This window comes from Hibiscus syriacus, unplaced genomic scaffold (assembly GCF_006381635.1).
Source record: "Hibiscus syriacus cultivar Baekdansim isolate YM2019G1 unplaced genomic scaffold, ASM638163v2 tig00110890_pilon, whole genome shotgun sequence".
NCBI classification, from domain to species: domain Eukaryota; kingdom Viridiplantae; phylum Streptophyta; class Magnoliopsida; order Malvales; family Malvaceae; genus Hibiscus; species Hibiscus syriacus.
Window position 1 is genome coordinate 13,404,362 of NW_024062900.1, and position 144,179 is coordinate 13,548,540.

General features: G+C 34.3%; 6 protein-coding genes, 1 long non-coding RNA gene and 1 pseudogene across 7 annotated transcripts; 3 read left to right on the top strand and 5 right to left on the bottom strand.

The window, feature by feature from the left end:
- Positions 1 to 13,484: 13,484 nt before the first annotated feature.
- LOC120144477 (ferrochelatase-2, chloroplastic-like) lies at positions 13,485 to 16,587 on the bottom strand. The gene is made up of 9 exons (XM_039158516.1): positions 16,328 to 16,587; positions 15,832 to 16,183; positions 15,583 to 15,726; positions 15,151 to 15,252; positions 14,596 to 14,699; positions 14,392 to 14,518; positions 14,116 to 14,268; positions 13,930 to 14,030; positions 13,485 to 13,832 (listed from the first exon to the last, which is right to left on the bottom strand). Exons 1-9 carry the CDS (start codon positions 16,384 to 16,386, stop codon positions 13,517 to 13,519), a joined length of 1,458 nt encoding a protein of 485 aa, XP_039014447.1. The 5' UTR covers positions 16,387 to 16,587; the 3' UTR covers positions 13,485 to 13,516.
- A 3,325-nt stretch (positions 16,588 to 19,912) lies between these two features.
- LOC120144651 lies at positions 19,913 to 20,557 on the top strand. Its single transcript, XM_039158681.1, has 3 exons — positions 19,913 to 20,065; positions 20,134 to 20,220; positions 20,306 to 20,557. Exons 1-3 carry the CDS (start codon positions 19,925 to 19,927, stop codon positions 20,516 to 20,518), a joined length of 441 nt encoding a protein of 146 aa, XP_039014612.1. The 5' UTR covers positions 19,913 to 19,924; the 3' UTR covers positions 20,519 to 20,557.
- A 13,743-nt stretch (positions 20,558 to 34,300) lies between these two features.
- Positions 34,301 to 43,561, bottom strand: LOC120144492 (clathrin interactor EPSIN 1-like). Its single transcript, XM_039158534.1, has 10 exons — positions 43,493 to 43,561; positions 43,344 to 43,395; positions 42,900 to 42,979; positions 42,741 to 42,819; positions 42,539 to 42,622; positions 42,319 to 42,464; positions 41,681 to 41,938; positions 41,106 to 41,233; positions 35,117 to 35,301; positions 34,301 to 34,857 (listed from the first exon to the last, which is right to left on the bottom strand). Exons 1-10 carry the CDS (start codon positions 43,531 to 43,533, stop codon positions 34,309 to 34,311), a joined length of 1,602 nt encoding a protein of 533 aa, XP_039014465.1. The 5' UTR covers positions 43,534 to 43,561; the 3' UTR covers positions 34,301 to 34,308.
- Positions 43,562 to 67,597: 24,036 nt separating this feature from the next.
- LOC120144812 (serine/threonine-protein phosphatase 7 long form homolog) lies at positions 67,598 to 69,271 on the bottom strand. Its single transcript, XM_039158775.1, has 3 exons — positions 68,845 to 69,271; positions 68,687 to 68,758; positions 67,598 to 68,596 (listed from the first exon to the last, which is right to left on the bottom strand). Exons 1-3 carry the CDS (start codon positions 68,935 to 68,937, stop codon positions 68,450 to 68,452), a joined length of 312 nt encoding a protein of 103 aa, XP_039014706.1. The 5' UTR covers positions 68,938 to 69,271; the 3' UTR covers positions 67,598 to 68,449.
- Positions 69,272 to 70,805: 1,534 nt separating this feature from the next.
- Positions 70,806 to 72,256, bottom strand: LOC120144460 (zinc finger CCCH domain-containing protein 23-like). The gene has a single exon (XM_039158499.1). The coding sequence runs from the start codon at positions 72,239 to 72,241 to the stop codon at positions 71,090 to 71,092; it is 1,152 nt and encodes a 383-aa protein (XP_039014430.1). The 5' UTR covers positions 72,242 to 72,256; the 3' UTR covers positions 70,806 to 71,089.
- A 6,362-nt stretch (positions 72,257 to 78,618) lies between these two features.
- Positions 78,619 to 79,305, top strand: LOC120144845. The gene is made up of 3 exons (XR_005518072.1): positions 78,619 to 78,652; positions 78,918 to 79,034; positions 79,223 to 79,305. It is a non-coding gene; the product is annotated as an uncharacterized LOC120144845 (long non-coding RNA).
- Positions 79,306 to 81,802: 2,497 nt separating this feature from the next.
- Positions 81,803 to 93,882, bottom strand: LOC120144743 (annotated as a pseudogene).
- Positions 93,883 to 135,864: 41,982 nt separating this feature from the next.
- LOC120144744 (GATA transcription factor 12-like) lies at positions 135,865 to 136,377 on the top strand. The gene has a single exon (XM_039158733.1). The coding sequence runs from the start codon at positions 135,865 to 135,867 to the stop codon at positions 136,375 to 136,377; it is 513 nt and encodes a 170-aa protein (XP_039014664.1).
- The last annotated feature ends 7,802 nt before the right edge of the window (positions 136,378 to 144,179 follow it).

Below are 144,179 nucleotides of genomic sequence, written 5' to 3' on the forward strand. Positions count from 1 at the left end.
CAAATTTCAATCTTGAAGTTCTTTTAATATCATGTATATTAAAAGCTTTTTAATAATTAAGGTTGTAAATCTTTGACAAATGACAAGATTGAATCCTGCAAAACAAGGACCCCTTTGATACTACTCTAGAGATACACCAAAATATATACCCTTCTCCTGCAGGGACCAAGCTACTTTTCTCTTCACATAAAGAGTCCATCAAGGATTTGGCATTCAGTTATGTGTTAGGAGTGAACAAAATGGGGCATCTAGCACATGAAATTACAAAACTGATTAGTTCTTACTTCTGTTAATGACATTCAATGATGATCATGATCTTCTCAGATGGAATAGTCGAGTAGGAGAATCTAGTTTAGGTCAGTTTCTTGGGAATTGAACTCTAACGATGATATTTTCTGACCTTCAACAAACACCTGGGCTATAACAAGTTTTCCTCAGTGAGCTTAAGAAATAGAATTCGCATAACAATATATATATATGTATATATATATATATATATATATATAAGTATAATTTATATATATACAATAAAGCTGAGTTATTCCGCTAAAGCAATTGGTTATAGAGGAAACTCGAAAGCCCTAACTTTATGAATAGATTATGTTCAAACCATGACATTGGTCGGGTACTCGGTAATTCGGTGTTTTCTCTAATGTGGTTGTCAAGTCAAAGACTTTGTGACGACATAAATCCTTCAGCTAGCATGATAAATATGATTATAAGATATATGTACAATTAAGCTTGAGTTGTCCCTCAAGAGCAATTGGTTAAACGCCCCGGCTTTATGGATAAGATTCAGCTAGCCAAACAATGGCAAATTAAATCAAATATACTAAAAAATGAGTTTCGGTGAATATGGACTAAGGGAGTTAAGGAACACCTGTTATAGCCAAACTCACACGAGCAGTCAGAAATCTAATTTTTAAACCGATATTTCTGTACTATCTTGACTATAGGAGTCTACGGAGTTTGAACAAATGGAAGATTTCAGAGAACTGAAGTAAAACTGTTCTGAAAGGTCTAACAATTGATTATGCTAGTTCTGTCATTTTGTTTGCCTCCAATCAAAATGCCAAACCAAGAAAGAGGGGCGTGCCATAATCTTCAAGGTAACTGAATTGAGGAAACAAATCCTAGAATTTAGGTAGCCAACCTCTAAACCAACCTTTCAATCTTGATATTTGTCAAATATTGCAGTTATCAAAGATTAAAAGAGCAGTTGATTCTTTTGATATTCAATGAACTCTTGATTATGATTTGTTTTAATTGTGAAACTTAAAAGAAGGCAATATTTTTTCAAAACTCTTTTGATATTTTTCAAAAGTTTGAAAATCCAAAGGTAGAAAAACATTTTCAAACGAGATAAGTTCTTTGGAAACATATCTTAGAATTCAACGAATATCTCTCCGAAGCTCAAAATCGAAGCTGGGCAAAGTGAACCAATTTTTGGGACAAAATTTGATGAGAGCAAGAAGCAGAAAATAGAATTAATTTGAGATAATTTTATCATGCATTAATTACATTTTTTTCATGAATAAAAATTAATCCTGAATATCTGTCCCCTAGGATACCTCTTTTGTAAGGACTTCTGTGTATGAAATGATGAACAACTTTCTTTCTTTATCCCTTCACAGAAGGAGAATATATATCCCTTGTGTCTCCATTTAAGCCTAAATCATGTTTTCTTCTGATTCAACCCTAACCAAGGATGACAAAAGTGTAACATCCTAAACTATGGGTTAGTAACTAAATCGTAAAGTTTCAAAATTTGGTGACAAAAGTAGAAGAATGGAATAGTTCAATGATTATTTAGAAATATTACTTGAAAGATGTTAGTAATTATTAGATGAATTAAAGGGCAAAAGGGTAATTTGCAGGGAATATAATTAAATATGGATATATATTAAACATGTGGAAGAGAAGAGGAAACAAAGTGGTTTCTAGAGTTCTCTTCATCTTTCTTCTTCCTTCACGCGTGAAAACCAAGAGCTAAAGGTGAGTTTTCTGATTTTTGAGTTTCTGGTTAAATTTAGGGTTGAGTTTTGATTATTAGGTGATAATTAAGCTTAAGAATGGCTTAAATTATTTTGAAACAATAAGATAAAGAGAATAGAGGGAATTAAATAAAAGAGAGGAATAAGTGAAATCTTGAAAGAGGGTTCTTTAATGAGGTTTAAGAGTGAATTTGACTTGTCATCAATCTAATTAACATGTATGAAGTGTTAGAATTGGATTTGTAATATGTTAAAATTTGGGTATAATTCTTGAAATTCATAAGGAGGAGAGAATATGGAGGTTAAAGAAGCGATTATTGAGTAGAAATGAGTGCAAGTATATGTATGAAAGTTAGGAATATTAAAGGAGGTGAAAGATGAAGATTTGAGCTGAAAAAAGAGTGAATTTCATGCTCAAGATGTAATTTATGGGTAGTGTGCATCGATGCATCTTCAATGTGTATCTATGCACTCTCAAATGAAAGAACATCGAATGCAATTAGTGCATCAATGCATAAGGAGTGCATCGATGCAACCCATTAAAATACAAACATCGAATGTAAATTGTGTACCGATGCAGGGGTAGTGCATCGATGCACATGTAAAGGGATGCATCGATACACTGTAGAGTGTACCGATGCACTTCAATGGAAATGGAATAAATCTTTATTTAAGTCTAAGAAATGATAGATTATAGTATATCAATTGGATACTGATAGTATCAATACATGATTGTGTAGACATCGATCGAAAGCAAAGTTCGGATAGGTCGGCAGAGTAAGATACTCAAGGAAGAAAAAGAGCTCATGAGTGTTCATTGAGACCGGGTGAGTACATGATATTAAGTGTACGTTATGAATAGGGAATTAAGACTTGCGATGAGTCTAATTCCAATATTATGTGATCAAGGGTACTGAAGCGTAAGCATAAACATGTAGTGATATGGTGCTAAATGTATTGTATATGAGTAAATGCATATGTTTAATTAATTGAATTTATCTTTATATGTGACCTATGTAAATGTATGTATGTATGACAATAGGTTATGTGATCCCATGAGATGAAATATATATGTGAAAGTGATATGACTTATATGTGTTTCTACTAGAATGTTACATGATATGCTATGTATGCTAAATGAGTAATGTGAATTACATGGAACTATGCTACATGAAAGTAAACTATGTATCTACGTGAATATGTGAAAATATATAAAAGGTAACACCCATGTAATGTTTATGGGAGCTATAGGTATAGTTGGATTGCCAAGAGTCGAGGGTTCTACGTGGTCCTACGAGATATAGTGGTCCTACGGGACATATGTGTTCTACGTGGTCCTATGGGACATAGTGGTCCTACGGGACAAATTCTGCGCGCCCCTAGTGGGAATTATACGAGCTGTGGTGACAGCATAGTGCATAACCTCTATGTACTCACATACCTTAAGTTCTCAGTAGTATGCATGGGCTAACCAAAAAGATAACGATAAAATGTGAGTTTTAATGAGAAATGTGTTACATATTTTTATATGATGATATATGTGAATGTGTGTATATGTTACAGGAAAGAATGTGTGTTATGGGTTATGGCATTTGTTATGGGATGTACATGAATATATGTTAATGTATATATATGAATGAATATTAATGACTCATATGATGATGTAAGAACATGTTATAAGATATAGAATATGAAAATAAGAGATCATATGAACAAGAGATAAGAGATCGAAAGGATAATCATATAAGAGTATGAGAAAATATAAATGGTGACATGCATGTGTGTATGTAATTGTTACATGAAAAAGTATGTATACCAGTATGACGTTGTATTACATGATATGCACATGCATTTGATAATTTACATATGTATTTATATGTCTTACTAAGTCTATGACTTAGCGTGTGAGTGTTTCATACGTAGGTTCAGGAAAGCAGGAAGAGAAGCTAAGAGGATTAAGACAAGTTAGTTTCTCCTTACTGAAGGTCAGATCAGAACCTAAATGAATAACATGTATTTTGTTATATATAGAATCTAGTTGAAATGTAGTTAAAAGATTTGTATTAGATACGCTCTGATCAGTTTTATAAAAGCATATGTTTTATATCATAGAAAATAAATGGTTTTATTAGAAATATCAAACTGAATCATGGGTATTTTGTAAAAGTAAATGTTTTGAGAAGTCAATGTGATACCTCAGACTCGTATCCGGGTCGGGTACAAGTTGGGGGCATTACATTTAATGATATCAGAGCTAAAGATTAGCCGATTCTAGGCTTAAACCGAAGGTAAAGGAGTTTTAAAAATGTGTACATGCCAACATAGAGTGAAAAAAAATTATGATATGATAGTGTAAGGAGTATGTTGTCTTGTTAATATAATAAGAATAATATGATATAGTAGAAATCTGATTGCAATAGTTTCGAAATGAAGTGAGAGGTAAACCTGATTGTGATAACAATTCACCTGCCCTGGCCAGGTAGGATGAAGAGTGGATACATCAGGAAGTGCCTCGTAAGATTAAATGTTGATTTTAGAAAGTTGAAATCATATCAGAATAATGATAGAATGTATTCATTGTTTTGAATTGGAAAAGTGATATGGAATAATTTTTTATTTTGTGGATAATATAGAATATGGTGAACGAGTGTCACCATAAGAGCGTTAAAAGATCAAATGATGTAGTGAGAATTGGTAGAAGAGTTCAAGAATAAGTATATTAGTGACAAGCGTATAAGATGTATAAAGTCAGAGTTTATGGGTTTGAAACGAAGGGATAGTATTATATATAAGCAAGAGTGTGAATATGATAAGGATTTGCAGTTAAGATGGAAAGAGTTAACGTTGGCTAACAAGACCATGTGACGAAAAATGTAGTGGAGTTATAAGATTTTAAGAGATTGTCAGGTTTTGATAACTAAATATGAAGTGAATCTGAATACAGTTGTATATTTGGATTATAGCAATGTGATATACTAAGGAAGTGAGGATTAAGTCATCAGTTTATGAGACAAAGGAAATTTGAATGTTAAGTTTGAATAATGGAAATCACATGGTATATGAAATTGAATGTGAATTTGATAAGTTAAGTAAATTATGGTGGAGATAATTACGACTAGAAAGATGTATATGAATGATTCGATGAAGGTTTATGCTTTAAATTGAAAGAACCGGTCCTGACTATCAGAGTTATATGATAGTAAGTGTATTAAAGTTAAAGGATTAGAAGATGAGGTTAGGGTAAGCTAACTAAGTATGGTGTGGATTGAGATAAGATTATATATGTTGATTATGGAAATGTAATGTAGTAAAAGTGATAGAGTTGCAAGATTTGAAGGAAAGTACAAGTACAAGAAATGGTAAAGAATGAGGTTCTGTATAAGTGAAGTTGATTATAAAAGTTATGAAAGGTGATAAAGATCGGTAATCAGATATATGTATTGAGTAATAAAATAGGGTTGTATATAAGGATTGATTCATTTGGTTATAAAGTGAAAATTCGAGGACGAATTTTCTTAAAAGGAGGGGAGATTTGTAACATCCTAAACTATGGGTTAGTGACTAAATCATAAAGTTTCAGAATTTAGTGACGAAAGTATAAGAATGGAATAGTTTAATGATTATTTGGAAATATTACTTGAAAGATGCTAGTAATTATTAGATGAATTGAAGGGTAAAAGGGTCATTTGTAGGGAAAATAATTAAAGATGGATATATATTAAACACGTGGAAGAGAAAAGGAAACAAAGTGGTTTCTAGCTTTCTTCTTCATTCACGCGTGAAAACCAAGAACTAAAGGTGAGTTTTATTTTTTGAGTTTCTGGTTAAATTTAAGGTTGAGTTTTGATTATTAGGTGATAATTAAGCTTAAGGAGAGCTTAAATTGTTTTGAAACAATAAGATAAAGAGAATAGAGGGAATTAAAGAAAAGAGAGGAATAAGTAAAATCTTGAAAGAGGGTTCTTTAATGAGGTTTAAGAGTGAATTTGACTTGTCATCAATCTAATTAACATGTATGAAGTGTTAGAATTGGATTTGTAACATGTTAAAATTTGGGTATGATTCTTGAAATTCATAAGGAGGAGAGGATATGGAGGTTAAAGAAGCGATTATTGAGTAGAAATGAGTGCAAGTATGTGTATGAAAGTTAGGAATATTAAAGGAGGTGAAAGATGAAGATTTGAGCTGAAAAGAGAGTGAATTTCGTGCTCAAGATGTAATTTCTGGGTAGTGTGCATCAATGCATCTTCAATGTGTATCGATGCACTCTCAAATGAATGAACATCGAATGCAATTAGTGCATTGATGCATAAGGAGTTCATCGATGCACCCCATTAAAATACAAACATCGAATGTAAATTGTGTACCGATGCAGGGGTAGTACATCGATGCACATGTTAAGGGATGCATCGATACACTGTAGAATGTACCGATGCACTTCAATGGAAATGGAATAAATCTTTATTTAAGTCTAAGAAATGATAGATTATAGTATACCAATTGGATACTGATAGTATCAATACATGATTGTGTAGACATCGATCGAAAGCAATGTTCGGATAGGTCGGTAGAGTAAGATACGCAAGGAATAACAAGAGCTCATGAGTGTTCATTGAGACCGGGTGAGTACATGATATTAAGTGTACGTTATGCATAGGGAATTAAGACTTGCGATGAGTCTAATTCTAATATTATGTGATCAAGGGTACTGAAGCGTAAACATATAGTGATAACTGAAGCATAAACATGTACTGATATGGTGTTAAATGTATTGTATATGAGTAAAAGCATATGTTTAATTGATTGAATTTATCTTTATATGTGACCTATGTAAATGTATGTATGTATGGCAATAGGTTATGTGATCCCATGAGATGAAATATATATGTGAAAGTGATATGACTTATATGTGTTTCTACTAGAATGTTACATGATATGCTATGTATGCTAAATGAGTAATGTGAATTACATGGAACTATGCTACGTGAAAGTAAACTATGTATCTACGTGAATATGTGAAAAGATATAAAAGGTAACGCCCATGTAATGTGTTATGAGAGCTATAGGTATAGTTGGCATTCCAAGAGTCGAGGGTTCTACGTGGTCCTACGTGACATAGTGGTCCTACGGGACATAGTGGTCCTACGGGACATATGTGTTCTACGTGGTCCTATGGGACATATGTGTTCTATGTGGTCCTATGGGATATAGTGGTCCTACGGGACAAATTCTACGCGCCTCTAGTAGGAATTATACGAGCTGTGGTGACAACATAGTGCACAACCTCTATGTACTCATATACCTTAAGTTCTCAGTAGTGTGCATGGGCTAACCAAAAAGATAACGATAAAATGTGAGTTGTAATGAGAAATGTGTTACATATTCTTATATGATGATATATGTGAATGTGTGTATATGTTACAGGAAGAATGTGTGTTATGGGTTATGACATTTGTTATGGGATATACATGAATATATGTTAATGCATATATATGAATGAATATTAATGACTCATATGATGATGTAAGAACATGTTATAAGATATAGATTATGAAAATAAGAGATCATATGAACAAGACATAATAGATAGAAAGGATAATCATGTAAGAGTATGAGAAAATATAAATGGTGATATGCATGTGTGTATGTAATTGTTACATGAAAAAGTATGTATACCAGTATGACATTGTATTACATGATATACACATGCATTTGACAATTTACATATGTATTTATATGTCTCACTAAGTCTATGACTTATCGTGTGAGTGTTTCACACGTAGGTTCAGGAAAGAAGGAAGATAAGCTAAGAGTATTAAGACAAGTTAGTTTCTCCTTACTGAAGGTTGGATCAGAACCTAAATGAATAACATGTATTTTGTTATATATAGAATCTAGTTGGCATGTAGTTAAAAGATTTGTATTAGATACGCTCTGATCAGTTTTGTAAAAGCATATGTTTTATATCATAGAAAATAAATGGTTTTATTAGAAATATCAAACTGAATCATGGGTGTTTTGTAAAAGTAAATGTTTTGAGAAGTCAATGTGACACATCAGAATAGTATCCGAGTCAGGTACGGGTTGGGGGTGTTACAAAAACAAAGAGAGAAGAGCAAAGAAAAAGAAGACAGTAAGCACATGTAAGGAATTACATGTCAAATGACGCATCAAGCATCAAACTATGAGATTGATCAAGGACAATCATTCCAGAATCACTTCACTCGAAGATCATAGAGCATCAAGAGGAAGCCATACGAGCAGATTCAAGTTGAGCAAGACAAGATTGAAGGCATCAAAATGAATTGATCATTGGTTCAATAACCCTTAAACACTAGTTTGGGTCTATTTATCCATTTCTTTCATAACCCTGAACCATAGCCTACATTACGTGCCTTAAAAGTCCCTTGTAATCATACATAGATTTCTAAACATAAGAGACTATCTTCAGATTTTATCCCGCACATCAGGATTAATCTTTATTTGCAAAAGGTTTTCTAAAATCTTTAATTCATGATAGAGAAAAATAACAAGGGGGTTCAAGGTATAAATTCTAAATAACGTCTTGAAACCAAAGGTGGATTCGAGTTAAAAACCTGAAAAGACGGCTCAAATATACAAATTCTTTTATAAGGCATCGCACAATCCGCGTGTGACCATGAGAGTTGGGAATCGGAGAACACTTCCAGTAGAGGAGCATACAAGCTACCCCATCATATCAGTGAACATCAAAGAAACAAGAAGGCCAAACCATTGACCAAAAACAACAACATGAGACATTTTACCCTTTCCTTACTTAACCCTTTCCCAAAGATAGCTTTGATCTTGACACTTGTTTAATAGCTATAATTTATTGAAGGATTAACAGTGTAATTAATTCTTTGATATCCAATGAACTCTAGTTTTATGATTTATCTCAATTGTAAATTATAGAAAGGAGCAATATTTTCAAATCTTTGATTAAACATTTTTCAAAACTCTTCTAATTGATATTTTCAGAACTTTTGAAAATAGAAGAAGAAGAAAAACACTTTTCAAACAAGACAATCTCTCTAGAGTAGATCTTGGTAAATGAAATATGGCTCTCAGACACAAAGCTCATGCTTAGAATCATCGCTGAAGCAAGCAATGAGGAACAATGGAGGCATCTTTAAAGATTTAATAGCAAATGTTGGGTCATCTTTGGAGATTTAACATCGAATGTTAGGGCATCTTTGGGATTTAACATCCTGATGCGAACTATCAGATCTTTTGAAGGAATTTCCTCCACCAGCAGGAACAAGCAGACTATCAGTATCCTTTAATGTTGTTTCTCTCGAAAGAAAATGTTGTCTCGCTTAAGACAATTTTCTTTCAAAACAATTTTTTTCTCATTTGAGACATAAAGAATCTTTGAGTTTGTTTCTTAGGAAACAAAATTTTGTCTCTTTTGAGACAACTTCTTTTGAAGCATTATCTCTGAGTCGGTTTCTTTTGAAATCAAAATCCTTAGATGGCCAAGATTCAATATAGTATGAGCAGTGTCATCCCTGACCAGATCTCCTCATCACGTAGGAGTCGTGTCAACCCTGGATAACCAAGACTTATCATAGTATGAGCAGTGTTATCACCTTTATATGGTCAAGACTCATCGCATATGAGCAGTACCATCCTCTGGCCAAGACTCGTCATATGAGTAGTGTCAACCCTTGATAACCAGCTATCCTCATCACATAGGAACCATGTTATCACCTTTATATGGTCAAGAATCATCGCATATGAGCAGTATCATCCCCTGGCCAAGACTCATCGTATATGAGCAGTGTCAACCCTTGATAATCAGCCATCCTCATCACGTAGAAACCGTGTTATCACCTTTATATGGTCAAGACTCATTGCATATGAACAGTACCATCCCCTGGCCAAGACTCATCGCATATGAGCAGTGTCAACCCTTGATAACCAATTGTCCTCATCACGTATGAACCGTGTTATCACCTTTATATGGTCAAGACTCATCGCACATGAGCAGTACCATCCATTGACCAGTCGTCCTCATCGTGTAGGAACTGTGTTATCACCCTTTAGATAACCAGTTGTCCTCATCATGTAGCAACCATGTTATCATCCCTAAAGATAACCAAAACTATTCATCACGTATGAGATGTGTCATCTACCGACCAGATTTCCTCATCACGTAGGAGTCATGTCACCCTCAGATAATCAGTCGTCCTCATCACGTAGGAACCAAGTTATCACCCTTCCTAAATATGGACAAGAACTCTTCATCACGTATGAGCAGTGTCATCCCCTGACCAGATCTCCTCATCACGTAGAAGTTGTGTCACCCGTAGACGACCCAAATTCTTCATCACGCATGAGCAGTGTCATCCCCCAAATCAAACACCATCAAATTTAAAAAAAAAGAATAGGAAAAAAATTGGTTGTCTTTTTCATCTTTGCCCTATTCTTGTTAACACAAGAATGTGCAAAGAGGGGCAGCTGTAGACACCCGTTTTTGTCCGGGTCAAAAAAATATTATTAAATATTATTATTATTATTATTATTATTATTATTATTATATTAATTAAACATTTTATATTTTGCAGGCCAACCAAAGCCAATTACAACAAGATCCAACTCTGACCAAGTCACAACCCAACCCAATAAACCCGGATCCATACCCGAGGCCCAGGACCCGAACTGACCTATGTGATATCCTAATAGTTTAGGGTTTTTGAAACCCTAAAACAAAGCCAGACGCCACAACTGTTTAGCTTCCATTGGCGCGTGGACTACACCGCCCATTCCCATTCGCTCGTGAGCCAGCAGCCGAGCCACCAACGAGCCGTTGTTGAGTCACTAAGCCATTATCGACAGTCCTTATCATCATCCACCTACGAACAGTGCACCCAAATCATTCAACATCCAACAAATCATCACCAAAGTCAAAAGAGAAAAGAAAAGTGATCTAAATCTCGGAAAATCCAGATTTGATTTCACCTAATCCACCACTACATCCAATCATAAAGAGGGGGATTAAGGGAAGAAAAAAAACAAAAACATTTCGGAGATAAAAAAAGAGCATTCGGGGGGGAATTCGGTGAAAGAATAGAGATAAAAAAGAGGGGAAACATTGAACAAAACACCAAATAAAATATCGAAAAATAAAGAAAATAAGAGAAGAGAGAAAAAGCATACCTCGTCGAACTCTGATGAAGGCTTAGGTTGCCGGAGATGAAGAAACTAAAAGGTTTCTTCTTAGATTCGCGGCGATTGGGCCACTTTTAGGTCAAAAGGGACCAGATCCTTACTCTGGGCCACGAGATGCTTCGGGTCATACCATCTTTTCTCCCTCCGACACCGGTGGACGCCGACAAATGGCGGTCGATGCGGTAGTGTAACGCTGGATTCTGGGAATCCTTAGATCCCGATGAGAGCTCTTGGGAGCTCTTTATTTTTCTCTCTACTTCACTCAGACAAAATAGAAACAAATGAGGGATGGGTATATTTTGGGCGTGTTTTTTAGCTCTTATATTCGACCCCAAACGGCGTCGTTTCAAAGGAGGACCAGTGTAGTATTTTCGCCTATGGGTAAACCTTATTTATGGTCCTTTTGAGTTTGTATCATTTTATTTTAGTCATTAATGAAAGTTTTATTTTGAGCACTTGTTTTATGATTGTTGCAATTTTGTCCTTATTATATTTTAAACACGTGTATGTATATATTTGTGCTTAGGTCATTATACTTTAATGTTATTTGTAGTTAAGCATTTTATTTTATTATTTATTTCATTTTAGTCTTAAGTGTTATTTAAGGGTTACTTACATTTTCTGGTCCCGATATTATTTAATATTTGCTATCTAGATTTTGGTTTATTTGTAATTGCTAGTTTGATCCTTTAAATTTTTGTTTTTGCTATTTTAGTCCCTCAAATCTCTTTTTTTTGCTATTTTTGTCCTTTAAGTTTATGCAATTATTGTTTTAGGACTTTAATTTTACATTTTTACTATTTTAATTCTTTAACTTTTTGTTATTGCTATTTTGGCTCTTTAACTTTCTAACTTTGCAATTTAGTCCTGAATAAATACTTTTATTAGTATTTTAGTTTATCATGTTTGCAAATGTGTATTTTGATACAGATTTGTATTTTTTCTGTTTATCAATCATTATAATTTCATATATGTTTGTACGTAAATCATGTGATTGTTGAATGCGTTCTTTGTATGAAATTTTATTCCCACTTTGTTTATAAATCATCCTGGTTTTAATATACAAAAATAAAAAGAAATTTCAATATGAGAAAAAAATATCTCTCAACTAAAGGGAATGTATATTTTTGAGGATTTTTCGCATAAATTGTTATTTTTTTATTTTATCTTAAAAATTGTGAAATAACATCATTTGTGAGGAATCTATGAGAAAATATCTTAACTGCAAATGAAGTGTTTTCTCGAAAACTATTCATACAAAAGGGCATTAATCATTCGAAATTTGACACTTTTTAAATAAAGTCATATAAATAAAAGGATATTAATTTAAATATATTTTCGAGTTTGTAATTCCTAATATTTAAACATTGTATAATCGTTTAGGTACCAAAATTTGGGAGCTGTGGGGGTATTAATCCTTCTCCACTCATAACCGACTCCCGAATCCATTTAATCGAATCTTTGGTAATGCAGACCAGTTTTTTGTCTTAAAAATATTTTTTCTTAAAATTGTTTTTTTAAAAGATGTTTTTAGGTATTCAACCTACTTAACCTAAAGATTGTCTTTATTCAATTTAATTCAAAATCACCAATTTTTCCAAAATTAAAGTCGTAACTGTTTTTTAAACAACAAAAAATTGTTTCACCTAAAAAATGGTTATGACACGATGCATTGTTGCTTGTTGAAGGTGGTTGATTACGTCGAGCTATGCATAATGGAGGAACAGGAAGGTATTGCCGATGAATGGCTTTTGGGCATTTGTAGTGGAGATATTTCTATAATCAAGAGTCGACAAGAACAGTTTCTGATATGCTTGTCCGATATGTTCTTTTTTTTTTTTTTTTGTCTTAATATAAGATTTGCCCTTCTGTAAGAAGAATTAGAATGGGCAGTGATCCTCTCATTTCATTTGCCTCCATGATGAGTTCATACAGATTCTCTTTTAAGATGTATGATGTTTATGTTGTTGAAGGAAACAAGGTTCTTTCTTAACTGTCCTGACCGTAAAGCAGCCATTTAACCCATATTTTGGCTGATGTAAAATGTTACTGTGAGGTGTAATTTCTTCATTTTTCTTTCGTTTCTTTAACACATGATTATGAACCTAAACATTGGAAGATCTGGATGGTAATGAAATCCTTTATATCATGTTATTGACTATATAATCACCGAGACAAAGCTTTCTGGTTCAAAGCAAGTTATATAAAATTTCAAATCTCTGTGTGAGCCAAAATCTTAGGGGCGTACTAACAAGTCTAATTTTTGTCAAAATCAAGTAAAACTCTTTACTCGTAATCTTGACCAACAGAAGGTTTTCTTCGATCTTTCACTAAAAGAGTCCATTCCTAAATGCAAGTATCACCCCTGGCGACAATAGCAAAATGAATGCCAGGATTGAACCGAAGAACATTTTGACAACGTAACCTAAGGGGTCAAATTCGGTTTCTTCAGCATCATCTGTTGAGGTTGACAAGGCTTTGGCTGATGGTAGAGCTTCAACTACAGCATCAGCTAGGTCGGTGATGAACAAAGAGTTACACCCAAGAGCAGGCACACGACCCCAGTTCTCTATGCCTGATTCCAGAGCTAAATGTTTATATTCCATGTCAATCTCTTCAAGTGTCTCTATGTGTTCGCTCACAAAGCTGGAATATGAGATGGAAGTGGAGTTAATTTTTACTACATAACTGAGCCTTTAAAAAGCAAACATCAAAAACAAGATCTTTGAGCCGAGTAATGTACCTTACTGGAACTGCTAGAAGACTCTTCACTCCTTTCTGACCAATCTCGACAAGAACTTCATCGGTGTAGGGCTTCAGCCATTGAACAGGTCCGACACGACTCTGGAAGGACAACATGGAGAATTAGTCTGAGCATAACAGTTACAGACTTTTTAAATAAAAGCAGAAACTAGGTTCTAAAATCAACCTGGTAAGCAAGGGTATGATCGTTTCTGATACCTCTAGCTTTCAGCTCTTTCATAATTAAGTAGATGCACTCCTCCATTTGATCTTTGTATGGATCCCCAGCGGCCTGAACATAGCTGACAGGTACCCCATGGGCACTGAAAAATATCATGGCCTGAAGTTTTAAGGATTATTAGAATTGCAATAAAGTCTATCAAAGAGAGACCATGATTCAAGATAATCAAAGTATAATCAATGAATTTATGCATCAAAAAGTACACAAAGAAACCAAACTAACCTCTTCAGGCTTTGCAAATTTAATCAATTCTTTCTCAATTAAGTCTGCCATAGACTGAATATAACCTTGTCGTTGATACCACGAAAGAATGACAGAAACAGGTAGTCTCGATAAATATGCATCTTCCCTGAAATTTAACTCACAGCCGTTTATGAAGGAGATTGCTAATGTATAGTTAGTGCAAAACAAATTATTGAAACATACTTGAAAACGCGTTGAAGAATTCGGATGCTGGACCCAGTTGTGGAGATGGAGAACTGAGGATATAGTGGCAGCACAACGAGCTTTGTTATTCTGTCCCGCTTAATCTGTTCCATAAAAAACTGAAGGCTAAGCAATAAATACTCGGAGCACTTTGGAGATAGTTCATTCAGTGCTAAGACGGATAGTTCCTTGTCAAAATGATAATTCTAATTTCAAGTTACATGAATTATCATGGCATACTCCTATAATGCCATGAATTTGCACAAGGGGCATGCCATTGTTTTCCTATATTACCGAAATCCAGAGATGCATTGGACGTGGATACTTGGAAAAATAGAGTCAATGCATCGTAGATTCTTTCTGTTCTTCACACACTCCATATTCTCCCTTATGAAACAATTTGATCAACTTCACAATAAACACTAAAACCTAAAGAAATAGCAACAGATCATTCCTGGATATATAATACCACAAAAGTTCTCAAGTTCATCAATAGTCTGAACTCTGAAGAAATAAAAAATCATACAACTTTGAAGGACTATCAAAACCCTAAACCTGTTCAATTGCCTCCTCAGTGAACGGGAACCAATATCGCATTCCGACGTATACATTGGCACACATGTTCTTAGCCTCCAACGCCATTCTAAGAGCATTTGCCTGCAACAAAATTTTCAAGTTATGAATACACTAGTACAATGCAAACAACAAAAGCTTCATCATAAAGCACTAATCAATAGATGGTTCACTTTGGAACAAACATCCATACAAAACACAAAAGCTTCAGGCTAAAAGCATCCACCTGAAACGAATCCTTCAAACTATAAATCCAAATGCAAACAACAACAAGCTTTCATGACACGAGAGCAGCATTCACTTTGTATCAAATATCCATATGAAAGAGAAGGCAATTGTTTCAATTCTATACAACATTAGCCTAGAAGAAGAAAGTAACATGCCAATTTCTGCAAAGAAGGGAACTTATTTTACCTGTTCATCAGTTATTTTACGCAGAGGCGACCCACCACCAATGGCAGCATACCCTTCTTTGCTCTTGGGAGCTCGGAGAACAGATATCAACTTCGCCAGTGGTCCTTGTAGAAACCTTAATAGCCTAGGCAGCCGTATAATGTCCTACATAACAAACATTATCAACATCAGCACACCATTGAGACTTAACTTAAAACCCATATATATTTATACAAATAACATATAAAAGTAGCAAGCAGACCAACATACAGGATCAGCAAACAAATTATACAAAAATGGTTGAACATCGTTAAGAGTCTCTGGACCCCCGAGATTCAAAAGTAGGACCCCGAGCTTCTCCTCCGCAGCGTGTGAGAAATGAGATCCCGCCACATTTTCAGGGAAAGTGCAAACCCCCACCGCACAATTCGTTTGTAAGTTCAGATTTCTCTTCCGAATTGGTCCATTGCTGCGATTGCGTCTTTTGAGAACGCTACGATTTTGAGTATTCGAATCGGAACTAGAGATGATAAGCGGTTTCGATGAAGGTTTATCAACATCATTAAGTTCCACAGAGAAATTGCGTGATGCAGAGGCTATATATCTGCCCCGAGGAATCGACCTGGAAACAAGAAAAATAAAGAAATTAACCAAGGCGTAATTTGGGAAACATTTAGGCAAGTTATTAGGATCTAAAACTCATTCACAAAAACCAAGTATAAACTTTTGACTAAAACCCAGAAAATAAAAAGAACAATAGGCTGACCTTGAGAATGTATCATTATAATAGCAGAGACCGGAACCAGATAAAGACGCAGCATCCATGGTTTTTGATCTGAAGAGCTCTCTCCTTTTTTTTTAAATTGAAAGTGCAATAGAAAATTGGGTGTTAGGCGGATTTGAGAGAGATTCTTGTATGGGTTAGTTGAGAAGGAAATGGCGAAATTTTGTTTATGACAACCGCAACGTCAAATAATAACTGCAGTCCCAAAGACCAAACGTATTGTTAAAGCAAACCTACACACACCAGAGTTTTCTTTTGAGGAGTTCAAAGGGAGACCTTAAATAGGATGGACGCCTAAACCTTCATGGAAGCTTCCAAGAAGGTCGGAGTAAAGGAGGTGTTTTTTTAAGGCTAAACTACTTGAATGATCACCTAACTATGGATTGGAATTAAAATGAACATCATTTTTAAATTTACATTTTAAATGGGTTCAATATTGCTACAATTTGTTAAAATTTAATAGGTGATGTGACAGTCAACAAAAAATCATATAATCAAACATTTGATCTTCAGTATTTGTATATTCAATTAACTTAGTCATAATTTTAATTTAATTAAAAAAATTAACTTGTATGAGCATGCTTGAACCATTGAGCCAAACCCAATGTTTGTTATTAGTGTCTTAAAACTTTTATTTATATTGTTTTAAATTTTACATAAACAATGAAATTATAATATTCCAATATATAAATTATAGGATAAACTACTTGAATGACCACCCTTGGTACTAGTATCAAATCTGGCAGACGAAATTATAAACAATTAAATTGTAATATTCTAATAAATGAATAAATTATAGGGTAAAGTATAGTAATGGTCACTGAATTTTTCTAAAGCTTTCATTTAGGTCTCCCAACTTTTAAAACTTACAATACAGTCCCCCCAACATTTAATTCGTTTGCAATATGGACCCAACAGTTACGTCAGGGACCATATTGCAAATGAACTAAATGTTGGGGACCAAATTGTAAATAGACTAAATATTAGGGGATTGTATTGCAAGTTTTAAAAGTTGGGGACCTAAATGAAAGCTTTAAAAAAGTTCAATGACCATTACTATACTTTATCCTAAAATTTATATTACAATAATTCTCTAACAATCTTCTTTAAAGAGACATCATTATTTTCCTTTAAATGTTTGATGTAGTGACAAAATCACCATAAATAGAAGTAAATATATTTCAAGACTTTAACGAAGTAATTGGCTCATAAAACTTAAGATAATTTACAATAATTTTATACTTTAAATAAAAATTATCTTAATATTTGATAGGGATAAATATCAAAATTATTCGGTTAAATATATAAAATGATACATGATTTGAAGTTTATACAATTATATACATAAAATCTCAATTTAATTTCATAAATTATTAATATTATTATATTGATTAAAAGTATTAATATAGTTATCAATGTAATATTATTTTATGTTCATACATTGTATGCAAAAATAATTTTATTTATCTAATATAGAAAATATATATAACTACTTTTTAAAATATATACAATTGAATAGAAATCAAAACTTTATGTGTACAAATAAAATTAATATTGGAGTTTATTATATATAATTGTATATTATTATAATTTATGTACTATATTACATATTTGAACTAAATTCATATACACTTTTAATATTTATCTCATCAATTAATATCAGTACTCTCCGATTTCTTTTTTTTTTACTGAACAATTTATACTTAAGAAAAGGAGGAAGTAAAATTTTACTCCTGGTAAAAAATGAACCAATAACCTAAGAAATAAGATGTCACTGAAAGCTTTTAAATACTTATCCTATACTTATAGCATTTTTATTACTATTATAAAATTCCCTAGTCAAATTAAATCATTTAAGAACTTTTGTATTTATAAAATTCATCAAAATTGAGGAACTAATACGTAAATGCTTTAAAATATTGAAATTGTGTTAGAAATAACATTTTAACCGCTTTGGATGAATCTCGGATGACCCAAATCACTCCTAAACCTTATGAAATTTAGTATAAGATATGTGGATATGCCATGACTATAAAGTGCACATAGAATCATACTCAACACATCACACTTACACCCATCTTTCCAGTTGTACATCAATTAATTACACACCAAATATGCAATAAAATTTTCCATCAAGCAAGTATTATACAATATTTATCACTACTAAAATTAGAATATAAACATAACAACATACTCATACATGGTGAATCATACAAAATCCATCACCATACATAGCAAATATATATATTCAAAACATATCTTTAACATACAAAACACTACACCTCTTACATTTACCTATTGTATGCTTACCAACTATAATAACACACCACATATAGGTGACATACTTATCAATTTATATAACTTACAACATGAATATAAAACTAACATATCAAACATAATATAACATGTCAAAAACATATCAATACATAACCACCTAATAAAAATAAGGGTAAATTATAGTAATGGTCACTGAACTTTTCTAAAGCTTTCAGTTAGATCTCTCAACTTTTAAAAATTGCAATACAATCCCCCAACAATTAGTCTATTTTCAATATGGTCCCTCAACATTTAGTCTTTTTGCAATATGGTCCCTGACGTAACTGTTGGGGACCATATTGCAAACAGACTAAATGTTGGGGGACTGTATTGCAAGTTTTAAAAGTTGGGAGACCTAAATGAAAGCTTTAAAAAAGTTCAGTGACCATTACTATACTTTACCCTAAATTATAAACAATATTAGAGTTATGAAATTCTAAAAAAATAAAGAAATTTAAAAATCAGTAGTGGCATAAGAAATAGGTGAAAACCCAATTAAAAATGTTTATTTTGATATAAAAAACTCAATATTTAAAAGGAAGTAAACATTAAATTTCAATTATAAAATAACCACTGAATTTATTTGAATTTCAATAATAAATAACAATGAAGTAGTAATTAAACCTAATGGGGATATTACTAACTAAGGACACAAAAGCATAAATTTGCAATTTTCAGAGCTTATATTTTAGGGCAATGTACACAAACGATCATCCTACTACAAGGTGATACTTTGTTGAGTCCTTTGACTATTAAAAGTTATAAAATTGTAACTCGACTATTTGTATGTTCCGAACACGTTCTTTTCTGTTAAAAAATTGATAGATGTTTAAGTTAGGCGTTAACTTGCTTATTAGGTTATGATAGTCTTTTGAGATTATGAGATCATATTTTATCATATATAGGTTGATAGATTAACATCCAACTCATATTTTTTTAACAGAAAATGATGAGTTTGAAATATATGAATAAGTGACCATTTTGTAACTTTAAATAGTCAGGGGACTATTAAAAGCAATGCCCCATAGTTAGGAGATCATTTTATGACTTTTAATAATTGGGAGATTCAACAAATCAACACCCTATAGTCGAGGGACCATTTGTGTAGTTTACCCTGTATTTTATTTGTAGTGATGGTTACCGAAAAATAAGATTAGCAGTCGTTTCCAAACATCATAGATTCTTTGTTCTGTAGAAGATTGTAAGACATATCTCTTCCATCTTACAACTATTGAGGGAGAAGGGGGGGGGGGAAGGCCGAAAATGACAAAATTGAGTATTTCCAGTCTTTTCTTGATACTGGTTTTGTCCTACTTGAGTGATGGAGCAAATGGAAAAGTTAATTTGAAAGAAGATGATGGGAAATTAAAGCAGCTTAACAAGCCTGCAGTGAAGACCATACAGGTATTTTCTTTACTAAATATTATACACGATACAATTACATCTTTTGAACGTTGAAATGGCCATGGCAGAGTGAAGATGGAGATATTATCGACTGTGTTGATATCTACAAACAACCTTCTTTCGATCACCCTGCGTTGAAGAATCACGTTATTCAGGTGAATTTTTTTTATCACCACTCAGTTTCGTTATTGTTTGTATTTATAGTGGTTGTGGACTTAACGAATGCTATTCAACATATAGATGAAACCCAATTTTGATTTCAAAGAAGAAAAACCAAGCAGGAAGAAAGAGTCATCGAAGCTGGTGGTGTCTCAAACATGGCAAAGAAGCGGAAGCTGTCCAGAAGGAACCATTCCGATTCAAAGAATTCGAAGGGAGGACTTACTGAGAGCGAATTCCATTGACGAATTTGGAAGAAAACCAAAAGAATGGTCTCCAAATCAATCAAAATAAAACAGAAAGATGGATATGCATTTCCCTCTATTGTTGCTGAATCCGTAAGCATATTCAAAGCTATACAATAATTTTTTTTTTCAATTGCTTGAGTTGGTAGCTTTTGTGAAACAGGCTGCAACTCTTGTTACATTAGGATCCAGATACATAGGAGCTGAAGGAGATATCAATGTTTGGAATCCATATGTTGAATCAGTTTATGACTTCACCACGGCTCAAATATGGGTTAAAGGTGGCCCTGTTGATGATTATGAAAGCCTGAAATCTGGATGGGCGGTTAGTTCATTGAACAATACAGACAAATCCACTAATTTTTTTTTCCGTTTAAAATCTGCGTTTAGTCAAAGTTCCTGTCAATAACATATATCAATTCATATATTTTGTCAGGTACAACCCAGTTCAGTATGGTGACAACGGGACCAGATTCTTTTTATACTGGACTGTAAGTTTTCATAAGGAAAAAAAGAGAGAAAATCTGTAATAAATTATATCATTAAAACTATTTGTCATTATTTGCAGACTGGTTCAACCTCGACAACTGGCTGTTTTGACCACAATTGCGATGGCTTCGTTCAAATAAGTCCTGAAATCGCTCTTGGATTAGCCATTGAGCCCTTGTCCAGTGAGTATGGTCAACAATACTATATAACTGTTGGCATATACAAGGTCACATTGGCCTCTTTTATAATTATATTTCGATTTAGTAAGTTGAAACCATCAATCATTAATATCAAAATCATGTGATGTTGATTTTCAGGATACCAAAACAAACAACTGCTGGTTAAAATATGGGGACGGTATAGTTATAGGGTATTGGACAGCAGCAACAACCCGACTGTTTTACTTGAGCGACATTTCTACCGTGGTCCAATGGGGTGGAATGTTTTGTAGCGATAACGTGAAGAAAACGCCGCATACGACCACCGCCATTGGAAGTGGACAGTTTGGTGAGGGTTTATTCGGGAAAGCATGTTACGTCAAAAATATTGCGATCGTGGATTATCATTCAGGGGCTCTCGAGTATCCGCGCTGGCTGGGCGGCTGGGCCGATGAAACTAAATGCTACACTGGTTCTTTTCACTTCCCAGATTTTTACTTTGGGAGACCTGGTCGGTGTCCTAATTGTAATTGTCCCCGGCTCCTCCAATATAATAAAGTCAAGTGAGGTGGGAACCTTTGCTTAATCCTTTTCTTTTTGTTATAATGACTGCTTCCTTGTAATAAGATCAAATCAAGAAAGGTTAAATTGTGTCATTTCTTGTTGCTAGAAGTTAGCCCATTTTGATTAATTTTCTTCTTCTGAATGCTTCTCGTAATCATAATAGTTTATCACTTGCTTCCAACAATTTAGAACTTACATTGTGGACATCTTAACTTATTAGGCAGTGTAATATTATTCTTTCTTGAGGATTATAAATTGAATTTATGAAGGAAATTAAGTGATCAATAAGTGTGAGATCATTTTTCCCTTTCAACACTGGCCCTTGGTTAAGAGTGTAACCAAATGCTTCACAAATCTAGACACATTCCACAGATGATGTAATGCTTTGATGATTTTGGAAGCTTGAAATCTGGATGGACGGTTAGTTCATTAAGCAACACTCATATCTGCAATCTTCTCTCTCTTTTTTTATTTTGGTTAAAAAAAATTCAATTTTTTTGTCAGGAAAACCCACAATTATTATGGCGTAAAAAGTAACAGATTCTTTGCATACTGGACTGTAAGTAAAGAAAATAACTTCAGTGACCGAAAATGTCTTATAATATACGATTTTAATCAATTTTTTTTGGATTTGCCAAAATGACCATCAAATTCACAACGCGAATTCCAATTTCGCAACCCAGTTTCCAATTTCACAACGCGAATATGTAAATCGCAACACAGAAGTCAAATTCGCAACGCGATAATCAAATTCGCAACACGATAGTCAAATTCGTAACGCGGAATTTCAAATTCGCAATGCGATAGTCAAATTCGCAACGTGGAATTTCAAATTCGCAATGTGATAGTCAAATTCGCAACGCGAAAGTCAAATTCGCAACGCGAAACACAATATTAATTTCGCAACATAAATGTAAACAGTATTATCGCAAATCATAACCTAAAACCCTAAATCACAACTCAGTCCCATCTCCATCTCTCACTCTCTATGGCGACATCCGTCCCCATCTCCGACGAAATCCGTCCCCATCTCCGGCGAAATCCGTCTATCTCCATCTCTCAGAGCAACCCTCACAACCATTCACGGTCAGAAATGGAAAATCAACCACCGATGGTTAGTTTTTTAATCTCTTATTTTTATTTTGAAATTTTTTTATTATTATTAGATTTTTCTTATATTGATGATAAATTTACTGGTAATTTCAATATATATTTTAACCATTTCACTGAGATTGCTTAGTAAATTCATTCGGTTGCTGCCAATACTGCTAAGTTGTTTAATCTTTAACCCTGTGAAGTTAGTATTTGTCTTTGTTTTGTCTTTTTGTTGAAGAAATACAATTCATTCAAGTTTCAATTTGCAGAAGAATAGTTTTTGAAACTTAAATTCGCAACACGAAAATGAAAATCGCAACGCGAAAATGAAAATCGCAACGCGATTTTAGTTTCGCGTTGCGATTTTCTCGTTGCGAATTTAAGTTTCAGAAACTACTCTTATTCTGCAAATTGAAACTTGAATGAATTGCATTACTTCAACAAAAAGACAAAACAAAGACAAATACTAACTTCACAGTGTTGCTAATTTAAGTTTCAAGAATAAACTACTACTCTTTATGTTGTCCTTGAACTTGCACTAAACCTATATGTTGTCCTTTTAAATGTTTATATAAGTGCTTACTTCTGGAATGTTATTTGATGCATTTTGTGAACTATGATGGAATAATGACATCATGTGAATACCATGTTAGTTTGAAACATATTTTGCTTTGTTTTCACTGTTTAATATCATGTCTTCTTATAGTGTATAATTTGTAGTTTTTGGTATATCTAACTTGGTATGTTTATTGTTTTTGTAGAATTTTTTTCGGCTGCATTGACCTTAAGGAATAAATTAAGCCTAGCCACTAAAATTGCATCGACACTTATACCTCTACAAAGAAAATTGTTTGAGGATACTTGCTTCGAGCAATGGTTGAAAGTAAAACATACGGGTGGAGATGCTATGTTGACACATTTGTTTCTTCAGACCATGACTAACGATCTACCCGAGAGGATACAACGTGGTGATGAAGAGATATGGTTTCATTTTCCTCCGGCACCGGCGTATACTTGTTTTGGGCAGGAGGAGTTTTTCTTAATCACTGGTCTACGCTTCGGACATGATGAAGTAACCTGGTACACTAGTCATATCTCCCGCACATCATGGTTATCTCGGGTTTTTCCTGAGCTGGCAAAGTCGAAGACGAGTTTACACGTCGACGACTTGAAGAGATTATTTGTTAAAGATGGTTTTACTCGGATGGATGACCTTGATGTTGTCCGAGTATGCCATTTATTACTTTTGCATGCCGACTTTTTAGGCAAAGAGGGCATGCAACCTATCTCTGAGGACCTAATATTATTGGTAGAGGACCTAAATGCATGGAACCTATTTTCGTGGGGTTCATATCTATGGAAAGCTACCTGGAAGAAGTTGTCGTTTGCCTTTGAGGACCGAAAAAGTTTACGGGGCGATGGTTCTAAATACACTTTGACAGACTTTACTTGGGCCTTTAAGGTAAGAATTTCTATATAATGTTTCCAAAATTATAATTATATATTTAACAATTACTAATGTTTGTGTATTATATTGTTTTGTAGATTTGGATATTTGAGGCTTTCCCCAACATGTGGACATATGTGATAAAAAGATCAAATGATATTCCTAGGGCTATTACCTGGAAGAGGATCCGCATGTTGGATTGGGAAGAGTTACTCCCATATACGACGATGAATGATGTAAGTTAACACACAAATAATACCATATATAAACAAGTTATTACTAGTACAAGTTTAACTTTGTTTGAGCTTTTATATTGTTAGGAGGCCAACTATCCATTACAGAGGCTGACACCCACAGAGGCTGAGCTTGCCACTGATTGGTGGCAAGCTAGTAAGCAGTTTTTTGATGAGATGGATGATGAGCACACCCCACTTCGAGAGCCATCACCTGATCGGGTCGATTCTACAGCTCGACACCCGGAGCCATCACCTGGTCGAGCCTATTCTCCACCTCTACCATCACCTATTCCATCACATCATCGAGCCTCTTCTCCACCATCACCTCATGATAGACGACCGGCAAAGAGGCCACGACATTTATCTCCCTGTTCTCCACCTCCACGGGATGAGTTAGGGGAGTTACATGATGAGGTCGGTGCTTTGCGTCATGAGGTCAGTACTTTACGTGAAGATAATGGTGCATGGCGTGATGAGGTTCAGTATTTACATGGTGAGGTGGATTTTTTACGCGATGACAATGGTGCGCTACGTGGTGAGGTATCTACTTTACGTGATGAGGTTGCCGCTCTACGCGAGATTGTTTCATCGTTGTAGAATGAGGTTCATACTCTACGCAATGAGGTAAATTTGTTTAATACTATACTAAAAATGTAAATAACCTTTTTTCGGTATTATTTATTTATTTATTTACTTACTGATTTATGTATTAATTTATTTTCAGCGGCCCGATAAGGTAGATGATTTACGTCGGTTTTTTTCTTGCACGATGGGGTTCACAGATCAGATGTCGTGCACGTGTCATTACGTCTCCGTTCACCCCACTAGTGGCAAGACTCCGTAAGAAGAAGCCCGATGCACCTATCATCATTCAAGAGGCGCCTCCTATTGTTCAAGAGGCTCTTCTCATCATCGAAGAAGCCCCTCCCACCGTTCAAGAGGCTCTTCTCATCATCGAAGAAGCCCCTCCCACCGTTCAAGAGGCCCTTATCATCGTTCAAGAGGTCCCGCCCGTCGTTCAAGAGCCCGATTCATATGGCGTCATATGTCGACATATTGATAAACCCCCTCCCGTGCCCGATATGATAGATACGAGTTGGCTTTCGTATGTGTTACCGGCCAGTACCATTCGTCAGCAGGAGAGGGAAACACTACCGGACACAATTACGGATAATACCCTTTGGGCTAAGACCGCAGTTGATTTTTATCTACATGAGCGGAGCAAGGGGTGTTATTCTGACCTATGCCAACTTGACGATGTTATTCATTTGTTTCTTGATCGGTCTTGGTGGGGTATTTTATTAGGGGTTGAAGATAATGGCTATCTCGAAGGGGTGATAATCTTATATTCTTCTTATATTGCGTTTTGATTAATTTTTTTAAAAATTATTAATAAATTCACTAATATATGTATTTTTTTATAAAACAACATATTGATGCATGGGTGTCACATCTTCTAATAATAAGGAAATTGAGGAAAATAAGAAATACTCAATGGACTATTATGCTGACGTCTTTTCACGTAGCTCACTTGAAGGATCCGAGAGATGCTTCATATACGTTGGGTAATGGAAAAGCTAAACTTTATCCTGAGTGGTGGGAGGTCAATAAGGTTAGTATTTATTTTTTGAATATTTTAAAGGTTTTCATAAATTTTATTTGATGTGCACAATTATTTATGATTGAAGGTGTTTATCCCTGTTTTGTAACGTCGCCATTGGTTTCTCGTCGTACTTCAGCTCCCATCCCTGAAGATAATGGTATATGACAGCATGTTGAATTACATACCATTGTCTGATTTAAGAAATATTATTTGTAAGGCATGGAGCGCTCATTTGGCGAAATACTTGGATGCGATTGATTATTGGACTAATTCTGGAAACAAGAAGCCAAAAAAGTTCAAAGTTACAATGATCAGAGATGATACCGCGCCACAACAAATGGAGGGAGCCAGAGAGGATTATGGTCATCTTGTATGCATGTGCTTGGAGCGTTTGACGACAGGAAGTAAACACCTTCTACTTCCCACAGATAGAGATAGAGGTGCATTAGGCTTATGGTTTCGGCATTTTATGGCTCGAGCGATATATACGAGACGTTGCCTACCTACAGTCGCATGCTGAAAGTTTGCATAAACAATTGGTAAGTTTGAGAAAGTGTTGTTAACATATATACTCTTTGTTGGTTTGAAAATGTTTGGTTAAGTACCTAGAATTCAATAATTTGATGTTTGTTGGTTTTAGATGTGTAGAAAGTGTTGTTTGAGCAAATGTTTGGTTTCTGCAGGTTATTCCTGACGTGAGCTACGTGAAATTGATGTTGTGCATAAACAACAGTCTGGGGTACACTTTTTTTGCTTGTTTAATTGAATTTTACATTGAAAGTTGATTTGTTTAATTGATAAGGAAATAAGAATTATTTTTTTCTTGTTTAATTGATTTGTAAAAGTTGATTTGTTTAATTTGATGTGTAAATAAGAATTATTTTTTTGCCTGTTTAATTGATTTGTAAAAGTTGATTTGTTGTTTTAAATTCAATTTGCATTATGTTGAAGGCAAAAAAGACCCGTTGAAGGTAAATTCGCAACGCGAAAGGTAAATTCGCAACGCAAAATAAGAGTTGCGATAGTCAAATTCGCAACGCGAAAGTCAAATTCGCGTTGCGATTTTTGGTTTGCGATTTCGCGTTGCGAATTTGACTTTCGCGTTGATCGCAACATACAACATCAAGTTATATACAACATCAAACATATTCCAAGCTATAAATACAAGCTAAGGACACTTGAAGAAGCAAGAGAACAAATATCCAAGCAATCAAACATAAGAGAAAATTCCAACATGATAACAACTGAATAGATCATAGCAATGTTCAAACTCAAGTTACTAATGAATGTCTAACTGAAAATGTATGCATTCACACATAAAATACACATAATACAACGTTTGCATTTAAAAATCACCTAAGTTAATAAGTCCCAAAAGGTGAAGTCGGTTGTGAATGAGATTTTGATTTTGATTGCGATTTTGATTTCCTTTTGCTTGGCACCATATGAGCTTTGGATTTTGATGAGGATCCATATTTTGGTAGAGGAAAAGATGATTGTGATGGCACTGGTGATCCATATGTCGATATCTAAACATGATCAACATTAGATGATTTCATTCTATAAATTGTAAATTAATTTACTAAACAAATGAGCTATAAACTATATATCATCAGTAACTTAGAGAAGAACATACCTTTATTAAGTTGATAGTTGATAATTTGGGAGAGAAATCATTGAATATTTATATAGAAATAAAATTATGTAAAAAAAATGCCTTCCGAATATTATCCATTTCATCCAGCTCATGAAGATAGGATAACCGTTAACCGAAACAGTCTGAGAGAAACATAGCTGATGTAGAAGCAGCTGTATATTTAAAATCTCGAAGGCGATCTATTTAGTTCTTAAACATTTAAAGCATCAGAAGCATTTCGGACTTATGATTTGGGTGATACTCGGAAGCATTTCAGACTTATTTTTTTATTATTATTACAAGTTGTAGCCCTCAATTATCGAGATTTTTAGTTGTCATTTGTTGCATTTCTCGTATACCACCCAGATCATACGCCCGAAACGTTTCTGACGCTTTAACTGTTTGAGAACCAAATGCATCACCATTGAGAATTTAAATCTGCAGGTGCTTCTACATCAAGTATGTTTAGCTAAGATAGTTTTGGTTTAGGGTTAAACTACCTCAGTGAACTGACTGAAATGGATAATATCCGAAAGGCATTCTTCGGATATCCAATCTTCCTGCTTGTTAACCAAAAATTACGATGGTCGGGATTTCCCTCGCGTTTAAAGTTGAAAAAAAACAATGAAAATTAGGAATAATCAATGATAACATGCATATTGGCTAAGTTATTCCATTGAGTAAGTTATTGTTTGGATGGAACAAAGGCTTGGGCTAATATTTATAGTGGAACCGAAATTTATATTGAAATTCAAACTCAAATTGAAATTTAAATTTAAACTCCAATTACATATGAAATGAATTTGAAATACAGTGTTAAATTGAACATGAAAATTGCATAATTGATTCATAATGTTCAAGTAACATGCTTTATGAACCATCAAGCTAAAAGAAAATATTGATTGAGTTCAAAGCTGAGTTATGAGTTGATGGGGTTGTCACACTTATCACATGGTTGGAATAAAGTACTCACATGGAATAGATAGATTCTTTTGTTATGCACAGCCCATCTCATCTGAATGAAAATATACATACAATATAATCAAACCAAAACATACATACACAACAAATTTATACATAACAATGTTCAAATAATGTACCCACAAAAACAAAATTAATCCGATGAAAAAGGGTTATTTCTAACGAAATCCGGAACATTATTTTCCAAATAATGTACCCATAACAATGTTCAAATAATGTACCCACAACAATGTTTAATTGATTTGTTGTTTAATTTTCAATCTGCATTATGTTGAAGGTAAAAAAGAATTGTCGAAGGTAAACTTTCGCAACGCGAAATAAGCGTTGCGATAGTAAAATTCGCAACGCGAAATAAGCATTGCGATAGTAAAATTCGCAACGCGAAATAAGCATTGCGATAGTTAAATTCGCAACGCGAAAGTCAAATTAGCAACGCGAAAGTCAAATTCGCGTTGCGATTTTCGGGTTGCGATTTCGCGTTGCGAATTTGACTTTCGCGTTGATCGCAACATACAACATCAAGTTATATACAACATCAAAGACATTCCAAGATATAAATACAAGCTAAGGACACTTGAAGAAGCAAGAGAACAACTATCCAAGCAATCAAACACAAGAGAAAATCCCAACATGATAACAACTGAATAGATCATAACAATGTTCAAACTCAAGTTACTAATGAATGTCTAACTGAAAATATATGCATTCACACATAAAATACACATAATACAATGTTTGCATTTAAAAATCACCTAAGTTAATAAGTCCCAAAAGGTGAAGCCAGTTGTGATTGGGATTTTGATTTTGATTGCGATTTTGATTTCCTTTTGCTTGACACCATATGAGCTTTAGATTTTGATGAGTATCCATTTTTTGGTAGAGGAAAAGATGATTGTGATGGCACTGGTGATCCACAGGTCAACCTTGTATGACCACTTTCCTTGCACCGACTATATGTCGATATCCTATTCTCTTCACCCTTAGACGGTATACGATCGTGATTTTTTGGTCGGCCAGGTAGCCTGCTGTCCATGACTGGTGGCAAAACTGCTTGTAAGTCATCTGGTATGTCCCACTCAGAAGGATGTAGACATGGGTAGACAATCTCGGCATAAGTCTGTCGATATACTTCTGTAGTGTAGAAATCCATAGCGTATGCGCTTGAATCATCTTGGTTTAGATGAAGAGCAACTTTTATAACATGGCCACACGGATAACCAGATGTTTGCCATTTCTTACAACTACACGTCTTTGCATTTAAATCGACAAGCTCATTTAAGTTATTATCCAATACTTCAAACAAAGTGTTTGAACATGGTTCAACTCTCCATGACGTTGACTTCACAACACGTTTCGCTATCTTTTTTTTAGTCCATGGTGTAACACGACGTTCCAATATTCCTGTAAATTTAAATAAATAATCATTAGTAAAATATATGATAAGTTACGAATTTAAAGAAATAATACCTGTATGGTTTCTTTTCTTGTAGTACCACTGTTGAATAGAGGCTCGAAAAAACTCCATTAACATAGTAATGGATAATTTCCGGGAATGACGACTTAGAGCGTTGATTGATTCTGCACTATTAGACGTCATGAAACCATATCTTGCTCCAACTTGATGTACTCTTGACCATCTTTCAAACCCGACATCTTCTAGTGTTTGAGCACATTGAGGCAAAACACGTCTTAAACAATTTATATGCTTATTAAAATCCACTTCCCGATAAGCTTTTACAGCCTTCCAGTATGTCCATTTGTGATTTTTTATACCAGCAGACCTTGATTTTAGATTTCTATACAAATGAACACCACAAAGTCCATGAAAAGCATATGAGAAACACCTTCTAACAGCGTTGTCAATTGAGTTTGCCCTATCGGATATGATTGTCAGATTGCTAATAGGACCTATGCAATCCCTAAGATGCCCCATAAACCATGTCCATGAATCAGAGGTTTCAGATTTGCCAACCCCGTAAGCTATTGGCAGTATCTCATTGTTAGCATCCATGGCTACTGCTAATAAGTTTACTCCAAGGTATCGACCTTTCAAATGTGCTCCGTCAACTATAATAACTGGGCGCATGCAAGTAATAAATAAACGAATCTACAAAATCATATACACAAGAAATATAATCATTTAAATGTGAAATGCATACAACTAACAAAAATGAGTCAACAAAATTATAATTATTTACTAACCGCAGCACCAATGGCGATAAACAGCAACTCAAAGCGTCAATCTCTATCTGTTTTGATATGAGTTACCGACCCAGGATTTTTCAGCTTTAAATTGTGACAATAAGCAGTCAGTTGGGCAAATGATGCTTCTGGCGACCCCCTCAACAATTCCAAGGCATAATAATTGGCTCTCTAAGCTTGAGAATATGAGATACTAATCTTGAACCGAGCATTCATGTCAGTCATAATTTCATGTCCCCGATATACCCTTCCATTCAAAAACATTAACTCAGCCAGAAAACCACCCAACACCTTTTTGTTTGTCTGTCTATGGTGAGGAAAAACTTGGGTTCTTGATCATGTATGTTTATCAATAAAAGTCCTAACTTGAAACATTTCGTAATATTTTATCCTCTTTGCAATCATACACCACGTACAGTTTTTTTCAATCATACACCTTGTTTCGAAACGATCTTTGCTTGATTTGTTAACTTTTATTTGATAGCCATCTTCCACACATTTCGTATACAAAGCTATCTTCAATTCTTCCTTTGTATCAAAACAATCATCTTTCTTGATACGAATAACTTTTGTGTAACAATCAACTGCTATCTTTACCAACTCTTCTTCCGATATCTGAAGTAATTCTGGCATATTCTAGTTATACTCCCGTGGCATTTTTTTCTTTTTCTTTTCTTCAGGGACTTCTTCTTCTTCTTCTTCAGGGTTATATGAATTACATAATGGATGTTCAACATATTCATTCACATTCACAGTCGTAACTTCCTCCTCATTATCATTAACAACATCTTCCTCGACAGCGGCTGTTTCATCATCAAAATTCGGGTATTGACCAATATCAAAATCATTACATGCAGGGTCTGTTTCTTCTTCCATCACATCATCAAAATCCGGGTATTGACCAAGATCAAAGTCTGGGTATTGACCAAGATCAAATTTTGAATACTGACTAGTACTCACAATTTTTTATATTGTCTCATAATCGTCTAACTGGTCAATACGAAAATCAGAATTTGGTGCTGAAAGTTGATTGGGATTTGGATTAGGAAAAGGTTGTGGGTTTTGAGATTGTGTTTGGTATTGGAAATGTGGTGAAACAAAATTTTCTTGGTGATGAAATTGTGGTGGAACCATTAAATTTTGAGGTTGATAACAACGTTGTACATTGTGAGCACCATAAACTGGGGTTGAAGAACTTAGTTGATTACTACCCGTTACTGACCCAACTTCACTACTTCTAGGTTCAACAACATACAATGTAACATCATCTTCTTGCGAAACACTAATGTAAGCAATGAATCGTTCAACATCTTCATTGTCGGTTAACAAATAAACTTTACATTTTCTCTGATAAGATAGCCTAAATCCACTTAGAGGCTCTAAATTCAATTTCTTTGCAACACGTAACATTAGAGTTTCATAAGTTAACTTTTTTAATGACAGTTTTAGTTGAAGATTTATGGGTAAAGGCACATATTGTAAAACACCATGAACATTCTCCCATGACCCTCCAAAACACAAATCTATCCAAACATGATCAACATTAGATGATTTCATTCTACAAATTGTAAATTAATTTACTAAACAAAAGAGCTATAAACTAGATATCATCACTAACTTAGAGAAAAACATACCTTTATTAAGTTGATAGTTGATAATTTGGGAGAGAAATCATTGAAAAATTATATAGAAATAAAATTATATAAAAAAATTAGAGATGGGGAAGGATGTTGGAAATAGGAACGGATGTCGCCGGAGAGAGTGATAAATGGAGATGGAATGAGTTGCAATTTAGGGATTTAGGTTATGAGTTACTGCTGTTGCGTTGTTATATACCCAAAACATTTGTGTTGCGAAACTAAAACCTGTTGCGAAATTAAATTCGTGTTGCGAATTTGAAATTCAGTTGCGAATTTGAAATTCCGCGTTGCGAATTTGACTATCGCGTTGCGAATTTGACTTCTGTATTGCGATTTACAAATTCGCGTTGCGAATTTGACTTTTGTGTTGCGAATTTGGAAAATCGCAATGCGATTTACATATTCGCGTTGCGAATTTAGAAATTGGGTTGCGAAATTGGAGTTCGCGTTGCGAATTTGTTGGTAATTTTGACAAATCCAAAAAAAATTGATTAAAATCATATATTATAAGTCATTTTCAGTCACTAATTATTTTTTCTAAATAAAAAGCTTTTCATATAAAAAGAAGAGAAAATCTGCAAATTAGTTCCATCATTAAGCCTATATGTCTTTATTAGCATAAAGATTCATAGAAGACTAGGGGTTGCTTTGACTTCACTTGCAGAGAAAGATTCATTAAACCTATATTCTTTGCCATTAAAATTTTAAGGGAACAAATTTTAAAATTTTAATACATGAAAATAAGCCATCAATTGAAAATATTTAAAATATAGGTTAATTTGAAATTTTAAAGATAACGGTTACTTCCATATGCTCCTTCGGTCTACTTGCAGTGATTACGTTCAGATAAGCTCCCAAGCTGTCGTTGGAGTAACACCGATATATTAAAAAAAAATTGGTGCTCTTTATGTCTAAATTTCGTCTTAACTAATTCGGACCAAATCGTATTTTACGCTCAGATTTGGTAGCCGAGTCTCACTGCAGGGATTTTCTGTATACACAATGACTTGAACTTAAAACATCGTTTAAGATGTATTAAATTGCTTACCATTTGAACCAACCTCTGACTTTATTAGTCTCTATTTATTAAATAAATTTTCAAATGATCTAATTTTACAATCGAATTACTATAAATAAAAAATTATATCATCAATTTAATGACAACGAACATGTCCAATTAATTCATCCATTTTTATAATATTATTAGTAAATTCAGATTGATAGTATTATTAATTATAGAATATATGATAATTTTTCTTTCTTTAAACAATGATAAACATTCAACTTATGTATAAATTTACTATTGGTTAAATACGATTTATTAGATTTTTGTATAACTACCCTAACTATATGAATAATTACAAAAATTCCACATCATTACTTTAACGATAACAACTAACAATCTTATTAGCTTGAACCTACCAAATCATGTGAAAATATTTTCTTATTTTTTTATTTGAATTTGGTTTGTTTGAGTTTTTTATTGCCAGGATCCAGAAACAAGCAGTTAGTGGCTAAAATCTTGGAACGGTACGCTGACCATAGGGTATTAGTCGGCGTCAAGCCTACTGTTTTCGTAAACAGTAGAGAGTGCTCATTGTTACGTTGGATAATGAAAAATGAAAGGGGGGGGGGAATTACTTCTTAAATCTACCAAAAATGTCAGCTTCAGATGTGAATCCAGGTTTTCCGATACCGGAGCTGGTTCCCATTGCTCTTTTATCTGCGTCACTCAATCCACCGAGGATGCCAACATCTAGCAATGAAACCTTACTGGCTGCAAGGTTTTCACATGACAGTGAACCAGTCAAAAAGATGCATAATATTAAACAAAGAGAAGGTGGATAATGAGGGACACTTACGAGCAGAGATATTAAGATCGATTATTCCACGACTCAGAGAATCTGCCCAAATGCCAGACTTCAGCTGGAGAGTATCCTTCTTTTGAGGTGCTTTGGATTCTTGTGAGGGTTTTGTGTTCATGTTGTTGAGGTTTCCATCATTAATCGGACTTTGTGTTGCTTCTATTGAAGCTGGATCAGGATGAGAAGTGAATGAACCAAAAATGTCTGATGATCCATCATTAGTTGAATTTTGTGCTGCTTCTTTTGAAGCCGAATCAAGATGAGAAGTGAGTGAACCAAAAATGTCATGTGATTCATTAAAATTGTTCAGTGGAACAATAGCAAATGGATCAACAATGATAGAATTTGCTGGCTCAGACATTGATGCCATGGTGTCTTGTTGGACAACTGAATCAGTGACCGCAAAGAGATCAACAGTTGGAGGGGCTGCAGGAGCAATGGCAAGCTGGGAAGCAGATAGATCAACCTGTTTCTCCTCATACGAGAAAAGGGAAGCTGATTTCAGCTCATAATCAAAAGATACGCCTTAATATCCAACTAAAAATCAGACCGTATATATGTTACCACCACAAGCTGCTTGTAAACATGGCCATAAAAGATCATTGGGCTGGTATATTTAACAGATCATCCGACATTTCAAGGTAAAGGAACATCATATTGTATTTCATGTTTCATGATAGGAACATTAAATTGTTACATTCCCAAAAATTAGATTAAAGAAAAAGTCAGACCTGTGCTTGAGGACTTGATTCAGTTTCAGCTGACAGGAAAGTTGCATCAGCAAATAGATCAACTTCAGCTGAATTAGTATTAATTGCAGTCTTCTCCATAGGAACAGACGTTGGTTCATCGAAGAAGTCATCAATCAAACTTTTTCCAAACAGATCTACTATGTTAGAATTTCCAGTCGCTGGATCTGCCAAAAGAATAAACAACAGTGCATTGGTAAAAGATATACAATCTAAAATCTATTACAGAGGAGGAAGGTGTTTGGTTTTTGACAAATTTTGAATCCCGCATTGGTTTTGTATAAGGAGGAGGAGAAATTCTTTTATTATAAATAGAGCCCTCTTCATCCTTAGTTTAACATCTCACAAATATAAGCCTTATTCTATATTAAAGGCTATTTGTACTCTTTCTCTCTCTTTGTAATATTTCCTCTATTAGTAAAATATTATTTTAGTAGCATTCGAGGACTTAGGCATAATTTTGGCCTAACCTCATTAAATATTGGTGTTCTCTTTTATGTCTATTTAATAGCTATTGTTGGGTATAGTTGTTGTTAATTATTGTCCTATTAAAATTACTTGTCTTGGTAGTTCTGTCTAAGGAGAGTGGGTTTTAAGAGACACCATTGTGACTCCTCCATTCTTTCCTAGGAATCTACCCTGGGGTGATTTTTAGTACAATCATTTTCACACTAGTAACTTAGATAATAGTTTTTAAGGTGAATTTGTTATTATTGATGGAAATTAACCCGAATTCCACAACAATTGGTATCAGAGCTCTCGGTTTATTTTAGTATGCTCTGTGGTTGTGACTTAGGCTGATCTTCCACATCAGAAAAAAATTTCCTTGGGCTAATTGACATTCCGCATTGACATCTATTAAATAAAATTTGTAGCAGAAATGACAGACAACATAAAAACATCCACATCGTCGTTAATAACTTTTTTATCTTCAATTTTGACAAGAAATGCTGTGACAAATGTTAGATTTGCAGTGGAGATTTTTTATGGCACTGGTCATTTACTATTCGATTGTGTCTTTCTAGAGAGCAGAAGTATGTATTTTCTAAGGAAACTTCTGCAAGTAAATTGTGAAATGCACTGTAGGAGAAATTTTTGAAGAAAAACGGTCAGAACAAGCTCTACATAAAAAAGAGATTGTTCCGCTTCAATTATGTACCAGATACCACTATGAATGACCACATTACTAACTTTAATCAGCTGGTGACTGATCTGATGCATATGGACGTGACTTTTGAAGACGAAGATCTGGCTCTGGTGTTGATGGGATCACTTCCTGATGAGTTTGAGTATCTTGAAACTACTCTACTTCATGGGAAGGTTGATGTGTCTCTCAATGAAGTAACTGCTGCCATATATAGTTATGAATTGAGAAAGAAAGACAAACAAGAAAACACAAGTGTCAAAGCAAAAGCTCTTGTTGTTAGAGGTCGTTCGAAAAGTTAGAATAAAAGAAGGAGAGGGAGATCGAAGTCAAAGTCCAGATTGAGCAAAGATGAATGTGCCTTTTGTCGAGAAAAAGGGCACTAGAAGAAATAATGTCCCAGACTAAAGAATAAAGGCAAACCTGAAAGGGGAAAGGCTGTCTCAGAGTCAAATGTGGTCGAGTATGATGATGCAGATTCAGATTTCGTATTCGTTGCTACGCCATCAACCAGCTGTTCCAGTTCATGGCTATTAGATTCAGCTTGTAGCCACCATAGGAACCCCAATAGAGAATAGTTCTTTGATTTTAAAGAACTAAAAGGTGGAATTGTCTACACAGCAAATAATTCCCCTCTTGACACACTTGGGATTGGTTCAATTTGCTTGAGGAATTAGGATGGATCAATCATAACCTTAACAGGTGTCCATTATGTACCAGATTTAATGAGAAATCTCATCTTTATGGGAACCTTATAGTCAAAAGGTTTAGAAATGAGGGCAAAAGATGGGATAATGAGGATTATCTCTGGTGCACTGGTGATAATGAAGGGAATCCGGAAAATAAACAATGTGTATTACTTTCTGGGTAGTACAATTGTTGGGACATCAACAGTGACATCTTCTACTGGTGAACAGGAGTCAGAAGCAACCAGGTTATGGCATATGCGCTTGGGGCATGTTGGTGAAAAATCCTTGAAATTGATGATAGATCAAGGATTATTGAAGGGTGCTCGGGCTTGCAAATTAGTTTTTTGTGAGCATTGCATCAAAGGGAAGAAGACGAGGGTGAAATTTGGAACAACAATCCATGATACTAAAGGTATTTTGGATTATGTTCATTCAGATGTATGGGGGTATTCCAATACAACTTCACTGGGAGGAACACACTATTATGTCACCTTTATTGATGATTTTTCCCGGAGAGTTTGGGTGTATACAATGAAGACAAAGGATTAGGTGCTAGGATTTTTCCTTAAATGGAAAAAGATGGTGGAGACTCAAACAGGCAAAAAAATCAAACGTCTCCGTACAGACAATGGTGGAGAGTACAAAAATGATCCATTTCTGAAAGTCTGTGAAGAAGAAGGTAATGTCAGGCACTTCACTGTCAGATATACACCACAATATAATGGGGTGGCAGAGCGTATAAACTGAACATTAGTGGAAAAGGTTCGGTGTATGTTGTCTAATGCTGGGTTAGGCAAAGAATTTTGGGCTGAGGCTTTGGTCTATGCTTGTCACCTTGTCAACCGCTTACCATCGACTGCTATTGGAGGTAAAATATCATTAGAGAAATGGTTTGGAGAACCTGCTACAGATTATGATTCCTTACATGTGTTTGGTTCCACTGTATACTATCATGTTAAGGAGTCAAAGATGGATCCAAGACCAAAGAAGGCGATCTTTATGGGGATCGCCTCTGGTGTGAAAGATTATCGTCTTTGGTGTCCAGAAACAAAGAAAATAATCTTTAGCAGGGATGCTACCTTTGATGAATCTACCATGTTGAGAAATGTGACTTCAGAAAAAATTGGAGCAGACAGACTGAACTCCCAAATAGGTGGAGTTTGAAGGAAGTAGAATTGTCCCAGCCAGTAAAGAAACTGATGTTAACTCTCCTATGGTAGAAGAAGAGTCAGATGAAGAAGAGGTTCAAACCCAAAAACCTCCACAGCAACATAAATCAATTGCACTTAGAAAGGGAAAGATGACCATTAGACAACCTGCTCGTTATGCTGATATGGTCTCTTTTGTATCACCAATTGCAATTGAAGACGTTCCTGCCACTTTTAATGAAGCAGTCCAAAGTTTAGAACATAAAAAGTGGAGGATCGCCATGTATGAAGAAATGCAATCCCTTCAAAAGAATCAAACGTGGAAACTAGCTAGTCTTCCGAAGGGAAAGAAGGCAATTGGGTGCAAGTGGGTATATGTAAAGAAAGATGGATTTCCTGACAAGAATAACATCCGCTACAAAGAAAGATTGGTGGCTAAAGGCTACGCTCAAACGGAGGGAGTTGATTATAATGAAGTATTTTCTCCAGTTGTAAAACATTCCTCCATCAGAATTTTGTTGGCTTTAGTAGCGTAGTTGGATTTGGAACTAGTTCAGATGGATATAAAAACTGTATTTTTACATGGAGACTTGGATGAGGAAATCTACATGACTCAGCCAGATGGATTCAAAGTTATTGAAAAAGAAGAGATGGTGTGCAAATTAGAAAAATCTTTGTACGGATTGAAGCAATCTCCAAGGCAGTGGTACAAGCGATTTAACAAGTTTATGATAGGACAGAAGTACACAATAAGCAAATATGATCATTGTGTGTATTTACACAAGCTACAAGACGGATCTTATATATATCTTCTTCTTTATGTTGATGATATGCTGATAGCTTCCAAGAGTTAGACAGAAATTGCGAAACTAAATACTCAATTGAACAGGGAGTTTGAGATGAAGGATCTTGGTGAAGCGAATAAGATTCTAGGCATGGAGATATCAAGGGATAAGAAATTGGGGAGGCTTTGTTTGTCTCAGAAAGAATATCCGAGGAAGGTACTAAAACGTTTTGGCATGAATGAGAAATCAAAACCAGTTAGTACATCTCTTGCTCCTCATTTCAAGCTCGGTGCATCCATGTCACCTAAGGATGATGCAGAATGGGAATACATGTCAAAGGTTCCGTATGCAAGTGTTGTTGGTAGCTTGATGTATGCAATGGTGTGTATGAGATCCGATATTTCATAGGCAGTTGGGGTTGTGAGCATGTATATACATGATCCTGGAAAGGAGTATTGGCAAGCTGTGAAATGGATTCTGCGGTATATTCTGAACACCATAGATGTTAGTTTCGTCTTTCAGCATGACAAACAAGATGGTCAGTGTGTAGTTGGGTATTGTGATTCAGACTATGCAGGTGATTTGGACAAGAGTCGATCAACTACTGGTTATGTGTTTACATTTGCAAAAGCACCAGTCAGTTGGAAGTCCACCTTACAGTCAACAGTGGCTTGTCTACTACAGAGGCAGAGTATATGGCACTTATAGAGGCTGTGAAGGAGGCAATTTGGCTTCAAGGGTTGCTCGGTGAATTGGGAATGGAACGAAAGCACATCAAAGTGCATTGTGACAGTCAGAGTGCTATTCATTTAGCAAAGAACTAGGTTTACCATGCAAAGACGAAGCACATCGATGTTCGATATCACTTTGTACGAGAGATTCTAGAAGAAGGTGGAGTCATAATCCAGAAGATTCGGACTACTGAGAATCCTGCTGATATGTTGACAAAAGTGGTAACTGCGGTCAAGTTTAAATATTGTTTAGACTTGGTCAATATTGTTACAAATTGAAAGATGAATTTGCAGACACTACTGAAGATTGGATTTTTGAGAGATGTGTGTGGAATTTGCCAAGGTGGAGATTTTTTGGTTTTTTGACAAATTTTGAATCCCACATTGGTTTTGTTTAAGGAGGAGGGAAAATTCTTTTGTTATAAATAGAGCCCTCCTCCTCCTTAGTTTAACATCCCACAAATATAAGCCTTCCTCTATATTAAAGGCTATTTGTACTCTTTCTCTCTCTTTGTAATATTTTCTCTATTAGTGAAATATTATTTTACTAGTATTCGAGGATGTAGGCATAATTTTGGCCTAACCTCGTTAAATATTGGTGTTCTCTTTTATGTCTATTTAATAGCTATTGTCGGGTATAGTTGTTGTTAATTATTGTCCTATTAAAATTACTTGTCTTGGTAGTTTTGTCTAAGGAGAGTGGGTTTTAAGAGGGACCATTGTGACCCCTTCACTCTTTCCTGGGAATCTATCTTGGGTGATTTTTAGTACAATTATTTTCACACTAGTCACCTAGATAATAGTTTTCAAGGTGAATTTGTTATTATTGGTGGAAATTAACCCTAATTCCACAACAGAAGGAGCAAAGAACATTTTTTTAATCAATCCTCAACCTGTTAATAGATGTACTAGCAGAAACAACATTTATAACATAATAATAAAGGGAAGACCTCCGATGAAGTATTTGGCGTTTGATTCTGATTTGCAGAAGTCTTTATCTTTCTAGGAGAGTGATTGTTTGTTGAATTTATCTAATGGCGTTGGGGAGTGTTTGAATGATGTGTTTTGTGTGCTAGGTTGAAGATTGATGTAGTCATGGTGTTTCGTTAGTGTTGTTAGCAGAGTTGGTGATCTTGGTTTCTGCTGTTGTTCGGTTCCTCTCCATTGTTGTTGTGTTTGTTGTAGATCAGTTTTATGGTCGTCCATCTCATTCTATTTTCGTTATGTTGTAGGGTTGGTATTGGTGTTAGTTTGAGTTGGGTTGTGGCTTGGGGTATGCCTTGTGTGTTGTTACAGTTTATTCTGTATTCGATCTTTCCACCTCTTGGTTCACTTTTTTTCCTCCATTTAGGGATATGAAGGTTTTTTAATGAGGGCCATAAGGTGATATACTTTGCATTTATTCGTAATACAAAGTACCCCTCTTTCAAAAAAAAAAGTATTCTCAACTTAAGATCCAAAATTTTTATCTTACTAGAATTAGAAGTTCCCCTGGGAATAAAATCATCGTCGTCATCATGATTACTTATTGGGGAGCTTATGCTTTGATTGTATTTGGAAGAATCACTCAATTTTGGAGAGAGTTCATCCTTTGGATCCTTTCTGTAAAACAATATTACAAATATGATATTTTTCCCTAATAAAAAGATATGAAACGGTGAGGTAAAAAGTTGGAAATCTTGAATATGTGTACATGTAAGGTTGCGAAAACACATATATAAAATTGTGAAGATCGGACTTTATGTTTGCAAGGTGTGAACAAGATGAACATGTTTTAGTTATAAACCTTGAACTTTCTAAATGGAGGTAGCATGGATAAAGGAAAAGGAATCATCATCTAAACTAAATGGATTCACAATTACAATATGATTCATAGAATCAAACTTGGTAAGAAATATACCAATAAGGCAATAACGAAAGAGTTCACAAACAATGAAAATCTACATGCCCAGGAAATTTTTTCCAACTTAATAGCATAATGGCAATATATACACCCCCACAATCCATCGAAGAATTTGTAATTAACAATTAATAGCATAAAAGATAAACCTGCCATGGCGCCTAGACTCCTTTGAGGAATTTGCTTGGCTCTGACTTTCAGTCTCTCGACGTGACTGCACATACGTATCTGCATCAAATTTTATTTCTCCGTATCGGTCCCTCACTTTATAACTGTCTCCGTAGCTATTACTTTCTCTTCTGCTACTTATGCCTCCATACTTATCTCCACCACCTTGGAAGCTTTTACTACTATATGTGGATGCACTAGACTTAAAAGTGACACCAGTAGATGACAGGCCGATGTGCCTAGAAATAGCAACGGACAGTTTTTTAATCAATGAAAACCTACAAGCAAGCATACGATTTCACTTGGCTAAAATTGAAATTAAAAAAATCTTGGATTTTGTTGTTTTATCTATATAAGCCCCTATGTTTCTTATACACCTGAATAAGCCCTTAACCTTTGATTTGACCCAAATAAGCTCTTAACATTATTTTTTTTAACTTTAAATTTACATCTAAACAAACCTTTGATATAAATCAAATAAGGGCTTGTTAAGGTACAAATCAAAAGCTAAGGGCTCAATTGGGTACAATAAAAGTACAGGAACTTATTTAAGAACAAGTGAAATAGTTAGGGGGTGTTTAATTATTATAACCATTTAACTTGCTTAAAATAAACCTACTTGTCACGGTTTGCAGCAGCTTTATTTCTAGCATCTTCTATTTTTTCTTTATTATTCAAAAGGCTCACTATGGTTTCTGCTTTCTTTCGAACATTGATTCCCATATCTTTCCCACTTGGCTCAACATACTCAAAATTTGTGAGTGACTGCAAAATGCAAAATAAGTAGGGGATATTACGGGCAGTTAAACTTACAGGAAATGTAAGGGTTCAGGACTTACAGAGATGCGGAGAGTATGTCTTATTATGTCATCGACTGCACGTTCAGACCCATGAGAAATCAAGTAGTCAATAACAGACAACGCCTGGTAGAGTAGTTTTAGATATTCAGGGCATGAAAATGGTGCACCAGATTTGGAATACATTAAAAGTTTAGACTGTATTAGATGACTAGGCAATCATATTAGGGAAGAAGACACATACCTTGTAGACATATCGCCAGTCTTTTCCAGTCTCACCCAATCTTGACCAAAGAACATTCATAACCATATGACATTCAGAGCTGAAAGATATGATACCCCATTCAATTAGCATGCAGCAGCAGAATATTTTCAAACAAAGGGCATAAAAAATAAAAACTACAATTTCTTTGTGGCCTGAGCTATTTCTGCCAATGCAGCACCATGAGGACCCCATGGTTCATTATCCGTTACATCCAATACCTGCGTATATTAACCGTGAAATTATTTAACCATATTAATATTTAAAAGAAAACAATTTTACATGAAGGTCAAATGAAGCCAACAGGATTGCCAGAAATGCTGAAAACACTCATGTTCAACCTGAGCATTCGATCATCTAAGAAACCTCAAGTTCAAAGATGAATATGATTCTATAGCGAACATATTCTAATTTTACTCTCAACCCGTGCAAAATCTCTACCTTGTTCACCAAACCATAACGTTGCACTTTTCTTTTGAAAGCAAATTAAACGAATCTAACAACGACTTAAAAATGATCAGATCTTAAGCATACTCCTCCAATCAAATGCATTAAATCTCACCAATCAAATGCATTAAATCTCACCTTCTGCTCAATCTCCGGAACTTTCAAAACTTTTAGATTGACCTCCCTCTTTCTGAAATTAAGAATAAATAAATCAAGTAACCTTTGTTGATAAACAATGGTCAACCAAATTATGATTCAAGATTAGGAACAAATGAGTTTAAGCTTACATTTCGCGAACAGTCTGATAGAAGGCCTTCATGAAATCCATTGCTAATCTAACCTTTTTTTAAAAAAAAGGTAGAAGAAAATGTAGGATCGAATCAACAAGACGTCGCAGATCTGATGGATTTATTCAGCTGTTAGTTCGTGGCTTCTGGCATCATAAAATGATCAACAATAACGGCTTCCCTTCCCTAACTTTGAGTTTTGTTTTCCATCTGCTCTCTCTCCCTCAATCACCTATGGTTCGCTTCGCTTAAAAATCAATTAAACTGAATTAGGTCCTTGATTGTTATTTTTTTTAAAATATAGTATAATATCTTCTAGGACTATTAAACTTTCGTAACCAACATACTCTTTGTCTCTCGACCTGGACACCACTCCCTTATTTCTCTTTTTATCTTGTACAACACATTAACTTATATTCATAGGTCTATTAGACCAACTTGATAAGGTTACTACTAAAGTTTTCATGAAATCTCAACGTATACACATATTTAACATGTGATTTCTACGATAATTCAAGTCATTTTATTTTATTTTCATGTCTTCTTAATTTATCTTTATACCATCAAATATGACCAAGTCTTATCATATATATTATCCACCAAGACATCATGGATTTTCTAATCAAGTTTGAATTCGAGCATTTTCTCTACTTTTCTTTTAGTTTATTGAATATTTCTGTTATCAATGACTTTGTAGTTGATCTTTTATCCTTAAATAGATTCATTTCATGTTTTATTCTTTAACCGCTCTCCTACAAAATGATGTTGTGTACGTATCAATTTATTTATTTTTGACTATAAAAGACTAAATTCTTTATAAAAGATATTGTAGGTTCATTGTCAACGTAAATTATAATTCATTCTTTTTGTGCAAAGTATAACTCATCCAAGATATTCTTTAACCATATTGTTTTGTAAGTACATAGTGCAGCAGCTATATACTATGCTTTATATGTTGAAAGCGTTATTGTTTGTCATTTCTTTGATGATCATGCAAATGTTGTAAAGTCGATATGAAATAGATATTTAGAAGTGTTTTTCCGATCATTTAAATCTCCCTTGTAATTTGAAATAATCAATCAAATTTTTATTTTATAAATGTGTGTAAAACAAACCACGATTTATTATACATTTGACAACTCAAATCCCCTTTGTTGTAATCTAATGATCTTATTTTGGCTTCTCCAATAATATACTTATCAATTTCACAACATATATTATGTATAATCGTGTGATGGTCATGTAACTTAAACTTTTAATGATGCTTTTAAACAATGTCGAATTTATTAACTCTCATTGAATCAATACTTAATTCTATGTTTGGTTTTGCTGGAGTGGCTACCTACTTGCAATTTCTCATTCTGAAATTGCTTAAAATTTTCTCTACGAACTTCTCTTGAGATATAAATATTCATCTTGCATTTATTTCACCTTGGGTCCAAGAAAGGATGACATTTCATCAATATATGTCATTTTAAATTCTTTAGTCATAGTTTTTTTTAATAATTAAATATATCTAGATTGTTTCCGATGAAAATGATATTATCCACATATAAGCACATGATCATGATATCATTGTCTTTATTTTTTTAGCATATAAGGTATGTTAGTATGAACTCTTTTTTAGGGGTGAGTAAAACAACGATTAGACTCGAAAAAATCAATTTTTTTACTTGACTCAACTCGAGAAAATTCGACTCAAATTGATTTTGAGTTGTAATTTCATAAACTCGACTCAACTCAAAAAAATTTTAAGTTTAAATCAAGTTGTATATTTTTATTTTTTGAAAAATGGGTACTTTGTCTTAGATATCACAAAGTACACCACCCCAAAGACCTCATTAAAAAACCTCCTTAATCCTAAGTAGAGGAAAAAGAGTGAACCTTGGGATGGAAAAAAGGTACGATCAAGAACCCTATTACAACAGGAACAAAAGCCATGAACTACACCACTAGAATAGTCCGTAACAAGCTACATCAATATAGCTACATACTACCCCCTGTAGGAAATACAAAAAGGAACTACACACATCCAAACGTAGAACAAAACCAAGCTACAACCTCTGAAACATAAGACAGTTGGGCATAAGCCTAACAATGGTTACTAGATAAAACACCACAACTTATTAATCTAGAAAGAAGGTAAGACAGGACCCCGACATATTAGAGCAAAATACATAAGATAATAGACCTTAGGCAGATAACACCGGGCAAGAGTCGAGACAACAAGTGATTAGTTAATTCAGAGAACTGATCAGAAACATAAAACCTGGATACAACGCCACTGAACCACTATGCATACCCCAGCATGGCTACAAGAACAACAAAAGAGATGGATGAGCCATGTATAGATCGAAAGCATCTTGATTAACGGAAAATTAATGCAACCACCGATGGAAAGACTCTCGACAGAAGACACGTTTGAAATCAAGCGTTCTGTATTAGAAATAGAAGAGCCAAAATCAAAAGTAGGATGAAAAAATCCTTCACCCACTACTGAATGTGCCAGCACCAACAAGTAAGCATCGAACCAAACGAGCACCAAATAACCAAACAAAAATATTCAACTTTTTCTCCGTTTTCAATTCGGAAACACTACCCGAAATGGACCACCCTAAGTTTGAATCTAGCAGCACTATTACGCAGCACCAAAAATCTCCATCAACACACCACGAACGATAGCTTCCGGATTGCAAATAAAATCAGAAACCACTGGTAACAACCTCGACCATAAGTAATTTGCCCATAACCCCATTTGATCTAAGCGCTTCCAACCTCTTCAAGATGTCCCCTCTCAGCCCCACGAATTCCACCCCTAAAGCATCTTCAACAATAAGAGCCTTTACCGCTTTTGTGGTTACGCCCTCCTTGCCACCATCGTGCTTCCCACCTTTAAATCCATTATATTTACCGCTGCTACTAACATTTAAACTTGCATATCTACCCTTGAAATCGTGCTTCTTCCTTTTCGCGTTGAATAACCTCTTGGAAATTTTAAGACTGACCCGATTCGCCCCCCACGAGCTTGAATTTTGTGACTAATCAACAAATGAATTAAGAGGATCATTATTCCTCTTCTTGCCATTCCCAAACCTTCTAACATGGTTTTCAGTAGAATTAACCTCATCCAAAAATCTGATGGAAGACACCTCAACAATAGGCACCTTAAGAAACCTTGAGCAATTGGAAATAGATTTGGACGCCCATATAAAACCCGGATCCCTATTAATTGATATTAGCCCAACACTCTCATCAATAATGTGTTGCTCCACTGGCCCACAATTAGAAAAGATGGGAACATAGTGCATCCCTTCTTCTGCGACACCCATACCTTCCACGTTAACTCCTGCATGCACTGCACCACCTACCGAGAAACCATAAATATTATCACACCTCTGAGTACTCGACACATTCTGCTTCTGCCCATCCAAACCTCCCTCGAAACCCACGCCTGTAGCACCTACCTCACATTCCACTAGCCCCATACTAGCTGTCTTCATTTCATTGACATTAACGCTCCTCTGGCATAGCGGAGCATGCGAAGCTGCCATATTAAAATCTGCCTCGGGACCTATACCAACAGCATGTTCTTTGGCAATCAATGGAATTACAGTCGCTTCCACTGCATCTGTGCACCACACTTCACCCCTCATCATTGAGCCGTCTAAGAACATACGAGTCTCTTCCAACTCGGGAGACTTTACTGATGAAACACCAACGAGCTCTCCCACTGTGGATAACGGATTGGCAACAACCTTTTCCAACAAAAATGAATCTACCCAGACATATTCTGGGCTGAAACAAGGTTCAAACTCAGAAACATTTATTGTATAAGTCCATTCCCTGACTTTCAAATCAAAAGTTTCTTCCACGCAAACTTGGCAGTTCGTAATAATCTGAAACAAAGCCGTATCAAACGATCCGGGATTCAAGGTCCCTTCTTCAATGGAGATAAGTTCTCCCCATTTTCTTGCAATATTTCTGAAGGTGGAATGACTCCATACAAACGGTGGGATCCTTTTGCACGATAGCCATGCCCGACGGCTGCTGCACTGAAAATTTTCCGACCATACTTCCACTTTGTCAAAGCAGTTTTTCAATGCCCCAATCTGATTATTTAGAGTATAATACCTACTCTCTTCATCTTCAAATCTGATTAAAATTGCTAACCCGCTTAACCTCATAATTTTCGGACCTAAAATGCCTTCCTTGTGCATAATAGCAACTAACTCTTTCATTTTTATAAATTTTCTGCACCAACCTACCAAGCTATCTCTGAGAGTTAAGAGTTTTTCCTCGTCAACAAAACTGACAATGGGAGCCTCTGAATGACTATCATCCTCCACTCTACTCTTGTCCTCGGCTGATATTGTACCAGAGAACTTCTTTCTCCAGAAAGCTTCACGAAGTTGAAATCTCGCCATGAAAACTCTAACTTTATTACCTTGAATCCTGGATCTATTAACACAGTTGATAGCCTTCCTCGCGTCCTCCAATCTGGTGAAGCGAACAAAACCAAACCTACTTCCTCCCTTGCTTCTTTTATTAGGGATGAAAGAGTCAACCACCTCACCATATTTGTATAAGATAAGCCAAAGTCCTTGATGATGAAAAAACTCTGGAATATTGAAGATGATCACCGTAACGCAATTTTTCCCAAACGATCTTATCACCTTACTCGCCTCAAAATTTTTAGTAATTAGTGGATTAATTTTTAAATTTGAGTCGAGTTCCTTGAATTTTTATGATATATGTATATCACATATGAAAAAAATACGAAAAAATATACATGTATTGTACATGGTTATAAAAGACCATTTAAATTGAAATCAAATAATATCATAATTTTATAAATATTTACATTTAAATTTAAATAGAAACTCAAAAATTTGACTCGACTCCAATTTTATAAACTCGACTCGACTCGAAGAAATTTTAAATTAACTTCGAATTGTTAAATAGGACTCATCAACTCGAATAACTCAATATTTATTTACTCGACTCAACTTGATCGAACGCTCACCCCTATTTCTTTCTCTTAAAGGATTCATCTATTCTTGTGTTCTATGCTCTTAATGTTTGTTTCAATCCATATAAAACCTTCTTCAATTGATAACTTAGTTTTAATGCCCTTGTTTAGTATATCCAAATGGTTACTCAATATAAACTTCTATCACCATATGTTTGCCGTCGTCGATAAGGTTATATCGTCTCCCAAACCAAAACTAAGTCACTCGAGTCTCTACTCGCCTCTAATCTCTAATTGTTTAAGGAAATTTAAAAATTTAGGAATTTGATGATTTCAAGTTTTTTTATAACTTTAAAAAATTAAAGATTTTTTAAAATTTTTAAAATTAAAGATATAATTTGGACATTTATTTTTCTTATTAAACATTTTCAAAATGATAACTGTTGAAAAATGCCACATATGTGATGAGATCCCCAAGGTCAAATATTTCATAACTTTTTAATAAAAAAATTGTTATATTTATTTAATTGATACCTATAAATACTTTAATTAAGTTAATCACAGAACAAATAATTGAGAATAGATGAATCTCGAGACCCGCGTGAATGGTAAAACAAGATTAATTTTAATCTTAAGAATTACGAGATAAAAGTAGTTTTAAAATTTATACTCAAATAAAACAAAAATAAAATAAACTTTATTGACGGAAATGTCTAAGAGATAACAGTCTAATTTGAATCTAAGAATAGACGCAACTGAAAATAAAAAAATAACATTTTCGATACATCTTAAAATGTTAATTTTTTCTTAATATTTTTCAATTACACATAATTTTTTGTAATATTTTTTGTTGACGACCGAAACTTAATAATATTTTCGATTCAACCAAAAATATTAAAAATTAATATTTTAGATCACATATAACAAAAAAATATTATATTTTTTTATATTTTCAATTACACTTTTCCTTAATATTAAAATTAGGCTGCCTCGCGGCTTCCCATTATTGACAAAATAAATACAGGAAAACATTCACCCCACCTAATTGACATTCCTAACAAAGACGATGCATTGAATTGGATAATTGAATGAGACCGGGTACACGGAACAACCAAGAGGGGCGTTTGTTCGTATGCGTGAAAAAGACCTGGGTCCCCCCCGCAGGACTAACTTGATGTTAACTTTGATTGTGCTCAACCTCCTCTCTTTTTCCGATAAGGTTCTCTGTCTCCAACTTCACTGTACACGTATTTAAAGTTTATTCATTCCTTATCAATCCAGTTTTGAATAAAATACTAATGATCAATACTTCAACTGTTCATCTGATTTGATATTATTATTTTTTAGTAATAAAAAATAGTTTGAGATCTTAGCAAAATAAACTGCAATTTTATGGGAATAAATCTCTTTTAAAAATTAATTAAAAATCATACGCAAACTGCCGAATGATTGATTTAAGTGATAAATAGTTTGAAATCACTTAAGTAGGTATCGAGTTTAAGTTCTTGTCATTGCATAAAATCTTCGCTGGGAGACTCACCCACCACAATCAAGTATGTGACCCGTGTTGAGGAAACCGGATTATTTCCTAAATTAACGTAATTTCAAAATTGATCTTAAATGTCAGGATCAAAACTACAAAAGTTGCACAACAGATAAATCCGTCAAAATATTGAATATTTAAACAAAATAGAAAAACTCAATAAAAACAATAATGGAGAGAACATACCAAATTTACAAGTTTCAACAAAAATATTATCTACTCTTTGGGCAACATCAACGAATGATAACTTTATTATCAACAAAATATTGCAATAAATAAAATTACTTAGAATTCTCAAAATAGTACAAAGTGGAAGAATGAAGAAAATAAATGGGAGATAGAACTTTTTTTGGGATGATTTCAAGTGAAAGTATTTAGGCCTATTTATAGTTGAGCTTCAAGGACTAAACTTATAAATAACCTAATAGTTCAGGGACTAAAGATGATTTTTTTCATGTGCAAAAGTTGGTCACCTACTGTAAGCACCATTTTTTTAACCCACTGGGGTAACCCTGTTCTAGGCCCAGTGTTCGACCCGACCCAGGATCCGACCTGATCCAGACCCGGTTTCTGCTGCTGCCTATACCCTGTTGCTACACACCAACACGTCCACCATTCCCAACAGAGCATCCCTATACCTTGTGACCATACCCTGCCACCAACAGCAACAATAATCCAAAAAAAACAAACAATTCAATTTTTTTTCATTTAGCTTGTAAGGGTATATAACCCGAAGAAGATAACAATGTAAAGGAGGGGGATTTTTATCAATAAAAACGAAAAACAATTTTTTCAGCAATCCAAAAATTAGAATCGAAAGCAAAATATTCAAAGGTATTCTAGCTTTTCTTACATGATTTGTTTAATTGTTAATTTCTTGGAATGTAACCAAATTATAGTTTAGATTGTAATTTTGTTCTTTATTTTCATGTATTTTTACGGTTTCAAAAAAAATAAATAAAGGATAAGGGAGGGGTTAGAAACTTAGCTTGTTGTCGAGGTTCGACAAGTGTCAGCGGTGTAGTCCGAAGGTAAATCGGAGTTGGACTAGATCGGTTTAGGTTGAATGGCCACAACGTATGGTGTTCGTTCGTTGCTCGGTTATAGGTTGAAGAAACAAGATGGCTAAGAAGGATGAGGGGATGTCCTCATGTGTTCCCTACGTTGTGTGGGGGTCTAGGCCGGAGTGGAATGGCCACCCATATAGGGTGGTCGAAGCGCCTCTGACTCCGATGCATCAGAGGGTCGCCTGTCGTGATGGTCGCTACATGAGTATAGAGAAGAGGAAGATGATTGCTAGGGATTTGGGAGGATCGGGTATAATGTAAATTAGGGGAGAGATAATATATTTTATTTTATATTTTGGGGCAAGTCACGCTAAGGCCCCTGGATCTTTAGTGTGTTTTGCATTTAGGTCACTAAATTATGGTATAATTACCTATAGGTCCTTTAACTTTAGGAATCCCATTATATTCTGGTCACTAGTTTATGGGTAAATTGCTATGTGGTCCTTGTCTTTAGCAGATGTAATATTTTGGTTAACTGTTCGTGGGAAAATCTCCCTTATGTCCCTTCAAATTTAGCGTGTTTTGTGCTTTGGTCACCATTTCTTTTTATTTTATATGATTTGCGAATTGGATGCATGGGTTTGTATTATTTTAATTTAGTCCTACGTTGTATGTATTTTTTTAGATTGGCTACTGATATTTATGTTCTTTCATTTTAGTCCTATATATTTATGGTTTTATTATGATTCTGGTGCTCCTATTATATGATTTTCTTGTTTCATGGCATGATATTTGTTTTATTAATGTTTATGATCTCAAAATTATTTTACATTTATTTTGTCATGTTATGAATGAATCCATATGTATATTGTTTTATATTGTATCATTAAACATATTTTATGTATTAGATATTTATTTCACCTACATTATTATGTACTAGATATTTATTTCACTTACATTATATATATATATATATAATATTGCATGTACTGCCTTGTGTAAATATTATATTTTACATTTTAGTATATTTTATAATAAATAGTATGTTCTATGCTAAATATCATGTAATATATATATATATATAATATATATATATATATATATATTAAGTAAAATAAAGTTAAAGCACCTTAAATTGTTTTTAGTCCATATGTATATTTATAATTTTTCTTTAAATGATTCAATTTGCCATTTTAATTTAAATATATTTTATTTAGGCATTTGTATTTAATCATGACATTTTATTTCGCCTAAAAGCCTCACAATCATAACTCGACCGATTACATAATTGAATTAAGGGTAGTATTTATTTATTTTAAAATATTAAGAAGGGACGATCTTAAAGTAACTATATGTCATTTTCTGATGTTTTAAAATAAATAAATATCCCACTAGAAAAACCTAAAAAAATTGATTACATTTAAAATTAATTAAGTTTGAAGGGAAAGGAAATATTCGCTTATTTAAACTTATCGAGACAATTCGCCTAATTTTATTAGGGATTGAGTCTCAATATTTTTAAATAATTAAATATCCCTTATTTTTTTAATCATATAATTTGGATAAATTGGTTTAATTTCTTTCTTTGGTCGAATCAAATTATTTTAATCTCGAATTCTTGGGAAAATTATTATATTCTTTTTATTTCAGTTGGAAAGAGAAATATTCGCCCTAAAGTATTTTAGGGATTATTTTCTCTTCGATTGGAAATATTAGAATATTTTCCATTTCTCTTTAAAATTTCTCATTAAATAAAATTTGTATGGTTGAATTTGGAATAATGGGATCATAATTTAAATTTATATTCGAATTCTTAGATTTTCACTATTAGAAACAATTTATAATTGACGGGGTACCAATTTTGGGCGTTGTGGGGGTGCTTATCTTTTCTCGCACGTAATCGATCCCCGAACCCCTTTTTTATTACAAAAAAGAATGAATCTATGGTTACTTGTAGACTGTTTTATCTTTTAAAATGATTTTTCTTAAAAACTATTTTAAAAGAAAAATTTTAGGTATTCGACCTACCTAACTCAAAAGGTCGATGGCGACTCTTCACATTTCAAAACATTTTCAAAGAAAAACCCCCAAGTCGTACTAAGTTTTTCCTGCCCGGGCGAAAAACGGTGTCGACAGTTTGGAGACTCCACTAGGGACTTAGTGGATCAAGCCCCAAATCGATTATATATTATCTCTATAGTTGGAAATTGAGAATTCAGTTTTATTTAATTCACGATTCTTTTGATTTCTTTCAATTATTTTATTATTTTTATTTTATTTTATATACTTGTATATTAATGTTTGTATTTTATTTATTTTTAGATATTGAAATTTTGGATTCGTTTTAGCTCGATTTTAGTGTGGTTGTTTGTCAAAGGTTTGAGAATTTCTCCTTATACACAACGCGTGCATTACATAATAAAAGCTCTATACTCGAGCTCTTTCCCCTTTAAGTGAGAGTGAAAGTGACGTCTTCGTGAGAATTTATTCTCCGTGTCAGACTTATCAAGCAACTTTCGGGGTTCATATACCTTATGTCTTTGTGAGGATTTATTCTCCGTGTCAGACATAGGGAAATATGCCCTCTCGAATTGAACTCGATCTGCTTAAGCCTATAATGGGTGAGGATTGAGGGCCTGGCTCGCCCAAGGGGGAACCGACAAGGGCAATTCGAGTACCTTTACACCTAGAACCAAAACTCTACATATAGTAAACTGTAGAAACCCACCCAATCTGAGACCATGCTAAAACTCTGTCCATAGGTACCCAAATAAGTGTACACAATGGAGAAATGAACTCTAACCTTCATCTTTTAATTTATTCGATAGATTATTTTTGAATAAATGCATGTGAATTAGAAATTATGCAGTTAGGGTTTTAATTTCTTCTGTGTGTTTATTCACTGTATTTTAGGAAGCATATTGGTGGCTCATCTCATGCTTGGAATAACCTGGCTCATGAATGAGATAGGAAAGCTAAGATCCACAGTTGTTGTTATTTAGTTGGTTTGATGTATTGAACCATTTGTGTTCAATGAAATCATTTAAGATAGTTACTCTAAATTGACACTTTTTTTGCATGTATTGCATTTATTTATTTAAATGTTTTATGAATTCCTTATAAAAATCATCAAAATAATTTATGGAAGGTTACATGACAGTAATACCAAGATCACCCATATACATTTCTCTTCCACTCTCAATAGGAAAGAGGTTAGAAGTAATAGAGTAGTCCTAAGGAGAGTTAAGGGATCAAATACGAGATCAGATGGTCACGCTGCAACAGAGGATGAGAAGTCAATCATTAGACTCTCAAGAAGACATGTTGGGTCAGATAATTGGAGTATTGACTATATTGGTTGTCAATCGAGAAAAGGTTTCTACTGAAAGACATCAACAAATTGGCACATCAAGGTTGGTTGACCTCCTTTGGCATCCTATTTGGATAAGGGAAAAGATCTCGTGGTCACCGAGCATTTCAAAGGAAAAAATTAAGCAGTTAGAAGGGTCGATTGAGGTAATAAAAGCTGGTGAGGCGTCCCGTGAAAACTTAGATGCTAGAGAGCTAAGCTTAGTCCCCACCTTGGTCATTCCCCACGAGTTTAAGGTACCTGAGTTTGAAAAGTATAATGGTACCAGTTGTCCTTTAATCCATTTGAAAATATTCTGTAGAAAGATGGAGGGGTACTTCAATGACGATGATTTATTGATTCATTGCTTCTATGACAGTCTTACTAGACTGAAAATGGTGTGGTATAACCGCATGAGCAGCAGAGAACAAATTAAGTCGTGGGTCGATTTGGCCAATGCCTTCCTAGATCAATACAAATATGTCAAAGACTTGGCTCCAAATCGTCAAGATCTTCAGAAATTGAAGATGAAAGCTACAGAAAGCTTTAGAGAATACACTTTGAGATGAAGAGACATAGCATCTCAAGTTTAGCCTCTGATGCTAAAAAAGGAAATGTCACGTATGTTTCATAATACCCTTATGTACCCTTTGTTTGAGTTGTTACTTAAAGATTCAATGAATGATTTTGAAGATCTTGTGTCAAGTGGGGAACAAGTAGAATATGTAATTACAAAAGGGAATTTGAAGACTGCCTACGAAATATCAGCTATTCAAAAATCAAAATATAGTGGGGTGAATGAATGTCACGTCCAAAGCCCCCACAGTCGTAAAAGAGAGATGACAACTAGTCGCTCGGATCGCCCAAAGAAGATTCCTCGAATTAGAAAAACTTTGGAGGTGTTCACTGGAGGGAAGAACTTCTAACAATTTATTGTGACGTTGTCAAGAAGCAGGCGATCACCTTAGTTGAAGAAGACACATATCCCAGCTCATGAAAAAATGAAAGACAATTATGATTACTTCTTAAGTGTCCATCTAATTGTGGCATCATGAAGAGAATCCCTCAAGTTATTCAATAACATTATTGATTAGCGATACTAAAGCAAAACCATTCGAGATTAAGATTTTGGAACGAAGAGAGTCACGAGTACCCACATTAGGGCATTACCTAAACCAGATGTCATTAAGATCACAAGATTCAAACCAAACAGATATGGTGAATGACCCCTGTCGCTTGGAGTGCCATGGTCAAAAGATGAACACAAAAAGTGCTCACCTTGAGTTGAACCATTCATGTTGTAATTAGCCAAAGACTCTTGAGAAACAATTTTGATTGAAAATCGAGTCAAAGATGTGTAAGGGGCCCAGTCATCTACCTGACCGCAACAAGGATTCAAGGGATGAAACATTTCTTCTACAATCATGTTGAATAAATAAGACAAAAGATAGAATATGAGAGAGACATGATTGTTCCAGATGATTAGTCTGACCATCCTGATATTAGGGGTAAACTCCATACAAGAGTGATCAAGTGAACGAAGACCGAGAACTCTATTTTGAAGTTAAAAAATGATTACTTATAAACATTTCTACATATAAGAACCTCATGCAGTACATATAAATACATATCTATTGCATTCACATTTCATGCATCAAGGCATATTTTACAGATTTTCCAAGGAAATAAAAGAAAGAAAAGAAAAATCAGAATTCAAGCCTCAAATTGAAGGAATTACGTTAATAGTAGCAGAACCTCAAGAATTGAGGAACTCAATACACATAACAATCATCATTTTTGAAGTGGGGCATGTTACCAAGCTAATGTGTTTTTTTTTAACTACGTCTGATTTTCAGAAGTTTCTTGACGATTTTCAAATGAGTTTTTAAAGAAATTAAGTCTGATTTTTCATAAGTTTATTGATGATTTTTAAATGATCTTCAAAGAGACTAAATCTAATTTTCAGAAGTTTCTTGACGATTTTCAAATTAGTTTTTAAAGAAACTAAGTCTGATTTTCAGAAGTTTCTTAACGATTTTCAGAAGTTTCTTAACGATTTTCAAATGAGTTTTAAAGAAACTAAGTCTGATTTCAGAAGTTCTTGATGATTTTTAAAAGAACTTTCAAAGAAATTAAGCCTAATTTTTTGGGGTTTTCTTGATATTTTAAAATGAATTTGAAAAAGAAACAAAGCCTGGTTTTTAGGGGTTTCTCGATGTTTTCAAATGAATTTAAAAGGAGCTAAGCCTGATTTTTAGGGGTTTCTAGATGTTTTCAAATGAATTTGAAAGGAGCTAAGCCTAATTTTTAGGGGTTCCTTGACAATTTATTAGGGATTAAGTTTCGATATTTTTAAATAATTGAATATCCCTTATCTTTTCTAATCATATAATTTGGATAAATTGGTTTAATTTCTTTCTTTATTCGAATCAAATTATTTTAATCTCGAATTCTTGGGGAAATTATTATATTATTTTTATTTCAGTTGGAAAGAGAAATATTTGTCCTAAAGTATTTTAGGGATTATTTTCTCTTTGATTGAAAATATTAGAATATTTTTTATTTCTCCTTAGAATTTTCCGTTAAATAAAAATTGTATGGTTGAATTTGGAATAATGGGATCGTAATTTAAATTTATATTCAAATTCTTAGATTTTCACTATTATAGACAATTTATAATCGATGGGGTACCAATTTTGGGCGTTGTGGGGGTGCTTATCCTTCCCCATACGTAATCGATCCCTGAGCCCCTTTTTTTATTACAAAAAGAATGAATCTCTGGTTACACATAGACTGGTTTATCTTTCAAAATGATGTTTTCTTAAAAACTCTTTTAAAAGAAAAATTTTAGGTATTCAACCTGTCTAACTCAAAAGGTCGATGGTGACTCCTCACATTTCAAAACCTTCTCAAAGAAAAACCCCTAAGTCGTACTAAAATTTTCCCCGCCCGGGCGAAAAATGGTGTCAATACCTGCCAACTTCATAAACTTTTATAGCCATCTTATGTAGCAAAATCAAACTTGAATTTTTTTATTGGTAGCAAATTTAAATTCTTTGATGGCTACTCATTTTTGTTCAACACTTGTTGACTAATTAACTTGTAGCTTGTAAAAATACAAGCCACACGTAACAAATTTCCACCTTGGCTTGATATTTCCAAGCCTACTAAACTTCTTCAGCTCCTCAAATATGATGAAGCTATCTTTATGTAGTGCCTCTAATTATACTCACAAGCATCGTACACTTGAAGGTGTTTCAAGCTTTAAGATGTTAATCAAGTTCAAACAATGATTGAACTTGATTACTGTTACTACCTTGGTCATAATATCTACAAGATTTTCTGTTGTCGCAATCTTCTTATGTAAAATTTTTCATTCTTCAAAGATATTAAGCACAAAGTGATACCTCATGCCATAATGCTTAGTCCTTGAATGGTAGACTTGATTTTTTTGCTAAGTGAATAACACTCTGATTGTTACAATAGGGACTAATGTGACTTTGAACAACTCTCAAGTCCTACATCAACCCGTTAAGCCAAATTTTTTCCTTTACATCCTCTGAAATTGTCATATGCTTTGCCTCGGTAGTAGACGAAGCCACCGTAGACTATAAAGTAGACTTTCAACTCATTGGGGCTTTAGCAAGAGTAAATAAATACCCAGTAATTGATCGATGCTTATTTAAATCACCAGCATAGTTAGAATCAACATATCCAATCACCAACTGACCAAGTGCTTCATCTTGTACAAAAAAATAAAACAATATCCAAGGTTTGTTAGAGATACCGTAGAATCCATTTCACATCTTGTCAATTTCCTTTTCCAAGATCATGCATGTACCTGCTCACAACTCCAACTGCTTGAGATATGTCAGGTCGCGTATACACCATCACATACATCAAGCTCCCAATTGCATTAGTATATAGAGCTTTTGCCATATATTCTCGTTCTCCATTAGTTTTAAGAGATAATTGAGAACTAAGTTTCAAATAAGGAGCAAGTGGCATACTCACAAGCTTGGTTTTTTTATTCATGCCAACAACCCTTGCTTTTCTTGAATTTGCAAGGATTGCTCCCTAGCATGTCCTATACACATATGCCACAATTGGGTTTGGTCCAAATTATCGCCACCAGAAGTTACTGCAACTGCTCCAATAATTGTACTACATTGGTAGTAATACAAATTATTTTTCTGATGCCCTTCATCATCACAAGTGCGTCAGATGTGACTTTCAAAACTCCATCTCTCATAGTGACAACTGATCCTTTAGATTTCAATACTCCCAACAAGATTTTTCTTCAAATTGGGCGCGTACCAGAGATTAGTCAGAACTCTTGTTGATCCATCTTGATTATTTAATCGAATTGAACATATCTCAATAGTTTTACAGGCATTATTGTTGCCCATATAAACAACACTTCATTTAGTTATACTAAATCATATAAACACTCCCGATTAGGGGACATATGATAGGTGTAACCCGAGTCTAATATCCACTCATCTGAATAGAATATTGATAATAAAGCAACCAATGATATTTTAGAGTCATTGGCCTCATACTCTTCAACACATGCATATGGAATAACTTTTCCTTTCTTTTTCTACTTCGGATAATCTTTCTTCTAATAGTCTTTCTCACGCCAAAAGGCACATTCATCTTTTCCTAGTATGGACTTTGACTTTTATCTCCTTCTCCTTTTTGGCTTTTGGCTTTTTCAGCAACATTTTGCCACCATGGCCTCCGCTACTTCATACTTGCTCCCCTTCTTAGTTTTCTTTCTGAGCTCATAACTATACAAAATATCAGTTACATCTTTAAGGGTAACTTGACCCTTACCATAAAGTAATGTTGTCTCAAGGTGCTCAAATTCATTTGGAAGAGATGACGACAACATTAAAGCCAAATTTTCATCTTTTAAGGTTTTATTCATGCCCAATAAATCTGTCACTAATTCATTAAAGGCAATGATATGTTAATTCATACTGGTGTCTGGTTGATAATCAAATCTGAAAAATCTTTTCTTCATGTGGAGACGATTCTAAGAGTTTTTCTTTTGGAATTTTTCCTCCAATGTTTTTCACATCTTACTTGTAGAAGTCTCGTTCTTGTAGTCATACTTCTACTCCCTAGAAAGAAAATATTGAATCATGTTGCATGTCAAACGATTGATTGTTCCCCATTCTTTCTCCTCCATAAATGTGAGTTTTTCTTCCTCAATGGCGATGTCTAAACCTTGTTGGAATAAAATGTCTAACACCTCACCTTGTCAAATGCCAAAAATGATCGGATTCATCGAACAAATCCACCGAGAAGTTTGCATTTGACATCACCTTCCCATCGGTTTGGATAACGAGCTTGATGTTTCAACTTATCTATATTTTGTCATTTCAATGTCAACGAATAATATTCAATAGCACGAACTTAGTATTTTCAGTAACGAGACATCGGGATAATATCAACCGAAACTCTGATACCAATTATTGGGGAAACCGAGTTATTTCTCACATGAACGTAGTTTCAAAATTATTTTGAAATGTCAAGATCAAAACTACCAAAGTGGCACGGTGGACAAATCCGTCAAACTATTGAATATTGAAACAACATAGAAAAACTCAATAAAGAACACTAACAGAGAGAACACACCATTTACGAGATTCAACGAAAATATCGTCTATTCCTCTGACATCACCAACGAATGATATATTCACTATCAGCAAAATATTACAACAAATGGAATTCTTTAGAACTTCCAAAACATTTCAAAGTGGTAGAATGAAAAAAAAATGAGAGAGAACTTTTTTTGAGATGATTTCAAGTGAAAGTGTTTAGACCTATTTATAGTTGAGTTTCAAGGACTAAACTTATAAATTACCTAATAGTTCAAGGATCAAAGTTGAATTTTTCCATGTGCAAAAGTTGGCCACATGGCAACTTGAATTAACTTGTCAACTTTTGTAGTCAACTTGTGTAGCAAAATCAAACTTGAATTTTTTAGTGGTAGCAAATTTGACCAACACTTGTTGACTAATTAACTTTTAGATCGTAAAAATACATGCCACACATAACAACCCAAGTCGGTCCGGATTAGTCAAGGTGAAATATTGGGAACTGGAAGGGCAACCGAAAAAATCACACAGAAGCTCTGATTCATCTTTGTAGTAGCTCGTAAAAATACAAGTCACACATAATAATTTGGGTCAGTCCGAATTAGTTAAGGCAAAATCTTAGGATCCAAAATGACAAACAAAATCACACGGAAGCTCTGGATCATCTTTATAGAACAACATGACTGTTATAAAGTAATGGTCTTCTCAAAATTGCTGCTTTTAAGCTACCAAACACGATCCATCTTTACACGGCGTGTATTTCATCGGCCGATTGAACCTCCTGCAAATGAGGTGAAGGGAGTTAATATATTCAATAACAAGGGATAGTTTGCAGAAACTATTACTGACAATTGTCTCAAGCATAGGGGTGAACAATGTATGCATAGGCAGACAAATTAGAAAATCATGTAAATGAATCTGAAGTATTAATAGATACCAAGCAATTCAATTTAATTTACTAGCACTTTGCACTTGAAAGTAACAAACGATTCACAAAATGCTAATAGCAGATATTATACGGTAATAATACATTAAAGTGATTAAAATAAATAATTTGAAATTTGAATAATTATATTTAATTTTTTTTATTAAAATAGATAGTTGATTGATAAATAGTATATTTTACATTAATATTAAAGTGGCTATGTGTAATTAAAACATAATACGTGTTAGGCCTGTAAATGAACTGAATGTTCAGCGAACCGTTCGTGAACCGTGCGGCGGGAAGTTTGTTTTTGTGCGTTTATTTATTAAATGAACGAACATGAACAAGATTTTGTGTTCGTTTAATTAAATGAACGAACATGAACATAGGTCTCGTTCGTTCATTTACGTTCGTGAAAGTTCGGTTATGTTCGTATGGTTATGTTCGTTTATGTTCATTCGGTTATGTTCGTTTATGTTCATTCATTTATGTTTAACTCAATCTTCTTAAATCAATTTGGTAACCGATTTGTAAGTATCTTAAAAATATTAATTAATCTGATATTCTGATGACTAACTCCATAATTAACCCAATTTTAATTGGAGATTAAATCAAATATGTTAACCCGTGAGGCACCTCGCACATATATTCATTTTCCCCTTTTTTTTCTCAAACCCTAGTATTCACTGGAAAGTGGAGATGATCGTTGAAAACGTCAAAACAAGTTATATTATAGTGCAATCTGAAGTTTTACATGTCTGTTTTAATCTCTTTCTCTGTTTTATTTGGCTTAATAATTGATATGTAAAGTTATTGCGGGTATCTTCACATCTAAAATTCAAGAAAACATCATACTTCTTTCTAGAAATAGATGGGAAGATAAAGGTAACAATCAGAAATATATGAGCATCAGTAAAGAGAAAAATATATAGAATTTGCCAGAAAACAAAACAAAAGTTTCTATGCAATTTCTGAAAAAGAGTGTAATAGCGGAAGTAATGGGTTTTCCAGGAAGAACCTATTAATAAGTAGAAAATACACTTTGACAATGAACTTTTATTTTCATAGTTCTTGTGTGACCTTTAGTTGAGGAGTAGACTTTAGGTACGTTAAAATTTTGAATGGTGATTTAGCAATAATATCAGTTACGATATGTAGTATCGAAGGGATTTCGGATCTATGTTATTGCCTAGTAGTCCAATTTATACCATTCGAAATCTTCATGTTGTTAAATTTTCTACTCTATCAACGGAAAAGACCATTATTAACAAACCTCAGTAAAGTCTGACATTAATGTCACAAAACTTTTAGCCGGTGAATTTATTAGAATAAAGTAGTGGAAAATAATTGTTCATATGTAATCATGGACTACTAAGATAAATGTTGTAGCGTTAAATTAAAGTCGTGTGAATCATTTAATATCTTTAGAAGATCGATTGAAATATTTGATATCTTTAAACATTTCATCACTGCTAATTAGCTCTTACGCTATTTATCACTGTAAATTTGGTTGATTTGTATTGTAGACTATTTTTCATGAAAGAACAATGGAAAGTAGGGTCTCTAATGTTTATGTTCGTGTTCATTTATGTTCGTATTCGTTTATGTTCGTTTATTTATTAAATGAACGAACATGAACAAGTTATATTCTTTAATAAACAAACATAAACAAAAAAAAAATTGTTCGTTTATTTATTAAATGAACGGACATTAACATACATTCGTTCGTATATGTTCGATTCGTTTACATGCCAAATACGTGTAAATAAAACATAATATTTTTTTCCAATATCACGTGCCCACGTTTAATTTAAGAGTGTTCCTTCCAAAGACTAATGATGCATTTTCTATCGTGTCAGTTTTTGGATGCTTTTATGGGAATGTCTCTCTCCTATCTTCTTTAGGTATTTACCAATTTCTATCAATTTTCATGATTAAAAATTATATTTAAAAAGATTTATATTTTACTTATCCCATAATAAAAATATTAATTTCTATCAATTTGGACAAAAATACACTACAATAAAAGAATTATTCCAAAATCATCCATTCTAAGTTTAAAGTTCTTTAAACGGTAAGTTATAATAAATGAAAGGATTTTAATTCACTGTTGACTTATATTCTAAAATGTTATGATATTAAGTTATAATTACATATATAAAAATTTAATAATTATTTTAAATTCTTGCTAATATGATGTATACAATAAAATATTTTTTATATTATATTTTTATTAATTTTATCAAATAAGAATATAACATGAATAAAAAAATTCAAACATGTAGGGTAAATAAAATAAAAGTGTAACATAAATAAATAAAAAAATATAACACCTAAAATATATTTTCATCATATTTCATCATAATAAATATATATATATTTCTTGTATATCTCTTAATATCTTGATACCTTAAAATAAATATAAATATATTATTTATATTAATATAAATAGATTAATATACTTTCGAAGAAATAAAAAATAAAAATAATAGAAGATATATATTAAATTGTAATAAAAATAATAAATTTTCTATGAACAAGAGCCTAAGAGTCATCAGTTTCAGAAATGGAATCATGAGGAGATAAAATCTTTAAAATATTAAAGGTGATGGATCAAATCAATAAATTGTTTTTATTGCTCCTATTAATTCATTGATTTACAGACCCAATGAGGTTGGAATTACGTGATAAAACCCACTTTCAATTGACATGAAAATGATATTTTTGTTTTCTAGATTATTTATGCGAAGAGTGGCGAATTTCCCAATAAATTATCGATATAAACTTTATTTCTATGTAAGACACCAGTTGAATTTTATTTTTTGATTTAACATTTTTTAGCAGAAATCCTGATGTGGAGCCATGTGGCAGAAGAAACGTCCATGCACCGCTCCTTATGCTGACGTGGCGTTAAGCTGGATAAAGTGTGGTTCATGGGTCGTGTCTTTGCTTTAATTCTGACACTCGTCAAAATGACGCGATGCATGGGCCGCGCCTTTCATAATTTTATCCGAACTTTTGCCTTTAAATCATTTCCTCTCGACTATAAATAACCCTCTCCCCCTAAACTTTCACACAACAACCTCTCAACCAAAAAGATCAAACAATAATCCTCTCAGCCCATAAATATCACCTGACAATCCTCTTATCTTTGATTCAGAAGTTTGTTCGATCTTTCGTTGTAAGGTAATTTTTTTATAATATTTTTTATAATTATATATGATTATTTGAAAAAAATATTGTACTAATTGTTTTCAATTAATTTTTGTGATTGTAAAATTGGAAAGCGGAAGCATATGTCGAAATATTTTTGACGATACGGTAATAATATAAAATTATATTATTTAAATTATTTACGTTTATGTGTAAAAAAAATTATTGCGTTATATTTTAATTTATATATTATTTATTTAATTAGGCTTGTTTCAGGTTTTTTTACAGATATAAGATTGTCTCACTTTCAAACTCTAAAAATGACGTGTATTTCAGCTATTGTTTATTATGATGGAGAAATTTGGGAAGATGAAACTGGCGTTGTTTTCATATCAAATCATTATGTTAAAATATCCTTCAAGAGAAACATAACTCTTGAGGAGCTGATAACGAAGATTTTAAAGAATGTTCATGTTGGAAGTACTAGAAGAATGTCGTCGCTTTTGTACAAATTTCCAACATCATTATTTTCGTTAACTTATAAAGCGTTCGAACTATCGAAAAATGATGATGTTGAAATGATGGCTGCTCGAAATCATTATTCAGACGCTGATACGGAGATGTATGCAAAGTTTGTTGAAGTGTGTGTTGTTCGGGGTCTGCATTAAGCTCTCACTATGGGCTGGATGAACAAGCTGATCAAGTTGAAAGCCCGACTACAGTAATGTGTAATGATTTTAATGTCACAATGGGAAATCCACATCATGGTGTCGTCCAAACAACTTCAATGGGGAGACATTCATCAGCAACTCCTTACGATATGTACCGAGGTGAGTCCACGAACAATCCGTATGGCAACATCGCGTCTAGTTCAAGAGGAAGATATTCATCTGCCAATTTCTTTGACCTTAATATGGAGATGCCCTCGACGCAACAATCTGTGCAATTTCCATTTGACACGATGACTTCAAGCTCCAAGGGGAGGCATTCTACTGCGAGCTTTTTCGATCTCAATGTTGATATGCCTTCTAGTTCAAGGGGAAGTCATGCAAGTAGTAGGTTCTTCAACCTAAATGTGGAGAGCATAGAGGAACCATCATCTTCACCAGAAGAACCACTTCGTGAGCTAGGTGTGGATGGTGTTGAGAATGGACTATTCATTCACCCAGAATCACCGCAATTCAACTCCGATGATGATGATGAAGTTCCCACAAATGTGGCACAAACTGAACGTCCAACACACATGTATGAAGCTGACTATGTTACAATGTACGGGCCAGAATTTGAGGATATTCCTAATCTCGGTGACTATGAATTTTACTCATCAATAAATAATGGTGAGTTATCTTTAAGCATGGAGTTTTCTTTAAGCATGGAGTTTTCAAGCAAAGAAGAAACGATGATGGCTATAAAAAATTACAATATCCATAATTATGTTCAACCCAGAGTCGACCGTTCTACGACATAAAAGTATGTATGCCACTGTGTCCGACGTGAAAATAGATGCAATTGGATGGTTCGCATATCGAAGAGGAATAGGAAAAACAATAGATGAGAATTAACGGTATACAACGGTCCTCACATATGTTGTGCTGGAGGGATTAACTAAGATCATCCCAACTTAGACTCTGAAGTGATCTGCCAAGCCATCATGCCAGTGGTAAAAGCAATCTCACATATAGTTATTACTGTGTTGATTTCAACTATACAATCGCAGTATGAGTATTCCGCCTCATACAAAAAAGTATGGAAGGCAAAACAGAATGTCATTAAAAAACTTCAAGGCGAATGGGATGTATCTTACAACGAACTTCCAAGTTGGTTTAGGGTGGTGTGGAGGTTGAATCCTGGGATAATTGTGAACTTCGAAACCTGCCATGCATACCATAATGATCGAGTTCTTCGCGATCGATGTCAATTTTACTAGATTTTTTGGACTTACCCACAATGCATTAATGCTGTCAAATACTGCAAGCCTGTGGTCCAGATCGACGAGACTTTCTTGTATAGAAAATACAAGAAAGTTTTACTATTGATAATTGTCCAAGATGGTAATCGAAACATTCTTCCAGTTGCTTTTACCCTTGTTGAAGGAGAAGATACATATTCTTGGGCTTTTTTCCTCTGAAACTTACGTTCATATGTTATCACGAGGGGAAAAATTTGTGTCATTTCAGATCGCGGAGCTAGGATCAAAGCAGCAATGGAGTTTTTGGGTCCAATGTGGCAACTACCCTTTGTCCAACATATGTACTGCATCTGACACATTGATGTGAACTACCATGGAAGGTTCAAGAAGAATGATGACCGCCAATTACTTGTGCGTATGGGTAAATGAAACTGTTGTAGTTTTTTTTCTTTCGATTATTTTCAATTTTTAAAGAAATAAAGTTAGTAAGTACTACATTTTATGCTCATGTTACGAACTACTACCTCAAACATTTGAATCCATGCTTCAAGAATTACATGCGAAGAACGAGGAAGGATATGCATCAGCCTCATCAATAAAGAAATATGGACAAATGCATATGATGGTGGATATCGATATGGACATATGACGACCAACTTGGCTGAGACAATCAATTCGACCTTAAAAGGTGCACGTCACTTACCTATAACGGCTTTGGTAAAAACTATATATTTTCGTTTGGGGGCGCTTTTTATGAAGCTCGGGGGACAAGCTCAAACATGGATACAAGGCGGTCATGTCTATCACCCTAGATTAGTTATAGATCTACAAAAAAAATGTTGCATCAAATGGAATGTCTGTAACAAGCTTCTCTAGAACGCATGATTTGTTTCGTGTCACAGAGTTGTCGTGACCTCTTCAAGGGATTGAAGTTAACTCGTTAAGAGTAAATCTATGACACGGATGGTGCGATTGCGAGTTTTTTCAAGCTCTGAAGTATCCATGCTCTCATGTGATAGCAACTTGCTCGCATACCCGTCAAGACTATAACCGTTTTGTGGATCCCATATACCTACTATCAGAAGTGTTTTAAGGTATACGAATTTGAGTTCCCCCTTAAGTAATGAGAAAGACCCTAATGAGGTTTAGAATTGAGTTCCGATTGTACCAGATCCGACTTTATTGAGGGACCGTGGTCGGCCAAAATCCACTCAAATTCATTGTAATATGGATATTCGAGAAAGATCTAGGCACGACAAAAAAATGTGGGCATTGTAGAAACTCAGGACACACTAGAAGAACATGTCCACTTCTTTTGTCATCAAGTAACCATCGATGAGGAATTGATGTAGTTGTTGTTTATCGAATAATAGTTTAGACGAGTTTAATTCATATTTACTTAAAGTTAATATCATTTAATAACCACTAATTAATTAAAAAAAACAATACAAGAAAACGGGATTCGACTTTGGCGTTATATGTGATTATAATAAAAGAGATAATAAGTGACAAACTTAAGAAAGTTATCGAACACAATTATTAAATGGTAAATAATAAAAAAAAGTACAATAAAGAAAATCCAATAAACAAGTAAATGCAAATATAATAAAATATCAAAAATTATCGATGTCTACGGTGCGAATGTGTTCTGTAGTGCGGTGGTTGTCTGTCTCGAGGAAGAGTTCTTCATATAACTGGTTCTTACTCCTCACTGTCATCATCATCACCACCATCATCATTGTCTTCGTCATCACGAGTATATACATTTTGTTTATGAGAAACTGATGACGGTGTAGCACCTCTGTAGAATAAGGACCCTGGAGGTGTATGACTGACTATCCCACCGCTCATAGAAAACTAGGAAAACTCAGAAAACACATACATCGATGAGTGAGAAAACTGTACAAGAGATGTCTGTGCGGCGACCATCGGTGGTGAGGCTGCACCCGCCAAATAACCAGTATATGAACCCTAAGTCAGATCTACAAATATAAAACCATAATATCCTCTAGGAGGGGTCACATAACTCTGTGACGGTGGAGGCGGTGGCAACTGGTAAGGGAAAGGCAGTGGCAGCATCAGATATGGTTGCGAAGTGTACGTCGTTACAGATGGTGATTGTTGTGAAGGTTCTGGTGGTGTAGCTGAAGACGAACCGGAAGCACCTACTCTCCGTCCACGAGTTGGGGGATTATGGGGTTGTGACGGTGCACGTCTCTATCGGCGTCGATGAATGCTCCCTCCTCGTGCATCCTCGAAAAACAGAAACGGTATCCCATTACTATTGAACCACTCATAATACCCATCTGCAACCGTCAAATCGTCAACGTAAATGGGTTCTCTATGGGGAATGCGCCGATGTCGATCTTCCCATATCAAGACTCACTCATAATGTTTCACTAGCCAATCTATATCTGTCTTGCCTCGTTGATCTGTGTTATACAATTAGTCCATATTTCTAGGTGCTTCCAGAATTGGTTGTAAAAAACCAAATTACCGGAGCAAGCGATCAGTGAGGTGCCACTCGACAATCGCATAACAAATCAGAGGGACCACCGCCATCCAAACATCAAACGGGCCCCTTAACTCAGGTGGGATGCACATCCTCATATCATCCTTACAATAAGGAGCCCATTCAAACTAAAACAAATATATATAATTCTTATCAAAATAATAATCTAATTATATAAGTATAATACAAAATAGATTTTCAAACATTAAAATACATACATTTGTGTCAACCTTCTGATCGATTAGTAACCTGATTATTTCTAATTCATCAAGTAGATTCGATGATTTTTCCTGTCAATTGACCACGTATTCAAGGAAATAATTTTTATTATACATTGGATAAAATGATTAATATACGAAATCAATTTTGTAATTACCTCAATATTAGCAGGAATACGAACGGCTTCTTCACAACAAGATATAAAAAGGGCAAGCGATATCATGCCCAAGACTGCAGCAGAAGGAAACATCCGCCGATAGCATTTTTCCTGTAGTCAGTCGCTCGACACATTTTCCTATACAGGAATGCCAAAACTATCGAGCCCTAACTCAGTGATCCGGCCAGATAAAAATCGCCAAGATGCCGCAACCACATACAGTGAACTTGGTTGCGCGATTTTTTCGGCATCAGCAACCCTCCTATCAGCTGCAGTATGCATGCCCGTGCATACTTTTTAACTTGATCCTCTGAGGCGTCCTCACTTAAATTCTGAAAATTTGCATCCAACCAATTTAACGGTATCCGACCACAGTTAAAATTTCGCAGGACACCTACTAGATAATCCTGACACAAATAGTCCAGTTACCTTGCGCTATCCCTGAAATCACATCTCCATCCACCGGAAGCCCCAAGTGCATGGAAACGTCCTCAAGCGTAATCGTGCACTCTCCGCACGGAAGATGGAATGTGTGAGTCTCCGTTCTCCACCGCTCCACTAATGCAGAAATCAGGTTTGATTCTATCCTACAATGGCTTTCATTTCTAGCTATGTGACCGAATCCAGCCTCGACTAAATACGGTCAGACACAGGTTGGTATCGCTAACTTAAGGTTCCGAATAAAATGATCTAAATACGGTCGCTCTCCTAAAAATATTAATAATTGCAAAAATTAATTTATAAACTAATAATAAAAAATTAAATAAATAAATTATTTCTAATAATTTAAATTAAATTAAAATGTAAAAATGTTACCATATCAACAAAATGTCGAGATATATGATTTACATTTAAACGAAGCAAATCGCCTTCCATTTTAAAACTGTAAAAAAATAATTAAATAAAATATAAATAATTAAATAAAATACTAACAAAATATTAAATATAATAAAATACTAACAAAATATTAAATATAATAAAATATACCTTGAGAGGATTTGAGAAAAGTTGAGAGGATTTGGTGTGATGAAATGATTAAAATTTGAGGTATTTATAGGGTAGGATAGGGGTGTGAACGATCGGGTGGTTGCTGAAATTAAAGCAAAGGTGCGGCCCATGCATCGTGTTATTCTAACGCGTGACAGACTGTTAGGAAGACGTGACTCATGCACCGTGCCATACCCTACGTGGCAGAAGACGCGACCCATGCACCACGCCATACCATACGTGACAGAAGGCGCGGCCCATGCAGCATGCCTTACCTAGTGTGGCGCCATATCAACATAAGGCGCGATGCATGAGCCATGCCTTCTGCCACGTGACGCCACATCAAAGTCTTTCTACAAAGTGTGTTAAATCGAAAACTAAAGTTCAACGGGGTGTCTGATAGAGAAATAAAGCTTAAAAATGTGATTTATTGGAAAATTCGACGAGAAGAGCTCAATTTTTGTTTATGTATTTATACTCACTAGTGATAGGCATGAGACTCAAACCCACTAGTTCTAATTCGACCCGATTTAATATGATCATATTTAAAAAAATAATAATTTAAGTTCGTTTTGGGTCAGATTAGATTTTTTTAATGTGATGTTTGAGTCGGGTCAGGTTTAGATCAAAGTGAAAAATACTTGATTCGAAAAATATATAATTTTATCTTATATTTAAAAATAATTACAATAATACTCCTCTATATATTATTATTTTTAATTAAATTACTATTTTTATTAAATAATTTTTTTTATTATTATTTTAAGTTGAGTCAGATTTTTAAGTTATATATTAAATCGAAATCAAATCGAATAAAATTTTATTTTGGTCTAATTAGATCTCGGATGGAGAATTTTTGTTCTGGGTTGGATGGATAAAATCCCGACCCATACCCATCCCTAAATACCACCAAAGAAAATACATCCAAAGAAATATAAATATATTACATTGATGGGTCATATTACAGAGACGAGCAAGAAGAAAATTGAGATTTCATACCGATAAACAAACGGCTTACCATTCTTGGGCAGCTCTGATAGATAATTACTTACATCCTCAAGCAGAAACAAAATTAAAAACAGAAATGCACCACAAAGTAGAGACTTTCCATATCTCCCTCTCTCCGTCGTCTATTTACACATGATCGAAAATCAGAAACATCAATATTCACACAAGTCAGAACCTTCACCCATTTTTATATATAAACAATTCCCGTAAATAAATCCAAACAGAAAACTGAATTTTTCCCGGTATCCACTCACTTTACCAATTCGGATACCCAGTCAAGATCAGGATCCAACCCGATAGATTCGGGTCCATCAAGGGAATTTTCTTTGCTCAGCTTTGCGTACATCCTAGCCCTCAAGTCTCTTCCGGACTCCACTCTCTCCATGGCCGGTTCTTCTTCCGAATAGTTACATTCCCATAGATCAAACTGGCCTAACCCAGACCGGGTCGGGGCTGACGGAGACCTGCAAAATCCGGGTCGGAGAGTGGATCCCCTAGGTAAACCGTAACCCAAGCCCCAAGAACAAGCGCCGCTCATTTTAGCCTTACCGAGTTGCATGCTACGCATGGAAGCAGCGAGCTCGCTCGCAGAGAAAAACGAGCCACTTGGCGACATGGGGGGTGAATCGGATGGTGGGGATAACGGAGGTGATGCCAAAATGGAAGTGGGTGAAGAAACCAAGTCTAAACGGTAACGTACAGGTGAACAGACGTAATCTATCTCACCTGAACCGGACCCATTCCCCCTCGGACTCTGCTGGGGCAAGAGTCGGAGTTGCTCCGGCGTGTGAGCGAAAAAACAGACCCTTCGTTTACAACTGGTACCGTCTTTGCATGGCTGGGTACGGTAACGGGCCGGGTGGAGCCAACACTCGAAAACACCATGAGCGAACTCACACGAATCGCCTTTCTTGCAGATTCCTTTTCGGAAATCAGGGCAGGCCGTTCCAGAATAATGAAACTTCCTCGGATCTCTCCGTCGGGCCTTCTCTCCCGGGTGGGCGTACGGACACTCAGTCCAGTCATGTGACCTTCCACGAGCGCACCTCCTCACCTTGAATTCATACATCCGGAAATGGTCACACGAGAATGCATCGATGGGTATATCCGACTCCTCACTAAGCGAATCTGAGTCGAAGTTGTTCGACGGAAGGTAACGTTGGAGGGCGGAGAGGTAGTCGACGGGGCAAGGGCTGGACGGTGCATTGCAGTTATAGTTAACGGAGGAAATACTAGACGTAATATCGTTGAACGGGTCCCATGAGGGTATTTTGACGGTGGGAGTTGGTCGTGTTGCTTCTCCGATCATCATTTTTGGGCATCGTTCAATGATTCCAAGAGGAGGGGCGGTTCTCTTCATTATAAACTGCATTTTTAACCCGTAGTTGTTCGGGTTAACCATGGTTAAGTTAAAAACTTCCGATTAAAAAAGACGGTAGATGTGACGGTAAGACAATTCTCACGGGCTTCCCGTAGCCGTTGATTTTAAGTCATTAGGTATAGTCTTTACTGTTGTCATCAGTGGGTCCAAGGGAGTTAGAGATTTGTGCTTATCTCTTTGAGAGGAAAACTTCACTGTCGGGTCATTTTATAATTTTCCTTCCTGTGAATTGAAATCTGGTTGCTTGGGGACCCTGTAAGAGGAGTTGTCGCTTATCGCGGAACAAACTAAATAAAATATCGTGAGTTCAGGTGATCCTTAACGGTAGCTTTTCCAATTTAACAATTATTAAATTAAAATTAGGGTAAATTAAATTACTGGAAACAATGAAGGACAATCTCGAGATTTTGATATAACATTAGCCAGAAATCCTAAGATATATTCGGTTTTGGCGGATCAAAGACACGTCAACGGAGTGCAGAGATTGGCAGCCACGATCAAATGGGTAGATGATTCGGATTCCGCATTGCAGCCACGTGTAATTAACTCCCTACGCTTGGCAGTTAAGAACCCGCCAAACATAGCGGAATGTGACACGGATAACCCTTTGTGTAGTTTAGCAAGACTGAATACCTTTTCTCTAGTGTACGCATCGGGTTGTCGATATTTTCCAAGGCAGAGCACTATATTAATGATGAAGTTAAATCTAGCTTTGCTTGGCTATAACTTATTTAATACCATTTATCGTTTTAACCATGCCTTTTAATGAATCAACGAAACTTTTGCAATCTTAAACAAACAAATAAAATGTTATATTAAATATAACACCAATTCAATATAAATGTTATAATTATTTAAAATCAAATATTAAATAATATTAATTGATATTTTGAAAGGAAAATAAAACATTAAATATCAATTATACATACATATATATATATATATATATAATACAAGGATTAGATAGCAAATAGATAAAGTACGCTAATAACTTAAATTTACGAAAGTACACGTAGGAGCACTAGAATCCAAAATCTCCTCGATATATGGAAACAAACGGCTGTGATGGCACCACGTCGGATCAGGTATCACAAAAGGGCAAAAATAAAATAACCCAATCTGACGGAAGTTCGTTCGAAGACACGTGTTACGGGTCATTACATCATTATCGAACCAATGTCTGTTGATTTCAATTCCTCCCGAGCCCCGTCTAATCGACTTATGGCATGGGTCAGACTTCCCGGATTGCCTGTTACTCTGTATATGTGTAGTTTTGTTGAGGCTATTGGAACTCAAATTGGTTCAACTATTAAGATGGATTTTCAAACTGACAATGGTTGTAGGGGTCGTTTTGTTCGAATGATGGTAAGTATCAACCTTCGTAAACCTCTGGTTTCAAGACTTCTTATTAATGGTCGTCTCCAAATTATTGAATATGAATCGCTTCTTACGGTTTGTTTCGACTATGAAATTTATGTTCATCTGAAAGACATATGCCCAAGACTTCATGCTCAAAATGATCCACCTCCCACGCAGCAAGAGAATAGCAACCCTCTTGCCCCGGTGCCGGAAAACCTTGCAGTAGTTGAGCCCTTTGGTCCCTAGATGCTCGTAGAGCGCAAAAAAAGGCCATCACGTGCTAATCAAAACCAACAATCAAGCGGATTAGATCGCGTCCGCAATTATTCCAAAAATGAATCTCGTTTTTAGGAAACCCGACCATCATGCAAAAGATATTACCAGCAGTCAATTACGGGTGATGCAATGGAAGTTTCTGAATTAAATGCTTTTTCGGATTCCGCGCACGTTGATTCTGAAAACATAGCCATTCCACTTCCCAATCAAAGGCCTAATAATAAAGCCAAAGGAAAAGCTGTCATATCAGCTAAGAAATCAACCTCAATCCAGGTTCTGAAAAGGCAGGTATTACGTCATTGAAAATTTCTAAACCTAGCCATGCTCAGTCCATGCAGGGATCACTTACAGGGTCGTTTAGCAAGTCTTATAATTTTGCTAAAACTGCTCGGGTGCCGCTAGTAACAAAGACTAATTCCTTGAAAAATTTGGATCGTTCTAAGCACCAGGCTATTCAAATTGATGAAAATGACCACCCCTAAATTCCTACTACTGTTCTACCGAGGGATAATGCTTTTGATGGCCAAGAGGCATGGTTGAATAATCCACCTTTGTGGATTCTTTTCCTATCTTTCTACTATGCATTTTAATATCTTTATGTGGAACACCCAAGGGTGTGATCATCACTGTTAGGAAATAATACTGCTGCAAGATAAAACTACTAGCATTGACTAACAAATAATATGAAATAAAAAGATAAATAAATTTATTTACTATGCCTTGGTAAGGAAGCCACTACCTTAAAAGCAATTTCACCTGGATTGGTGTAATCCTGAAATGGGAGTTTCCCCCAAGGTTAACATAGTCTTCCAGACCTAGTACATCCGAAGTGAGGAAGTGGAACCCGCTTGTGTTGCACTCTTCAGTAAGAAACTTCCGAGAAAAAATAATGAAATTATTAATTTATGTGTTCTAGTTAGGGAGAGGGGTTTCCCTCTTATAGGATTAGTAGAGGGGTAAAGTTGTCAAGTGACAACAACCTACTCCAACTACTCACTAAAAATAGGTAACATACTCCCTAAGAAATCTCTCCACTATTTGCATTACCAACAATCCTCCACTACTGCAAATAAGTAGGGGATTTTGAATATGAAAAGAGCAACAACGAAATTAATTGCTTAAGTACAAGTGAACGTATCTGGAACTAATACATAGTGGAATGAGCAATTAATCTCTTAACAAGTGAATGAATATGGAACTTGTTAAATTAGGGTAAACTCACAACACATGACTAACTTATTCACACTACAAGAAAATATACCTTTAATGACACACGAACGATGACACACGCTAATTTATGACTTGCAAAACATGTGTGTCATAAAAAAATGTCATGTTTCTTAAAATCTTAACGAATTATGACTTACAATAATGTGTGTGTCATATTTAATAGTCATAATCCAAAAAATTTAGCAAAACACAGAGTACACTTTTCATTGTGTGCCATCTCTAAATGGCGTCTTTTAATTTCCCCCCCATAATTTTCATCTTCACTTGTTTTCGGTCTCTTTTTCCAGTCTGTTTCCCCCTCTCTACGTAACCTTTCAAACTCTTCAAATACCAGCAAAAAATCCCCTATCCCTTCGGCATTACCATTCTCTCATAGCCCTTTCTCTTCTCATTTTTCTTCAAAATTAGTTTCCTTTGTTTCGTTTCTGAGGGTTCTGTTCAGCAATGGCGAAGGCTAATGTCAAGAAGGTGAAGCGGCTGAGAGCTTGGGTTCAAAACTACGATTGGGGAGGATGTGGGACAGAGGCACAGGTGGCGAGGCTTTTGGCTTTGAATTCTGGGTCTAAGATTAACCCTGATAGGCCATCTGCTGAGTTTTAGATGGGAACCCATGACTCAGGGCCAAGTTTTATAGCTGATGACAATGGAGAAGGTGGGAATTTGGGTTTAAAAGATTGGATTTTAAAGAATCCGAATGTGCTTGGTCACAAGGTTTTGAAAAAATGGGGGGTCTGATCTTCCTTTTCTGTTCAAGGTTAGTTCTTTTCTTTTACACGTATTTCTCTACTTTCTTTCTGGGGATTTCTTTTTTTTTTCTCATTTCCTTTAATTACTGGGAAATTGATTTTTGATTTTTGTGTGTATCTGTTTAGAATTGGGTTAATGAGTTTTCTTTTTCATTTTAGTGGTAATGGCCAGAACGTTTGCTTCGGTATTCATGGAAATTGAATTCTCACCATTCATCTAAAATTTCCATTTTTACCATTTTTACCATTTTTGTGATGTCCATTATTATTTCCCCCTCTGCTTCTTTTGGTATTTAGAAGTGTAAAATTTTACTTTTTGGGTAGTTTTCATCTCAATTTAAGTTTAGATCAAAGCGATCAAGATATAAATTAGGGAACTATAATGGATCTTGGAGATGTTAATGGCAAAGAATTAAGCTTAACAGTTAAAAATGGCAACCAACATAACTTTAACTACAATATGAGCATTTTCTTCTTCCGGTATTTATCTTTTGCAAGTAAAATCCCAATCTGATTCCGTGTTTCATATGCTTTAATCTAGGTACTTTCAGTGGCAAACCCCCTTTCAATACAAGCACATCCGGATAAAGAATTGGCCAAAGAATTGCATAAGTTGAAGCCAAATCTCTATAAGGATGCTAATCATAAACCTGAGATGGCTTTGGCCATAATAGAATTCAGGGCCCTTTGTGGGTTCATTACTCTTGAGGTAATACATGAATCATGCTCGGTTTTTGGTGGTGGGACTTCCCTTTCCTGGTTGTCTTCTTCGAGTGAATTACTCTTGCCTTTATGTTTGCTAAAATTCTTGGTAGTCACATTTTGTAACTATATTTGTCATCTATGCTATCAAGTTATGATTATGGAAATGATATACATGATGAAACTTTGAGTCCAAATCACATCTGGAATAGAGGCATAAGGTAATCTATCTTGACTTTTTGTGAATCTACTATCACCTTTTCTGGTTGGTGTTGTTTTTGCCTAAACCGCCTAGGCATAAATATTATACTTGCTATCTTTAGGTGAAATTTAATGTCATCGTGCCAGAACGTTCTCATGTATATTGATATTAGAGGAAATTAATATTTTTAAACTTATTTTCTTTATATATTATGATGCTCCAGGACAGGTACCATCACATTATAAAAGTTTGATACCCAGTCTAGCAATTTCATAGAGTTTCTGCATACTGAGGAATTTAATATTTTAATTGTGAAAAAAAGATAAATATTCGAGTGTATTGTTTAGCCTTTCTTTAGGATTGTTGCAGGTTGCTAATATTTTTTTGTATTAGTTGATGGATGCTTCTTGTTTGTACTTACCATTTTCTTTGATTCTGCCAACTATTGTCATATATATAAAGCAAGTATTTTTTTCTTCTTTGTAGGATCTTCTTGGTCGATCCACTGATTTCTTGTGTACATGCACGGATGGCCAGGGCATATTAGTTTAAAATATTATGTGCAAAATAAAATCTTTAATTTTTGGTATGTTTTTATTTCAACATCTGTATGTTATTAATTATGTCCCAACTGCAAGAAATAGCAATGTACTAACTTTTTTTATTTGAAACAAGTTCTACTTGGTACCATGGAATCAGATCAGTCTTCGAGTCATGATGAAGACTCTAAACAAAGAGGCCCGACAATAAAGGAAAAAACTACTAAAGGAAAAGTTTTCGTTACTTACAAAGCATGCTATTATTCTTTCATTGCAGATGGTGGATTTCACTTGGCTTTGCAATACTAAAAGCTATTATAGTTTCTTGTTATTCTCTTCCTTATTCAATTTATGCAGCCAGTTACAGGTACTTTAGCAATATAAACATGAAAGCAACAATTTCTGATGCTTTTGTTTCTCACAAGAAATTGACAGGATATGACGCATATTCAACCTTTTCCTGGAATAAAACTTAAACATAATTTTCACATGTTCTCGATTCATTTTTTCCATCTATGCCTTATATTTGAGCTTTTATTCGTAAACTAAATTCTTATGGTTTTTGCAGGGTTAAGCATGTGATGGTGATTGCTTTACTTTTGGTTTGTGGTGCAATGACTATGACATGGATCTGTGATACAATATCAGAATCCAGATTTGGTATCATTCTTATTACATTTACTCCTTATTTATTTCAATTGTTATAGACAAGTTTTTAATTTAATAAGAACAACTGATAACTGACCGAATAAATGTAAAGCTAGTGGTTATTTTCTCTAGAATCTATAATGAGGAAAACTCTTGAAATAGAGCTTTAAGCAAAATAGTTTATTCGATGTGAAGAGACCCTATGTTGGATTGGAGGAAATAATAGGAAATAGTGATATTCTTCTCATATGTTCACCTTGAGACGAGAAATATGCTTTTATCCAAGATTATAGAAGTTATAGAAATTCATTAAAAGTTTCAGCCTTTTACCTTGTCCAAAGTCAAGGAAAGTTCATATAAAATTGGTGTGCTTTTTAAAGATCCTGTTTTCTTATATTTTGAAAGTGATGAAGCTGCACATTATTGCGATGTTTTGAGTATTGTGGGCTTCTTAATTCACTGCTTGTGTGTTTTAAGTCAAGGTTCGTCTCTAATTATATGTGTTGGAATATTAATTGGATACACAGATACGTTGTACGAGATGTTGACTCAACTCTCAGGTATGCCATATGTTGACTCAACTCTCAGGCAGTGTCGTGAGTTGGTGGTCATACATGCTTGCTGTATTAGGTGTTTTAACTGTAGTCACCATGTGGGTAGTTGTTGTAACTGAGGGTTGCAAGAAAATAAAACTGTAGTACTATGGGTTTAAACTAGCATCTGCTGCAAGGTAAAGTCAATGCTACTTACCTAGACATTAGATACATTTGGTGGAGAGACATGTCTTTGGTTTCAATTCTTCTTTGTGCAGCATAGATAGTACAGTTCATGGCTAATCCGAGCAGGGAGCAGTAACTAATTTTATGTGAACTAGGACTACTATTGTTGAATTCATTTAAGGAGATTTGTAACTTTCAGTGTTTGTTTATTAACTATAATAATGGTTATATGTTCTTTCTTAATGTCGTATTTTCTTTATTTTGTGTGTTGGATAGGGAAGATACCCCGATCATTGAAGTAGAACCCTATATTCCTTTTAATATTAATCCATCAGGAATGCAACCTGTTCTCACTACCACTTATCTATTGGCTTTTCCAAGTATTGTTGCAAGGTAATTGTGCCCTGAAGTGATTTAAAAACTTATTTTGAATCCTCTGTTCTATTTGCATTTTTGGGGCAATATTCTTTTGATGCATTACATATCTTGGGTTTGTTGTTTGTCTTATCCTACAGACTTACCTTAAAGCTATATTTTTTTTGAATTCCCAAAATGATCTTAACACATTGCATTATTGGCAGTATCCTTGGTTCACCATTTTGGGAGCATGTTAAGGAGATATTGAACCCTGCAACATCTGTTGGAGCAGAACCATGGGTTTAATATTCAATATATGCATTTTTTATTTTTCTGTATAATATCTTTGACATTGTAAGTGCTTTTGAACCTCTGTGATTCTAAGTTTCTGATGATTACTTTCTTATTGTATGCTATTGTTATCTAAATTTCTTCCATTTTCCTATTTGTATACATTGGACTAATCTTTCAAATCTAATAATCAATCCTTGAATTTGTTTATATGATGTGTTTGTTTGAAGAATTCTAAAATTCTGGCTTTTATTAGTTTATCCACTACTCATTGCTTATTTCTGTTTGCTGTTTGTGTGGAAACTCCTGTGCAGGCCAACTTACCGAAGGAAATAGCAAATTACCTGAATAAGATGGGTGCCAGGGTACCAAATATAAAGCCAGGGAAGGCTACTATTGAATATCTCTCAAATGTTCAGGCATCAACATATTTTTGGGGTATATTTCTGTCTGAAAAATAATTACAATATGTAGTTGGAAGCTTATGCGCTATATGTTGAACCTGCTTCTCATTTCTTTTGGGATTCTTCTCCGTTTTTTGTCATTTTAGTACTCTTTGATAGTTATATACTTCACTTTAAATAAGTATAAATTATATACTTATTTCATATTTTTTACTTAGGTTGGCGATGGGAAGGAAGAATACACGGATGATGAAATTGATGATATTCGCAAAGAATGGGTATCTTATGTGACAAACTTTAATATGTCGTGATATTTTGTATCGATATATGATTACAATATTTTCTATAACTTAATGTTAATATATTATATGCAAATGGATTGCTTATATAATATATGATATATATATTTAGTATTATGAGGCATTAAATGTGATTTAGTTTGATTATTTTCAATCTACAATATATATATATATATATATATATATATATATATATATATATATATAATTTACGACATACAATCACGACACAAGAATGTGTGTCATCTTTTTTAATGACGTGTGCTTCAATGACACACAATGTAAGTCATAAATGCATGTCATAAATTTATGACACACAAATGTGTGTCATCTTCATTTATGACAGGGGCTTCAATGATGCGCAATGATACATGCATCACAAGACTCACATCAGAGGAATATGGGCTAATGCTTCCAATTGATCCATATGACCAAGCTTTGGAAAAGAATACCAGAATAATAGCAGACTTGCAATGACTTTTAGAATGTGCTCCTAGTGTTATTTGATCAACATGTCTATTGGAGTTACGACTGATTATGTTTTATCTTTCCAACGGTTCTTGAATCACATCAATTCAATATTGAAAACTCAAGATACACTTAATTTAGTGAAGATAGCGCACACAGAAATTCTTATACGGGATTAATATGAGATTTTGTAAATATTATGAGTTTTCCATATTTTTATTTATTATTTGTAATATAATTTAATATAGGATGATGTATTATCTTTTAGGATTAGATTTATTATTTTATTAGGAGTTAAGATCGAGTTAAAACATTATTTTTTTTGTTTTTTATTATTAGGAATTAGAATTAAAATATGTTTAGTTCATTACTATTTTATTCATTAGTTGCTTAGGACTGTTAGAACTCCCATCCTATATAAAGGAGGCTTAATTCATCATTGTAAATCATATTTCTTTGATTGATAATACAAAGAAAGGTTTTTTTTTCAAGTGTTGATTACTTTGTGCCTTCAAAACTTATTTTCATTAAGTTCTTTTCAAGTTCTTCGTGAGAGAGTGTCACACCCCAAATTTCTAAGCTTCTAAGGATTTTAAGGAAGATTTCAAAATTCTTGGAAGTTCAGGGACATAAGCTTGAATTTGACCATCTCTGTTACCTAAGGAAAAAATTAAAAATTAAATAGGTGACTGCAGTGGTTTGAACCCAGGTACTAAGATATGAACTGTCATGCCCCTATCATCTAGGCTAGGGCACTGTTAGGCTTAAAATAACAAAATTTTCATTTTAATCAGTACTAGAAAAAACAACTTTAATGACGCTCATTGCGCGTCATCTATGGGTGCGGATGACACACATTTGCGCGTTGTTGAAGCCACCGACATAAATCTCAGATGACACGCAATTGTGCGTCATAAGTCTATGACACGCATTTACGACACTTATTTATGAAGCGCATTTATGACGCTCATTGCACGTCATTGAAGCCTTCGTCATAAATGAAGACGACACACATTTGTGTCATAAATTTATGACACGCATTTATGACTTACATTGCGTGTCATTGAAGCACACATCATTAGAAAAGATGACACACATTCGTGTGTCGTGATTGTATGTCGTAAATTATATATATATATATATATATATATATATATATATATATATATATATATATATTGTAGATTGACAAATAATCAAACTAAATCATATTTAATGCCTCATAATACTAAATATATATATCATATTATATATAAGCAATCCATTTGCATACAATATATTAACATAAAGTTATCAAAAATATTGTAATCATATGTCGATACAAAATGTGTCGATACAAATTTTCAGCAACACTCTGCATGAATCCATCAAATGTGCTTCTGCACTAATTTTCGATATATATATATATAAACATGGAATAAATTCTATCTTGTATCCCCTCTTGTGCTATCGATCCAAATTTGTGCGGCAATATGATTTTGACAAATGAGTATGCGAGTGCACCTGTGAACATGTAACTATCCACTCTGTCGAGTATTCTACCTGCTCGACAGTGCAAACACAATGTTAATATAGAGATGACAAAACGGAAGGAGATATGATCCATGAATAATTATTCCAGTCAAATAATGAGTAGCTTTTTTTCAATTGTTTAAAGTAAGCAAGGTTGTGTTCACCCTTAAAGTATCGAAAATTAATTGAATAAAAAAATAACGAGCAACTAGAATTACCATGACTGGGGATTAGGGAGCCAGCGTCCTTGACACCAGCATCACACTTGATCATTGATTCAGTAAGATCACCAAAAACAGATCCAAAGAAGTTGAGAATCCCAAAGGTTATTGCACTACACCAATGATAAGAGTCTGTAAAGTCTCAGGGTATATGCGGTGAAGTTCATAATACCGAGTCTTTTTTTAAATAACAATGCGATCCAGTAATCCCAGTATTAGAATGCTGGAGTAAATAACAAGTGGCGCTTGCACCGATCCTAGCCAGAGATTTGGTTTCAAAAGAATTAACAATCAGTCATCATTATTACTTATCATCCATGCATATGTGTGACTAGACATATAGAAAGCTTTGAAATTCAAATTATGACATGCACACTGACTATCAAATGTCTGCATGCATGAAAGTGTAGGAACACGAAAGGATGTAACCATCAGATTACATATGAACGAAAATAAATCAACTTGTAACCCAATGAGGATAACTTAAATTATTAATGGAACTTGTTCTGTCTTCAAACCTAATAGATTCATAAGCTATATCAACAATAAAAATCTAACTCTTGATCTTGAGACAAACGTCTCGTGTGGAAACTTATACCAGTGCTCTCAAGTTACTATGGATACCTTTGCGTGCGAAAAAGAGATATTTTTGGATCAAAATATCTTCTAGTACATTACTACTTGTGAGATAGATTGAAAACCTTAGCAAAGAGGCTGGCCAACTTAAAATCTTTGACAGTACTACAGAAGTTGCTATACAACCACCCAAGCCAACAATAGCTCATTCCCAGGTCTTCTTTGGACTTATATTAGTAAGTGGTGTCCTACCAATGGCCTGCACCACAACAGGTACAAACACAATCACGATCATGGATGATATGTCCACCAGTTAAAATATGTAACTAGTATAGCATTCAGGGCATCTTGAAGTCTTTATTTAAATAAGTGAAACAAGATGTTCTTGATCAAGACTGTACATACCTTTCCACCCAAAAAGGCATATGTATCTGCTGCTATTATGCTGCTAAATGAAATCAAGGTTACCACAAGGCCTACTGTCCAATGATCTTGGCCACCAAGAAGATAAGGCCATCCAGCTCCTATTCCTGCCGAAATCAAGCTCTTAGTAAAACAGTTTGGTGAATAGTCATAGACTCATAACCTGTTCCTGTTTCCACAATGGCACAATCACACATGCAAATGAACCAAATGTGAAAATAAATATGAATGAAGTTTCACATTGAAGGAAATAAAAGGAGCAACACATTTGAAGAGTACATTACATAGAGGAAATAAAAGCAGTTTTGAGATGCGTCATCAGAAACTCCTAAATCTTTAACCAAACCACCCAAGTTTTAGAAAAAGCAGTATATAAGTTATTATTGCTTTGGAAAAAAGGGCCATTTTCAGCTCTATACTTACATCTTAACAAATATTACCGATCACTATTCATAGATAAATTTGTCCAACATTTAGATTTACAAACAAATAAGTGTGAGAAACCATATTCTTACTAGTATTCAAGGCAGGAGCTGTTAAACCACATATGAGCTTAACCCAGAAACAAGGAAGATAGCCACAATAAAATAACCCAAACATGATACTGCTAAGCTGAGTAAAACGAGGGTTTCCTCTTTGCATGAGCAATGCCATAGCCACAACAAATGCAGCAGATGTCACTGAAATATCAATATTCCCAAAGTACCTGGTAATACAACACAACCTCTAAACAAATTACTGTACAGAATATTTTCCAATAATATTTCACTAGCAAAGTAGGAGTTCCAAGTTTTTAAGGGCAAGGCGTAGCATTCTAAATAAAGATAAAGAAACTAAAACATTAGTGGAAACCATTGTAATAAAAAAACATAAATCACTATCTTACAATGTGAGAATGGGCATGACAGCACATATATATAACAGAGCAAACTCTTGAGACATATCGTGGCAGAGGTGTCATTCCAGCAGTAATTCCGCGGCTCCTAACCAGTTCGAAATACTCTCGTGCACTAAACAAAAAAATGAATATCAATTAATAAGAAGCTGCTGAAAAGATTTACCCCATTCCAAGTGGATCAACACACTCCACGCCACGAGGGAACGATTGCAGAGTGTTAAGCACTCTCCCCGCTGGTGCAATTATTTTACACTCAAACTTCTGTTCCACCGGAGCTGTTCTCGACTCTCTCATCTCACGAACCCGATGAGCAAGCTGTCAAAGAATATTACTTGCTTCACTAATCATATCCAATAGCCACTTCGATTTTTAAAAATCCATTGAAGGAAAAAAAATACCTCAGCTTCATCTACACGTTTCCATGTATCAGGCTCTCCTCCATCCCATACTCCATCGTCGTCTTTCATTGGCCTCCCTCCAGGTCTCCTTCTGGCTCCTCCCTTTGGATCTTTTCCGTCCTCCTCATCCTCACTCGAAATGCTCAGCATCTCCACTTCTGAATCCTCGTCTTCATCCATTGACATCTTCGTCCCCGTAGGCTTCTTCGGCACCGACGAAGTCAAACCCTTCTGATCATTGTATCCACCTGGATGAAGCCCCGTAGGCTTCTTCATCCCCATAGGCTTCTTCTTCATCCATTGACATCTACGTCCCCGTAGGCTTCTTCGGTACTGCGAGACGACGGTAAAGTATTCATTGGTGGGATCGTCGAGTATGGTCGTTGCAAGGAGGTGACGGGTGGCGGGGATTAGCGTGGTTGAAGCCCGGAAAGTAGGTTTGGTGTTTGGGATGAAGCGGTCGCCGAAAACGGTGCCGGTCAGAGGCTGAGTCACGTTGACGATGAGGTCGGCGTGGACGTACACGTTGAAAAGAGGCCTGCGTCAAAAACTCAACTCAAATCCAGTTTTTTAGCATTACGAAAAAAGAATCAAACTTCGATTCCAAAGGGAACAATTATATAAACATTTGTGTAGTGGAAGATAAGAAATGGAGATTGACCCATTAAAACTGCCATAAACATAAGCAAAACCCATAAATCAGATCTCCATAAAAGAAATGAGAACAAAATTTCAGTTAAACCCCATAAATATTCAAAAAAGAAAATGAATAAACCTTGGAAGGAAACAAGGAAGGAAAGCTTACTGGGATTCAATCAATAAAATGAATGAGCAAGTGTAGGAGGGAAAAAGGGAAAAAGAGAAAAAGGGGGGGAAGCATATGCGTGCGTGAACTAATTATTGAAGAGGCCAGGGGAAGAAGCGGGAAAGGATGAAAATAATTGGGGGGATTTAAAATACGAATTTTACAGATGACACACAATTAAAACTGTACTTCATGTTTTTGCAAATTTTTTAGATTATGACTATTAAATATGACACACATTATTGTAAGTCATATATCGTTCAGATTTTAAAAAACATAACACTTTTTTATGACACACATTTTTTTCAAGTCATAAATTAGTGTGTGTCATCGTTCGTGTGTCATTAAAGGTATATTTTCTTATAGTGAACAACTCCCCAGATCTTGTTTCCCCTTTTTAGAACCAAAGTTAGAAAATCAAAATCCCCCAAAGTTTCAAGCAGATCATCGTTACCCACCGCCCATCATTGTCGTCACTGGTCGTCTTTTGTGACACTGCCCCCCATTAAGACTGCTATCGTCGTGTGATCAAAAGCCCTGGTAGCCGATTGTTGAGACTCGTCTCCATTTTTCGTGAATCAACGTTCGAAGTCCCGGTAGAGAACCATATCGTTGTCATTGTTCTTTGTGTTTTCACGTCGATTTCGTCGTTCGATTACCTCCCCGCCCTCATTGTTGGATTCCCCAATGACTCGCGACCAAAACCCAACCGAATCAGTTGCTTTTCCGTTGTTTCTCGGTCGTCTGTCGAGAGTAAGAGCTCTGCTAACCTTTTTTTTTGTTTATTTCTCATAGTTTTGGTTGATTGTTTAGTTGGTAATGGTGTTAATTGATGATTGAAGCCTCAAGGAGTAATTGACTATCACACCCATCGATTTTTCTTGTCGCACGCACCGCCGGTGTGCGTGGAGCAACTCCTTCAGCCAAACCTTATAGAATACCACTCTAGATCGATTTAAATAGTCCGAATTGGTCTGAATCGATCCGCGTTGATCGTTGACTGACTGTTGACCGGGTGTTGACTTTTTTAGGACCATCTATCCTGATGTTTCTCGACTTCCTGAGTTCAATTTTATGGTCTGTTTTGCCAGGTTCAAACTTGGTAAGTTGTTTTTGAGCAGTTTCCCCAATTCGATCTGGTTTTCCCCAATAAGCTTCGTTTCTAACGTAATTTCCTTTGCCATGTATCCAAGTTATTATGGAATGTTGAAATCAAGTTCAAGGGTGATCGAATGAAGTTTAAATGGTTAATTGATATGGCTCAAAAATCAAGGTAATACTCTACTACCCTATGCATGTTTTATGGTACATGTTGGTAAGTTGTTAATGCATGACTAAAATGATTGGTTCAATTTCATATGGTTAATTATTGATACACTCAAACTGAATATATTATAAAGGAAGTAAACTGAATAAGACTCGATTTACTTGTGTAAGGAACTAGAAAATTAATAAGAAACAATTTCAAGTTTAGTGGTTAATTGGTAATTCAAGTAACCCAAGGATCCTTAAATTCTGATTATTTTCGTTAAGGGTTAAATACGTAAAATACTTGGATAAAAAATGTTGAATGAAGAAAATATCTTTAAAGTGTATAAGGGACTAAAGATGACTGTGATAGTGGAAACGACCTGAGAACTCATATTTTTATCAATTTGAACCTTGAATCACAGATTAAATTCCTGATCCGTTCCAAAACCCCCAAAAATCAACTTTTACCTTTAGAATTCAAAATATGTTTATCCCCTGGTTTTTGAAGATCATTGGAAGATTAGATTATTGAATACACGACATATCAATAAAGTATTTGAAATGATTAGATTATTCTTGAGTTTCGAAATTACCAAAATATCATTGGACTCTAAATGACCTAAATACCCTCATGACCTAGAAATAAGTGAATCCCATAGGATAAACTATGGAAAACACCATTAAGCCCAAATGTTTTGTTACCTCTAAAGGTCCTGGAGCATGACCCAAGCAGCATCGATCATTCTAGATATTATTACAATACCAAAATAAATAATATCATTGAAATACATGTTTAACTCCTTGAGTCACGTTCAATGATGGTTTGTGAATATGATTTATTCAAGTATACTATGCAGTAAGTGGCAAGAAATGAAGTGTTTATGTCCGAACAATCAGTAAATACCACGTTATTGAAGTCTAAATTGTTTATTGGAATTTGAAGGCCTGATAAATCGTTAGAAATATAGAATACTGTAAATTTACCATTTTACCCTTGTTATACCAAATTACCAAGTTCTCTCTTGATATCGAAATGACTAAATTACCCTTGATGGCCTAAATAATGGAATCATTCTAGTTATATCCAATTTTGAAATAATTCTGATGTAAGGTTCCTTATTACATTTCTAATGCACCCAAAATCATAAAAGGTTCTAAAGTATCAATTCCTAAATGTTCGATTAGGTCTGTTGGTAGTCAAACCCTTTTAAATGGGTTCTTGTTTCCGAAATCTGATCAACTTGCAGAAGTTCATATTTCCCTTCTTCATTACATAGTACCTCCAAAAAAATATTTGAATCATCTAGTGTATTCCTTGTATATATATATATATATATATATATATATATATATATATATATATATATATTTGATTGTTTTATCTGATTGTTTTATCTGATCTGAAATATGAATGTTTTATCTTATTGATATCATAATTTCCTAATTGATCGTTTATGAACTATGTTGCCCGATATGAGTTATTTGGTTACATGTTTTACGGAAAAATATAAGTATGCCTATTAATGGATCATAGAACTATTGTTTACTATATGAAATTGTTTATTGTTATTACATGTATCGTTTTATTTTGGATACTATCTGGGTAGGCTGGAGTATGGAGGTTCAACCCTAATCAAGCTGGTAAATCCTTACGGACCCAAGGTGACCCTTAGGTAGGCTCTTAGGCCCCGAGATGCTCATTTGGGTAAGCTCTCAAGCCCCAAGGTACTCTCTTGGTTAGAATCTAAGGCCCAAAGTATTCCTTGGGTAAGCTCTAAGGCTCCAAGGTGTTCTATTAGGTTGACACCTACGCTCAATGGGACTAGGGAAAGTCCTTATGGATGTAGTTTTGGGGAACTATATATCAGTGTACGGGTGGAGGATATTATGTGATTTTCAAAATCTGTTTTACTGAAATTGATTACTACTATTTTCACACTATCTGTACACTTATTTTTTCCCCTAATTTTACTAGAATACACTAGACCTCCCAACCTAATCTTCTGAAATTGTCTCTCTCTGAAATGTTCATTCTAAATTGCAAGTTTCATTTCTATCACCTGAGGAGTTAATCAGTGGAACCTCAACTCATCTCTATGACCTGTATATGTTTGGATAATTGAGGAAATGTTATGTTTTCATATTTATTTGTCATATAACATTCATTTGGTAGTTATGCATTACTGAGCTTCCTAAAGCTCACTCTGTTACTCACCATTTCAGGTTAAAAGATTTAGTCATGTGCAATATCGACATTGCTTGCAGGTAACTTTTTATCGGTATATTAGAGTTGAAACTGGATTGAATAATGTATATTATTGGACATTGTTTTCAATAAATGTATGATTTTTTGGACTTGTGTTTTTATTTATAATTTTTTTACAGCTTGAAATGGTTTACAAAAATTTTATTTTTCTTGGATTTTTACGATGGGTCACTCCTATGGCCCTAATGTGACACCTCAAATCAGATCGGGTTGCTTGCATCGATTTGAGTATGCTATAAAGTGATCTTCACACTACGGTTTACCTATTCATTATGATTAAGAGGGCCAGTTAAAGCCATTTATCGAGTTTGTTTTTCCATTACGATTTGGCGGGTTCGATAGGACAATTATCCATCTATATCCAACTTCCACAACTCCATCATCTTCTTCTTCCATTCAAATCCTTCCACTTCCATAAAGAACAACATTCATTTATCCATTGTCACATCTTTATCAATTGTTATCAAATTTGGGATGATTATTGAAGAGAATCAATTGGTTTTGCTTCACTTTACACGCATACATCACCAAAGATGGTAAAGGATGAAAATGTTATCGAGGCAATACAAAGTCTCATGGATGTTATTGACCAACAAACAACAATACTTACTACTCTACAACAACAACAGAAACCAATACAAAGATAAATGGTCGATCTTACCATTAAAAGACGTACACAACCTCAACTTCAAATGTCATAAATTTTTACTAAACCAAAATTCACAATTCCATAGTTATGGAAGTTGATGAATGAATGTTGTTCGTTGTGGAAGCGAAAGGATTTGAATGAAAGAAGATGATGATGGAGTTCTGGAAGTTGGAGATAGATGAATAACTATCCTATTGAACCCTCTTAGTCGTAATGAAAAGGAAAACTTGATAAATGACTCTAACCAACCCTCCTAATTACAATGAAGAGGCAAACCGGAATGTGAAGATCTCTCTCACGAAGAACTTGAAAAAAAGTTTCGAAGGCACAAGGTAAACAACACTCGCAAAAAAAAAATCTCATTGTATTATTAATCAAAGAAATTTGATTTACAATGATGAATGAAGTCTCCTTTATATAGGAGAGGAGTTCTAATAATCCTAAGCAACTAATGAATAAAATAGAAATAAACTAAACATGTTTTAATTCTAATTCCTAATAATAATAAATTAAGAATAATGTTTTAACTCGATCTTAATTCCTAATAAAATAATAAATATAATCCTAAAAGATAATATATCATTCTATATTAAATTATATTACAAATAATTAATAAAAAATATTGAAAATTTGTAATATTTACAAAATCGTATTAATTTCGTATAAATGTTTTTGCATGTGTTATCTTCACTAATATGAGCGTATCTTGAGTTCCCGATATCGGATTGACGCGATTCAAGAACCGTTGCAAATATAAGAGACAACCGATCGTAACTCTAGTAGACATGTCAACCAAATAACACAAGGACCCCATTTAAAAAGTTGTCACAAGTCTATTGCTTTTCTATTGTTCTTTTCCAAGGCTTGGTTACGTGGATCAATTGTAACCGTTAGTCTTATCTTCCTTTGATGTGAACCATGTGATGTATGTATCAAGTACCAACTTATCTACTAAGAAATATTCGATTTGATTTCTTAGATCTCGAAATTTTAACAACTATAGACGGATCATCCAACAACGATTAATATTTTGCCTAAAAGAATTTTGAAAAGAAACAAACTCTAGCTTTCAAACGTTACACGAAACCTAACTGTTACCACGTACTTTGTAATGTCGTGCATCATCGCTATATTCATGGATATTTCGCATGAGTAACGTTAATTTAAGAATACAGATATTGTGCTGCTCAACATAATAAATGCCATCATTATCATTACTCTTTAAACGGCAGGGGCAATGGCCACTCCAATTAACTTTGATTGCATTAATTTTATTTTGTTTTGGGTTTTGAAGTTGCCATATAACATATTTCCCACGTTCTCCAAATATATATATATATATATATAACCCAGCACCTTAACAATAGCCCATCATTAAAAATACATTTTCTATCACATATTAGATTAATGAGGTAATACCTAGTGTAATTGATGTGATTTCATGCTCTAAAGATTTTGCATAACGATTATCCATCAGCAAATAAAACACAATCTCATTGTTCCTCGATGATGAAAGCTTCACTGCAACCGTGTGATTTACGTATTTACTGTTTGTAGACATCCGTTTTTGTCCGGGTCAAAAAAATATATTTATTATTATTATTATTATTATTATTATCTACATGTGTTACATATTTTTTGTAGACCCAAATAGAGCCCTTACAACATCAAGCACAATTACAATCAGAACCGTCCCAAAGAGAAGACCCGAACCGGCCCATCACTAAACCCATTCAAAATAGGGATTCAAGACGCTTCAGCTCTAACCCCCACATATCTCAACAGTTTCTCTTCGTGGGAAACTGGTTGTGCACTCATTATATCCTCACCTCACGTCTTTTGCTGGGGATTCTTCTTTTTTGAAGATAAACAAAGTAGGTTTCCTATTCTAAAAGTTTTTTGGCAGTGAGGGAGGAATGGAAAAAGACAGCAAGAGAGCTGTAAATTAATAATGCATAGAGAGATTGGGGGTGACCTCTCAGCCCCATGTTCGATCCCCACAATGCATGTCCACCACTTGACCATCGTCGGTAACTCTCACCAAGCTTGCAATGCCATTCCTCTACCATGACACCACCACAGCTATGCCTCACTCAACTATCAGAAAGTTATCATGTAACCCCAAATCAATATCTTTACGAGCAAACATCATCCATGGACATCAAAGCCATTACTCAATATCCAAATCCTCATACCTACTCAATTTCCTTCATCATTCATTCACCTAGACTCAAAACCATCCAAATTTGAAACTATTACTCGAAGTAAATCCCAAATCTTGTGAGAATACCGGTGCATTAACAAAACTTGAGAAACCTTAAATCGAAGCCAGACCCCAAAGTCGATACCCATCAACCATTAAACCCGACACTTGCAAACAGCAACCCAAATCCAAAAGAGACAAAGAACGTGATTAAAAACCGAGGTGAGGAAGATCGATAAAAGCAAAAATGGGAACGGTGGACATTTCCTTTCAACAATGGTGATCTAGGCAGTTGAAAGCTCTGTTCATCGATCCGAACTTTGAGAAATCGAGGCGCGAACCTAAGAGCAGCATATCCAAAAACCATGAAAGACCCAATGGCGTATTTGAGCAGATTGGAGATTGGAGATGAAGAAACCAAACAGAGAATTAAAAATAAAATAGAAATAAGAAAAGGAAAAGAAATTGGAGCTCACCCCTTCAGTTTTGGGGCATTTCCTGACAACCAACGTGCGTAAGACGACGTGGGCAGCAACATACTTCGATTGTGGCTCGATCCAACGGTTCAATCTCATGTGATCAAAGGTAAAATGATCAGTATTTTCATTTTTATTTCTTGTGTTTCAGTTGAAAAGAACAACTGCTATGAAGGTGAAGGTGAATATTAGGGTAAATGAAAATCTAAACTATGTTATATACATGGGACTCATGTTTTAATAGCCTGATTCATTTTGTTTTGGGTAGCCCACGTGACATAGAACTTTTGGGTAAACTCTCCCTATGGTCCTTCAACTATTATGGGTAAGATCCTCTCAAGGTCCCTCTGGTTTTGATACATCATTTACTTTATTTCCTTGTAATTTTCTTAGTTTTGATACTTAGTTCTGATTTTCATTATTTTAGTCTCTAATATGTTTTCATTTATTAATTACAGGTTACATTCGTTTCATTTTGTTCCTCTTTGACTTTCTTTTTTATTTTTTATTTTTTTTATTTTTTTTATTTTTTCTGTTTTTATTTTGTTTTTACTAACTTTTATTCATTGGTGGGATCGTCGAGTATGGTCGTTGCAAGGAGGCGACGGGTGCGGAGATTAGCGTGGTCGAAGCCCGAAAAGTGCGTTTGGTGTTTGGGATGAAGCGGTCGACGAAAATGGTGCCGGTCAGAGGTTGAGTCACGTTGACGATGAGGTCGGCGTGGACGTACACGTTGAAAAGAGGCCTGCGTCAAAAACTCAACTCAAATCTAGATTTTTAGCATTACGAAAAAAAAATCAAACTTCGATTCCAAAGGGAACAATTATATAAACATTTGTGTAGTGGAAGATAAGAAATGGAGATTGACCCATTATAAGACCCATTAAAACTGCCATAAACATAAGCAAAACCCATAAATCAGATCTCCATAAAAGAAAGGAGAACAAAATTTCAGTTAAACCCCATAAATATTTAAAAAAGAAAATGAATAAACCTTGGAAGGAAGCAAGGAAGGAAAGCTTACTGGGATTCAATCAATAAAACGAATGAGCAAGTGTAGGAGGGAAAAAGAGAAAAAGGGGGGAAGCATATGCGTGCGTGAACTGATTATTGAAGAGGCGAGGAGAAGAAACGAGAAAGGATGAAAATAATTGGGGGGATTTAAAATACGAATTTTACAGATGACACACAATTAAAACTGTACTTCATGTTTTTGCAAATTTTTTAGATTATGACTATTAAATATGACACACATTATTGTAAGTCATATATCGTTCAGATTTTAAAAAACATGACATTTTTTATGACACACATTTTTTGCAAGTCAAATATTAGCGTGTGACATCGTTCGTGTGTCATTAAAGGTATATTTACGTATTGTGAACAACTCCCCAGATCTTGTTTCCCCCTTTTGGAACCAAAGTTAAAAAATCAAAATCCCCCAAAGTTTCAAGCAGATCGTCGTTGTCCACCACCCATCGTTGTCGTCACTGGTCGTCTTTTGTGACACTGCCCCCCATTAAGACTGCTATCGTCGTGTGATCAAAAGCCTTGGTGGCCGATTGTTGAGACTCGTCTCCATTTTTCGTGAATCAACGTTCGAAGTCCCGGTAGAGAACCATATCGTTGTTATTGTTCTTTGTGTTTTCACGTCGATTTCGTCGTTCGATTACCTCCCCGCCCTCATTGTTGGATTCCCCAATGACTCGCGACCAAAACCCAACTGAATCAGTTTCTTTTCCATTGTTTCTCGGTCGTCTGTCGAGTGTAAGAGCTCTGCTAACCTTTTTTTTGTTTATTTCTCATAGTTTTGGTTGATTGTTTAGTTGGTAATGGTGTTAATTGATTATTGAAGCCTCATGGAGTAATTGACCATCACACCCATCGATTTTTCTTGTCGCACGCACCGCCGGTGTGCGTGGGGAAACTCCTTCAGCCAAACCTTATAGAATACCACTCTAGATCGATTTAAATAGTCCGAATTGGTCTGAATCGATCCGCGTTGATTGTTGACTAACTGTTGACCAACCTTTGACTGACTGTTGACCGGGTGTTGACTTTTTTGGGACCATCTATCCTGATGTTTCTTGACTTCCTGAGTTTAATTTTATGGTTCGTTTTGCCAGGTTCAAACTTGGTAAGCTGTTTTTGAGCAGTTTCCCCAATTCGATCTGGTTTTCTCCAATAAGCTTCGTTTCTAACGTAATTTCCTTTGCCATGTATCCGAGTTATTATGGGATGTTGAAATCAAGTTCAAGGGTGATCGAATGGAGTTTAAATGGTTAATTGATATGGCTCAAAAATCAAGGTAATACTCTACTACCCTATGCATGTTTTATGGTACATGTTGGTAAGTTGTTAATGCATGACTAAAATGATTGGTTCGATTTCATATGGTTAATTATTGATACACTCAAACTGAATATCGTATAAAGGAAGTAAACTGAATAAGACTCGATTTACTTGTGTAAGGAACTAGAAAATTAATAAGAAACAATTTCAAGTTTAGTGGTTAATTGGTAATTCAAGTAACCCAAGGATCCCTAAATTCTGATTATTTTCGTTAAGGTTTAAATACATAAAATACTTGGATAAAAAATGTTGAATGAAGAAAATATCTTTAAAGTGTATAAGGGACTAAAGATGACTGTGATAGTGGAAACGACCTGAGAACTCATATTTTGATCAATTTGAACCTTGAATCACAGATTAAATTCCTGATCCGTTTCAAAACCCCCAAAATTCAACTTTAACCTTTAGAGTTCATAATATGTTTATCCCCTGGTTTTTGAAGATCATTGGAAGATTAGATTATTGAATACACGACATATCAATAAAGTATTTGAAATGATTGGATTATTCTTGAGTTTCGAAATTACCAAAATATCATTGGACTCTAAATGACCTAAATACCCTCATGACCTAGAAATAAGTGAATCCCATAGGATAAACTATGGAAAACACCATTAAGCTCAAATGTTTTGCTACCTCTAAAGGTCTTGGAGCATGACCCAAGCAGCGTCGATCATTCTAGATATTATTACAATACCAAAATAAATAATATCATTGAAATACATGTTTAACTCCTTGAGTCACATTCAATGATGGTTTGTGAATATGATTTATTCAAGTATACTATGCAGTAATTGGCAAGAAATGAAGTGTTTATGTCCGAACAATCAGTAAATACCACGTTATTGAAGTCTAAATTGTTTATTGGAATTTGAAGGCCTGATAAATCATTAGAAATATAGAATACTGTAAATTTACCATTTTACCCTTGTTATACCAAATTACCAAGTTCTCTCTTGATAGCGAAATGACTAAATTACCCTTGATGGCCTAAATAATGGAATCATTCTAGTTATATCTGATTTTGAAATAATCCTGATGTAAGGTTCCTTATTACATTTCTAATGCACCCAAAATCATAAAAGGTTCTAAAGTATCAATTCCTAAATGTTCGATTAGGTCTGTTGGTAGTCAAACCCTTTTAAATGGGTTCTTGTTTTCGAAATCTGATCAACTTGTAGAAGTTCATATTTCCCTTCTTCATTACATAGTACCTCCAAAAAAATATTTGAATCATCTAGTGTATTCCTTGTATATATATATATTTGATTATTTTATCTAATCTGAAATATGAATGTTTTATCTTATTGATATCATAATTTCCTAATTGATCGTTTATGAACTATGTTGCCCGATATGAGTTATTTGGTTACATGTTTTATAGAAAAATATAAGTATGCCTATTAATGGATCATAGAACTATTGTTTACTATATGAAATTGTTTATTGTTATTACATGTATCGTTTTATTTTGGATACTATCTGGGTAGGCTGGAGTATGGAGGTTCAACTCTAATCAAGCTGGTAAATCCTTACGGACCCAAGGTGACCCTTAGGTAGGCTCTTAGGCCCCGAGATGCTCATTTGGGTAAGCTCTCAAGCCCCAAGGTACTCTCTTGGTTAGAATCTAAGGCTTAAGGTATTCCTTGGGTAAGCTCTAAGGCTCCGAGGTGTTCCCTTCGGTTGACACCTACGCTCAATGGGACTAGGGAAAGTCCTTATGGATGTAGTTTTGGGGAACTATATATCAGTGTACGGGTGGAGGATATTATGTGATTTTCAAAATCTGTTTTACTGAAATTGATTACTACTATTTTCACACTATCTGTACACTTATTTTTTTCCTAATTTTACTAATATACACTAGACCTCCCAACCTAATCTTCTGAAATTGTCTCTCTCTGAAATGTTCATTCTAAATTGCAAGTTTCATTTATATCATCTGAGGAGTTAATCAGTGGAACCTCAACTCATCTCTATGACCTGTATATGTTTGGATAATTGAGGAAATGTTATGTTTTCATGTTTGGTAGTTATGCATTACTGAGCTTCCTAAAGCTCACTCTGTTAGTCACCATTTCAGGTTAAAAGATTTAGTCATGTGCAATATCGACATTGCTTGCAGGTAACTTTTTATCGGTATATTACAGTTGAAACTAGATTGAATAATGTATATTATTGGACATTGTTTTCAATAAATGTATGATTTTTTGGACTTGTGTTTTTATTTATAATTTTTTTACAGCTTGAAATAGTTTACAAAAATTTTATTTTTCTTGGATTTTTACGATGGGTCACTCCTATGGACCTAATGTGACATCTCAAATCAGATCGGGTTGCTTGCATCGATTTGAGTATGCTATAAAGAGATCTTCACACTACGGTTTACCTATTCATTACGATTAAGAGGGCCAGTTAAAGCCATTTATCGAGTTTGTTTTTTCATTACGATTTGGAGGGTTCGATAGGACAATTATCCATCTATCTCCAACTTCTACAACTCTATCATCTTCTTCTTCCATTCAAATCCTTTCACTTCCATAAACAACAACATTCATTTATCCATTGTCACATCTTTATCAATTGTTATCAAATTTGGGATGATTATTGAAGAGAATCAATTGGTTTTGCTTCACTTTACACGCATACATCACCAAAGATGGTAAAAGATGAAAATTTTATCGAGGCAATACAAAGTCTCATGGATGTTATTGACCAACAAACAACAATACTTACTACTCTACAACAACAACATAAACCAATACAAAGATAAATGGTCGATCTTACCATTAAAAGACGTACACAACCTCAACTTCAAATGTCATAAATTTTTACTAAACCAAAATTCACAATTCCATAGTTGTGGAAGTTGATGAATGAATGTTGTTCGTTGTGGAAGCGAAAGGATTTGAATGAAAGAAGATGATGATGGAGTTCTGGAAGTTGGAGATAGATGAATAACTATCCTATTGAACCCTCTTAGTCTTAATGAAAAGGAAAACTTGATAAATGACTCTTACCAACCCTCCTAATTACAATGAAGAGGCAAACCGGAATGTGAAGATCTCTCTCACGAAGAACTTGAAAAAAAGTTTCGAAGGCACAAGGTAAACAACACTTGCAAAAAAAATCATTGTATTATTAATCAAAGAAATTTGATTTACAATGATGAATGAAGTCTCCTTTATATAGGAGAGGAGTTCTAATAATCCTAAGCAACTAATGAATAAAATAGAAATAAACTAAACATGTTTTAATTCTAATTCCTAATAATAATAAATTAAGAATAATGTTTTAACTCGATCTTAATTCCTAATAAAATAATAAATATAATCCTAAAAGATAATATATCATTCTATATTAAATTATATTACAAATAATTAATAAAAATATTAAAAATTTGTAATATTTACAAAATCGTATTAATTTCGTATAAATGTTTTTGCATGTGTTATCTTCACTAATATGAGCGTATCTTGAGTTCCCGATATCGGATTGACGCGATTCAAGAACCGTTGCAAATATAAGAGACAACCGATCGTAACTCTAGTAGACATGTAAACCAAATAACACAAGGACCCCATTTAAAAAGTTGTCACAAGTCTATTGCTTTTCTAGTGTTCTTTTCCAAGGCTTGGTTATGTGGATCAATTGTAACCGTTAGTCTTATCTTCCTTTGATGTGAACCATGTGATGTATGTATCAAGTACCAACTTATCTACTAAGAAATATTCGATTTGATTTCTTAGATCTCGAAATTCTAACCACTATAGACGGATCATCCAACAACGATTAATATTTTGCCTAAAAGAATTTTGAAAAGAAACAAACTCTAGCTTTCACACGTTACACGAAACCTAACTGTTACCACGTACTTTGTAATGTCGTGCATCATCACTATATTCATGGATATTTCGCATGAGTAACGTTAATTTAAGAATACAGATATTGTGCTGCTCAACATAATAAATGCCATCATTATCATTACTCTTTAAATGGAAGGGGCAATGGCCACTCCAATTAACTTTGATTGCATTAATTTTATTTTGTTTTGGGTTTTGAAGTTGCCATATAACATATTTCCCACGTTCTCCAAATATATATATATATATATATATATATATATATATATATATATATATATATATATATATATACCCAGCACCTTAACAGTAGCCCATCATTAAAAATACATTTTCTATCACATAGTAGATTAATGAGGTAATACCTACTGTAATTGATGTGATTTCATGCTCTAAAGATTTTGCATAACGATTATCCATCAGCAAATAAAACACAATCTCATTGTTCCTCGATGATGAAAGCTTCACTGCAACCGTGTGATTTAACGTATTTACTGTTTGTAGACATCCGTTTTTGTTCGGGTCAAAAAAATATATTTATTATTATTATTATTATTATTATTATTATTATTATTATCTATATGTGTTACATATTTTTTGTAGACCCAAATAGAGCCCTTACAACATCAAGCACAATTACAATCAGAACCGGCCCATCACTAAACCCATTCAAAATAGGGATTCAAGACGCTTCAGCTCTAACCCCCACGTATCTCAACAGTTTCTCTTCGTGGGAAACTGGTTGTGCACTCATTATATCCTCACCTCACGTCTTTTGCTGGGGATTCTTCTTTTTTGAAGATAAACAAAGTAGGTTTCCTATTCTAAAAGTTTTTTGGCAGTGAGGGAGGAATGGAAAAAGACAGCAAGAGAGCTGTAAATTAATAATGCATAGAGAGAGTGGGGGTGGCCTCTCAGCCCTATGTTCGATCCCCACAATGCATGTCCACCACTTGACCATCGTCGGTAACTCTCACCAAGCTTGCAATGCCATTCCTCTACCATGACACCACCACAGCTATGCCTCACTCGACTATCTGAAAGTTATCATTTAACCCCAAATCAATATCTTTACGAGCAAACATCATACCTACTCAATTTCCTTAATCATTCATTCACCTAGACTCGAAACCATCCAAATTTGAAACTATTACTCGAAGTAAATCCCAAATCTTGTGGGAATACCGGTGCATTAACAAAACTTGAGAAACCTTAAATCGAAGCCAGACCCCAAAGTCGATACCCATCAACCATTAAACCCGACACCTGCAAACAGCAACCCAAATCCAAAAGAGACAAAGAACGTGATTAAAAGCCGAGGTGAGGAAGATCGATAAAAGCAAAAATGGGAACGGTGGACTTTACCTTTCAGCGATGGTGATCTAGGCAGTTGAAAGCTCTGTTCATCGATCTGAACTTTGAGAAATCGAGGCGCGAACCTAAGAGCAGCATATCCAAAAACCATGAAAGACCCAATGGCGTATTTGAGCAGATTGGAGGTTGGAGATGAAGAAACCAAACAGAGAATTAAAATGAAATAGAAATGAGAAAAGGAAAAGAAATGGGAGATCACCCCTTCGGTTTTGGGGCATTTCCTGACGACCAACGTGCGTAAGACGACGTGGGCAGCAACATACTTCGATTGTGGCTAGATCCAACGGTTCAATCTCATGTGATCAAAGGTAAAATGATCAGTATTTTCATTTTTATTTCCTGTGTTTCAATTGAAAATAACAGATGCTATGAACGTGAAGGAGAATATTAGGGTAAATGAAAATCTAAAATATGTTATATACATGGGACCCATGTTTTAATAGCCTGATTCATTTTGTTTTGGGTAGCCCACGTGACATAGGACTTTTGGGTAAACTCTCCCTATGGTCCTTCAACTATTATAGGTAAGATCCTCTCAAGGTCCCTCTGGTTTTAATACATCATTTACTTTATTTCCTTGTAATTTATCTTAGTTTTGATACTTAGTTCTGATTTTCATTATTTTAGTCTCTAATATGTTTTCATTTATTACTTACAGGTTACATTCGTTTTATTCCGTTCCTCTTTGACTTTCCTTTTTATTTTTTATTTTTTTTTATTTTTTCTATTTTTATTTTATTTTTACTAACTTTTATTTGTTTTGTTTCAATTCCTTGTAATCAAGACTACGCTTTTAATTTTTAATTTTGTATATTTTTTATTTATTTTATTATTTTGTTTCTTAACTCAATTTTTTTAGGGAATCTAATTAAATTTCAAATGATTATCAAAGGTAAATAATTCATATTGTATTTAAATTATTATTTAAACTTCTACTTTTCGCAATTAAGACAATCGAGAAATTAAAATTGTACCGAAATGGCAGTTCAAGGGTGCTAATCTTTCCTTAACTGTAACTGACTCCCGACCCGACATATTTCTATTAAAATGCAGATCAGGTAAGATGATGTCCGATCAACCTAAATATTTTTAAATGATCGGTGGCGACTCTAACGTATTTTATATAAGTTGAAGCCCAATTCCAAGCCCACCCAAAAGACGGTTGTGATAGCTCAGAGACTCTGCTGGGGATAGGTAAGTGAGTCAGGCCAAAATTAATTTTCAGTTATCTTTTTAAGCGAAAATAATAAATTTTAATTTTAATTTATTTATTCGATTCTAATTATTTATCTTTGATTATATCTCAAATAAATAGTTGTACTTACTTTTTTTCATTGATTTTATATTTTTGAAAAAGTTTTCATCTCTGTCTCTATACCCAAGCTCCGAACCCTTTTTAAGTGGGGGTAAAAGCGACGCCTTTGTGAGAATTTATTCTCCGTGCGGGCCTAGTAAGTAACCTTCGGGATTCATATACCTTTTGTCTTCGTGTGAATTTATTCTTCATACAGACATAAGGGAATGTATCCTCTCGAGTTTAACTTAGTCCACATGAGCTTGTAATGGGCTTAGGAATAAGGGTCTGACAAGCCCAAGGGGGCACCATCAAGGAGAACTCGGGTACCTTTCTTTTAGAACCAAAATTGAGAGAGTACAAGGAGTTAGAGCCCACCCCAAAACTTCATTTCAAAACCTAGGTTGTCTTGAATTATTTCTTGCTTTACTTTCTGTTCAAAGCATGTGAACTAGAAAGTTTATGTGGTTAGGACTTGTTCAAAATCAACATGCGGGATAGAGATCATGTCCTGGTAGGAATAATAAGCATGTGGGGTAGGACTTTTTTCATCATTATTCTGATTATTATTTTTATCTCACTAACTTTTTCCTTTCATTTTTGTTTTCTTTAATTTTATTTTATTTCTTATCATTTACATCATTCAAAAGAGGTGTTGATCCACCAAAAACGTGTTCATTAAATATAAATAGTTTGCATTAATGGACAAATTGTAATACAAGAGATAAAAAACAGAGAGGACAATCTGCAAAGCAACTATGTGTCACATTCAATTAAGAAGACGTGATACCCACAATCAAGTACATCAAAAGTTAACTTTTCAAAAATGGGTTGACAAAGGTTGCAGGGGTAAGACGAGAAAAAGGTTACTAACCTGGAGAGTCCCTTCAAAGACAACAAGAACAAGATGGCAAAATGATAGTTGAAATTAGAGGTCGTTGTTGACGAAATCAATAAACATGCAAATGAACTTCGGATAGTTCCTATCGATGGAGTGCTCCAATGGCGTTTCCGTTAGGGAACAGGCTCAGCAAAGAGTGAAAGCCAGAAATATAGTCATTCGAGAAGCTTAACACTTGCACGGTTTAGCAGAGAAGCTGGAGCGGTTTGATAGGGTATCCAACCGGTGACAGACGAAGGTAGAAGACTAGTCAACCTATTAAAATATGTTCGAGTCTAGAAGACTTAGTCTGTAACACCCCCAACCCGGATACGAGTCTCAAATGTCATATTGACTTTTTAAAACAATATTCTTACAAAATAACAGAGCATTTGTACTTATATTAAGAAAATACAATAATATATTGTTGAACTATGTTCGTTATAACAAATTTAAGGCAAAATATGTTTTTATGAATAGTACTATATTGTATGAATAATATTGATACTGTGTAAATAGTACCGTGAACAGTGTACCGATGCATTGCTACAGTACCGTGAATAGTGTACTGATGCACAAAAACATCGAATTTAAAATGTGTATTGATTTACTGCTACAGTGTATCGATGCACTGCTACAGTAATTTCAACCCAACATATATAAAACTCATAAAAATTTAAACTTTCATCACTATAAAGTTACCATTTACATAAATACACTTAAAACATTACAAAACTCGATCAGAGCATACATACTTAATTTACCGACTTTATTTACATGCCAACTTATTTATCACATAACAAGACATACTGTGTAATTTACTTCTGATATGATCTTCAAGTGGAGATATGTTGTTTTGCTGAGTTTATATTGGATCTTTCTACTTTTCGATACCTACGTGTAAAACGCTTACACGCTAAGTCATAGACTTAGTGAGGCATAATGATAATGTCATAATAATGTGAAATATAATGAAATCACATATTTAATCCATGCAAGTTGCATAACCATGTATCTTACCCATAATCTAATCAAAATAACCATCATGAATTCATATAATAAGTTCACTAGCCCATGATACCATACTGAGAACCTGAGGTATGTGAGTACTGTGAGGTTGTGCACTATGTTGTCACCACAGCTCGTATAAATGCACCAAAGTTCCACATATAATTGCACCGAAGTGCCGCGTAGAATTGTACCATAGTGCCATATAAAATTTGTCCATAAGAACCACATAGAAATTCCTTAAGAATCATATACATATACCAAGGATCAAGTAGGTGTCTCAAAAGACCTCATACATGTTCCAAAGAATACATAGATGTCTCGAAGGACCACGTAAAATTGTCCCGAAGGACCGCATAGACCCTCTACTCTTGGCATGCCAACTATACATATAGTTCTCATCTACATAACTTGGGCTTTCACAATTCATATAGTTTATATCTCGTAGACAATAAATTCTTACCTTTATCACATAGCTCGTTTAACTTTTCAAACATATTCACTTAGAACATTGTCATATAATGCATATAATATGAATTCATGTCAGGTATCATAAGATGGAATTTAATCATGTATCAATGATATTGGAACTAGACTTATCACAAGTCTAGAGTTTAATAGGCCATTTTAACCATGCTATGCATATGCACTCACATATGTCTCATTGCATTTCCCTCGATCAATCTTACTTGTCAATTGTTCCGAAACTCGTTTAGGCTCTGTATCTACATAAATATAATTTTCAAGACAATTATCAGAAGCCTAAACCTTATAACTTGATATTAATAACTTAAGCTAATTTAATGAACCAAACTATAATTTTTCCTTTAGGAGTATACCGATACACTCCTGGTGTATCGGTACCCAAATTCAATTCGAAATTCCCATGTATCGGTACACCCTTTAATGTATCGATACACCTTCAAAATTGGTCTTAGTGTATCGGTACCCATTCATAGTGTACCGATACACCCTACCCAGAACAAACTTTTCCACCCGAAAATTCATCAACTCTTCACTAAATTTCCTTATATAAAAATTCTTTTATATCACTCAACTCAACTACAACCATTTTAACTAACTTCTATCATTCCAACACCTTATTATCTCCCATATCTCATTCAGATTCTTAAAACTAAGAATCTTACAAAATTTTCCATGTAATCCAAACTTACTTCTAACACTTATAACTTCTTATTCATACCTATGACAAGTCAAATTCCATCTCAAAGTTCCTTTATTAACTCTTTTTCAGAAATTCACTTTGAAACCCATTTTCTTTAATCTTTCATAACTTCTTCATCTTTTGATTATAAGACAACTTAAGCTTTCCTTAAGCTTAAGTACCACCTAAGGATCAAAATCCACTCTTAAAATCAACAAATAATCAATTAAACATAAAACCCACCTTTGTCTTGAGCTTTCAAACAGGGAGAAGAATATAACTCTGGAAGCTTATTTTCCTTCCCCATTTTCACATGGGTTTCCTTATCCTATAAGGAAATAAAAAAAATTCTTATCAAATGACCAATTTACCCTTTAATTCAATTCATAATTACTAACAATCCTTCCAACTAAGTCATTGAACTATTCAATTATCCTACTTTAATCACCAGATTCTGAAATTTTACAAGTTAGCCACTAACCCATAGTTTGGGATGTTACATAGTCAGAATGTACCTTTAGGATGTTTTTGTCTATTAAGAAATAACACTTTTGTCCCAATAAAGATTATTTATAATAACATACGTGTTTTTGGATCAATGCCTCGAACATTTCATGCATCATTGCATTTTGTATATCATTCTTTTAAGCATTTTTACATACATAAATCATACCTTGTGGGGAACTTTGAGGAAGTGCTTCTAACAGTAACTGCATTTACACAGTATTGAGAATAGAAACAAGATTTGATAAATTGAAGAAAGAGATGGAAAAGAGTTTGCAAAAGATGCAAGCAGAGTGGGAAGTTAAAATGGAGCAGGAACAAAAGGCTACCGTGGAGTGTATCCTGCAAAACCAAAAAGACCTAGTAGACCAAATGATAGAAAAATTGGTTGGGCTCAACCAGGAAAGAGGAAAAAAGAAGATTTCCTCAACCTGTGAAACCTATGAATGTGTGATAGCCCGTGCTAGTCCTCAAATACTCATTTCTCCCCATAAGCTTCCAAACCGCCCAACAAGCTTCTCTGCCACTAAAAATCGAACAATTATGCTATATCATAAGGATAATTCTACTGATCATAACATATTTATTCCTAAGGCAATGAGAAGAGACAAGAATGATATCCTTGAGAACTTGAAACAGTGGTGCAGAGAGATATTCAAGGGAATGAGAGAATAAGGCTCTTACAATGAAATAGATGCAACAAAACTAGTTCTAGTCTCCGACCTGGTGCTCCCACCCAAATTTAAGATGCCCTACTTTGAAAATTACAGTGAAACTAGTTGCCCTAATATTTATTTGAAAGATTATTGGATACACCAACAATGATCAGATGTTGATCCACTGCTTCCAAGACAATCTAATTGGACCCACTTTAAAATGGTATAATCAACTGAGTCATATTCAAGTTCACTCCTGGAAGGATTTGGCTAGTTCTTTTCTGATTCAATACAAACACATAATTGATATGGCCCCTGATTGAACAACGCTGTAGAATATGGAAATGAAAAGTGGTGGGAGCTTCCGACAATATGCTCAACGATGGAGGGATATCGAATCTCAAGTGCATCCACCAATGAATGTGAAAGAGTTCATCACTCTATTCATCGATACATTGAAGTCTCCATATATTGACTATATGATAGGAACTACCACCAAGAGTTTCTTTGACATCGTCATGTGTAGAGAAATGATCGAAACATCTATCAAGAATAGTCAGATAGGTGACATTGAGGAAAAAGTTGAGGTTAACATCGTGACATCTTACCTAGCCAATCTGGGTACTAGACCTCATGATGTCTTCTATGAAAAGACTCACATCAATCCAATTCTAATGACGTATGAGGAATTGCTCCCAACGCTAGTTAAGAGAAATCTTGTGATTCCAGTTCAATCCAAACCAAGAGAAGCCCTATATCTTGAAGGCCATGATATTAATGCCATATGCAACTATCATATTGGGAGCTCATGGTATACCACTGAGAATTGTGGGGCATTAAAGCTCAAAATCCAAGATCTGATCTATCCAGGGGCATAATTGATTCCAAGTACAAGACCAACAAACAAAGAATGAAATTCTTTTCGAGGAATAAAACAAGAACTAATTCATTGTGCATACATCTTAGACATACTTAAGAGCATCACATTTATCATTTTTCACATACATAATTTTTGCAGCTTTAGAGTCAAGTTTCAAATTCAAGGCGAAAGATACTCGATTCAAAAGAGTAAAAAAATTCGATAGTGGTTGTTTAACTTAGCGGCAAGGAGCTATACCTCAACCAACTTGACCTATGGAAAGTTCGAGAGTTAATTCAGAGCGGATCCAGTTTAGCTTGACTCAACGACGAGTGGTTAGTTTTCAGTTAAAGTTTTCAAGCTAGATTTCAATGTCACTCAAAGAACATCTTACATGACTTTCCCGTGAAGGGGGTCATCCAAATATCATCTCACTTGGTTTAGACCCACTAAGGGGAACCACCTGAAGAATTATGACTGCTTAGACCGTAAAGGGGAGCCATCCTTCACTTAAAGGAACTGTTCGCATCATAGCTCAAGGTGAGAAGGGCTATCTGTTAACGAGAACATTCGAGTTTGATTTCATTCAGCTCGAGGGATTATCTACCGCACAGTAGCAGCAAGGAACTACTTTTCGGGTGAAGTTTAAACTGAGGTCTTTAAGTCAATAAGAAGACCTGGGTTGGTTGCGATTTAGCAACAAAGAACTATATACCAGTAAAATTTATAGCATAGCTCAAGACGAGAAGGGCTATTTGTTAACAAAAACCTTCGAGTTCGATTTCATTCAGCTTGAGAGCATATCAAACACATGGTAGCCACACTTGTGTTTACATTTCCACAACATTTTAAATAAAATGCTTCATTCTGAGGAAATGAGCAATGAGGAAATTTTAATCTTGAATTCCTTGAATATCACCTTAATTAAAAGCTTTTTAATAATTGAGGTTGTAAATCTTTGACAAATGAAAAGATTGAACCCCTACAAAACAAGGACCCCTTGATCCTAATATAAAAGATACACCTGAATATATACCCTTCTCTTACAGGGACCTAACTAGTTTTCTCTTCTCGTGAAGAGTCCATCAAGGATTTGGCATTCAGGTATTTGTTAGGAGTGAAAACAAATGGGGGAAATAGTACATAAAATTGCAAAACTAGTTGGTTTCTACTTCTGTTAATGACATTCAATGATGATCATGATATTCTCAGATGGAATGGTCAAGTAGGTGAATCTAGTTTAGGTAGTTACTTGGGAATTGAACTCTAACGATTAGATTTTCTGACCTTCAACAAACATCGAGACTATAACAGGTTCTCCTCGACAATCTTAAAAATAGAATCCAGACAAATATATATATATATATATGTACACGATAAAGTTGAGCTATTCCGCCGAAGCAATTGGTTATAGAGGAAACTCGAAAGCCCCGACTTTATGAATAAATTATATTCAAAACCATGACATTGATCGGGTACTCGGTAATCGGTGTATGTTGCACTGTGATTGTCAAGTCAAAGACTTTGTGGTAACATGAATCCTTCAGCTAGCCGAACAAAGGCAATTATAAGATATGTACAATAAAGTTGAATTCAGCTAGCCAAACAATGACAAATTAAATTTACTAAATAAGGAGTTTCAGTGAATATATACTAAGGGATTTGAGGAACACCTGTTATAGTCGAACTCAAACGAGCACTCAAAAATCTCATTTTTAGACCGATATTTCTGCACTACCTTGACTAAGTGAGTCTACGAAGATTGAAAAAATGGAACATTTCAGAGAACTGAAAAAAAGTGTTCTGAATAGTATAGCAATTGACTATGCTAGTTGCGACATTTTGTTCGCATCCGATCAAAATGCCAAACCAAGAAAGAGGGGTATGACAGGATATTCAAGGTGACTGAATTGATGAAACAAACCTTAGAATTTAGGTAGCCAACCTCTAAACCAACATTTTCAATCTTGATATTTGTCAAAGATTTGCAGCTATCAAATATTAAAAGAGCAGTTGATTATTTTGATATCCAATGAACTTCTGTTTTATGATTTGTTTCAATTGTGAAACCTAAAAGGAGGCAATATTTTTAAAATTCCTTTCGATATGTTTTAAAATTTTGAAAATTCAAAGGAAGAAAAGCATTTTCAAATAAGATAAGTTCTCTAGAATTATCTTGGAATTCAATATATATCTTTCCGAAGCTCAAGATCGAAGCTGGGGCAAAGGAAACCAAATTTTTGGGCAAATTTTGATGGGGTAAGGAAAAAAACTGTCTTAGGTCAAGGCTTATGCACAATACTTGAGAAATTTGAAGGGCATCACCCAAATCAAGACTAAAAAATGACATTTTTTACATCGGATTTAAGCATGCTGAAGAATCCAAGATCAAGAATAAAAAATTCAAGTTTCCAGATTCAAAAGTCATCAAGACTGACAACCAGAGATGGAGATTTCTCTCCAAATCCTAAAATAACATATTTCGCATATACATTTTAGGCATACATAAGAGCATTGTATCCATAACATCGCTTATGTGTAGAATTTTGCAGATTCATGCTAGAGTCAATTTCAACTTCACAGCAAAGGATATTAGACTGGAAATGACGCAACTTACACAAGATTGGATTTCAACTTCACAACGAAGGATATCCAATTCAAAGCTCAACTTCACAGCGAATGAGCCATCCATGATTTCAACTTCAAGAAGAAGGATATCGTGACCAAATAGATTGACTTAATTTTATAGTAAATGAGTCATCTGCAACAATAGGGTCTCTCTCCCAGCCCAGTATAATAAAACTCAAGGCGAGAAGAATTATCTGTCAACAAGAACCTTCAAGTCTGATTTCATTCAGCTCGAGTACACATTTACCAAGGTAGCATTAAGGAATTACTTTCCAGTGAAATTTTTACACCCATATCTTTAAATCAAGAAGAAGAACAAGATTGACCAAGATTGGCAACAAATAGCCACTTTCCGATTCACCTACGATTTCGACTTCACAATGAAGAATATCGTACCTAAAAAATTGACCCAACTTCACGACGAATGAGTCATCTGTGACACAATAATGAAAAACCTGTTTTATTCAGGTCAAATTTCAGCTTCACAACAAAGTATATTGGGCTATAAGACAATCCAGGAGCTACTTCCCAATGCTTTAAACTCTGCTTCAATGTCAAAACGAGGGTTATCGCACTCAAGAGGTCCAGGATTTCAATTTCACGACAAAGGATATTGTGCTCAAGATTTTACAGTTCAACTCAACTTCACAACGAATGAGTCACCCACGATTTCAACTTCACGAAGAAGGATATCGTACCCAATGGATCGACTTAGTGTCACAGCAACCTTGTCACCCCAGATAACCAGCCGTCCTCATCACGTACGAACTGTGTTATCACCCTCCCTAAATATGGCCAATAAATATTCATCACGTATGAGCAGTGTCATCCCCTAACCAGATCTCCTCATCATGTAGGAGTCGTGTCACCCTTATACGACCAGACCTCTTCATCATCTATGAGCAGTGTCATCCCCCAAATCAAGCACTATCAAGTTTCCAAAACCAAAAGAAGAATCAGACAAAAAAACTGGTTATCTTTTTCGTCTTTGTCATATTCTTGTTAACACAAGAATGTGCAAAGAGAGGCAACTGTAGACACCCGTTTTTGTTCGGGTCAAAAAAAGTATATTTATTATTATTATTATTAATATTATTATTATTATTATTATTTACATGTGTTACATATTTTGTTTATGCCCAAATATAGCCCGTTACAACATCAAGCCCAGTTACAAACAGAACCGGCCTAAAGAGAAGACCCAAACCGGCCCAGCACTCAACCTATTCAAAGTAGGGATTCACGACCCTTCAGCTCTAACCCCCACGTATCTCAACTGTTACTCTTCGTGGGAAACTGTTTGTGCACTCATTATATCCTCAACTCACGTATTTTGCTGGGGGGTCTTCTTTTTGAAGATAAACAAAGTAGGTTTCTTAGTCTAAAAGTTTTTTTAGCAGTGAGGGAGGAATGGAAAAAGACAACAATAGAGCTATAAATTAAAAATGCATAGAGCGAGTGGGGGTGGCCTCTCAGCCCCATGTTTGATCCTCACAATGCACATCCACCACTTGACCATCGTCGATAACTCTCACCAAGTTTGCAACACCCTTTTTCTACCATGGCACCACGACAGCTATGCCTCACTCGACTATCTGAAAGTAGTCATGTAACCCCAAATCAATATCTTTACGAGCAAACATCATCCATGGACATCAAAGCTATTACTCAATATCCAAATCCTCATACCCACTCAATTTCCTTAATCATTCATTCACCTAGACTCAAAACCATCTAAATCTAAAACTATTACTCGAAATAAATCCCAAACCTTGTGGGAATACCAGTGCATTAACAAAACTTGAGAAACCTTAAACCAAAGCCACACCCCAAAGTCGATACTCATCAACCATTGAACCTGACACTTGCAAACAACAACCCAAATCCAAATGAGACAAAGAACGTGATTAAAAATTGAGGTGAGGAAGATCGATAAAAGCAAAAATGGGAACGGTGGACTTTACCTTTCAACGATAGTAATCTAGGCGATTGAAAACTCCATTCATTGATCCGAGCTTTGAGAAATCGAGGCACGAACCCAAGAGTAGCATATCCTAAAACCATGAAAAATGGCGTATTTGAGCAGATTGGAGATGAAGAAACCGAACAGAGAATTAAAAATGAAATAGAAATGAGAGAATGAAAAGAAATGGGAGCTCACCCCTTCGGTTTTAGGGTATTTCCTGACAACCAGACCATCGACTTGAAGATCTGAACGGTAAACGTGCGTAGGACGACGTAGGCAACAACATACTTCGACTGTGGCTCGATCCAATAGTTTAATCTCATGTGATCAAAGGTAAAAGGATAAGTATTTTCATTTTTATTTCCTGTATTTCAGTTGGAAAGAATGACTGCTATGAACGTGAAGGTGAATATTAAGGTAAATGAAAATCTAAAATATGTTATATACATTGGACCCATGTTTTAATAGCCTGATTCATTTTGTTTTGGGTAGCCCACATGACATAGGACTTTGGGGTAAACTCTCTTTATGGTCCTTCAATTATTATGGGTAAGATCCTCTCAAGGTCCCTCTGGTTTTGATACATCCTTTACTTTATTTCCTTGTAAGTTTATCTTAGTTTTGATACTTAGTTATGATTTTCATTATTTTAGTCTCTAATTTGTTTTCATTCTCTAATATGTTTTCATTCATTACTTACAGGTTACATTCGTTTAATTTCGTTTCTCTTTGACTTTCTTTTTTTTCTATTTTTATTTTGTTTTTACTAACTTTTATTTGTTTTGTTTCAGCTCCCTGTAATCAAGACTACGCTTTTAATTTCTAATTTTGTATATTTTTTTATTTTTTTTATTTTGTTTTTTATTTTGTTTATTATTTTCTTTTTTAACTCTAATTTTATTTTTTAGGGAATCCAATTAAATTTCAAACGATTATCAAAGGTAAATAATTCATATTGTATTTAAATTATTATTTAAACTTCTACTTTTCGCGATTAAAACAACCGAGAAATTAAAATAGTACCGAAAGGGCAGTTCAAGGGTGTTAATCCTTCCTTGATTGTAATCAACTGCCGAGCCAAACATATTTCTGGTAAAACGTAGATCAGGTAAGATGGTGTCCGATCAACCTAATTTTTTTTTTAAATGATAGGTGACAACTCTAACGTATTTTATTTAAGTTGAAGCCCAATTTCGGGCTCACCCGAAAGACGGCTGCGACACCGTTATTTCCAATCGATTTTGTTTTAACGTCAATAAAAGAAATTTGCTTCTAAATTATTAGGAAATAATACTGCTGCAATACAAGATCGTTAGCATTGACTAACAAATAATAATGAAATAAAAAGACAAATAAAACGATTTATTATGTCGTGGTATAGAAGCCACTGCCTTACAATCAATTTCGCTTATCTCAAAATTGATGTTGCCCCCCAAGATTAATATAATCTTCCAAGCCCCGTACACCCAAAATGAGGAAGTGAAACTGGCTTATGTTGCACTCTTCAATAAGAAACTTCCAAGAAACAAATAATGAAACTATCAGTTTTTGTGTTCTAATTAGGGAGATGAGTTTCCCCTTTATAGGAGTACTAGAGGGGTAAAATTGTCAAGTGACAACAACCTATTCCAACTACTCACTAAAAATAGGTAACATCCTCCTTAAAAAAAATCTCTCCACTACTTGCATTACCAACAATCACAATTTTAATTGTGTTGCTCGTCAATTTATTCGTGACACAAGCCCGAATATTATTTGTTTCGTTGAGACTAGAATTAGCATGGATACTGTCGACAAAGCTATAGTTTCCCTAAAGATTCCTAACTCCTTATGGGTGGAAGCCAATAGTTTTGCATGTGGAATTTGGATTTGCTGGTTTGATATTATTGATGTGGATATTCTGTTTTTCCATTTCAGTTTGTTCACTGCAAAATTAGATGCAAATCGAACAACCGTTCTTGCCTTGCTACCTTTGTATATGCTAGTCCCTAGCCTTCCAAGCGACTTCCTCTCTGGAATTATGTCCGTGACCTCTCGCACCATATTTCTAAACCTTGGATTTCTCTTGGAGACTTCAATGCTATCCTTTCCCTGAATGAAAGAAAAGGATCTCAGAAAATTGCCAACCCTAATCACCATTTTGCCTAGGCTGTTTTTGACGTACTCTTCATGATCTTGGCTTTCAGGCTCCATTTTTACATGGTACAGAGGTCTGTTCGGTTTTGCTTGACAAAGCCTTCTGCAATGACTAAAGGATTATGATCAAAATTTTTATATTCATTTAATAAATGAATGACTACGAATAAAAGTGTGTTTAGAGTGTTTATGTTCATGAACAAGTTTTTTTATTGACTCGTTTATAAGTTAATTTATTTATTAATGATATTTTCTTATAAAAAATATTCAAACAATATTTTCATCTATTTTTTATTTGAATTTCAACTAATTAATCTAGATGTATATATTTTAACCGATGTAATTATATATTTATTTCTAGATATCCAGATTTACGCTGGTGTAAGTATGTACATTTACCACAATTCTAATACCTAAAACTAAACATATACTGATAGAGTATGTATTCTTTCACTAATCTAGTATCTAAAAATAAACTCATTTTTATACTAATATAAGTATGTGCATCTCTTATTGTTCTTTTTCAAACTTATTTTGATATTAATTTATTAAAATTTTAAATTATATTTTTACTAAAATATAATATTTTATCATATAATTATCTTTCTGAGATAATTTTACATTTTTAACTAATTTTGCTTCTATAAACTTATTTTTCTAATAAATATTTTTATTTTACATCAATGAATATTATAATAATAATAATAATAATAATAATAATAATAATAATAATAATTTCGGGAAGGATCGGTGTTAGTTGGATTGAAATAAAGTTTTAAATTCTTTTATTATTAAATATTTTATAAATTAATTTTAAAAAGTATAAGATTAATTTCTGTTAGGATCGAAGAGGCTCAATTCGAACAACCAAAAATGTTGCAAGAGGGGTGAAATGGCAAAAACGGTTTAGGGAGTAAGGAGAAAGAAAAGATAGAAACTTTTGCACATCGATTTATAGTGGTTCGACTTATTAACCAAGTCTACTTCCATTAGCTAAGATCCTCACTTAGGATTTTCTAACAAATTCACTAATTTGTTCTTTCTTTTTCAATGATCAAAAAGAACCTTTACAACTCCCTCGTTTTTCACTTGGATAAACTAGAACCAATCCCCTTTTACAAAAGACAAAAAGAAATAAACAGATAAACCTCTCAAAGGTAGGTGTTTACAAAGAATTAAGCTCACACAAATACAATATTTACAAGAGAAATGAAAATAAGATTGAAAAACTCTACTCTTGTGTTTGAATGCTTGGATAGGTGTTCTAACCCCTCTTCAAGTCTCCTCAACTTTTATTTATATGTTGGAATGATGTTGTGACCATTTTTAGCCGTTTGGAGTGTTTTGGAGCAGTTGGGGATCAATTTTTGTGCAAAATAAAGCTGCCCAGAACATAGGGTATCGATACTCCTAAAGGGAGTATCCGTACTACCTTTGTTATATTTAAATCAACTAGTCGTTACTAGCCGTTGGGGCCTAATGGTATCATTATTATGCCTATGGTATCGATACTACTATGTAGATTAGTATCGATACCATTTTTGCATTCTGGAATTTGAGCAATGCTTGTAGTATCGATACTACCTAGTGAGTATCGATACGTCCCGTACCTTTGGTATTGGTACCATATGAATAGTATCAGTACTATTCATTAGGTATTGATACTATAAGAACAATATCGATACTACTTGTCCAGAAAAATGTTGTGTGCTCAATTCCAAGCTTTTAAATGTACTTCGAATTATTTTTGAAAACTTTGAATAAATTCAATTCAAGTCCAAAAACATTTTGCCTTAATTGTTATATAAAAATATAGTTCAACAATCTCTCCCTTTTTGATATAACAAAACATTTGAAAAATTGTTTTGGCAAAACTCCCCCTTAGTAAAATATTTAATGAAAAAGATATCAATTGTTGGAAAATATGTGAAAATATTTAGCTCCCCTTTTTCATTAAGAAATTGAATTTTTCAAACCCATACTTCTCTCCCTTTTTGTTAGATCAAAAAGAATTCAACTTTAAAGTTCAAAAATAACATTGGAGAGTAAGTGGTGAATTTGACATAAAATGCATTTGAATAAAAAATTAAAGCTCCCCCTCAAAAAGTGCATTCCAAACAAAAATTAACTTTAAAAGCTTGACACTTAAACAAAATTGAATTTCAATAAAGATTAACAAAAATGTTAGTAACACATGAAATTCAATATATCCAAGTCTAAAATACTTTATGCAATATCAATAATTGAACTTAAGTACATTTGTATAAAACTTTCAAAAATGTTATGCATTTGAAGAATTTGATATCAATTGTTAGAGAGATATCTTTTGCTTTTAAAAACACATGCATAAACATTTAAATTTAAGTCAAAAATTTTAAAAAAAAATTGAAATCGAAATATTTTGAAAATTTTGATATCAATTGTTAGAGAGATATCATTTGCATTTAAAATCAATTTTGACCAAAATTCATTATGATGAACTAAAAATTATGGGGGGAAATCATTAAAAATTTAAAATGTTCATCATAACACCTTTTTAACATACATGATATGAAAAACCAAACATAACCTTTTAAGATCAAAACTCATGTATGCCAAAAATCAAATGAGCAACCAATTATGCAAAAATAAAAAGCTTTTAAGCTTAGAGGTTACTCATTCCTTTTCAAGTGTGGTTAGAGCATTTGAGTATCTTTATCTTCTTCACCATTGCTCCCACACACCTACAAGAGACATTTAAGTAGATTTTGGTATCCAAATTGCTTTGGATCCTTGAACATTAGTTTTAATGCCCCTTGTTCCCTTAGGAACCCATACTTGTCTAATTTTAAAAGATTTTCTTTTCTTTATGGGAAAAGTATGTTCCAAATGACCATAAAAATGTCAATGTGAGCATTTTGCTATTTTTAAACATAATGAGTTGTTTTGAGAAATTAATTCTTTTTCTTTTGTTAAGCTTTCAAGCTTAACTTTCAAATCAAAATTTTCTTTTTCTAAATCATTGATTTTGACTTTTTAAATCTCTAAATAATTTTTCAAAATTTCATTTTGATTTTCAAAATCAATTTTTGCTTTCAAAACCAAATCATTTTCAACTTTGAGTTTTGAAATTAATTTCTTATATTTGGAATTCATTGTCTCAAATTCCAAATACAACTCATTATAAGCATCTTGTAACTCATCAAAAGAATGTGAATTTAAATCATTTGACTTAGAAGATACAATTGAATATCCTTCGATGGCCATGAGGCATACGTTGGCTACTTCATCTTCATCATTGGAATCATCTTCATCACTCCAAGCAGCCACAAATGTCTTTTTCTTGTTTGATCCCTTCTTCTTTAGGAGAAGGCATTCATACTTGATATGCCCCATTCTTTGACAATTGAAGCACACCGGGGGGGCCTTCTTCTTGGTTGATCCATGCTTCACTTCCTTGGAAGACATAAATCTCTTGAACTTTTTGAAAGCTTGGCCATCTCTTCTTCTTCATCAGCGTCTTCATCCACTTCATCATTTGAATCTTCATAGCTCTCATTAGTGGATTTGAAGGCAATGTTTACCTCATTCTTCTTCTTGTTTTTCTTTTTTTCATCTTGTTCCTCTTCCTTCACCATCAACTCATGAGTGAGAAGAGAACCAATCAACTCGTCGAGAGTGGGAGACTTTAGGTCTCTAGCTTCGATAATAGTCGTCTTCTTTGATTACCAAGACTTTGGAAGAGAGTAGATCATCTTCCTCACTAGCTTTTCATTAGAGATTACTTCTCCAAATCTCTTGAGACCGTTGACAATCACGAAAAATCTATCCGTCATAGCTTTGATGTCTTCATCGGGTTTTATCTTGAAATTCTCATAGCTATGGTTGAGAAGACTTATCTTGGTTTCCCTCACTTCATCGGTTCCTTCATGAGTGACTTGGAGCTTATCTCATATATCCTTGGCATTGAAACAAGAGGAGACTCTTTCATATTCATTCGGGCCTAATACACAAAAGAGAATATGCATAGCCTTAGCATTGAGTTGGAACTTCTTCTTCTCTCCATCACTCCAATCGTCAATCTCGCCGATTGGAATAGTGTAGCCTTTCATGATAGAGTTCCAAGCTCTTAAATCGTTGGCTTGAATGAAGAGCATCATCCTAATATTCCAATAAGCATAATTTGCTCCATTCAAGTAGGGTGGCTTGTTGACCGGTTGTGAATCTTCAATGTAATAGGCACCAGAGGTTGAAGTCATCTCTTTGTCAGTTGTGTCGAGAATCGGTAGAGCTTCTTCGAGGATCGTCTCAAGGTTGTTAAACCTTCTAATGAGTCAAGCTCTAATACCAATTGTTATGATCGAATAGGCTCAATTCGATCAACCAAAAATGTTGCAAGATGGGTGAAATGGTAAAAACGGTTTAGGGAGTAAGGAGAAAGAAAATATAGAAACTTTTGCACAACGATTTATAGTGGTTCGACTTATTAACCAAGTCTACTTCCACTACCTAAGCTCCTCACTTACAATTTTCTAACAAATTCACTAATTTTTTCTTTCTTTTTCAAGGATCAAGAGTAACCTTTACAACTCCCTAGTTTTTCACTTGGATAAACTAGAACCAATCCCCTTTTACAAAAGATAAAAAGAATTAAACAAATAAACCTTTCAAAGGTTGGTGTTTACAAAGAATTAAGCTCACACAAACACAATATACACAAGAGAAATGAAAATAAGATTGAAAAACTTCTTTTTGTGTTTGAATGCTTGGATAGGTGTTCTAACCCCTTTTCAAGTATCATCAACTTGTTTTTATATGTTGGAATGATGTTGTGACCGTTTTTAGCCTTTGGGAGTGTTTTGGAGCCATTGGGGATCCATTTTTGTGCAAAATAAAGCTGCCCATAATAGAGGGTATCGGTACTCCTAAAGGGAGTATCGGTACTACCTTTGTTATATTTAAATCAACTAGTCGTTACTAGCCATTGCGGCCTAATGGTATCGATACTACTATGTAGATTAGTATCAGTACCCCTTTGGGTTTCAGTACCATTTTTTTCATTCTGGAATTTGAGCAATGATGGTAGTATCGATACTACCTATTGAGTATTGATACTTCCCTTACCTTTGGTATCGGTACCATATGAACAGTATCGGTATTGTTCATTAGGTATCGATACTATAAGAACAGTATTGGTACTACTTGTCCAGAAAAACGTGATGTGCTCAATTTCAAGCTTTTAAATGGACTTTGAATTATTTTTGAAAACTTTGAAAAAACTTTGAATAAATTCAATTCAAGTCAAAAAAACATTTTTGCCTTAATTGTTATATCAAAACATAGTTCAACAATTTTGTTTTAAGGGTGTCAAACACTTTTTAATAATAATATATTTTTATTTACTTTTCATATTTTATATATTTAATTTATATATAAAAATTAAAAAAATCGGGGTGTCAATTATACCAGCTCCGCCCATGAACCATTGCACCCTAAAGCAACTTGAAACAAACTAGCAAGAAAAAGAAAACCGCAAACACATTATCTGAAAAATAATTTTTACGATAAATTCTGCATTTAGTACATAGACTATCAATTTTAGTCCATTTTAGTACCTAATCTTTTAATTTTTCAAAAATATATCTAAAGTTTAGCTTGTTTCATTTTCGTACCTCATTCAAAAATTAACATTAAGTTTTGAAAGTTTAGATACTAAAATGGACCAAATTTGATAGTCTATGTATTAAATGCGCTAATTTTTTAACGATGGGTACTAAAAAGAAATAAAAATTAAACATTAGGTGTGGTTTTGGGGAAAATGAAAGTTTAGGTATTAAAACAAACTAAAATTAATAGTTTAGGTACTAAATGTGTAGTTTATCCTAATTTTATATGGTGATAGAGTATGCCTATGAGGTGGCCAACATAATATTTTAAAAAATTTAGAGGTTTAACTTAAAATTTTAAAATTTTTGAAAGGTTCGGTTTATATTTTAAAAAATTGGGGTCTAAATATTTTTTTAAAAAAATTAAAGGCTTAATGAGAATTTTTAAAAATTATGGGAGAGTTTAATGAAAAACATTCAAAAAGAAATTAAGCTTAATTTGAATTTTTGAACTTTTGTAAGGGCTAAATTATTTTTTTAATTATAAGAGTCTAAATTATAATTTTTTTAAAATATTAGGTACGGCCCCACATGTCTCTATTATGTTCTGCCTCTGTATATATAATAATGATTTAAAATATATGATTGATTTTAGTGTCAAAAATTAATTTGACTAAAAAAATAAAAGATACAAGTAATACAATAAATATAAGTAAACAAATAATTTACTTGAAAACATCACTTTTCTCTCATGTTGTTTTTATCAAATTTGAAGTTTGATATATACATATAATATGTTTAAGATAATACAAATAGTGTGAATAATAAAATTATGTTAAGTGGAAGGCAGGTTCAAATTTTGTGATAATGAGGATGGAAATGAATAGTCTAATACGGGTCGTAAAGGCTACTTAAGAACCCAAGAGCTCGTTTTCAACCTGAACCCATATTGCGCAAAAACAGAGGGATGAAATGAAAAACCTTTTTAAAATCCAAAAAATATGCCATCCCCCCTGCATCTTTAGCTTATAGAACACTTTCTTGTTTCAAAAATGTCTTTCTTCTTCTTCAAATTTTTTTTTGTGGGATAATTTTCTTTTCCCTTTGCCTTTGAAACAATTTCTGAAATCGATTTTAAATAATTTACTCAAGCGTTCATAAATATAATTTTCACAATAAAAAAATCAAATTATGATATTGGTCCTTTTACTATGCTCGTATTTAAGATTTGGTATATGTACTTTCATCGGCCACAATTTATAAGTTTATTTTATATTATTATTATTATTATGTATTTAAAAAAAATTAAAATAGTAACAAGATTTTTATGTTAATAGTTTAGACTGGTCGATGACATTATAAAAATAGATAAATCATATTATGATAAAATAAAAGAGAAAAACGAAATGTTATAGTTTATTATATTCATATGGTGTGACCATCTCTTATTCAATATTGAGCAAATCTAGTCGCCACATGGGTGACTGACAGTCTGACACCACCAACCCCCGCCCTCTCTCACGTGAATTTTGGACCACCCAAACATATATGTATTTAGACACCACATTATAATTGTATTTAAATATAATTATTATATTCATAATTAGGCATTTTAATTTACATAGTATGCTTAGTCCATATAATGTGATTACATTTTAATTTTATATGTTGAACTTATAGGGTAATTTCACTGATAAAATGAAATGTTGTTCTCTCTAGAGGTTTCATGTTCGACCAACTAGATATATAGGATGTATGTACATTGTCAATGAATAAAAAATATTTTAGATATATACGCTCTTCACGGATTCTATAAGTTTGGAAAGAGTTTTTGTACCTAGAGTACAATTCGTCTCTACGACGCTCAGACGCTCAGGCATGTTAAAACAAGATCCTAATAGAGATGAAGGTGGAGGAGGAACGAAATTAGGAGGCTGAGGAACGGGAGGACGGTTTTGGTCTGACCGACTCGAAGATGACCTAGGTCGTTTAGGATTTGACATGATTAAAGGAAATCGGAATAAGAAATATCACCTGCAATTTGAAACACATGTATGCATAATCAATCCCAAAACTCAAATGAGTCCTCAATAATTCAAGGTTCTCTAAACCATATCCTAATGGGCATGCTTTGAAAACTATTTAAAAATAATATTTGATAATCATAATATAGTTTTCATGAAACCAAAACAATTAAATCAAAAATATTACTAATTTTCGAAATCATTTTTTTTAATTTCGAAATTCAAAGAAAATTCTTGAAAAATTGTTTTTTTTTGGACAAAATTAATAGTAAAATCTAGTTTAGAACCAACAAACAATCAATGGCCGACATAATGTACATTCTAGAACTAATTAAAACTAGTTCTAAAATCAAAAATTTGTAAAATAGAAGTTTTTTAGAAAAATACCTTGAAAATTCGGATTGAGAGGGATGAGTAGTTGTTTTGCATGATTTAATGTTTGAAGTAGGATTGCAAGTTGAAAAGCTTGAAGATTCCGACGAAAAATCGTTGATTTTTGAGCAAGAGAAGGATTTAGAGAGAGAGAGGGATGAACGGCGGAGAGAATAGATTTTAGGTTTTGAGAAAAATGAAGAAAATGAGGCATTTTAACCCAAAACCCGACGGATGCATCGATGCATGACCCCGTGCATCGATGCACATTCAAGGCATGCATCGGTGCATCAACATGATGAATCGATGCACATTCAAAGGGATGCATCGATGCATTGTTAAGTGCATCGGTGCATGAAGCACAAAAAATATCCAAAAATCTGGTTTAAAAACTCAAAATGCTAAATTAATTAGCTCTAGTGGTATTGGCAACTCATATATTGAAAATTAATCATGTACAAACAATCAAATTAATCTTTAAACTATATATGAACATAAAGTTAATTTTCATCAAGAATCATAAACTCCCCCTAACTAATAGCAATGAATGCAATCAAAAATTACTATTCTAAGCATTTTTCATTTAGTCTTAAAAGTGCTAAAATTATTTTAAACACTAAGTGAAGATAGGTTGGTCAAACCTAATTCTCTCTTAAGTGTCCAAAATCTTTCCTTGTCTAAAAGTTTTGTAAAGATATCCGCTAATTGGTGCAAAGTATCAACAAATTCTAGAACTATATATTCCTTAGTGATATGGTCTCTAATGAAGTGATGTCTTATTTCAATGTGCTTAGTTCTAGAGTGTTGGATGGGATTTTTAGTGAGACAAATAGCACTAGTATTGTCACACTTGATAGGAATGGTATCAACTTCAATTCCATAATCAAAAAGTTGTTGTTTCATCCATAAAACTTGTGCACAACAACTACCAGCTGAAATGTATTCGGCTTCAGTGGTAGATAATGCAACACAATTTTGTTTCTTTGAAAACCAAGAAATCAGCATATTTCCAAGGAATTGGCAAGTACCGGAGGTGCTTTTTCTATCTAATTTGCATCCTCCATAATCCACATCAGAAAAGGCATGCAAGCTAAAACTAGAGTCTCTAGGATACCAAAGTCCTAAACTAGGAGTGTCCTTAAGGTATCTAAAGATTCTCTTAACAGCTAGTAAATGTGATTCCTTAGGACATGATTGAAATCTAGCACATAAGAAAACACTAAACATAATGTCCGGTCTACTTGCAGTTAGATAAAGCAAAGAGCCAATCATTAACCTATATAATTTAACATCTATACATTTACCTCCTTCATCTAAGTCAAGCTTTGTTGAAGAGCTAATTGGAGTGTCATGAGGTTTGCCATTTTCCAGTCCAAACTTCTTGAGAATATCTTTGACGTACTTAGCTTGATTGATGAAGATGCCATCTTTTTTTTGCTTGATTTGGAGTCCCAAGAAAAATGAGAGCTCCCCCATCATGCTCATCTCAAACTCACTTTGCATTAGCTTAGAAAATTCTTGGCAAAGAACACTATTAGTAGAACCAAATATTATATCATCAACGTAAATTTGAACTACTAATAAATCTTTACCTTTATGCTTTAAAAACAATGTAGTGTCAACCTTCCCTTTTGAAAAACCTTTTTCAATTAAAAAATTTGACAATCTTTCATACCAAGCTCTAGGAGCTTGTTTTAAACCATAAAGTGCTTTTGTCAATTTAAGAACATGATCCGGAAATTTTAAATCTTCAAAACCTGGAGGTTGTTCCACATACACTTCTTCCTTTATAAAACCATTTAAAAATGCACTTTTAACATCCATTTAATATAATTTAAATTCATGAAAACATGTAAATGCTAATAACATTCTAATTGCTTCCATCCTAGCTACGGGATCGTATGTTTCATCATAGTCTATGCCTTCTTCTTGAGTATACCCTTGAGCAACAAGTCTAGCCTTGTTTCTCACTATATTACCACTCTCATCAAGCTTATTCCTAAATACCCATCTAGTACCTACATTAGATTTATTACTAGGCCTTTTAACTAATGTCCATACTTTACTTCTCTCAAATTGATTTAATTCTTCTTGCATAGCCATAATCCAATGTTCATCTTTTAATGCTTCTTTAATATCTTTAGGCTCTATGCATGAAATAAATGCAACATAATTACAAATATTTCTAAGAGAAGATCGGGTTGTTACCCCTTTGGATGGATCACCTATAATCTCACCATCCTTGACATAATTGTACTCTCTTGGATAAGATACTTCCTTTTCTTCAATGGTTGGATTCTCAAGAGGATCATGAGTTACCTCATCTTTTGTTTCTTCCTTTGATGATGGTTTTTCAACGTCATGTCTAATTTCATTTGTATTTATAATACCTACATCATCATTCACACAAGAATCCTTCCTAGGAAGGGGATTATCATCGAAAAAAACATGTATAGACTCTTCTACAACTAAAGTTATTTTATTAAATACTGGATAAGGTTTAGAATTTAAGGAATAACCCAAAAAAATTCCTTCATCACTTTTAGCATCAAATTTGCCAAGGTTTTCTTTACCGTTATTTAAAACAAAACATTTACATCCAAAATGATGAAAATAACAAATGTTAGGCTTTTTATTTTTGAAAATTTCATATGGAGTTTTCTTTAAAATTGGCCTAATCATTACTCGATTTACAACATAACAAGCGGTATTTGTGGCTTCCGCCCAAAAATATTTTGGCAAATTATTTTCACAAAGCATGGTTCTACCCATTTCTTCTAAAGTTCGATTTTTCCTCTCAACAACTCCATTTTGTTGAGGGGTTCTAGGTGCTGAAAAATTATGGCTAATACCATTAGAATTACAAAACTCATTAAATCCAAGATTTTCAAATTCAGTGCCATGATCACTTCTAACACTAATGATAGAGTAACCTTTTTCGTTTTGGATTACTTTTGAAAAAGTGATGAAATTTTCTAATGCTTCATCTTTAGTACTTAAGAATAGAACCCAAGTATATCTATAATAGTCATCTACCAAGACAAATGCATATTGTTTTCCACCCAAGCTACTAGTCCTAGTTGACCCAAAAAGATCTATATGGATCAATTGTAATACTCTACTAGTTGATACGTCATTAATAGATTTAAAAGAAACTCGCTTTTGTTTTCCTTTAGCACAAGCATCACAGATTTTATCATTATCAAATTTAAGCTTAGGCAACCCTCGAACTAAATCACCTTGAATTAGCCGTTGCAAAACACTCATACTAGCATGTCCTATTCTCCTATGCCATAACCAACTATCATGTTAATCCTTAGCAACTAGGCACAAATTAGTCATATCAATAGAATCTAAATGCACCATGTATATGTTTCCTATTCTATGACCAACAAGCATAATTTGATTAGATGCAATGTCAATGACTTTACAACCATTAATATCAAACATGACATTGAATCCCTTATCACAAAATTGACTAATACTCAATAGATTATGCTTTAATCCATTCACATATAAAACATTCTTAATTTTTATGGAAGAGGTATTACCAATAGTACCAATACCTTCAATGTGACCTTTTGAATCATCACCAAAAGTCACTTCTCCTCCATTTTTGGCGTTAAACTCACTGAACTGGTTTTTGTCTCCGGTCATGTGTCTTGAGCATCCACTATCAAGGTACCATGAATTTGGATTTGTTTCCCGTGCCTTGTAGAAATGCTCCTTTTCCTACAAACATAGATTAATTTCTAATTTTTGGAACCAAAATTCTTTTGGGTCCATATTCATTAGTTTCCAAAATCCTAGTCTCCTTAGGTATCCATTTGTGTAGGATATCCTTATCTTTAGTAGTAATGTTATCTTTAGTAGTAATGAGCTCTTTAGGAACCCATATATTTCTAACGATTTTTCTATTAGAGGTTCTTTGGGGACCTCTATGATTGTAGTTTTTAAAACTTTTTCTAACAAAGTTGGATTTTGAATTCTCTCTTGATTCTAGTTGCTTGATGTTTCTTGTTGTTGATCAATGGCTTCTAAGCTTGCTTAAATACACCTTGAATCACTTCTGAACGTTGGGGATGATTAGTGGAGTCAATATAGCCGTTTAAGTGTAAAAACAATTAATTAAAACAATTGGGAGCGTCAGTGCATCGATGCATACCCATGGTGCATCGGTGCATCAGTGTAAAATTCAAATATTTTGACCGTTGGACCCTTAGTGCATTGGTTCACTAAGAGTGCATCGATGCATCAAGTGCATTCGATGTTTCAAAATAGCCAGAGTGCATCGATGCATGGCTAGTGCATCGATGCATCAAATGCATTCGATGTTTTCATAAAAATCCTCAGTGCATCGGTGCATGGTATGTGCATCGATGCATGAATTGCATTCGATGTTCAATTTAATTCATGGTGCATCGATGCATGGATTGGTGCATCGGTGCATCACTCTGCAAAATTGATTTTAGGCTTGATTTTAGTTCAAAATACTTTGTGAAAATTGTTTCAAAAATATATTAAGTAAAAAACACAATTTTACACATTTAGTAAGGTTTGAAATTGATCTTAAAAGACTTGGAGTAATAATTTGATATTCGATTAATTGAATCGAATATATTTAGAAAATCATTTGTAAAATCTTAAAATTTATTTAAACTAATTTGTTATATCGAAATACAAAAATGTTTTCAACACTAACAATTTTGGACTCTTTTTAGAAGAATTTCAATCGATCAAAGGTAAGCTTTTCAAATCGAATAATTTAAATTTAAATTTTTAATTTTCGCAATTAAAGACAACCGAAAAATTAATTGGTACCGAAAGGGCGGTTCAAGGGTGCTAATCATTCCTTGACCGTAACCGACTCCCGAACCCGTCATATTTCTGGTAAATCACAGATCAGGTAATATGGTGTCTGATCCACCTAAATATTTTTAAAGTGATCGGTGACGACTCTAATCTGTTTCATTCAAGTCGAAGCCCAATTCTGGGCCCAACCGAAAGACGGCCACGACAGCTTGGCGACTCTGCTGGGGACAGGTAACTGAGTCAGGCCGAAATTAATTTTTGATTGTCTTTTTAAGCGAAAATGGTAAATTTAAAATTTAATTTATTTATTCAATTCCAATTATTTATCTGTGATTATTTTTCAAATAAATAGTTGTACTAACATTTTTTAATTATTTCAGATTTTTCAAAATTGTCATCTCTAGCTCTATACCCGAGCTCTGAACCCTTTTAAGTGGGGGCGAAAGTGACTTCTTCGTGGGAATTTATTCTTTGTATGGGCCTAACAAGTAACCTTCGAGATTCATATACCTTATGTCTTCGTGTGAATTTATTCTCCGTATGGGCATAAGGAAATGTATCCTCTCGAGTTTTACTTAGTCCACATAAGCTTGTGATGGGCTTAGGACTAAGGGCCTGGCAAGCCCAAGGGGGCACCAGTAAGGAGAACTCGAGTACCTTTTTTAGAACCTAAACCGGGAGAGTACAGGGAATTAGAGCCCACCCCAAAACCTCATTCCAAACCCAAGGCTGCTTTGTTTTCTGCCTTACTTTCTATTCAAAGCATGCGAACTAGACAAATATGCAGTTAGGATTTGTTTGAAATTAGCATGCGGGATAGAGATCATGTCCGGGTAGGAATTAAAGCATGTGGGGTAAACATCATGTGGGGTATGACTTTTATTTTTCATGATTATTTTTTATTATTTTTACCTCACTCACTATTTTCATTTTTATTTTATTTTACTTTATTTTCATCACTTGCATCATTTAAAAAGGGTGTTGATCCACCAAAAATATGTTTGTTAAACATGAATAATCTGCATTAATGGACAAAGAGGTTGTAATACAAGAGATGAAAATACAGAGGACAGTTTACAAGACGACTATGTGTCGCATTCAATCCAGAAGACGTGGTGCCCACAATTGAAGAGTATATCACTCTGTTGTATTATAAAGGACTCAGAATTAACCGGGTATACATCAAGCACAATGAAAGTTTATCTTTGAAGAACTGACTGGCAGAGGTTGCAGGGGTAAGATGAAGGGAGTCCCTTCAAAAACAACAATGGAAAAATGATAGCTGAAATTGGAGACCCTTGCTGACGAATTCAAGAAACATACAAATAAACTTCACATAGTTCCTATCAATTGAGGGCTCCAATGATGTATTCGTTGGGAACAGGTTCAACAAAAGATAAATGCCAGAGATACAGTCATTCGAGACTTCTTGGGCCAGTACAAAAAGTAACTCAACATTTGCACGGTTAATCTAGAGAAGCCAGAGTGGTTCGACAGGTTATTCAACCGGTGACAGACGAAGGCAGAAGACTAGTCAACATATCAGAAGCTGTCAGGATATTTTTGTCTCTTAAAAGATAAAACACTTTTGCCTCCAATAAGGATTATTTCTAATAACAGACACATTTTTTTATCAATGCCTCGAACATTGCATGAATCATGCATTCCTGCATATTTCGCATTATTTTTCTTTTTTTATTACATTCACATATCTCATAAAAAATGAGAACATTTTGATTCTATTCCCATGACCTATAAAGAGGTTTACCAGCAACTTCTTGACACCCATGTAGTGTCACCATACCTGGTGGAAACCATGAAGTCCCCATACCCCAAGTGGTATGACGAGAATGCTCATTGTGAATATCACGGCGGTGTCCCAGAGCACACAATTGAGAATTGTTACGTATTCAAGAGAGTCGTGCAGAAGATGCGTAACCAGAACTGGATCGACTTCAAAAATTTGGGGGCATCCAAGTGAGGAAGATCATTTCATCATTTGAGGCATTCTGTTTGAATTTGTTTTTTCATTTTTTCTCAAGTTTTTGTAAGAACATTTGAATAAATTTATGTTACTTTAATGATGACGAGCAATGAATCACATTTGCAAACTTGTAATTTTTTGAATATCAACTGAATTAAGAAACTCTGTAAATGGTTTGAAGTTACAGATCTTTGACAAAGTAACATGATTTAAAACAAGGACTTTGACCTTACCCAGAATATACCCTCAAACACAGTACCCTGCTCTTGCAATTAACCAATATAACATTTTCCTTTCATAAGGTGCGGACAACATGGGGCATCCTTTTGCATATGCCATTACTATGCTTTTTATTTAAGACGTTCAGTGATGATCCTAATCTTCACAGATGGAATAGTCGAGTAGGTGAATATAATTTAGGTCAGTTGCTTGAAAATTAAACTCTAAAGATGAAATTTTTGACTTTTAACAACACCTAGACTATAACAGGATCTTCTTGACAAACTTAAGAAATTGGATCCGTATACCCAGATTATAATATTATATATATACAATAAAGCTTGAGTTGTCCCTCTAGAGCAATTGGTTAAATGCCCTGGCTTTATGGATAATATTAAGCTAGTCTGATAAAGGTAATTATACTATACAATAAAGCTTGAGCTGTCCCTCTAAGGCAATTGGTTAAATTTCTCGGCTTTACGTATAAGATTCAGCTAACCTGATAAAGGTGTTTATATATTAAGTAGTCCTTCTAGAGCAATTGGTTAAACGCCCCAGCTTTATCGATCCAGCTAGCCATTTAATGGCAAATTTAAATAAGGAGTTTCGGTAAATGGACTAAGGGAGTTAAGGAACACCTGTTATAGTCAAATACACACGAGCACTCAAGAATTTCATTTTTTAGACTGATATTTCTGCACTACCTTTGTTAGAAGAGCTTACAAAACTTGAACAAATGGAAGATTTCAGAGGACTGAAATAGAAGGTCTAGTAATTGATCAGGCTAGTTGCGTCATTTTGTCCGCATCTAATTAAAATGCCAATCCAAAGAAAAGCCTGTTGCAATAACTGAAAAAATTACCTTTTTATGGCTGAAACCTTAGGTCAACCTAAAGAAAACTCATCCATTCGAACATTTGTCAAAGAACTATAACTATGAAAACATTAAAAGAGCTATTGATTCCTTTAAATATACGTTGAACTCATGTTTATAATTTGATTCAATTACGAGCATGAATTAAGGAGCAATATTTTACAACATTTTTTTATCCTTTTCTCTTTTAAAACAAGAAAAATGAGAAAAACATATTCAAACATAACAGTCTCAGATTTGAAAGGTCTGTAAATCCAAAGCTCGAAAAGAGAATGGGGCACGATCGATTCCAATGACCAGATTGGCAGGCAAAACACGGGACTCCAATCCAAGAGATAAAACATAACTCATTCATGTTGCATGCATCTTAGACATATTTAGGTGCATCACATTCATCATTTTAGCATACATGATTTTCTGCAGCTTTTAGAGTCAAGTTTTGACTTCAGGATGAAGGATACTCGATTCGCAAGCGCCTTTAAAGAACGATGGTGGTTGCTTAACTCAGCAGTGAGAAGCTTCACCTTAATCGACTTTATATATCTACAGATCTCATAATCAATTTCATATAAATTTGAGAACCAATACAGAACAAATCCAGTTCAGCTCAACTCAACAATGAGCAGTATGTTTCCCGTTAATGTCTTCAAGCCAGATTTCAATTCCATAACGAAAGATACCTGGAAAGATATCAACTAAATTCATTGGTGGCCTTTCCCGTGAAAGGGGAGTCATTCAAAGATCGTCCCATTTGGTTCAAACTCGCTCAAAGGAACCACCTGAAGAATCATGACCGGCTTCGACCCGTGAAGGGAAGCCATTTTTTTAAACAAACTATTTGCACTTAGCACAATGCCAGAAGGGTTATCTGCCACCAATACCTTCGAGTTTGACTACGCTCAGCTCCAAGGCATATCATTTGCAGCATAGCTTAAGTCGAGAAGGGCTATCTGCCAAAGACCCTCGAGTTCGATTATACCCAGCTTCGAGGGCACATCATTTGCAGAATAACTTAAGGCTAGAAGAGTTATCTGCCAACCAAAGACCTTCGAGTTCGACTATGCTCAGCTCCAAGGCACATCATTTGCATCATATCTTAAGTCGAGAAGGTTTATCTGCCAAAGACCCTAAAGTTTGACTACGCTCAGCTTCGAGTGCACATCATTTACAGCATAACTCAAGGCTAGAAGGGTTATCTGTCACTAAAAGACCTTTGAGTTCGACTACGCTCAGCTCTAAGGCATATCATTTGCATCATAACTTAAGTCGAGAAGGGTTATCTGCCAACCAAAGACCTTCGAGTTCGACTACACTCAGCTCCAAGACATCATTTACTGCATAGCTTAAGTCGAGAAGGGCTATCTGCCAAAGACCCTCGAGCTCGACTATGCTCAGCTTCGAGGGCATATCATTTACAGTATAACTCAAGGCTAGAAGGGTTATCTGTCACCAAAGACCTTCGAGTTCGACTACGCTTAGCTCCAAGGCATATCATTTGCAGCATAACTTAAATCGAGAAGGGTTATCTGCCAACCAAAGACCTTCGAGTTCGACTACGCTCAGCTCCAAGGCATATCATTTACAACATAGCTTAAGTCGAGAAGGGCTATCTTCCAAAGACCCTCGAGTTCAAGGGTACATCATTTACAGCATAACTCAAGGCTAGAAGGGTTATCTGTCACCAAAGACCTTTGAGTTCGACTACGCTCAGCTCCAAGGTATATCATTTGCAGCATAACTTAAATTGAGAAGGGTTATCTATCAACCAAAGACCTTCGAGTTCGACTATGCTCAGCTCCAAGGCATATCATTTGCAGAATAACTCAAGGCTAGAAGGGTTATCTGCTAACCAAAGACCTTCGAGTTCGACTACGCTCAGCTCCAAGGCACATCATTTGCAGCATAACTTAAGTCGATAAGGGCTATCTGCCAAAGACCCTCGAGTTTGACTACGCTCAGCTTCGAGGGCACATCATTTACAGCATAGCTCAAGGCAATAAGGGCTATATGTCAATAAAATTGTCGAGTTCGATTCCATTCAGCTCGATGACACCTCAATGACACTACTGTCCAGCTGCAATCGAGGTTTTCAAGTCGAGAAGAATATCTGGGTTAACCGTGCCTTAGTGACAAGAAACTATTTTCCGACAGCGTAGCTTAAAGTCGAGAAAAGCTATCTGTCAACGAAGACTTTTCGAGTTCGATTTCATTCAGCTCGAGGGCTTGTCAACCATATGTTGGAGTCAAAGAACTATTTCTCAGTCGAATTTTTGAACTAAGGTCTTTAAATCGAGAAGAAGACCGAAGTGGACTATAATTTGGCATCGAGAAGCCACATTCCGATTCAAATCCCGAACTACGACTTCAATTACATTTCAAGATGAACTCGACTTCACGCCAGAGGAGTCATCCGCAACTCAAATTCGAAATGGAGTTATTCCTAATTCAAGTCAATTGTCAACTCCACCGAGCGAAAATTTGTATCATTTTATCTTTGTCCTATTTTTTGTTCTACGAAAAAGGACAAAGAGCGGCAGCTGTAGACACTCATTTTCGCCCGGAGTTATTTTGTTTTTTTATATATTTTTATTATATATATATATATATATATATAGTAATATAGTTTGTGAAAATGTTTTTGACAAAATATAATATATAATTTTCAGAAAACGGTTTTCGAAAGTTTGTATATTATATGGTTTTTGAAAATATTTTTAAAATATATATAATATATAGTTTTGAAAACATTTATATATTATATAGTTTTTAAAACATTTTGAAAACTTATATAGTATATAGTTTTTTTAAAACAATTTTGAAAAATTATATAATATATAATTTTAAAAATGTTTTTTTGAAAAATTATATAACATATAACTTTAAAAACATTTTTGGAAAAATTATATAATATATAGTTTTAAAAACATTTTTTGAAAACTTATATAATATTTTTAAAACATTTTGAAAACTATATAATATATAGTTTTGAAAACTTTTTTAAATATAATATATAGTTTAAAAAAAATATTTTTGAAGTATATATATTTATATAATTTATATTATATTATTATTATTATTATTTATTCATTTTATTTTATTATTTTCTTTTTATGTTTTTTAGGGTCTAATAGCAGTCTAGATTTCATATTGATTGGGCCTGAACCAGCCCAATAGTAGATTAGGGTTTTCACGGATGTCACAGCGCCACATGGAACAAGTCACAAAAGCATTCAGAAGCCACCGAACAACCAGGTGAAAAATCCAGCTAGAAAACGGTCGTGGGGCAGCAAGTCCCAGCTAAATCGAGACTGACCCATCCCATTTTAGCCAGGCAAGTAAGCAACGGTCCGATAATGGCGGGAATAACCCGTTGAGGGCGCGTCAGTGGTGGGTATAAATACCCCACCACTATCGACAACGAGGGGGTCAACGGGATATCATCGAAAGAACCACGAGAGTACGCAAAAAAATCGAGCCATCAGAGAAACCATCATTGACCATCGCACAAGATAACCACCAACAGAGAGCAAATCGAAACCAACAGTGGAACGAGAACAAGCCGATATCGGAACCACACAACAACAGTACCGCCAAAAAAGCCAAAATACCAACACAAATCAACCAAGGAGAAACCTGAAGCCATTCGAACAAAAGCAAAAGAAAAACAAAAAAAATACGAAAAGTTATTCGTAGATCTACGGACTTTGGGTAATTTCCAAGCGAAACAAAACCCGAATCTACAACGAGGGTGGAAAGATGCATCGGATCTCCATTTTCCGACGCCAGCGATCGCCGATCAGCGGTGGCCAAAGCAGCGGAGAACCCACCGGTGGAAAAGCGGCTGTTCAAGCCTTTGCGAGAATTTCTTCTTTCTCATTCTCTTCTCTCGGCTGAGAAATGGAACAAATGAGAGTTTGTGTGATTTTTGGCCTTTTATATCACGTGCAAAACGGCGTCGTTTTGAGGAGGAATGTGTCTGTAATTTCTTGTAAGGTTAAATTTCACTTAGGGCCCCTCATGCTTTGTGATTAATTTTCTAGCCACTTGATGAACCTTTGCCTTATTATATTTTGAGCGTTAAACTTTCAGTACTTATATTTTAGTCCTGTTTTTTATGTTTTATGTTTTTTTGTGCTAATATTTGAATTTGACCCTTCTATTTGTGTATCTTCCGTTTTGGTAACTAATTTGGCATGAATGTTTAGGGTTAATCACTATTTAGTCCTTCATGTTCTTACTTATTTTATTTTGTTATATTTTCCTTTGTTTTTTATATATTATTTATTTTTAACATCTTTTGTATATATATATATATATTTACTTTATTATTTTTTTTTACATTCTTCCATTTCTTTCGATTTATTTAATATATATTTTCTTCCCTTTTGATTGTCTGTTTGTTTATTTATTTATTTATTGTTTTTATTATTATTTTTCGTTATGTCTTTTCTTTAATTTATTTAAATTTCTATTTATTCTTTTTATTTCCTAACATTTTTGGACTCTTTTTAGAAGAATTTCAATCGATCAAAGGTAAGCTTTTCAAATCGAATAATTTAAATTTAAATTTAAATTTTTAATTTTCGCAATTAAAGACAACCGAAAAATTAATTGGTATCGAAAGGGCGGTTCAAGGGTGCTAATCCTTCATTGACCGTAACCGACTCCCGAACTCGTCATATTTATGGTAAATCGCAGATCAGGTAATATGGTGTCCGATCTACCTAAATGTTTTTAAAGTGATCGGTGGTGACTCTAATCCGTTTCATTCAAGTCGAAGCCCAATTCCGGGCCCAACCGAAAGACGGTCGTGACACAAGTAATTTATATAATATAGATTCTTTTTTTATTAATATAGGTAAATACAAGATAATATTTGTTCAAATATAACTCTCAACCATTTAACATTGAATGCTCACACCCATGACATTCTTGATGCTCGAACTCGAGACCTCAATAATTCCTTCATCACTAAAGTCACTTAATTTGTGCATATAATATAAATTCAATATTTATAATATGATACTAAAAATAATCTTAAATTTATTTATATATATTTTATTTTCAATTTAACGAACATAATAAAAATTAATTTAATTAGAATTAATAATAAAATAAATTTTAGTTACAAATAAATGACCGAAAGAGTTATTGTTTTATTAATATAACATGTTACGTCATGTTTTTAATGATAGATAATAGCATTGTACTAATTTTGTGACAAAATATAAAGTTTAATACTTATTATATAAGTTTTGAAAGTTCAATGTCTAAATAGATAATTTTAACATAGTTTAATATACATTTAAAAATTTTATCTTATAAAATTAGTGATGAATGCCAGTGTATTTTAACATCTATTCTAGAAACTTTCCGCTATAATATAATAGTTAACATGAAATTTTATCTTTTCCACTTAATCATTGATTAGTTAAATTTTAACTAATTTATACTCAGTAAATAACTGTTAATTATTAACACTTTTGATTGAATTGCCGTTTTTGCCCCATTGTCAGAAACTCCATTTATTTACGAGCAATGAAGTGATGATTGGGTGCGGTACTTGGTATGATCATTGCTGTACACTTGGGGTGATCATCACCATCTACATTACGTGCACGTGCTCTTTGGATTTATATCATCTAATTAACAAACCAGGGAGCCTTATTTGCTAATCATTTTGTTTGCGTTTAAAATTCATATTTTTCTCTTCTAATAATTTTGTTTCTAAAAATTTGAATATGCACGTACTCTAACTCAACTCAGTATTAACTGACGTGGGCCATTCATTGTAAGCTCTCTGTCTTTCAACTAAAAATATTCTTCAAAGAAGAACGCATGGTTTTCGTAATCGGATCGGTAAGCGAATCGGTTGTACTATCGGTTCATTAGTTTAACCGGTAGAATCGATCAGACAGGTCGAAAGAATCGGACGACTTCATAATTAATTAATTATTTAAAAAATTAAATAAAAATATAAAAAATATTTAATAAAAAACAGTTTTTTATATCACAAGTCATATTCAAAGCAAATTATAACATATATGAGTTAAAAACTATAAAATCAAGTGAAACAAAATTATTCAAATCAACTACAACATAATATTTAAGGTAAAACATATTAAATAATAAATATAATTATATAACTATAATCAAAAAAATAAATTTGGGGCTAAAAAAATCATAACAATTTATGTCGTTTGGTTTAATTTTTTTTTAAATCTCACATGGCTAAGAAACATAGAAGAGCATCACAAAAGTCTAAAGAGTAAAAATATGAAAACAAAACAATCCCACATGACTAAGAAACATAGAAGAGCATCCCAACTGACTTCTATAAATAATAGAAGTAATTTGACATTTAAAATCATGGAGCCTTTTGATGAGCATAGAGCGAACTATTCTTTCACTTCAATCGAGCTCGAATTTCAGGCTTCAATCGAGCTTCTAATTTTTTTTGAGTTCGAGCCTTTTTGAGTTCAATTTTCAATATTATATTTCAAGTTCGAGTTGAATTTAATAATTTTTAGCTTGTGAGTTTTTGAGTCGAGTTGAGCATACTTTTAAAGTTTTCGAGTTCGAGTCAAACTCAGTAATACTCGAGTTTGACTCGGCTCGTTTAACAAACCACGTTGTTTGATTTAATTTTTTTTATAAAAAAACAGAACCGGTTTTTAACCGATTCACGCTCCGGTCCAATTTAAACGGTTCACAGCCGGTTCAGCGGTTTCTTTTGATTCACTAGTAACGGTTTAATAGATATATAATGAATCGAATCAGACAACGGTCCCGATTGAACCTACCGGTCCGATCCGATTTTCAAAACACCGGAAAAAGGGCACCACAATGACTCCCAGCAAGATTTTCCTTTATGTGCCGGTAATTAATTAAACTTTCTTCCCTGCATGCAATGGCGTGACAGAAAAGTTAAACAAGATATACGTTTTTGTTTTTTTTTCTTGGTAACCAAACAAATGATAAAGATGGTTGTTTTATCTTTGTTGAACAGTTCGACGATTTAGCTGAGCTTGAATGGCTGTCGAATTTCGCGGAGGAATCATTTTCCAGAGATCCGGGATGAAAACCGAGCCAACGTACCGTCGGATGATACCCGTGGCTTCCAACCCAACCAAATTGACACCGGTGACAACAACCCGGTTTTCACCCGGACATGACGGCGCTCGCCAAGGCAAGAAGCAAACGCTCCCGTGCAGCGCCATGCAATTGGGCGTCCCGCCTCCACGTCCTCAATCCGACAACTTCATCTTCCGAACCGGATAAGGTCGTCCCGGGTCAAAAATCTCTCGCCGGGAAAAAGCCCGTCAAAACGACGAAGTTGAAGAAAAAGGACGGCGGCGAAGCGAGTTCGGAGGGGCGGAAGTGCCTGCATTGCGCAACGGATAAGACGTCGGAGTGGCGGACAGGACCCATGGGAGCCAAAACACTATGCAACGCTTGTGGGGTGAGGTATAGATCGGGGCAACTTGTGCCCGAATACCGACCCACTGCAAGCCTGACATTTGTGCTGACAAACCATTCAAATTCTCACCGGAAGGTCTTGGAGCTAAGACGAGAGAAAGAAATGGCAAGAGCTCAACAGCAACAACAACAATTGATGCACCATCGTCATCAAAACACGCTATTTGTTTATTTCATCCACCAACCACTGCCTCATCTCATGTAGTGAATGCTAGTGTAGGCCTAATTTAGCTTTTGCGTTCCACTTTTTATTTTTCATTTTCGGTTGCGTTATTCACTAGTTTTCCCTTTCTACATTTGGCAATCCCAATTTTCTTAGTTCTGCTCAATTTCTCTATTTTATTTTGACTTCATTATAATTAAACTTTCCAAGCTTGCTTTATATTCCAACAAATCAAATTTAGCAAAATAATTCAGTAGGCTTAGAGTTCAGACTCTTTGTGGTATTAAAAATGGATGCAAGGCTTTAATTTGAGCCACCCAAATGTGTGTTCATTGCTCAAAAAGGAAACAGTCTCAACATATAAAAATATCCACGTTGATAGACATAGGTCTTTCGCACCTTACCAATCCCATAATAGTTGAGGATTTAAGGCCACTTCCCACTCCTTCCAATCAATTCAAGATAAGGATAGTTTTCCTATAAAATTTTATATTCAAAGACAAATATTTTAACTCGTGATTGGCTACTTTTTACCCTTATTTAATGCATGGATTTCCACAATTTTTACATAAAAACACAAGAAAGAAACATAGTTAATTATAAGGTCCACAGACGGATTGTCAATGCAAACCTGTTTGGATATGTAGTTTGAATAGGTTAAGATAGGATTCCAAGGTTAAAACTTTTTTTTAATAATGTTAGATGTTATAAAGTAGTATTCGTTTAAAATCTTTCTTAATATTGACAATGGATACTTTTAAAAAAATAAAAAAGGCCAAAATTGATGTTTTTAAGGTAATTAATGTTGAAACCCCAATGCATGACATGTTAGTACAAGTAGTATTTTAGAAGCAAAAAGGGGTTCTGGGAATGATTATTCAGTAAATACCGTGATGATTTAAAGCAGCTTTTACTTACAGAGAATGTTATAGCAGTAATTTAATTTACACGTAGTTTTGTGGCTTGTACTTGAATCCTGTCTTGCTGGTTATCTTTTGCACGGGTTTTCCCACCTTGTAGGACTTTGAGACTGAAATGAAAAACCAACTTCGATTCAAGTTCATATTTTCTGCGCAGTAAAATCCAATACAATGTTTTATATTAACAAACCTGCAAATCATCCCAGCTCAATCATTGTTGATTAACTATATATATATGCTGTAAAATGAGTTTTGAAGTTTTAAACCATTGGTTGTCCTTTCGTATTATTTGGAGCAATAAATAAAACAGAGTAATTTGTGCCAAAAAGAAGCTAAGTTAGCGCTCATCACATGCTCCTCTCCCCCCCCCCCCAAAAAATGCTTAATGCATACATGCAGAGAAGTTTATTGAAAATGAAAATTTCAAACTCGTAATTAAGGGATTCTCTATTGTATTAGCAATATGGAGAAGATAGATGCGGGTATAAATAATGGTGGTTGAATATGTGGGCTTACTTGCATAGTGATTTGCATATTCATTTGCCCTCTTTCCTTCTCTTGTCAATTTGGCACATACTAAACTAACATGGGCTTCCAATCAATACCACTGAATCAAGTTTTGGAAAATCATGTATGGTCAATGCAATAATTTTGAATCTTTGTAGTAGGACCAAAGGTACACTCACAGACGATTTTATCAGAAATTCAATTTCTTTGTCGGATAAAATCATTTTCTAATCCAAGATTATTTTCTTAAAATCCTAAGGAATTGTTGAACTCACTTGCAAGTTCAAATGTTTAAATCTAGACGTTGTGAATAGAAAAAATTGGGTTAAGAGGATACCCCTCATAATAGGCTTTCAATATCCGATCTAAATTAATCAATTAATAGATTGAAAACCAGTAGTTATGACAAGATTACACTGTCATGAAGTTCAAATTTCCATCCACCTCCCTTTTATTAGAATGTATTAAAAAGAACCCCAAAAAATGATTTGAGCTATATGAAGGTTTGGTGGAATTCGAACTGCATGAAGGCCGAAAGATAATCCAATTTCTTAATTGATTGATTCATAGATATTGTATTTACGTTTGAACATGCATGAAGGCACATGGTGGTTTATATGAATACGTCTACATGCACTTACACAAAAAAAGTACAAGGAAAGAAAAGAAAGTACATGGGCAAGGTCCACGAGAGAGGTCGAAAGGGGAGACCTAGACTGCATATGGTAATGTTTTGTTAGTTGAGGGTGGAGAGATGCCATAGCTAATGTAACTTTCAAAGCTATGGAGACATGGAGACACCATATCCATATCTTTTATCATCTCTCTCTTTACAAATATACTTATTAAAACAGCCTGCATTTCTGTACAACCTTCAGGTTTCTCCAACTAAGTCTTACATTAATGTCAACACACCTTTTCGTCCTGGTACAACACTCTCAACAACCCTGATATAGTAGGATTCAGAAAACAAACATAACGTTAGAGTTTTACTAGGATTCGAACTCCTAAAAGTAAGATAGAGTTCTACTAGGACTCAAACTCCTAAAAATAGGATAGAGTTCTACTAAAATTCAAACTCCTAAAAATATGATACACAAGCATTATAAATAGCCATTGTAACACACGATTTACATACAAAAAAAAATACAGAGGAAAGCACGAAAAAAAATACAAAGGCAAAGCTATTGTAAACGATTCGAAAAAGAAATAAAAGGTATAATCTTTTTTATCTTGATTCGTTCATTTCTCGCATGTGCATGTTTTTTTCTTGAGATTTGGTTCGAATAACCCAAAACGTGAGTTGCGCCGATGACCAAAAAAGGGTGGGGTTTCGAAGTTTTGAACCTAGATCTACCCCCGAGGCGTGTTCCTGTTTTTTAAATATTTAATTCTCCTCCATAAATCAATTTTTTCTTCGAAATTTGCCCATCGATTTGTTTTTCGTTTTGATTCGGTCCCTTACATTTACGCTTTAATTATTATTATTTTATTTATTTAACTTTATTTATACGTACATATCCCTTATTACTCATTTTATTTAATTGCTTTGTTATTTTTTTCATGTAATATTTTTTTACATTTTATGTATTTTCTTTTTCTACTTTAGTATATATTTTTATTTTTTTAGATTACATATATATATATATATATATATATTACTTTTTATTATCTGTTTTATTAATTTATATATATATATATATATACTATTTTTTATGTCTTTATTTATTATATATATATATTATTTTTACTTTTTTATTATTATTTTATTTATATATTTTTCTTCTTTTTCTTTATTTTTTTATATATATTTTTATTTATTTTTACTTACTATTTTATCTTTGCTTTCTTTATCTTATCTTTTATTTAATTTGTTTTTTTCTTCATTTTAATTTAATTTATTGATTTATTTCTTACCTTTTTATCTAACATGGTTTCTTAACCTTCTTAAGGGCACACCTTTAAAATTATCTAAGGTAAGTAATTGGGATCGTATTTTTACCTTTTAATTTTAAATTACAATTTTCTTAATTTAAGACAACTGGAAATTGCGTAGTGCCGAAAGGGCAGTTTAAGGGTGCTAACCCTTCATTGACTGTAACCGACTCCCGAATCCGACACATCTTTGGAAAGACGCAGATCATGTAAGAAATAGGGTATCCGATCAACCCATTTGTTTTAAAATAAATGATCGGTGGTGACTCCAATTCGTTTAATCCAAGTCGAAGCCCAATTTTGGGCCCACTCGAAAGACGGTTACGACAGCTTGGCGACTCCACGGGGGACAGGTAAGTGAGTCAGGCTAAAGTAATTTCCAGTTGTTTTTTTAACGAAAATGGTAAATTTTAATTTTAAGGTAGCATTTCGATCCTTGTTGCTTACTTTTGATTATATTTTTGAGTAAACAGTTGTACTAACCGTTTTCTAATGATTTCAGCCTTCAAAGCTTGTTTCTCACTTAAGGCTCTAAACCCGAGCTCCAAACCCTATTTAAGTGGGGGTGAAAGCGACGCCTTCATGTGAATTTATTCACCGCACATGCCTAGCAAGTAGCCTTCGGGATTCATATACCTTATGTCTTCGTGTGAATTTATTCACCGTGCGGGCATAAGGGAATGTTTCCTTTCGAGTTTAACTTAGTCCACACAAACTTGTAATGGGCTTATGATTAAGGGTCTGGCAAGCCCAAGGGGGCACCAGTAAGGAGAACTCAGGTACCTTTTTAGAACCTAAACCGGGAGATTACAAAGAATTAGAGCTTACCCCGAAACCTCATTCCAAACCCTAGGTTGCTTTGATTTTATTTTCTGCTTTACTTTTTGTTCAAAGCATGCGAACTAGACAAATATGCGGTTAGGATTTGTTTGAAATTAGCATGCGGGATAGAGATCATGCCCGAGTAGGAATAATAAGCATGTGAGTAGATATCATGTGGGGCAGGATTTTTCATTTTCATTATTGTTTTGATTTACCACACTAACTCTTTTTATTTTTGTTCTCTTTTATTTTAATTTTCATCATTAAAAAAAGAGGTGTTGATAAAAAAAAACGTTTTCGTTAAACGTAAATAATTCGCATTAATGGACAAAGGGATTGTAATACAAGAGGTGAAAAATGCAGGAGTCCGACTATGGTAAAAAAGACTAAGAAAGAAAAGAAGGACAATCTACAAGGCAACTATGTGTCACATTCGATCAAGAAGACGTGGTGCCCACAATCAAGTACATCACAAGTCAACTTTTCAAAAATAGGTTGACAAAGGTGGCAGAGGCAAGACGAGAAAAAGGTTACTGACCTCGAGTGTCCCTTCAAAGATAACAAGAACATGATGACAAAACGATAGCTGAATTGGAAGCCATTGTCGACAAATTCAAGAAACAATCGAATGAACTTCAGATAATCTCTTTGATGGAGGATTTCAATGGCGTTTCCATTATAAAACAGGTTCAGCAAAGGATGAAAGCTAGAGATGCAGTCATTTGATACTTCTGGGAACATGTACAAAAAACAGCTCGTCACTTGCACGGTTTGGCCAGAGAAGCTGGAGCGGTTCGATAGGGTATTCGACTGGTGACAGATGAAGGGATAAGACTAGTCAACTTGTTTATGGTTTAAAAGATTTAGTCTGGATGTACCTTTAAATATGTTTATTGTCTCTTAAAAGATAAAACACTTTTGTCCCAATAAGGATTATTTATAATAACAGACATGTTTTCGGATCAATGCCTCAAACATTTCATGTATTTTTGCATTTTCCATCTACATTTCATTTTTAAGTATTTTCATAAACATGAAATTTCTTCATGGAGGATTTGATGGAGTGTTCTTAACCACGTAACACCACATGAAAGCAAGATTTTAACAATTAAAAGAAAAATTGAAATCAATACAGTGGGAGCCTGATCAGCTGATTATAGGACTAAGCCTGCCAGGATGATATGAGAAAAGAGTCCACATATCTTAAGGGATACAATGTTGAAGTTGTTTGCAGTTACCACATAGGAAGCTTCAGACATTCATCTAAGAACTGTGAGCGCAAGATCTAAAACCTGATGGATTCAGGGGCATGGACAGTCGAAGAAAGGGGCATGTCATTTACCATTTGCATTGAGAGCATTGTTTTGTTTGAACACGCTTTTGATCTTTCATGTTTGTTTAATCTTTTAAACGATTGAATTTATGCTACCTTCTAAGGGGGAATAATTGAACAAATTTTAATCTTTAGTTCTTAGAATATTAAATGAATTAAGGATTCTTTTAATTCTTCAAGAATTATAGATTTTTAGTTCTTCGAATATTAAATGAATTAAGGATTCTTTTAATTCTTCAAGAATTATAGATTTTTGACATATGGCAAGATTAGACCTTTCTTATCTTGTCTCAAATCCCAAAATAAAATACCTTGATTCTTTACCCAAAATAACTCATGGTCATTACCAAAAGACCAGATTTTGACATTATCACCCTTTGAAACTTTTGAACCTTTCTTTGAGTAAATAAAATCACACCATTTTCTTTTTAGACTCAAAATTGACCTTTTTACACTATTAAAACCCAAGGCATTGAATTGTTCTTTTGAACATGAGCATTCTTCTAAGACACAACTTGGGGCATCTCGTAGGGAGCCTAAACATTGAGACATGTCGGGAGCAAGAAGCAGAGAGAAGAATTTATTCGAAATAATTCTATCATGCATTAATTACACTGTTTTCATGTAAATGAAATTAATCCTGAAAATCTATCCCCCTAGGGATACCTCTTCTGTGAAAACTTCCATGTATGAAATGATGAACGACTTTCTTTTTTTATCCTTTCACAACAGGAGAAAATATATATCCCTTGTGTCCCCTTTTGAGCCTATAGTATTTTTCTTTTGATTCAACCCTAACCAAGGATCACCCTCCATATTGGGGGGCAAGGTGGAAAAAATCAGCTCACATGAGTAATGACATCAATCCAAAGGAGATACCAAATGTCAAGTGCGAAGATCCAATCATAACAAAAAAAGATTAAAAAAACAAAGGAAAAAGCAAAGAGAAAATAAAAAAGAGAAACAAAAACCAAGAAAAAAGTGAAGAAAAAAAAGACAAGACACAGATGCAAAGATTCTCTCGATTTAAATGACGCATCGAGATTCAAATTATGAGATTGATCAAGCATAATCATTCCAGAATCACTTCACTCGAAGATCATGGAGCATCCAGAGAAAATCAAGAGAAACACATATGAGCATATTCAAATTTAGCAAGACAGGATTGAAGGCATCCGAATGAATTGATCCTTGGTTCAATACCCTGAAACACTTGTTTGGGCCTATTTATCCTTTTTCTTTCATAACCATGAACTATGGCCTACATTACGTGCCTTAAAAGTCCCTTATGATCATACATGGATTTCTGAACAGAAGAAACTATCTTCAGATTTCATCTCGTCCATCAGGATTAATCTTTATTTGCAAAAAGTTTTCTAAAATCTTTAATGCCTGATAGAGAAAAATAACTAAGGGGGGTTCAAGACGTAAATTATGATTATGCCTTGAAACCAAAGGAGGATTCGAGTTGAAAACCTGAAAAGGCGGCTCGAATATAAAAATTGTGCAGCTGAGGAGATCATACAAATTCCTTGATAAGACATCGCCCAATTTGAGTGTGACCATGAAAGCTGGGAGTCATAGAACACTTCCAGTAAATGAGCATACGAGCTACCCCATGAAACCATTAAGAATCAAATAAACAAAAATGCCAAACCGTTGACCAAACACAATAATCTGATACTTGTTTTTCCTTGTTTAACCATTTCCCAAAGATAGCTTTGATCTTGGCACTTGTCAAATAGCTATAATTTATTGAAGGAATAACAAAGTAATTAATTCTTTGATATCCAATGAACTCTAGTTTTATGATTCGTCTCAATTATAAAACCGTGAAAGGGGCAATATTTTTAAAACTTTTGGTTAAACATTTTTCGAAACTCTTTTAATTGATATTTTTAGAACGTTGAAAATAAAAGAGAAAAAAGAACATTTTTTTTCAAACAAGACAATCTCTCTAGAGTGGATATTGGTAAATGACATGTGGCTCTCAGACACTAATCTCATGCTTAGAATTAATGTTGAAGCAAGAAATGAGGAACAATTGGGGCACCTTTGAAGATTCAACATCAAATGTTGGGGCATTTTTGGAAATTCAACATCGAATATTGGGGCATCTTCGGGGATTCAAAATCCTGATACGAACGATCAGATCTTCCGAAGGCCTTTCCTCCACATGCAGGAACCAACAGACAAAAAATGAGATTTTTTCCGAGGAATAACACAATAAATAATTCATTATGCATATATTTTAGAGCATTATATTTATCATTTTTTTCACATATATAATTTTTGCAGCTTTAGAGCGAATGGGGGCCATATTTCAT

Coding starts and splice junctions, on each gene's coding strand:
- LOC120144744 (XM_039158733.1), top strand. CDS start 135,865: ATGACGGCGCTCGCCAAGGCAAGAAGCAAACGCTCCCGTGCAGCGCCA.
- LOC120144812 (XM_039158775.1), bottom strand. CDS start 68,937: ATGTTTCCTTCTGCTGCAGTCTTGGGCATGATATCGCTTGCCCTTTTT. Junction 68,759..68,844: donor GTATTCCTGCTAATATTGAG/GTAATTACAAAA, acceptor GTCAATTGACAG/GAAAAATCATCGAATCTACT. Junction 68,597..68,686: donor ATCAGAAGGTTGACACAAAT/GTATGTATTTTA, acceptor TATTTGTTTTAG/TTTGAATGGGCTCCTTATTG.
- LOC120144477 (XM_039158516.1), bottom strand. CDS start 16,386: ATGGATGCTGCGTCTTTATCTGGTTCCGGTCTCTGCTATTATAATGAT. Junction 14,519..14,595: donor ATTCTTCAACGCGTTTTCAA/GTATGTTTCAAT, acceptor GTTAAATTTCAG/GGAAGATGCATATTTATCGA. Junction 14,269..14,391: donor AATTTGCAAAGCCTGAAGAG/GTTAGTTTGGTT, acceptor TTAAAACTTCAG/GCCATGATATTTTTCAGTGC.
- LOC120144460 (XM_039158499.1), bottom strand. CDS start 72,241: ATGGTTAACCCGAACAACTACGGGTTAAAAATGCAGTTTATAATGAAG.
- LOC120144651 (XM_039158681.1), top strand. CDS start 19,925: ATGACAAAATTGAGTATTTCCAGTCTTTTCTTGATACTGGTTTTGTCC. Junction 20,066..20,133: donor CTGCAGTGAAGACCATACAG/GTATTTTCTTTA, acceptor TGGCCATGGCAG/AGTGAAGATGGAGATATTAT. Junction 20,221..20,305: donor TGAAGAATCACGTTATTCAG/GTGAATTTTTTT, acceptor TTCAACATATAG/ATGAAACCCAATTTTGATTT.
- LOC120144492 (XM_039158534.1), bottom strand. CDS start 43,533: ATGGATTTCATGAAGGCCTTCTATCAGACTGTTCGCGAAAT. Junction 42,820..42,899: donor GCTCAGGCCACAAAGAAATT/GTAGTTTTTATT, acceptor CATATCTTTCAG/CTCTGAATGTCATATGGTTA. Junction 41,939..42,318: donor GCTGCTGCAAACCGTGACAA/GTAGGTTTATTT, acceptor TGCTATTTCTAG/GCACATCGGCCTGTCATCTA.